At 40.2% G+C, this 144,179-nt stretch overlaps 1 long non-coding RNA gene across 1 annotated transcript; it reads right to left on the reverse strand.

Moving 5' to 3' along the window:
- Positions 1-53,242: 53,242 nt before the first annotated feature.
- On the reverse strand, positions 53,243-95,676 carry LOC129522880 (uncharacterized). Its single transcript, XR_008667001.1, has 7 exons — positions 94,696-95,676; positions 91,712-91,870; positions 88,727-88,820; positions 70,306-70,365; positions 69,534-69,568; positions 61,561-61,719; positions 53,243-60,949 (listed from the first exon to the last, which is right to left on the reverse strand). It is a non-coding gene; the product is annotated as an uncharacterized LOC129522880 (long non-coding RNA).
- Positions 95,677-144,179: the final 48,503 nt, after the last annotated feature.

A 144,179-nucleotide genomic window follows, 5' to 3' on the forward strand; every position in this document is an offset into this window, starting at 1 on the left:
TAATAGTATATAGACAAATTGATTAACACAATGTATATGATTAAGCTAATGGAAATATATAGAACCCTACCCTAGCAATTAGATTATAAATATTTTCAAGAATGGATAAATGTAAAAATTAGTTTTTTAGGCAAATTTAAGCAAATCTCAAGAAATGTCAAAGAATTGATATCTCATGGACTACGATCTCTGACCACAATGCAACCAAAAGGTAGGTCAAAAAATCCCAGACAGGGGGAAATTTGAAATTTCCAAACTAATTCATGGGTCAAAGAACTCTAATGTAAAATTAAAATGTAAAGAAATGATTATTATGGACATTAGAGTTTTGGTTATACCTGTTAGACATATACTTAGAAAATGAGGGAGAGATCTGTAACAAATATTACAAAAAAAATCACGATTTTTAAAACTGAATGCTAGATACATGAATGTCTATTAATTTTCTACATACTTGATATATTTCATGCTTATTCTTAACTTATTTTTAAAAATATTTTACTTATTTGAGAGAAAGAGAGAGTACAAACAGGTAGAGGGACAGAGAGAAGCAGACTCCCCACTGGGCAGGGAACCTGATGCCGGGCTCAATCCTAGGACCCTGAGATCATGACCTGATCCAAAGGCAGACACTTAACTGCCTGAGCCACCAGGTGCCCCCTACTTATTCTTAATTTAAAAATAAAACTATTTATTCTGTTTCACACAAATGTCATTTAGACCTCAATCAATGAAGAAATTGGTGAGGACTTACATGGTTGGTTTCAGTTTTATATTCTGTATGGATTAGAAAGAACCTGGACAGAATGCATCTATCAGTGAACACAAGGCATCACCCAAACCTGGCACCTTACTGTCCGCAGTCTCTATGCCTCATCGTCACTAGGGGCTCAAGGCCAGCTGCTCCCAGCCTGGACTCTGAGGTCACCTTCAGATCTGCCAAAAATAATTCCTGCTGATGAGCCTAAAAGGCTGCAAAGCCCATCATTTGAAAAGAGAACATATTGCAAAAATCACCCACATACAGAATCAACCCTAAGGGTGGACCATGTGGTTAACCACATTTATTTATACTGACCCCTCTTAAAAATATTCTACTAAATACTTCTGATATAAAAGCAAAAATCTTCCTATGAGTTAGAGTTTTGGAAAATAGTCCTCCCTTTTTAAAGTGTATATTTAAAAGATTTGTCCTAAACAAAATTGAGAACTCCCTATCCCTGTGACTTGAATCTTTGGCAACCCTCAGATACCCCCCCCCCCCAGGGTTAAACCCTGGGTGATTCCGTCTATCAGAATTTTGTACCATTATTGTCAAATGTGAATAATGTATGCCCTCTCCCTGGAGGAAAAATACTCTCCCAAGCCCCTAATGTTGACAAATGACTTTTATTAGAATGTTATTTAAACACACATACAAATGTAAAACGAGATATAAATTCATTATGCTAAACAACTATAACACCGAAACAAATTTACAAATTAGAGATAAAACCACCAAACCAATACAGTTCAAATTAACAAGATTAATTTAAGGTGATAATTTGTGCCGTGTTAAAATTGCATTGCAGTTAGAAACAACCGGCTTCCTGTTACATTCAGCCAGTGCCTGGCACTGGAGTCATATTGGGAGGCAGGAGAGAGGAAGCATATTTGTTCTCTCCTTTTCCTAGAAAAATAAAAAAATAAAAATTAAAAAACCCTCTGTCCATGACCCCAGCCCCTGCTGGTCACTTCCATCATGATTACTCTTGGTAACCAGCAGCAGTCCTGGTTTTCTGCCTCTGCTAATATTACCTCCCCTTCTTCTCAAAGAGGAAGAGAACTAGAATACTTGATGTTTACCACAGAAATTAGCAGACCACAGAGCATTCCTTGCCTATCTTCAGAGCAGCAGGAGGTTGAGTTTTTAAAGGTCTGGATGAGTGGCTGTCAACCCCACATGCACAGCAGAATCATTTTGTGGAGTTTGTGAATCATTGTGTGGGTTTTTTTTTTTTCTCATTAAACTTTTGTTTTAATGGGTCTCAAAATTCTGTGACAGATTTTTGGTCAAGTTGTTTCCATTAAAAAGTACTGATTTTAAAAACTAATAACTTAAAACTGCCACACACGCACACACACACAAAAACCCAAATGGTCCACAAAACATTCTCCTTTCCTTCTGAAGGTTTTACGATGCATTGTTACCATTAACCAGTCTTTTACTATTAAACTTAAATGGCCAATAGACGCAAACAGTTCTGAGACCGTTCTTCCACCACTGATTAAGACTGGGGTGGCAGGTATTAGGGTAATACTCATTTAGTCTTCTGAGCTTTCTGGGCAGACTTGGTGACTTTGCCAGCTCCAGCTGCCTTCTTGTCCACTGCTTTGATGACACCCACCGCAACCTTCTGTCTCATGTCACAAACAGCAGATCAGCCCAGAGGAGGATAGTCAGAGAGGCTCTCAACACACATAGGCTTGCCAGGAACCATATCAACAATGGCAGCATCCCCAGATTTCAAGAACTTGGGGCCATCTTCCAGCTTTTTTCCAGAACGATGATCTATCTTCTTCTTCAGCTCAGCAAACTTGCAAGCAATGTGAGCTGTGTGACAATCCAGCACAGGTGCATACCTAGCACTGATTTGGCCTGGATGGTTCAGGATAATCACCTGAGCCATGAAGCCAGCTGGTTCCATGGGTGGGTCATTTTGGCTGTCACCAGCCACGTTGCCACGACGAACATCTTTGACAGATACGTTCTTGACATTGAAGCCCACATTGTCCCCAGGAAGAGCCTCACTCAAAGCTTCATGGTGCATTTCAACAGACTTTACTTCAGTTGTAACATTGACTGGAGCAAAGGTGACCACCATGCTAGGCTTAAGAACACCAGTCTCCACTCGACCCACTGGGACAGGACCAGTACCACCAATATTGTAGACGTCCTGGAGAGGCAGATGCAAGGGCTTATCAGTTGGACGAGTTGGTGGCAGGATGAAATCCAGAGCTTCAAGCAGTGTGGTTCCGCTGGCATTCCCATCTTTACAGGTGACTTTCCATCCCTTAAACCAAGACGTGTTAGCACTTGGCTCCCCAGCATGTTGTCACCATTCCAACCAGAAATTGGCACAAATGCTACTGTGTTGGGGTTGTAGCCAATTTTCTTAATGTAGGTGCTGACTTCCTTAACGATTTCCTTGTATCTCTTCTGGCTGTAGGGTGGTTCAGTGGAATCCATTTTGTTAACCCCAACAATTAGTTGTTTTACACCCAGTGTGTAAGCAGAAGGGCATGCTCACGGGTCTGCCCATTCTTGGAGATACTTGCTTCAAATTCACCAACACCAGCAGCAACGATCAGGACAGCACAGTCAGCCTGAGATGTGCCTGTAATCATGTTTTTGATAAAGTCTCTGTGTCCTGGGGCATCAATGATGGTCACATAATACTTGCTGGTCTCGAATTTCCGCAGGGAGATATCAATGTTGATACCACGTTCACGTTCAGCTTTCAGTTTATCCAAGACCCAGGCATACTTGTGTGGGGTTTTGAGAAAACCTACCATTTCTCATATTAGATCCCTCCTGGTAGAGGCTTGCTGCTGCCACTAACCCCTGGGTCACCTCTCCATACCCCAGTGGCTTTTTCATTGTTGTAACACCTTTTTTTTAAAAAATTAATTCTCCATATTAAATTCCCTTTACTAAATCACATGGCACAAGCTCTCCTTTCTCGTCTGTTCCTCATGGATACGTAAGTCATGCATAGGGGTGGACGGGGTCAAAGAGTAATCAGATTTCTGTATTTGTCCACTTGTTTTTAATACCAATTACTATATTTTAACTCCCTGCCCTGTTATATTTCAAAGTGCCTGGAAATAAACCAAAAAGAGAAATCCTCCAGAAAGTTTATGTTACTGTTTTACGTAGAAATCATTTCTGTTCTCCAAATTTCCTGTGGCTCTATGAATCATCAGAGGGGATTCAACAGGAAAATGTTTATTCCACAAAGGAAAAGCACCAAATGATGGATGAGTTCTGTCTGCAGACTCCAATTTGAGGAGAATGGCTGAGCTACCCCAGATTTCTCATCCTCATCATCCCCAAAGCAACCAATAATTTAAAAGAAAAATCCAGACATGTATTTGCTCTGAAAAATGACAGATGAATTGAGGTAGCCAATTCTTTTTCCCTTCCTAGATTTCCTCCAGTATCACACAATTCATCAGTATTTCTCTTTGTTGAGCTGCACTACCAGAATGGCAAGGAAGAAGTTAATGCCCACACTCAAGTATGAAGGAGGGGGAAAGGAGGGATTTTAAATCAGAAGGTATCTCTCCATGGGGTCAGGATGAGGGAAAATCATTTCTGATTGGATGACCAACATTTCTTCTTTCCAATGCCAAGTTGCTTGATTTCTCACATGTAGCTTTCAAGTCATGTAAGGGCCAGCCCCTTCAGTTCTCAAGGGTATGGAATATTCAACTGGTTGGAAAAATATGGTTTCTCTTGAGAGTCAGAGAAAAAGAGAGCTGGAATATTTAATGTTTCCCACAGAAATTAACAGACCACAGAACATTCCTTGCTGATCTTCAGATCAGCAGGACATGGGTGGTTGAGTTTTTAAAAGCCTAGACCAGTGGTCCTCAACGGCACATGTATATCAGAATCATCGAAGGGAATTTTGAGAACTGCTGATGCCAGGTTACACCTAGAACAAAACAGAATCTGGGGCAGGGGGATAGGTCCTAAGATTTAGGAGTCTTTTAAATCTCCCACGTGATTCTAATGAAAAGCAAAGACAGAACCACTAACCGAGATGGAGAATTTGGAGTTAATTCTAATTTGTATGATTATATATAAATGTATAATTCATGTATACAATTGTTATACATGATATTGTTATGTACAATTGTACGCAATCATTTCCTTGAACCCAGTTTCTTCCTGCAAGGGGTTTGTCCAGTTTTCTTCCTCACTCTTCTCTTTTGAATGACACTACCATCAGTGAGGCTAGAGCCAGAGTGAACTGGAGAGTGTGTTTCCTTACCACTTGATATGAGAAATAACAGAAAAGGAAGACCATACGTCCTATTGGTGGGGGTGAGGGGCACTGATGGTGGTGAACCTGCCGGAACCTCTGGATGTGTGGATTGTGGGACTCTCCCCCCAAAAGTGGCTTTCAAAACACCCTGTATCAAATCCACTATCAGTCATCCATTTTGTGTAAGCACTTTTCTTGATACCATCTGTCTGTTACCACATGATAGCAAACACAACCATGTCATCCTTTGTCACAACGGCCTAGTGCATATTGTCCAGAGCCCACAGCTCTCAGGGCGTTGAAATCTTATCACTCACCTCAGTGAAGCACATTCTATCTATGAACCAAGACAAATGCTTGGTGTAGAATAGATGATGGCTTAGCCCAGAGGTCCCCTAAATATTTTTGATAGCACACCCCCTCAGTAAAATATCTTTCAGCACACCCAACAGAAGTTTAAGTAGAATTTAACGTTTTTTTCGGTGACCCAGTGGATCATGTTACATGCCCTCTGAGATGCTCAAACTTCACTCTGGAGACCACTGTTCTGGTCTACTCTGCAATGCCGCCGTACAAGTCACTACTTTCGTGATTTGGGTTGTCCTCGAATATAAATATTATATCTGAAGTTCTGACTGAGGACTGTGCAGCAATACGTACAAGCTAAATAGCTCATTTTCACCATCACCATGAGTTACTTCACGAAAAGGATTAAGGAAATAGGTTAGCACCCAATGTTTCCCATTACCAGCACAGTGAGACTTCAGGGGCTTCTGGGGCTCGAGCACAATCCTAGGAAGGATTCTGCCCAAGTCACTTTTTGATCTGCTTGTAGCCAATCCCGTAACCGGTTCAGTGGCCACTCTGAGCCAGAAAAGCAACCTCTAGGCCATCTTTCTCAAATAAGATGTTCTAGGAAAACTCTGGCTGTAGTTTCAGAGCAAATTTCCTTTCTACGATAAATAGGTGTCAAATAGTAAATGTTCTTAATGAGACACGCTTTATGAAAAAAATACAGTATAGCAAGGCCTTTGGCAAGTGCATTGATTCTTAGAAAATAGACACAGGAAGATTTCTTCAGGGTCACTGACGGGGGAGAGGGCTGAGATGAGCATGTGTAGGGAAGCGTGTTGTGGCCATTCAAGATCATGCAGTTCCCTTCTGGTTTTGCAGCTGAAGGAACTGATGTGGCCAGGGTCATGGGCGGTTCACTGGCAAATCTGAAAACGGATCTCAGACTCCCAATCCCAGCTCACTGTCCTTCCTCTTACTTCCTTAATGGCTTATCTCCCAATCTCTTTTCTGTCAGTCTTAGACAACAAGGTAAAGACCTTTCTCATGTCTTGTGAACCATCCCTACTTCTCAAGGACCCCTGCCTTCCCATGGGTTTCTCTTTCCTTTCCCGTGCTCTTCCCAAAGGACGAGGCCCTGTATTCCCAACTGCAGGGTTCCTGTCTGTCTTGTCAGAGAGTCCTTTTATCATTGCAATGTGTGGGCTGCCTGTCTCTAAAAATAAAATTCCATTTATTTGTTTTTCAGTACAGGGAAAATCAATTATGATACGATTCTCACTGTGGAAATATTCTCAGACAATATTTAACTGGCTCCAAAGTTCTTTTTTAAAAGCATCATAACCACAGAAGTGAAGAATTCTGGAGTTAATAGGACTACAGAGTTCATCCAGTGTCGTTTTTACCATTTGGGGGTCATGAAACTTCCTTCGAAAATAAGATGTCTGCTATTGGAACTCTCCCCAGAAAAATGAACATACAAAGACATATGTGCAGACACAGAACAAAACTGATTGAAAAACTTGCATATAATGTGTATTTACCTAGAGGCCAATCCCTAGGTCCCTGATTTACATCCTCCTTTTCTTGACTGGGGAGGAAACTGAGTCCCTAAGACAAAAACAACTTGCTATGAGCACAGAGCTAGTTCTTGGAAGCAAGAGCACCAGATGCGGGTTCTCAGACCAGGAACAGACTATATCATGACAGCAGTGAGCATGTGATTTATCATCTCCACGAGAGCACTTTTGAAAGGGAAAAGATAGGCTACCGATAATTAGGTTAAGACAACAGGTGTAAACTGGAACCAGTTGGGGCAAACCAGGACATATGGTCACCCCCGTCATATCGAGAAAGCTTGAGCCTGATGCTCTTTTGTGGCAAGGAGGTCAAAATCTCTCAGGAAAAAAGGAAATGTGACCTTGTGATGTAGCCTCTGAATCTTTATTCTGCAGTGCTCTGAAAAGCTTCTACCCCCTTATCTGAGCTCTCATTAAATGCGTATCACACATCTCATGAATATGACATACAAAGGAAATTATTATAACGCTTCATAACAACAAGATTTAGGTTTTCTTGAGACCTCCCAAGGGGCAGCTCAATCAATTTTAGTTTTATCAGCAACACAGTAGCAAGCATCAGAACTCTCTCCTTGCCGCTGTTTGTAAAGTCAGTTTTACTCCAGAGGCTTGACCATTTCACTGTGACTATGCGGGAAAAGAATAAGGAAAATTGATTCCATTGCAAAGACTCTCCCTAAAGGTCTAAATAATTCATATCAGTCTCAACCTTCAGACATGATCTCAAGCAGTAAGCATATTCCAAAGGAATCCATGCTTCCAGCATTTTCCCTTGTCAGACAAAGCTACACTCACTCCCCTCACTCATTGGCTGGCCTTTCTTCTGAAGAGTCAGGTGCCTGTGTCCACTGTCTCCTTGCTCTTCGAATACTAATTTCAAGGCTCTCAGAAAAAAAGAGTCTGGTTTTCAACTTAATGGCATTTTTGTCTACTTTAGCGGAGCCTCCGATTCCAAATTACATTACATAGTACAGTAGGTCTTGGAGCCCCAGACCGGTGGATCTCACTGGCTGTGTATGAAAATTATGTAGAGAACGTTTCAAAAAATTCTCGTGCTTGAGTTCCAACCTAGAGATTCTGGTTGGGGTTTGGACCCAGGCATGGGCATTTTTTTGCAGATCTTCCCAGGTGGGTCTTAATGGAAATCTCTGGGTGGCCAGAGTTGAGAACTACTGCCTTAGAGAAAAACCAGTGGGTACTCCATGAACCATACCAAATGGGCTGCTTTTTTTCTCCTTAAAGCTATAGGGGTGTGTAGGGACCTGATGCCCCTCATATGGGAGGGGAGCAGGTAGGAGAAGAATGTGACCTAAAGAACCAAAGGAGCTGCAGTATATAGGCACAGCTGTCCAGAAAGCCCTTGGTTCAATCCAAGTGTGTCTGGGGTATGAATGGTGAGGATTCTCAGAAGAGCTTTCTCCTTGACACTAGCCTGCAAGAAATATCACATTTCCTCACTTTCACAGTAAATTTGCAAATGGCTCACTCACATGTGACAGGGTCGGTGGGGAATCTGACTTGGCTTTTTCATACAACCTTTCCTTATCTCTTTCTGCCCGTACTCCCTCAACTATACCTATATGTCAAAAGCCTCAAGAATTACGTAATCCAAGAAAACTAAGAAAGGGCCCCTTTTGATCCCCATCTTCCACATATAGTCATTGTCATCCCTGATGCTCTTTCATATGGCCACTGCTGAGTGCTGCTCCTTACGTTGCTCAGACCCTACTGCTTCCAGAAGCAGAGTAGTGGACATGCTCTTTACCACTGTCATTCTGGCATCTTCTGGTCCAATACAGAGCCATCATTCTCCCTACTGAGATCTTGTTAATTCTGGGACATTACCTTAGAAAAGGATCCCAGTTTCTTCTGCTTCTTAAGATAACAGCAAAATCTTTCTCATCTTCCTATTTCTAACAATTGGCACTTCACCAGAAGTCCACACCTCTTTTCCTTTCTTTTCCCACCAGCCCTCTGAATCGCTGGATCCTCTTGACATTAAACTAATTAAATCATTATGCATCATGAGTAGACACCACTATAGCTAACACTTCTTTAAAAGAATGTGTCACCTGAAGAGCAATGCCAAGACACAAAACACAGGTGCTGAGAAGCAAACTTAGCAATGTGTGTCTAGCTGAAAGAGACAGGTCCTGTACCAGGGACACTGAGGTATGCTTACCACTAGAAAAGTATTCTCAGCTGAGAAGCAGAAGTATTTCATGAGGCCTCCTCATGGTCAGGATGGTATCTTACTCAAGATAGTTCCATTACCAAGGAACCTGATGTGGAGAAGATAATGGCAGGTGTGGGGAGAGGGGAGGGGCACACCAGGGACAGAAGATGCAAATATTCTGGTCTCTTGGAATGGATCTTACCCTGAAGGCTACTAAACCAGTCCTTTATTTTTCCACTACTTGTATGCTAGATTAATCATGAAAATCTTTCTGTAAATCTGGTTAGTTCTAGGTATCCTAATGTTTATTTCTTTCTTTTCTTTTTTTTTTTTTTTTTTTTTTAGGTTTTATTTATTTATTTGAGAAAGAGAGCACAAGTGCGGAGGAAGGGCAGAGGGAGAGAGAGAAACCGACTCCCCACTGAGCAGAGAGCCTGAGGCAAGGTTTGATCCTAGGACCCTGAGATCGTTACTTGAGCCAAAGGCAGACACTTAACTGACTAAGCCACCTGGGGCTCCCCTGAATATTTTGTTTCTATACTTGAAAGAATCCAGCTAAATAAACTTAGGGGAGCTTTTCATATCCAACCACTTGTCCCTCCCCAGGAAACACATCCTACCTTCAGTGCTTGAGAGGCTAATGCACATGGTATCATCCTAGACTTTGTCCACTTCTTAGTACTGCTGAGCAAGTGAAGAGGACCCTTGACTCTCTAGTAATTGCCTAGAAATGGAGAGTGTAAAAAAATGGTAAATCCACCTTTTACAGCAGAGGCACTTAGATTCTGGGCCCTACCATGTACAGGAACCATGAGGATCCTGGAATACCTTGCATTGCAACGTGGAAAAATCCCAGGGCCCTTTGTATATCCTCTAGTGCTTGGCATGTGGTAGTTGCTCCACACTGTTGGATATCATGTACGTTCTCCCCCTAAATGGGCATCCCACTACCTCAGATTTTAAAACAGCCCAGCTGTATCAATGTGCTAAAGTGATAATGGATAAATGAATGCAAATAAATGCTCATTCATAGGTAGTAGCCAGGTTTTACGGCCTTTGCATAATACAGATTGGGGCCTGGACGTACTAGCACGTGAAGTTTGCCTGTAAAACAACGCTTTGACTCACTGAACAAGGAACTGCCTAGACAGAAAATAAAATGCTATAATCCAATCTTAGAGACCAGCTTGTCTCCCAGCTCTGGGGTTTTTAGCTCAGCCCTATGACTGCCTGACTCACTATTCTCTGTTATGTCTGGCTCTTCATCTTTGACTTCCCTCTCATAAACAATGCAGTAATTGGAATCACTTAGGGCAAATAAATCATTGATTCTGGCCATCAAAGAGTATTTTAAAGTAAATTTTGAAACCGTAGACGTTTTACTGCTAATGGATACTTAATTTTTTTTTTAAGATTTTTTTATTTATTCATGAGAGACACACAGAGAGGTAGAGAGACAGGCACGGGGAGAAGCAGGCTCCATGCAGGAAGCCCGACGTGGGACTCGACCCGGGTCTCCAGGATCAGGCCCTGGGCCGAAGGCAGGCGCCAAACCTCTGAGCCACCCAGGGATCCCTGGATACTTAAATATTACAGTGGACGCTCCATCTACTATAGTTCTGCAAAGAAGAACAACTCTACACCTGCAAAATGGAAGAACATTTTTGACCTGCTGCTGTGTACCAAGCACTCTGCTGTTTATCTGCTCACACGTTATCGCATTTAGTCCTTTCCCCACGTATCTCACATTCACCTGAACTCTGAGGAATCATCACATCCATTTACAGATGAAAAAACAGAGACTCCAAGATATTGAGGTACTTGAAGGGCTAGTGATTGAACAACCCAAAATTCAAAACTGGGGGTCTAGGGGCACCTGCCTTTGGCTCAGGTCGTAATCCCAGAGTCCTGGGATCAAGCCCCATACCAGGCTCCCTGCTCTATGGGGGGCCTGCTTGTCCTTCTCCCTCTGCTGTTCCCCCTTCTTGCGCTCTCTGGCTTTCTCTTTGTCAAAATAAATAAATAAGAGCTTTAAAAATAAAAATGAAAAAATAAATCAAAACTGGGGTCTATGACTCCAAGCTCATCCTTTGCTTCTTTTTGCCATCACAGAAAAGCCCCATAACAATTGTGTAGTCAAGATTCCCGGGGGATAGGGGAGCACAAGCTACATCTATTCTCACCTAGTAAATAAAGACAGAAACAAATCACTTATCATCTCACTCCCAAAAAAGGATCACAGAGTGGGTCTCTGGGTAGGTCGGTGTGATGTTGATCGATTTATACAGTGTGAATGGGGCAGGACAGGGCACACATTAAGGGGATCAGGGATCTGGGGTGAGGGGATTTGGATGGTGGGGACAATAGTGGAAGGAAAGGGAATACTGTAAAATGTCCTTTGTAAGTACCGTTTTTAAACTATATGCTTAAATGCCACGGGTAGAATTTATTTAGTGATATGAGCACCCCTTCTAGTAAAAGGTTGGAGATTGGTGCCTTTTGAAAACCTGTGTTGTTTCTTAAAGGGACACAGTAGCTGGAAAGATCAAAAAAACTCAGGTACCCTCAGACTCATCTGTAGAATATCCAGTGGCTTAGGTGTGTGGTAGGTTTCTGTGGCTGAGAAATAAATGATCCCCAAATGAAAAAGCTGAAAATAATATTTATCTCATGATTTCTAGAGATCCAGGTATAGTAGAAGTCCAGGTGCAGCTCAGCTGGGCTGTCTGCTTCACGAACTCTCACAGGACAAGGTCGAGGTGCCAACCAGGGCTGCAGTCATGACAAGGCTTGACAGACAGAGCAGGATCCACCTGCAAACCCACTCACGTAGTTATTAGCAGGATGACGTTCCTCACAGGCTGTTGGGCTATGTAAGGGCCTCTCTTCCTTGCTAGTTGTTGGCTGTTCCTTGCCATGTGGGCATCTCTATAGGACATCTCACAACATGGCCGCTCAATTCATCAGAACAAGCAAGATGATACAGAGAGAGGAGAGGGTACAAATAAGACAAGTGATGCTTCTCCCTCTGCCTATGTCTCTGCCTCTCTCTCTATATATCTCTCATGAATAATAAATAAAACCTAAAAAAAAAAAAAAGACAAGTGATGGAAAGCTTTGCAAGCTGATCAGATATGTGGTCAAACATTATTCTTGGTGTTTCTGTGATGGCGTTTTCCCGTGAGATTAACATTTAAATTGGTAGACTGAGTACAGCAGATTATCCCTGGGTTTCATCCAGCCAGCTGAGGCCTAAAAGGAGCAGAGAGTCTCTACCTCTTTCCAAATAACAGACTGCCTTCAAATTGGGACATTGACTTTTTTTTCTATCCTTAGACTTGACCTGAAAATTGCCTCTTCCTGGGTCATGACCAAGCCTTCAGACAGAAACTACATCATTGGCTCTCCTGGGTCTCTGGCATATGGATCTGGCTGATGGACGGTCCTCCAAGAGCATTTGGTAAGTCTCAGAGCTGGCAGCCCAGGCATGGCTGAAAGAAGGCTAGACTCAGAGGAGCAAGGTTCAGAGCTCTGCAGCCTCACTTACTACCTGGGCAAACATGCTACCCCCAGCTATCTGAGATGGGCCTCTGTCTTCCTGTCTGTGAAATCAGAATAACAACTTCTTGGCAGGAATACTGGACGAATTCAGGAATATTTCATTAAAAGTGTTCCATTGAAAGCTAGTTTGGGAAACACCAGCTTACACGGAGTTAAACAAGTGTCCTTTCTGCATTGTCCAGAGTCTATAATGAGGTGCTGAGCACTCTGGGACTGGAAGAGGAAGATGCATCAGGCAGTGTTAACCAGACGTATTTGACCATAGCACTCTTTTTCTAAGAGAATTTCAGGGGATTTGTGTTAAATAATTAATTAGATAATGTGAATACAAATGCCTGCCCACGGAGCTTGCCAGACCACCCACATGTAATTAGTGGGTGTTGAATCAGATCATTACACAGCAGTCATGGCAGAAAGCCACACTAGGCCAGCCCAGGACCCAAATCACGGATTTTCTCATATCTTTGGATAACAGAATGAGTCTCCTGCTGTGCCTGCCCTGTGGTAGCTACTACACAGCGCTCTCGCAGACTGTATGAGGGGCCATCAGGACAAAACACGCTACTGTAGAAGGGTGCTGAAGAGAGAAGCTAGTCCTACTACCACTCATCTGGGAAGAATTAGGTCCACGGCCTTCTGAAGGCCTTCTGTAGTCCTCAGCACTACAGGAAGGAGAATTCCTGGCCTTTGTTTGAATCTCCCTCTAAACTTTGAGTTGGCTCTTTTGCTTGAGAGTGGTCCTTGCTTAGGGCTAAATAAGAACATGGACCCTGCCCTGATGAAGGTAAGCAGGCATCCCTTCAAGAGATTGTGAGCTGGATCTATTTTACAAAATAGATTTCTGGTTGTACGTTCTCTTTCACTTGATGTTTTCGTTAAAAATCTAGCCTTCAGTGACTGTCTCGAAGAATATTCCAGCTGTGAGATGCATAAAACTTGGGTAAACTCCTCGTTCACATCCCTCACCCTTTCCTGGGGACTGGCTTTGATTCACAGAGGTGAGCCACACAGACACCACCTCGGTACTTGGTGACATGAACCAGAGCTGATTTACTTAGAGGTAAATGCCTAACAAGCTAAGGTGACCAGACTGTTTCTTCTGGGAAAACGAAGATTTGTATTAAGAGAAACTGCCAGAGAGAACAGGGTCTTGGAGCTGTGTCACAGAGTATCTGAAACTGGAGGTATAGAAACTCCCACAGTCCTTGGAGCTTCCCTACTTTTCACTTTCCTGGGACTTTGTTTTATTTTATTTTATTTTTTTTAAGGATTTTATTTATTTATTCATGAGAGACACACACACACACACAGAGAGAGAGAGAGAGAGAGAGAGAGAAAGACTGAGAGGCAGAGACACAGGCAGGGGGAGAAGCAGGCTCCATGCAGGGAGCCCGACGTGGGACTCGATCCCGGGTCTCTAGGATCACGCCCTGGGCCAAAGGCGGCGCTAAACCACGGAGCCACCCAGGCTGCCCCCCTGGGACTTTGTTTTAAACTCAGATCTTCAAGGTAAATTTTTCCTTTGAGCTTGATCATGCACCCCACCATCTGTAGCCTCACCATACAGTGATAACTCTGGAGAATCACCCAAGTGAAACAGGGAAATGCTCCCCAAGATCAGGGCAAGTCCCACAGGTCAGAGTCAGGACAGTCAGCCTCAGGAGGCAGGAGCCATGATGGATGAGCACCAATGAGAAAGCAAAACACAAACTGGTAAGGAGGTAGCCTATTTTGACTAATAGATTAATGGTCAAAATAGGGGAGGTCTGGCAGCTAAGAACAGAGTTTTAGCCAAGGAGCTAAAGTTCAGAGGAATGACCTCAGGCTTGGACAAACTGAAACTCAGGGCAGGGACACAGGTCCTGAGTGATATGACAATGACCCCATTGGTTCACAGGTCAGATCAGAAGCTAAGTTATCAGAATTGGAGCATAAGGTCAGAGCAGGGGTATTTATCAGTGCGCGACCTACACTGCTAGACTCCTTAAATTCCCAGTGAAGGATAGGTCTGCTCCCAGACCCTGGAGTGTAGGGCTGAGGCTGCAGGCAGGGGTCAAGCATAAGCAAACAGGGATCTGGGGACAAGACATCCGGGCTTTCACTGTGCTCTCCCAACCTTCCTCTCCACATTGTCACAGTCCTAGGCCTTCTGCTCAGCCCCCAAGCTGCAGAAAAGAGAGGAACAGCAGGGAAGGATGGATTCAGTCAAGGGAAGGGGCACTGTCATCAGCCCACAGCACTTGTCCTGCATGTAGCGGCCTGTGGGAGAGGAAAGGGGGGAAACTGCATTTGTCCTCCTATTTCTCCATGGCAACACACAAACCTAGCCAAAGATAAAAATAAAATATATGCAAACTTTTCTAACTTTCTGACTCAGAAATGTCACTAAATACATAGATCATATGGAGGAAGAATCCTCAAGTTACCCACTTACCACTCCCACACACTGCTTCACGGGTGCCCTCCCAGGTAGAAAGATCTCCCAAAGGTCCCCAAGACACACTTGCCCCATCACTTAGAATTTTCTAAAATAAGCCAAAAGGAAGGGTGCCTGGGTGCCTCAGTCCCTTAAGTGTCTCACTCTTGGTTTCAGCTCAGGTCATGAGATGGAGCCCTGAGTAAGGCTCTATACCTGACGAGGAATCTGTTTGGGATTCTCTCTCTGTCTCCTTCTGCCCCTCCTTCTCTCTCTCTCTCTCTCTCTGTCTCCTTCTGCCCCTCCTTCTCTCTCTCTCTCTCTCTCTCTCTCTCTCTCTTTCTCAAATAAATAAACCTTTAAATAGAATAAACCAAATGGTAGCCTGTATCCACCTTTCCCAGGTCTGCTCAGGTCAAAGGAACCAAGCACACCTGGAGATGCCTGGTTTAAAGTTATTATTGATTGACTGTTAATTGTCCCACTTCTATCCTCTCTTTAGTGCCTTCTCTCACCTCCATCCTTAGTTATCCCTTGACAGAACATGACTGGGTTTCCCCAGCATGAAGGGTAAAGCTATAATTCCCAATGGGGTGCATGCTTCCAATGGGCTAAGACCAAGGCACAGAAAGGAGATCATGAACAGGTTGGCTCACCTTTGGGAAGAGGAAGAGAATGGCCATGCCTCCTGAAGTAGATGTGCGAGCGTCTTTTGAAGCTATCTGCTTCCAGCATGCATCATCTGACGAGACTGGTCTATACAGCAGTTGGCAAAGGGAAAGGTAATTCTTAATGAGTATTTCTAAGGGCCCCAGGATTGGGCTTATCAATATGTTCATCCTCATATTTTAACTATGCTTTAAAAACTGGTTGGGGGTGGGCAGAGGGGATAGAGACAATTGTAGAAGAGAGACAATTAATATCACATGCTTTCACGGAGTTCAGTGTAAAGGTCAAAAGAATCCATCACCGAACTTCACAAAAGAAGTAAAAATTACTCCCTTCTCCCCTCTTTAATTCACCTTTGCTGAGTGTGGGCTTCATAAGCTTTTTTTTTTTTTTAATCTGTGTTCAGTAAAGTCATGAGTTGCTAGAAAAAGGAAAAAAATTAAAATAAATCATGTCTCTCCACCTCTTCAACCCTTGCCTATTGCATTTTCCCACAGAAGAAAGAGTTAAGACAAAGCTACTAAATTATCAGAAGTTGCCCCTTCAAAGCTCCTGTGTTAGAAGATGTCTTAGTCACTATGGGCTATTATAACAAAAATACCATACACTGGATAGCTTAAACCTACCCAAATGTGTATTTTTCTCAGGTCTGGAGGCTGGGAAGTCTGAAGGTATCAGCGTGGCTGGGGTCTGGTGAGGCCTCTCTTCCTGCTTTGCGGATGGCTGTCTTCTTACAGATAACAGAGGAAGCAAGCCCTCTCGCATCTCTTCTTTTAGGGGCGCTAATCCCATTCAGGAGGGCTCCATCCTCATGACCTAATTCCCTCCCAAAGGCCCCACCTCCCAACATCATCACGTTGGATTTCAGCATGGGAATTTGGGGGGATTTAACCATTCAGTCTCTAACAAGTGGTGTCTGCTGCCAGCACAAAGCAAGCACCTTAGGCATTTGTGATTCACATCAGTATTGGCTCAACTGTCCATATCCTCAGTGTAGACTTCCGTGTCCATAAACCTAGTCAACTCCCACCTTCTCTCACCCCCTTGCCCTCCTCTGGGGGCTTGTGGCCAACAGAAATTTATTCAAAGGCCTGGATGAAAACACCCATTTGCACCATTGAGGAAGGTAAAAAGGATTAAGTTTAAAAATTGAAGAAGGGATTTAGGATTAAACTCTTCTCGACTATTCACACTAAGAAAAAGAAAAATGTGCAAAAGGTCCTCACTCCTGTTCCCTCTGCCGTTTCATCCATCTGCTGGCCCGGAGGAGCTGACAAAGCCCTGTATTTCGCTTTTCACCCCATTGATTCCTTCATTCAACAGTTTCCCTGCTGATTCACTGGTCTCCAAGTTAACGCGTCAACAGTTTGCGCTAGCGCTTCAGGAACACTGGGTGGGAAGTGAAGGTATGTGCAGGCCCCACCATAGGAGGAGGAGAAAAAGTGATTTACTCCTTGTCATTTCCCGCTTCCAATGGCATTTCCGAGAATGCAATGTAGCAAAAAGCAGAGGCCAGCTCCGTGGGGGCAAAAAACATGGTTTTGTGCTTTGTTACTGCATCGAACCATAGGCCTCTCCTAGAAAGGCCCCAGCCCATTTGGGATTATCTGTTCTCAGTAATCACAGACTAAATACAAACAGGGAAAGGCAGCTGTTGATAATGGAGCAAATAGAAAGCAAAGCACCAGTGTGCTCTGCAACGGATGCTGAGCCTGAATTAGCCAACTTTATTCATTCCCTGTAAGGCCAGGTTTCCCTAGCCTGTAAACATAAATAAGGTCCTTTTCCCATTATTTACAATGACTTCGAGGCTCCCTTTCTGGGGAATCCTCAAAGGTGCTGGTACTTTATGTGTTTTCCTGAGTCAGTTCATCTCTGCTTCCACGAACTCAGGTCATCAATCTCCTCCCTGTCATCGGGCCAGTTGCCATTTACTGCTCTAGAACTGCTGACCCTGCCTCTGGTGAATACTACTATTTCCATGTGGCCCTAGGCCCCCCGGTTGGAGAGGCAAGGGAAAAGTGGAACGCACTCCCTCTCTGTTCCCTGCTTGTCTAGAGGCGCTTCCTTCCCACAAGTGAGGCCAGGCTGGGACTTCCCAGGAGACTTAGCTGAGGGGAGAGAGTTGTAACGTGCTACTGCAAATAAACTCCATGAACCTGCAGCGTCAGCCTCACTCAGGAGTCTGACGGCCAATCAGAATCTCAGGCCTCACTTCAGTCCTCCTAAAACCTCATCAGCATTTTTACAAGATCCTCAGGCAACCCATATGCATATTAACGTTTGAAACACATGAATTTCAACCCTGGGGAACGTTCATTTACATGCATCTTGCCTCCCCAGATCCACTGTCCACTTCTCTCTACCCTGTCCTCTGTCTGGGATGCTGACCTCCATGAATCTCATGTACAAGCCTTTGCAGGAGATCAGAAGATGGAGAAAGGTGGAGCTAGGCTGGCCTCAGGCAGGCTGGGACCCTCTCCATTGCCAACTACGTTGGGGCCCAGACAAAAGAAGCCACTCCTGTTCTGTCCAAGATCTGCTGCAAAGGATTCCATTTCCTTCCCCAGGAACTGCCTGCTTTCATGTTTGATTAGGAGGATATCCACTCTTTTCAACCACTTTTATGGTTTCTTCTTTAGTCCCACCAGGGCAATAACATGAAAACATGGTGGTCCAGCATTTGCACATTTCCAACATGCAGCTATCAAGCCTTACAGAGCAGCCCACGTCAGACCCTGATAGTCCTGTCCAAACTGATTAGTGGGAGACATAGGTCCTCCCCTTTGAACAGCATTTCCTCCAGCATCAGGGCTACACCTGAATACCCTTCGAGCTGCATATCCATCTTAGCCTCGAGCCTCCTGTGAAAACACCTCAAGCATAGATAGATACATCTCCCCATGAAGACACCCCAATTTCTGAAATTGTGGAGGGCCTCCACTCTTGCCCACTTATATTATATTCTCTGGTCAGGAGCCAGAGTGTTCCTCCTAAACCATAGATTAGATCTCATCACCTTTCTGCATAAAAGCTTTCTGTGGATTTGGTTTGAACCTAAAACACAAACCATGGTGTGGCAGGTCAGTTTCCCCAAGAAGCAGATCCTGAAATGGAGGTCAGCGTAGACATGTTTACTGGGGCAGTGCTCTCAGGATCCACTCCCATGGAGGGCATGAAGGAAGGAAGATAGGACAAAAGAAATTGGGCTGCAATGCAGTCATGACACAAGCCTCAGCTGCTCCCAGAACCAGAACCATCCAGAGTTCTCCCTCGTGGAAGCACAGTGGGCCGGCAGTTGTATCTCAGCCATTCTGCATGAACTGCCCTCAGGAAGACAGTGTGACTTTGGATGACCAGGCCTTCTTCAGCCAAGGGCAATCCCCAGAAAGAAGTCACCTTTGAGCTGGCACTGCCAACTCTCAGCAACTGGGTGACTCTCAGCAACAAGTGGCCTAGCCCCCCAAATGATGAGCTGGGAGCTGGACCTAGATGGCCCAGCCCAGTCTAAAAACACATGGTTGATAAAGCCCTCCAGGGTCTTTCCCTGCCTGTGTCTGTAACTTCATCTTTCCCACGCACCACTTGCTGTGCTCTGGTCACATTGGCTGCTGGGGACTCTGCACTTGCTGTTGTCCTGCCCAGACCACTCTCCCTGGATCTTGGCACAGCTGGCTCCTCAGGTCTTACATCAGAGATCTGTACCACAAAGACACCTTCTTTGACCACCCTATTTAAAGTAGCTCTCATACCTTATCTCCTTGTGGCTTCTATGTCAAATTGCTTATTCATTCCACAGCATTATCACAAATGACGTTATTTGCTTACTTGTTCAACTGCAGCTCAAATTTCTCCTGAGGGCAGGGACTTTGCTGTCCTTCTTTATCCCTTTTCCCCATGCCTAGAATCGTAACAGAAACATAATAGATGCCATGAATGACTGAGTGAATAGTGATTCTAAATTGGAGTTGCTTTTATACTTTGATGTCTTTAGGGACATGGTTTCCTCTAATAGGAGTGCAGTGGCTTCCCTCTTAACAAATCCCTACATGTCTCAAATGTCAGTGTCTCTGTAAACATTTCACATCTACTTGTATGGCACCCTCGTCTTCCTCCTGCCTCTCAACTCTCATGGCCATCTCAACGCCTAGCCTGGGGAGACACGACCAATAGCACAGGCATTTACCAAATGCCTACTATGTGCCCAGGACTGTTGAATGTGAACAAAACAGACAACATCCTTGCCCTCGTGAATTTACATTCTAGTTGGGGAAGATGGACGTACCCAAGATAAGTGAGTCCTTCACATATTCCAGCAGGAAAGGGAGATAGAGAATACTGGGTAGTGTGAAAATTAAAGAGGGTCATTGGTGATGCCCTCACTGACACCTGGGGAGGGATAAGAAAGAACCACACGAAGCAGAGAGACCAGCAGGAACAGAGGGTCCGAGGTCAGAGTGGGTCTGGCTTCTCCAAGGAGAAAAGCAAAGGAGACATGGGGACTTGAGCAAAGTGAATGAGGGGAAAACTAGTAGAAGACATCTGAGAAATATTGGGGCCATATCATGGGTGTCTTGTAGGTCAGCATCAGTGGGATGGGAGCCTTGGAGATGCTGAACAAAGGAGTGGCACAGCCTGACTTAAGTTCTGGGAACAGGTTATATGGAGCCGTTGTGGAAACAGAGATCTGTTGGGGTCACTATAGTGACAGGACAAGAGCTTGCACTTGGTGGAGTGGTGAGATAAAATATATCTGGTTCTGGATATATTTTAAAGGTAGGGCTACCAAGATTTGTTCGAAGATTGCATGAGGAGTCAAGGTTGACTTTCAGGTTTTTCTCCAGGCATGGAGGTGCCATTCCCTGAGATGGGTAAGCCGGCAGGAAAAGCAGGTTGACAAAAAAGAGAGTAGAAATCAGGGATCTGCTGTGATACGTAGGAGATCCCTAATAGACATCCAAATGGAGATATTAAATTACCCATTAAGTAGGAACAAAACCTAGGATCTACATGAAGACAAGACTTCAATGAGAATAGTAACTGCAGCAAATGATGGAATGCATTGATAAGTAGAAGCTTTACAAAAAGTGGTAAAACACGGATTTAGTACCAATGCGTTCTCGGACAATACTCTTAAATTCTAGACAATTGTGGACTCTCATTAGGTTACATGGTAGCTGCAGTTGGAAATATCTCCATATGAAACATTTAAAAAGCCAACACTTAATGGTCTTTATCTCTCAATTCTTTCCTTCTCTCTCTTTGCTTCTTTCCTCTCTCTTTTTGTCCTTCTTCTCCACTCTCAATTTTTTGGTGTCTCCTGTCAATTCCGTAAGCTGGCTGATGACCACTCCAGACATTCTCACTACTAATCAGTTAAATAGTGCTGACCTCTGCTGATGTGACCTAATTAAACACAAAATATATCTATCCAAGCTAAATTTTTTTCTCCTCCCAAATCAAATTTCCTGCTTTTGGAGTTTTGTGAAAATAATTAGAGGAAAATATTTAGTGTCACTTTACATTTCTTTTGGGAAAGACAAGAAAGCAGAAGTGAATACTTCATAAGATACAATTAATGTATAAAATTGTTTTGGATTTTAAAAGACCAGAGGTCAATGTTTTCATCATGAAATAAGAAAATGAATATATTTGAAAGGGCAACTGCATTGTTCTTGCATATATCCACTGAGAAGGTAAAAAAAAAATGCATTATAACCTTTCTAAATGTCTTTGGCAAGAAAAAAAATATTTTTATATAGTCGTTAATTGATAATGGACATACAACAAAGTTTAAAATTATTAGCTTCCATTTTTAAAATGATCTCATTGCTTACCAGTACTTATATTTGGTTTTAATCTTTTGTATTTGGAGCATTTCCTAATTTAACTGGGAAACACTGATTTCAATACATTGTAAAATGAATTATAACTGTATTTTAAAACTGATATTTTAAAAACCCTTTATATTATTACCTAATATTTAAAAAATAAGAAAGTATTGGGTCAAAAAAAAAAAGAAAGTATTGGGTCACACTGGAATTGGCAGAATTTTTTTCTTTTTTAATGGTACATAAGATAATAGCACGTAATACAATTGATATTATCTTAACTTTGATCTTTGATGTGTTACAGTACTATAAGCTTAAGTTTGCATGTGGTTGTGTGTGTGTGTGTGTGTGTGTGTGTGTATATATATATATATATATATATATAAAGTAGATATAATGCCACTTATGTTAGTACCACAAATAAGTTAACAATTTAATATCAAGAATCTTAGCTATGTTTGAAAAATAAGTATATTTTTTCCTTTGACAAGTATTTTTTAAATGTATTGACAAGTATTTTTTGTTGAATGCAAACGTCAGTTGTGCTGAGAGCTAAGAATGCCATAGTATAATAAGGCACAATGCCTCCTTAGTTTAGTGGGGAAGGTTGGCAATGAAATAAGTAATTAAAATAAATCACTTATGAATGCTATAATAGGAGAAATTAGGAGTACAATGGGAATATAGAGCAGAGTAACTTGAACCAAGGTAATCTTGTTGGAGAAAGTGATATTTTGGATTTAATCTAAGAAATACCTAGCGTTAGCCAATGAATATCTGATGTGTGTGTATGTATAAGGATATGGTGGCTGCTGAGCTGTTCCTAACACTGTATTTACTTATGATTTACCAAGGCTCTTTTGGAAAATATTGCAATCCTATTTGGAAGGAAAGACAGAAAAAACAAATGGTAGGCATTAATACTACCAACATTCAGTCCTGTCATCTGAGGTATCCACTCATTTTCTTAGAAATAAAAAAGGCATAGCCTATTCTGAGAAACTAACATCTCATCTGAGAAGTTAATAAAGCAGCAAAAATGGACAGGTACAAAATAGGATATGTCAAATATTAGATGTGACCTAATCCTTATTCCAGGCAATCCTCTGATACGTAGATCCCTGCAGTTTGATGTAACACTGATGGCCATAGTCCGTTTCATCTAAAAGTATTTGGCCCAGGGGTACCTGGGTGGCTCAGTCAGTTAAGCATCCAATTCTTTCTTTCTTTCTTTCTTTCTTTCTTTTCCTTTCTTTCTTTCTTTCTTTCTTTCTTTCTTCTTCTTTCTTTCTTTCTTTCTTTCTTTCTTTCTTTCTTTCTTTCTTTCTTTCTCTTTCTTTCTTTCTTTTTTTTTAGCATCCAACTCTTGGTTTCAGCTCAGGTCATGATCTCAGGGTCATGAGCTCAAGCACCACATGGGGCTCTGCACTCAGTGCAGAGTCTACTCAAGATTCTCTCTCGCCTTCTCCCTCTGCCCCTCCCCCAGTTCATGCAGGCTCTCTCTCTCTAAATAAATGAATAAAATTTTTTTAAAAAGATAAAATAAATAAAATAAAACAATTTGACCTAGCTGAATCTAAGTGAAAGGAAACATTTTAGAGTTTTTTGTAATGAACACTACCTTCTGACCAGTAAGTTGGCCCACACATGTGGTCTACTGGCCAAGTCCTCCTTGTTTTAGCTATTTAATCACACAAGGGAATCCCTGGAGGCCCTACTCAGATGATCCCAGAGAAAACACACGGAGAAGAGCAAGTCTGTCCTTGGCAAGCACTGGGTGGATCAGTTGGCTCAGGCAGGTCTATAGGGCTTTCACATCTCTGGACCTCCTCCTGTGCTTTTAGATTTCATCATTTTATCCTCGTTTTCAGAGCTGACTTGTCAAATTCATGGGAAACTTTCAGAAGCTACTGAAAAAGTTTTACATTTACATATTACTTAATAAATGTGAACCAGGTTCAGTACTTCACACTTATTATGTATTCTCATTGTCAAATGGAAAGAAAATTGGTAAATTTAAGCCCTAATGTAGGTGTAGGAAAAGAATGTTCAGCATTTATGAAAAACAAAATCCTTTATGAGAGTTCCAGATACATTATCTCATTGTACATAAAATAAGAGTATTTTAACCAAACAATTTACTGATAATAAAACTAATAACCCAATCTGTCACTGACAAGTATACCTATGATTTAAAAGGCCAAAATAGGCTAAATAAGACTATTAAAAAAATGTGCTAGTGATTACTAGAAGGATACATGTGACTGGATTCTTTTTCCTTAGGTAGATATATAAGGCTATGGGGAAAAAATGCAGAGAGAAGAAATTAGGACAGAGTACCAGACATTTCTTTAGAATATAATCCCTGTGGTTTAATACAGGGAAAGAGTAAAGAAAAAATAAGGGGGAAATGTGAACCCAGTATAAAATTTGGACTCTCAATTAAAGAAATGTTTACAAGGGTAAATTGTGTTGAGAGATGCAAAGATGAAGGAGAGAAATCTGAGCTGTAACACAAAGTGGAATATAAGAAATGGAAACAAAACAGAAATGGATGAGACAGACAGTGCTTTCATTCTCGTGGACCAGGAGGCGTTAAGTTCGGGGAGAGAATGAAGGTAGTCTACCTGGAGAGAAGGAAGGAGATAGAGAGGAAGTATGAGAAAAAACACCAAGTAAGGTTCCTTTTTTTTTTTCATTTGTTTTTATTGAAGTTCAATTTGCCAACATATAGTGTAACACCCAGTGCTCATCCCAACAAGTGCCCTCCTCAGTGCCCGTCACCCAGTTACCCCATCCCCCTGCCTACCTCCCCTTCTACAACCCTTTGTTTATTTCCCAGAGTTAGGAGTCTCTCATGGTTTGTCTCCCTCTCTAATTTTTCCCACTCAGTTCCCCTCCTTTCCCTTATGATCCCTTTCACTATTTCTTAAAATGTTAAAAATAGACCTACCCTATGACCCAGCAATTGCACTACTGGGTATTTACCCCAAAGATACAGATGTAGTGAAATGCCAGGACAACTGCACCCCAATGTTCACAGTAGCAATGTCCACAATAGCCAAACTGTGGAAGGAGCCTCGGTGTCCTTAAACAGGTGAATGGATAAAGAAGCTGTGGTCTATGTATACAATGGGATATTCCTCAGCCATTAGAAATGACAAATACCCACCATTTGCTTTGACGTGGATGGGACTGGAGGGTATGATGCTGAGTGAAGTAAGTCAATTGGAGTAAGGTTCTTTTTGAGACACTGTTAGTCAGTAATCAGCACCAAATGACTGTATCTCAAGCCATAAGATAAAAAGGAGAGCCCTTCTCTGTAAGCCGCAGAGACCAACTTCAAAAGTAAACATGAGGTCTTCCATTGTGACTCTGCGTGGATTTGCACTGAACCACCCTGTTTATATCAGCAGTTGCAAATGCTGGCCAGATAGGGCCAACTATAGGTATTATTTATCTGGCATAGTGATTTGGCATTTGTATCTTTATACAAATATGGGTTTGGGGTTTTTTGTTTGGGTTTGGGTTTTTTGCTAACACTTAAATGTTGGCACCATTTGCTTTTTTTTTTTTTTAAATAACAGATTTCTAGCTTCTTTCAAAAAATTTGAAAAGCTGGTAACACTGAGATCATTTGCCCAAGACGCCCAGTCAACACCAGCTCCACTTCATTTATTATTGTTGCCTGCCCCCGTAGACATTTTAGTCTGTGACCTCATCTCCACTTGTCACCAGCATCAGGCATTTTCCCAAAAACCTATTTGAGAGACAGAAGGAGGCCTGAGAATGCACAGATGATTTACTCCATGACTTCTTTGTTATTAATACTAATCTTATTATAGCAATTTTTAAATTCTGTCAAAATTTTTGTTTACCTATTTTCCTACTAGATTGAAAATTCAACCAAGGAAAAAAATAAGTTGTTTTTTTTTTTTTAAGATTTTATTTTTTTAAGTAATACTATACCCAACACAGGGATCGAACCTATAATCCCGAGATCAGGAGTCACATGCTCTGCTGACTGAGCCAGCCAGGCACCTCAGGAAAAATAACTATTAAAAAACAACAAACCAACCTCAATCAAGTTTCTATCCATTATTTCCTCCCCAGCATTTAACATAATCCACGCTTAAATGAATCTTGTAAACCACAGATAATCCCACGATAACCAAGCCCTGGATGGAAGGTCCAAAGCACGACCCCGACCAACACTCATGGAAACTGATGAATCACTGGGATATGGTCCATCTGCTTTGTTGAAAACTAACTGATTCTGTTCCAGCCCACCTGATACACATTTGACAACTGGAAAGGAAAATGTGAGTCTGTCAATATGGCAAGATACTTCTGAATCAAAAAGGAAACTTCAGGATAAGTGCAGGGGGAGATCAAAGAAGCTATATATAGTAGAGTCAAATTTTACTCCCTACCCCATGAATATTTGCTGTGGGGGGAGGAGTTGGGGCAGCTGGAGAAAAGACCGCTTTCTTTCATGTCTATAGTGATCTGCTCTTTCTCTCAAGCCCCTCGTCCTGCTGATTCAATGGAACTATTTGTTAATAAAAACAAATGTACAGAATTTTAAAAAACCTCAGTCTCTCCCAATCCAAAACAAACACATTTGAAATCCATGCAGTGTGAGCACCCTATTGCAGCCATTTCTCTTGTCTCCAGCAGTCCTCCTTCTTCTCAATATGGTGTCTGGGCATCATGGTGGTAAGGGTGCCTCTCTGATCACAGGGTTTTCCTCTAAATCACCTGGGAATGACCTAGTGAGTTCATACTAAGTTCAAACTAACTGGTCTGATCTGGTCCTGGCTGTGCTGAATTGCACTGCATCCTACGTTGCAGCTAATCTTACAAGCCCTTTTGGTTATTGGCACGTAGTCCTGTTCTGATGCTAACCACCAGAGTTAATGTCAGATTCTACACATTTAAGAACACAATCCCCAACAGGACAATCCTCACTTCAGATGCCAGTTACAAGTTCAAGGATCCCAGACCACTGCATGTCTGACCAGTTGCATGTCTGACCAGGCTACAGATCCTTGGGGTTCCCACAACCTCCACTCAACTTTGATAATTTGCTAGAATGATTCACAGAACTCAGGAACATAATTTACCTACCATTATAGTTTTATCTTAAAGGATACAAATCAGGGCAGCCCCCGTGGCCCAGCGGTTTAGTGCCACCTTCAGCCTGGGGTGTGACCCTGGAGACCTGGGATCGAGTCCCACGTCAGGCTCCCTGCACAGAGCGTGGTTCTCCCTCTGCCTGTGTCTCTGCTCCTCTCTCTCTCTCTGTGTGTGTCCATCATGAATAAATAAATAAAATCTTAAAAAAAAAAAAGGATACAAATCAGGACCAGCCAAACACAGAGATATATAAGGTGAGGTCTGAAAGGGTCCCAAATGCAGAACCAGGGTGTGTCATCCTCCTGGCAAGTCATCCTCCTGGCAAGTCATCAACCAGGAAGTGCCATCAAGCTTCAGTGTCCAGAATTCTTACTGGGGTTTTATTTTGTAAGCACAACTGATTGAATCATCGCCACATGATTTGAAATCATTGTCCACTTACCAATATTCGCTCCCCAGAGATCGGGAGGGTAGGCTGATAGCATGTGGTTCAAAGCCCTAAATTTGCCTCACACGGTTGGTTGATCTGGTGTGGCCTGTCCTCATCCTGAGTCATCTCTAGTGTATCTATCTAGGGGCCCACCCTGGATCACCTCATTAGCATAAACTATCAGCATCCACTATGAATAACAAAGATACTCCTATCACTTGGGAAATTCCAAGAGTTTAAAGATTCTATCCCAGGAACCAGGGACAAAGTCCAGATAAATTCTCTATCATACAACAGACAGGCCCCTGATATCAAAGTCCAGGTCACTGCTATAATGTCCCATCTTCATGTCCCCGCATGCCATGGCTTTCCAGTCTGGAGGCCAGGCTACTTCCAATTCACCCTGTGTCTCAGCACTTCTGTACCAACTCCCACCTGGGGATCTGGAACCTATGGTTGCATTTCTGCAAATACCTATGCTTGAGACTTACCATGGCTACATGCAGGCACCTCTCTCAATTTGAAATGGAAACTCACATCAGTAAAAAAAAAAAAAAAAAAAAAAAAAAGATTGAAGGCTCCTGAAAATGATAAATATAAAATAGTCAGTAACGTCTTTAATTCTTTAATTTCATCAAAAGATAAAAGACCAAAATAAAAAATGTATTGTGGGTTTTATAATACATGTAGAAGAAAAAAAATGTATGAAAATAATACAGAAACACAAAGAAAAGGAAAGTATATGATTGTGAACTTCTTACATAAAGTGGGGTAATAATATTTTAAAACAGGCCCTAAGTTAAAGACACATGCTATAAACAGCAGAGAGGTGAGTGACTGTATGCTTTGAAGGAGGAAGCAATGATTCCCAAAGCAGGGAGAGATAATTACACTGGATGATATGTAGAACTTCCCAAACTACACTTATCCTACTCATCTTTAAATTCCCTCTCCCTTCCTACAACATCCACACCTACCTCCATCCCTGGTAGGTAGATAATAAACCCCTGGCCTGGAACAGAAAAAGGCTAGACTCATCAGTATGCTTTTCCCACCAAAATTGTCTAATTTTATTGAAACTGGGAAATGTAGTTCATCTTCATATTAAGAAAATTATTTTATAAAAGGAACCTTTGATTATACCAAGTAGTGAATACCTCTGTCGAAGGGAATGGGATAGGAGTGGGGAGACTTCCACTTTTATACTGTATACAAAACATGTTTCATATTCTGTTGTATTTTTGTGTTTAAAATGTTTTAAAGAGGGGCGCCTGGGGGGCTCGGTGGTTGAGCGTCTGCCTCTGGCTCAGGGAGTGATCCTGGGATCCTGGGATCTAGTCCCGTATTGGGCTCCCCGCAGGGACCCTGCCTCTCCCTCTGCCTGTGTCTCTGCCTCTCAGTGTCTCTCATGAATAAATACAATATTTTAAATTTTTTTTTCTTAATGTTTTAAAGTAATAGGAAAAGGACTCAATCAACACACATTTCTCCTTGAAATGGCCTTGAAAACAAGTTTTCAAGAGGGACGTAATTGGTGTCATGAGAGAGGGAAAAAAGTACTATCTAGTCAGTCCCGGCTCATATGCCCCGAGACATGAGATTCACATCACAGGTCAGAGTTTGATCCGTCAGGAGACTGGTGGATTAGTTGCATCCTGCTCCCTATCCTTCCCCAGACCCAGAGAACCCCTATGGAGCTTTCTGTTCTCTGAATGGAATCAGCCCCTCTGAGTCCTACTGCACAATTGAGCACTCAATCCTACTCATACAACTCTGGTTTATGCTCTAAGAGTTTGTCTGTTGGTATGAGTGGTTGGTTTCTCAGCACACATTTTCCCATAGACACTGTATTATAAATTATGGGTAAATCCTCAAAACTGCCCACAAACGGCTATAAAACTTAATATATTTGAAATATTTACTATAAATGGTACCTATTAACTATGCTTAACCAGCATTTATAACCCTGTTTATAGAAGGAAATGCATTTTGCAGCTAGAGATGCCAGGATTGCACTGGGCGAGGGGATAGTTGGAGGTAGGAGGGAGGGCTTTGGACAGCGGGAACACAGGAGTTCTTCTGTCTGTGGACATCAGCGGAGGCACCTAAGGTGGACATCGATCACTTCATTTTTTTTAATCTGAAAATGATAATTAGATTTCACTTTAGGAAACTACCCCACCCCATCTCCGTGTATGTGATGAAAGAAAGCTAACCCCCCAACCATGACTCCAGAGTGGATGACCCAGGCAGTCCTGGCCACCATTACTGGCTCAGAGATGGCTATGCTCTGTCTTTCCAGGTAGATCACAGACAACACGAAGATACATAGCATGTCCTAAACACACTTGAATCCTCCAGATGACCCAGCCCAGAGACGGGTGTTAATGACACAGCCATGTCCAGACAAGGAAGAAAATGGGGCTGTTCTGAGCAACAGTCATATATGCCACGCTTTTTTGCCTAGTGTTACACATCTTTCTTGTATGATATATATGGCCAACTAGGAGAGTGTTTGTCCAAACCTCTGTTATGTTTTGGAAATGAATACCTGCTTGCTTTATTAATTTTAAAATGGTTGACTTTCAGTCTTTTAATATGATAAGAAAAATATTTCATTTCCCTTAACTATCTTAGTAGTACATAGCTCATTTATAACAATAAGAAGTAACAATAATAATGCCTGGCCTACCTGCCTTGGGTGCAAAACCTTCTCTTAAGAGTTTTAAAGGTTCAAAGAAATCAATAAATCAATTTTGAGACACCTGAGTGGCTCAGTGGTTGAGCGTCTGTCGGCCTTTGGCTCAGGGCATGATCCTGGAGTTCTGGGATCGAGTCCAGCATCGGGTTCCTTGCATGGAGCCTGCTTCTCTTCCATTTGCCTATGTCTCTGCCTCTCTCTGTCTCTCATGAATAAATAAATAAAACTAAAAAAAAAAAGAAATCAATTTTGTGAGCAAACTTTGCAAAGCACTATATAAATATTATTATTGCTATTATAATTATTGTTGTTATTATTGTCACCTTTTTTCTCTTATCCTTTCAAAGAATAACACATCTGAAAAACATCCCAAGACTGATGGAAACCAGATTTCACCTAAGCTATAGATTTCTCTATAATTTGAGATGAATGAAAAATTAAACTCCATTACACATATACACACACATAAACACACACATCACCTGCAAAGGAAACTTAAATATGATTATTCTGAATGTAAATAAAAAAGGCGCTAGTCTTTCCTCTAGAGAAATCATGAATTTTCTATAACTTGGCAATAGAACTCTTTAATAATAGGAATTTACTCTCATGTTATTGGTTAATAGCTATGCATTAGCCCATGAAATTATTCATCCTTATTCTAAACATTTTGTTTTGTTTTAGCTGAAATCTTTCTATTCTCTCAAATTGTTACCTCAAATTGTTATCACTTTAAAAAAATTGGCTGTGATTAGCTAGTCTTTGAGTTTGTTTGGCAGGAGCCCAGCTACAAAAAGCTTCATTTCCTTGGAACCGTCTGTTCCTCATTATCTCAAATATATCCTTACTTAGGAACTATAGCCACGTTCTTTCAAACACCCAGTCTGACGCAGGACAATGACCTTCCTCATCTAAGAGCACAGTGAAAGCCAGTGGTAGGAGAGGGAAGATAATCCAGTGACCCCTTGTCCCTGACTAGTGCCCTGGGCATCCTGTCTCATTATCTGGGAGAGAGGGCAGGAGACCATCTGCCTCCCTGTAGGGTACACACCAGCAGATAAAAAAACTCAACCACTGGCTGGTGCCTTGCTTTCAGGGAGGCTGTGTTCCCAAGAAAACATATGTGGCTCTTGGGCATCAATAGAACCAGCATGGTCAAACCATAAATGCTGTCAAACCAAACATCTTGTTTCCATTTTCATTTGTTCAAAACTCAAATCAATGAGTCAATACAAAGCTCCAGATCCAGCCTTCTATAGCAAGAAATATCTAAAAGAACTAAGGAAATCTAGGTAGCATCTATTACACTGGAAAAACACATGATAATGTAGGTCTAGGACAAGGCCCAGCAAAAGGCAACCAGGCTCGTACAAAAATCCACGAGGGAAAGTAAGCATGAAATGAATCCATTTGTAAACTCAGCAATAACTTTGGCTAGAATGAGTCTTCAGCTTAGTCCTTCCATTCTGGGACAGGGCATGTCTTGGCAATCCTCTAGTCATCTGGAGGAAACACACCCAAATTCTAATTCTAGATCTGCCTCTAATGAACCAAGAAACTGAGTAGATCATTCAGGTGCTGAGGACAGTATCTGACACACGGTGGACACTTGTAGCTAAATGTATGCCTACCTTTCTGTTCCTAAAATTCTTCATCTGGAAATTTGTCTAATGGAGTAAGTAAAGCTTAAGTAAAGCTTCCATGCTTACCATGTATACTGTTCCATCATGCTTCATAGTTTAAAAATTGCTTTCATATTTTTTTCTCTCATGAAATCTTCCCAGTAACTGTGGGACACAAATGGAACAAGTGTCACCTTTACTGTTACGTCACAGAGGAGGTGAGTATGGCTCAGGCAAATTAACTAGCACTCACATAGCTAGTAGGTTATATAGGTTTTAAACCCTCACAGAGCTGTGAAATAACTTACAAGATCATATATCTAAAATTGCCCCAGCACACACTAAAGACCTCATAAATAGTAGTTACAGGGGAAGGTGACAGAGTGTAGTAATTAAGTCATAGGTTTGAGTTTTGTTTCCAGGCTCCATCACTCATCAATGTGTAAGGCTGGGCAAGTCTCTCAGGCTCAGTTGCCCCGCCTTTGAAGCAGAAACAAGAACCACAACCTCATACAGTTATTTTGAAGACTATGTGAACACCCATATGTAAAGCAAAAAGCACGTAACTGGAATTTTCCAGCACGCTTTGTTACCTCCTTAAAATAAAACAAGATAATGTATAGCATGCTAGAAGAAGGTCATGGTTGGACCAAAAAAAAAAAAAAAAACATACTTTGGTTTCTAAAATAGTCTTAGAATATTTTCAAAGTAATTACAATGTAATATTAGAAATTATAGATACAACATCTATATTAGAAAATCTAGCGGGAGGCTAAGTAACAGAGAAACAGAGAAGTATAAAAAGAGACCGGGGAGCAGCTGAGAGGAGCTGAGAAGATGTTGACAAGACATCAAAGGCTTCAAGGGATGGAGATTCATTCAGCGTGCTGACGCTGAAGGGTCAAAAGCATGGGATCCTCCTACCCTTCTGGTCAATATCATATATAAGTAACTTGGACATCTTTCCTTGGGAAATTCTCTTCGATAAACAGCTCTTCTCTCTTTTTCTCTTCTCAAAAAGCCCAGGTCTATATCCTAAATTTCCATAGAAGGAGCTCAGAACAGTCTCTGCCTTCTAATCCAGCTTGTCAGTGGAAGTCGAGGACTTTCATAGACTCTATCCAGGTGGGACACTATGGCTTGGGGAGGTCATAGCCATTTTTTATGGTCATAGCCATAGCAATTCTCCTAGTAGTGTTACAAAGCTTATTTCTCCCTGAGGCCTTTCTGGGACCTTCAGAGACTATTCCCTATGAATTTAATAATGATCCATTTTGAGAAGAGATACTAGGCTTCCTTTTCTGGGCCAGTTCTCCATGCTTCAAGAATGCAAGAGTAGCATTTCAATTTCAATAAAACCATTCCTCTTTTTGTAATAAATTATAACAATTTTTGCAAAAGACAGCATTGATACATACCACACACGCACATACACACACATATGTGTACATGTATGTGTATTGGCATTATATTCTAATATGTATTTCCAGAAAAAAAAAACATAAAAGACAAATATAAAATTAAAAACAGAATTGGTTGATACTCAATGATCAAAATGTGTGTAACATGGATACTTCGAGTACAATATATTGGAAATTAAATTCAGTGATGTCTGAGTTTTCAAAGTAAAGGCAGGAGGCTCCCAAATACACTTGCCAAAGGAGGTTTGTGGATATGGCCTGACCTGGGCAGCCAGCTCCATGACTCTAGGGCCCACTGAAGGGGTCCATGCAGGAACCCCTCAAGAAAAGGAAGTAACCTTAACAGATGCTGATGTACAAATCTCCTTGTCTCTCTGTATTCTGTGAATCTGCCTACTTGACCACAACTGTCTGAACAAGGGTAGAGCCTTTACCAAGATCAGCCGATGTCCAAAATGACTCCCAGCCTCTGACTAAGAACCAAAATAGAAGTGGACATTCAGTAGAGGAACTGAAAGGCTAAACACAACAAGACCAAGTCATGCTAATAAAACACCATAGAATAATCCATGAACCTGTGCTACTGGCAAGGCAATAGTATCGTGATCATTTGGGTTTCCTGATCACCAGGAGCCCCCGCTGTTCCATGATTTCCAGTCTTCCCAGGAAGGCTTATGATTCTATTTCTCTTGCACACAAGAGGCCATGAGGCTAAGATGATGTGTTTTCATGTGTATCCCCTTGCTACTTGGCCTGTTCATTGCAAAGAGATCATCGTTAGCACAAGGACTCTCTCGGTCTCCTTTTTCTTCTCAGAGGAACTTGTAATCAGAAAATCTTGATTATCTCAACACCTGCCCAAGTAACCATCCTAGACCAAGTATCCCTGTAAATGTTTACCCTGGACTGCCTTCTAGGGACAGCTGTTTCATCTGCATAAATCTTGTCTCTCAAATTGGTTATGAGGTTTGCAGGGAGGGAGGGAAGAATCTGAATCTGGTATAAAGCTGACCAGTCATCCCCAAAAGGGGTTGAGCCAAGGATTGCAGCTTATCAGTTCTTTCTTCAGTAGAGGAGCAAACACTTTTCCCCCTAGAGATAAAATGCCCCAAGCCTGTTATTGTTTCTTATCTCTTTTATTTATCTCTCTCAACAAGCCTACATTCACAAACATTCAGTACCTTTAGGAGATCAGAAAGCTTTCCAGTCTACCTAGGGGTATACTGACCCAGCCCTGTTGCCCCCAGCTTTTTATCTTTTTAAATCTTGTTATCTCTCTGCAAATCTACATTAACTTTATAGTTATTTTATAGTTCTTAAATAATAAACATCATATATTTGAGAATCTTGATCCACCGATGCCGTTACTTTTTACCCCCAGGCACCCCAAGGACTCTGTGGAATCTTTCCAAGCTTCTCAAGAAAACAGAAGGAATTAAAGAAGCAGAGTGGATGAGTCTGACACTTCAACGCTTTGTTCTGTTTTCCACACTGGCCACAGTAAGACTGATTCTATAGCCCTAAGCAAAAATGGAAACGTGTTCATGCAGTGAGATTTAACCTCATGACCAAAAATAGTCTCTCCACCTTTAGATTTCTCCCCCCTCTGAATTGAGGTTTTGTGTCTAGAATTTCAAAAGACCAGTACTTGAGGTCAATCTTGGATGCTTCATTGGATAGCCTTGTCTATCAGAACTTGCATATCAGGTCAGAGAGATGATGCTGCACAAATAAGACATATCTGATATAGGAAAGATGCTAGAGTTGGAAGCTGATAGCCAAGAAAGAGTTCTTGAGATGTCTTCAGTGCAAAAAGGTGGTTTTATTAAAGCATGGGGACAAAACCCCTGGACAGAAAAGGCTGCACTGGGGTCATGAGGATTAGACCATTATATATTTCCAAGTTGGGGGGAAGGGGGGTTAGGGATAGTATAAGCCTCCCACGGAAACAAAATTTCCAGAAACCTGAGGAGGCCAGCTATTGTTAGGAAAGAGTCATTTATTACCGTTTAGTAAAAACTGAGTCATAAGACCCTTCAGATGTCTGTTGGTGGGTCATATGCTTAAAGGATGATTGCCAGCGTGTATCTTGGGGGCAGAGATAAAGGAAGTTTTCAAAGGAATTTTTATATGTTAAAGAAGACTTACAGGATCCTACGGGGTTGAGCTAAGATTGTCTTTTGCTCTTAGCAAAGTATCAACATCAAGGCAGCTGAGTTCCTAGAGGAATGTCACTCTGCCTGTTTCAAGGACTTGTCAATGAGCTGTAAATAGTAAGGAAGTGCAATAATTTTTCTTCTTTGTTTCCCACATCATATCCACAAGGCAAGTTTCATGGTCAGCCTGGGAGAAAAGGGATAAAGACTCTGGATGTTCTGTCCTAAGAAATTCTGGCCAGTGGTTTCCAGTAGGGAAGGCAGGAAGCAGCCTAAGAAGAAGGCAACAGGAGGGTGAAGGTTGGATCCAGGGAAGGGAAGAGGAGTTTCACAAACTTCACCATGACCCTGCAGGAATCCAGGGCTCCCCAGCATTCAAAGCATTCAACATTCACAAGCTTGCTGAGCATATCTTACCTTTATTTCTAGATGTAAAACAGCAGAGCCAGCTAACGATTTTAAGTCAATTATTTCTTCACAATGTCACTCCCTCAGTCCACAAACAGTATATGTCACGTGCTTTCTAGAAAAAAATAGCTCTCCATGAAGAATGTTGGACAGTAAAAACAGAAAATTCTATGTATATCAAATAAGTTGCTGAAAAGTACAGACTAGAGCTAGAAATGAGGCTATATCTATTTTTTCCTTAGAAAGCACTCTGGCCATTTGGTGAAGTGCCTTGCTTTCAATCAATACAAAAAACTAACTGAGGATTAAGAAAGACTGAGTCCTGTTGAAGGAAATGTTGGTGTATGTAGATAGATGCTTTATAAGGTTGATTTTGGTGTAAGATTGTCTATTGATAACGAATTAGATTTAGAGGTGGGTAAACTGTTGCACACCCATAAAATATTTCTGCCTGGCTTCTTGCTTCTGGGAAGGCAGGTGTCTGATTATAGACTTCTCTGAATTTGAAGAGGTATTATGGCCAGGATATGAACTCCTCTCATCATTCCCATGTCCTGTCATACCACTGGCTTTGACCAAGAATGCGCTGCCCTTTTATGGTGCTAAGTTCCTTGACAATTATTGCCACTCCTCACTTAATCTTCTTACTTTCTTTCCTATCCCCACCCTCCAATCTCCATCCTGATTCCCACTTGATGATACAATGACTCTTGCATCTTTTTCCATAAAGATCTGTGTTTCTCTTATATTTTCATTCCCTTAATGTTTAACAAGTTAAGTGTAGCCAGCTTTATCAAAAATCACAAGCCACATGTCAAGTGATTTAACAGAGTGTCAGATCCTGACCTGAGTTTCGCTTTGGTTCCATAAACACCAAATGTTACTTTTGATGTAGAAACAATTGGCTCTCCTGTTTAGATGTTCCTGACACCATCTAAATCCATTACTTCATTGAGATATTTTGCTCGTTGTCTTCTTCCTTCTATGGACAAATTCATTGTGCCCAACACTGAACATCCTCCCTCCAAAACCCAGGCCAGCTATGATGACCCCATCAACAACTCCAAGACTGAGTTCTCCTCCCTGTTGATTTATGGAGGTTTGGGCAATCTGTACCAGCAGGAAAATAAAAATGTATTGAAGAGAAAGAAGACTGGGTAAATTTTGCTCCTCACACTAGATTGAACCATAGGAAATTGCTGTTTTTGTAGGTCAAAAGTGGTCATACATCAACAATTTTATACGGCTTAGCCCAATACATGAAACAATGCACTCACAGTTCAACAAAGTAAGTCACAAAGTCCATCATGCACAATGATTATAAAAATGAAAGGTGTCCTGAAAAGTCAGTATATACTGCTAATTATACATTAAACACCTCATGTATGGAAATGCTCTTTTAAGAATTTGTATGTTTGAGGGGTTACCCCCAATACCATCTATTTTTAAATACTGAACAAGAGTGACAGATCTCCTGCTCTGCATCTGAGGAAATGAAAGCACCACACCCAGGCAAGTGAGATTGATGGAAAAACATGTGAATGAAGGGCACTTTTCTTATTTTGCTCCACGATCCAAAGAGCTGATTCAAGAGGGTGCTTCATTGTGGTTGATAACTCATCCAAACATGAACCTCAGAGGGGGCACCACCCTCCCACAGGGTATGAGAGGAGGATCGGCCCAGAGAGACATGACTAATATAAGGTCATCCAGGGGTCCACAGGCTGAACAAGTTGTGAACCTCAACCTTACCAATGTCTGGTCTTTGCTTCACCAGTAGCTGCATTTCCTCTTTTAAAGGCATGACCAAAGAACACAAAACCAGAAACCTTCATTGCTCCAGCCAACCCATCCAAGGGAGGAATACAGAGACTCCTTTCAGCAGACCTGACTCCTGTTAGAAAATCTGGATGTGGCAGGCAATGTTACATCTCTCATTTTTTTTCTAAGATCATCTTCTCCTTTATACCCCTCAGAGTTTTAACTTTAAAAATCTCCTCTATTAAATATAATGGCACACGTGGTATCTGGGCTGTATTTCAAGTAGAAGAATCAAGAAAAACCAAGGCCCAAATATCTGCAGTGAATTAAGAGCATGGTTAAAAATCATTCCAATAAAATCAAACTATATTTAGCATATCCAGGGAAAATACTACTGTAAGATTATAACTTTATAGCATTGTATTATTTGCTCTAGACTTTTGCCCCAAAATATGGTTCTTAAATAAAACTAATATGGAAATTTCTTTTAAAAGAAGTTCAGCTTAGGGGCACTTGAGTGGCTCAGGCGGTTAAGCAACTAACTCTTGATTTTGGCTCAGGTCAATATCTCAGGGTCATGAGATAGAGTCCCACACTGGGTTGTGCACTGGCCTGGGTGTGCAGCCTGCTTAAAATGATCTCTCTCCCTCTCTCTCTGCTCCTCTTTCTTCAACCACAAAAATAATGATAATAGTGAAATAATAAATAAAATTAGAAAATAAAAAATTCAGCTTAAAAGATGGATGTGAGCAATATGAACACTACACATGTATATCTGAAAATCTACATACACACTTGCTTCCAAAGCTGTGGTTCCATTCTCATAAACTTTTGAAACTATTTAAACAGCTTATTAAAGCTAATAGGCTTGCAGCTCATTGCAAGCCTATTAAAAGAGGAAAACAAATAGGAATATATAGGTATACCAATCTCACCAAATATCTCACCTCTAAATAAATAGAAAAGGATGGTGTACTTTATTGAAGCTCACAGGCTCCCCAGCTTCATATTCACATCCATTTTTCCCACACTTTGATTAGAATAAGAACCATACACCTCCACCTCTCCACACTTGAAAGTTCATTTCACTTTATAAAGCACTTACCAATAAAATAAAATAAAATAAAATAAATTAAAAAATAAAGCACTTACTGAGCACCTAGAAGTACAGCACAAGGCTAAATGCTGATGGAAACATAAAAGTGCAAAAGGCAGTCATCAGCTTCCAGGAAGCTGACATCCTGTAGAGAGAAAAATCACAACACCCTCAGGTCTGTTTTCCACAGTGTGCTCCCAGGAACACACACTCCTTGATTTAACAGTTTTTACATGAAACACCAGCTTCCAAGCAAATAGGTTTGAGAATTACAAAGTTAAACAAAGTTAAATAATTTTCTCTTTATCTAGAATCTCTCAGAAAGTTGCTGGGCAACTGTGAGTTACGAAGCTGCAAGACAGGGATGCAAGATGCAGTACCTCCTGGGCTAGACTACTTGATTGTGAGGCCATTTTTACATGCCTCAACTTCCACCAACCACGCTCAGGCAAACACTGGGTTAGGTGAGTAAAGACTTATTGTCTGTTCCATTCATTTGGGAAGTTTAGAGGATAGAGACCACATGGAATGTTAGAGAAGGACTTCCCAGGGAGATTGAATTCAAACTGAATCCTGAGCTGAACTCAAAAAGAAGAAAGGAATTTGGGTAAACACAGGAAAAGGAAAGGAAAGGAAAAGAGGAAAGGAAAGAAGGAAAGGAAAGGAAAGGAAAGGAAAGGAAAGGAAAGGAAAGGAAAGGAAAGGAAAGGAAAAAAGACAAGAGAGAGATTTCTGATGAGAAAAGACACGAATCCACTAAATCTTACCGCCAAGTGTGAGCATAGCATATTTAGAAGTCAGTAAAGAGAAGAGTCTTACTAGAAAGACTCATGTTGGGGAATGGCAGCATGAAAATAAAAACCTGAAAATACTGAAAGTACTAATCTGCTGTTAGTTTTTCTAATTCTCCTGACAACTGGCAGATAGGCATTACTGTGATCATTTTGCAGCTAAGGAAACTGAGACCTGGAGAGAGCAAGAAACTTTCCCAAGGTCTCAAAGCCAGTAAATAGCCAAGCTGGGATTTGAACCCAAGTAGTGGAAATAAATTGGGGAGGACTTTATAAAACCAAAATGGAGTGGTTCTTATTCTTATGTTAGAGATAGTAGAAGTTTGCAAGTACAAGAGATTTCTCAGAAGGAGATTGATGTGAAACTGGTATTTTAGGAAGATAAGCTCAGCAATGGTGATCAGAACAGATTAAAGGAGGAAGGAAACAAAATCTGGGATGGCTTTTGGAGATTGTTTCGGTGATTGGACAAGAAGACACATGAGACTGTACAGGCATGGTGTCAAATGGGGGTGCCTAACGGCACTTGGTGATGGATTGAACGTTCGTGTAGTGTAAGGGGAGGGAAGAATCCAAGATGGTTTCCCTATTCCTTTCTTGACCTCTCTTCACCCTCAGTGAAGGTGTAAAAATGGGCTATTGGGATGGCTGAAGAGAGAAACAAGAGGATTTGGCAATCTGGCATTTGGCAGACTCCGTGATACACAGCCTGGGGCTGGGTTATCACAAAGGATTCAAATACACTGGTGCATAGATGTGATTCCTCCACCAGCAACTATTCAAAACTGTGATTTCTATCCTTCAGGGGTTCCAAACTTTTCTTTTCTTTTTAAAGGAGTGTCTTTATTCTCAAATCCAGCTGAGAACCACTTGTTTAAAAGTCAAGGAGGGGAGAGATCAGGCAAGACGGCGGAAGAGCAGGGTCCCCAAGTCACCTGTCCCCACCAAATTACCTAGATAACCTTCAAACCATCCTGAAAATCTACGAATTCGGCCTGAGATGTAAAGAGAGACCAGCTGGAACGCTACAGTGAGAAGAGTCCGCGCTTCTATCAAGGTAGGAAGACGGGGAAAAAGAAATAAAGGAACAAAAGGCCTCCGAGGGGGAGGGGCCCCGCGAGGAGCCGGGCTGAGGCCGGGGCGAGTGTCCCCAGGACAGGAGAGCCCCGTCCCGGAGGAGCAGGAGCTGCACCAACCTTCCCGGGCGGGCGGAAAGGGGCTCGCAGGGAGTTGGAGCAGGACCCAGGAGGGCGGGGATGCCCTCGGGCTCCCGGGGACACTAACAGACACCTGCGCCCCGGGAGAGTGCGCCGAGCTCCCTAAGGGCTGCAGCGCGCACGGCGGGGCCGGAGCAGCTCGGAGGGGCTCGGGCGGCGGCTCCGCGGAGGGGGCTGCGGGGCGGGAGCGCGAATCCACAGCGCAGGCCCCGGAGCACAGGGCGCCGGGACACAGCCCAGGATCCGGCCTCCCCCGGGACAGGCAGAGGCCGGGAGGGCCCAGGACAGCGAGGACGCTCCTGCCCCGAGCTGAGCAGATCAGCGGCCCCGCCCCGGAGCCTCCAGGCCCTGCGGATGGAGAACCGAGAGCCCCGAGCCCCGTAGTTCCTGCGGAGGCTGAATCCAGGCTTCCAGAGTTGCCATAGCAACTGCGGCTGTTCCTCCTGGGGCCTGGCGGGGTAAACAACCCCCGCTGAGCCCTGCAGCAGGCAGGGGCAGAGCAGCTCCCCCAAGTGCTAACACCTGAAAATCAGCACAGCAGGCCCCTCCCCCAGAAGACCAGCTAGACGGACCAGTGATACTCCCCCGTGTTCCAATACAACTTGTTTTTGGCCACTCTGCACTGAGCAAAATGACTAGAAGGAAAACCTCACCTCAAAAGAAAGAATCAGAAACAGCCCTCTCTCCCACAGAGTTACAAAATCTGGATTACACTTCAATGTCAGAAAGCCAATTCAGAAGCACCATTATACAGCTACTGGTGGCTCTAGAAAAAAGCATTAAGGCCTCACGAGACTTCATGACTGCAGAATTTAGATCCAATCAGGCAGAAATTAAAAATCAATTGAATGAGATGCAATCCAAACTAGAAGTCCTAACGACGAGGGTTAACGAGGTGGAAGAACGAGTGAGTGACATAGAAGACAAGTTAATGGCAAAGAGGGAAACTGAGGAAAAAAGAGATAAACAATTAAGGAACCATGAAGACAGATTAAGGCAAATAAATGACACTCTAAGGAAGAAAAACCTACGTTTAATTGGGGTTCCCGAGGGCGCCGAAAGGGACAGAGGGCCAGAATATGTATTTGAACAAATCCTAGCTGAAAACTTTCCCAATCTGGGAAGGGAAACAGGCATTCAGATCCAGGAAATAGAGAGATCCCCCCCTAAAATCAATAAAAACCGTTCAACACCTCGACATCTAATAGTGAAGCTTGCAAATTCCAAAGATAAAGAGAAGATCCTTAAAGCAGCAAGAGACAAGAAGTCCCTGACTTTCATGGGGAGGAATATTAGGGTAACAGCAGACCTCTCCACAGAGACGTGGCAGGCCAGAAAGGGCTGGCAGGATATATTCAGGGTCCTAAATGAGAAGAACATGCAACCAAGAATACTTTATCCAGCAAGGCTCTCATTCAAAATGGAAGGAGAGATAAAGAGCTTCCAAGACAGGCAGGAACTGAAAGAATATGTGACCTCCAAACCAGCTCTGCAAGAAATTTTAAGGGGGACTCTTAAAACTCCCCTTTAAGAAGAAGTTCAAGTAACTCTGAACGTGAATGGGCTTAATGACCCCATCAAAAGGCGCAGAGTTTCAGACTGGATAAAAAAACAGGACCCATCTATTTGCTGTCTACAAGAGACTCATTTTAGACAGAAGGACACCTACAACCTGAAAATAAAAGGTTGGAGAACCATTTACCATTCAAATGGTTCTCAAAATATACCCTAAAAACTACAGAACACTTCTGAAAGAAATTGAGGAAGACACAAAGAGATGGAAAAATATTCCATGCTCATGGATTGGCAGAATTAATATTGTGAAAATGTCAATGTTACCCAGGGCAATTTACACGTATAATGCAATCCCTATCAAAATACCATGGACTTTCTTCAGAGACTTAGAACAAATTATTTTAAGATCTGTGTGGAATCAGAAAAGACCCCAAACAGCCAGGGGAATTTTAAAAAAGAAAACCATAGCTGGGGGCATCACAATGCCAGATTTCAGGTTGTACTACAAAGCTGTGTTCATCAAGACAGTGTGGTACTGGCACAAAAACAGACATATAGATCAATGGAACAGAACAGAGAACCCAGAAGTGGACCCTGAACTTTATGCTCAACTAATATACAATAAAGGAGGAAAGACGATCCACTGGAAGAAAGACAGTCTCTTCAATAAATGGTGCTGGGAAAATTGGACATCCACATGCAGAAGAATGAAACTGGACCACTCTCTTGCACCATACACAAAGATAAACTCAAAATGGATGAAAGATCTAAATGTGAGACAAGATTCCATCAAAATCCCAGAGAAGAACTCAGGCAACACCCTTTTTGAACTTGGCCACAGTAACCGGAGAAGGACAAACAGTGTATGTTCTCATTCTTTTGGGGAATATGAATAATAGCGAAAGGGAATATAAGGGAAGGGAGAAAAAATGTGTGGGAGATATCAGAAAGGGAGACAGAACATAAAGACTTCTAACTCTGGGAAATGAACTAGGGGTGGTGGAGGAGGAGGAGGGTGGGGGGTGGGGGTGAATGGGTGACGGGCACTGAGGGGTACACTTGACGGGATGAGCACTGGGTGTTATTCTGTATGTTGGTAAATTGAACACCAATAAAAATTAATTTATAAAAAAAAATAAAAATAAAAAATAAAAGTCAAGGAGGAAGTGTCTACAGCTCTAGTCTTAAGCCAAATGCTCTTGACCAAGCTCCTTCAACTTTTTAAGCTCCAGTCTCTTATCTTCAAAATGGAAGCTTATTAAAGGCAGTAAATTCCATAATTCTCATAATCAGCAGCAAATGACAGATCTTTGGCTAGAGTTAAATGTCTTTGGAATAAGCAGTTTTCTCAACCTTCCCACCTTTCATCTCTAGACAACTTAAATGCATATATGAAAACCCTCATAGTCCTCTGACACAAATCCTATCTTTATTACAGGTTCCAGGCCTTTCAGCCAGGCTACATAGAGTGGTGACAATTAGGTTGTGATGAACAGCTAATTTCCTTCTAACACAAAGAGAGTTGTGTCTGACATTTACTAGATACACCAGCCTTTGCAGGGAAGTCAGAGCATTTTTGCTTTCACATAGATATGTGAGTGAACTGAGACCCAACACATAGTAAATGCCTAAATCTCAATTATAATGTCTCCATCCCTTTTGCTTATTAGTAAAAACATCTGTCTATAAATGTGCAATGACTGCACCAAAAGGGTATAAATTTTCCATGGAATGGTCATACAAGCATTAAAAAGCTCTGGTCAAGTCATATTAATTTGTTTTGCTGAGTTCACCTTTTTCCTCCTCATAGGGACTACAAGACCATGCTTTTTGGTTGACTACAAACAGAAATCTTGGAGGGCCCAAATATGGAGTTAATTTCTATAACCAAAATCATGCCAACATTTCCAAACTTCTTTACCAATTTATGCCTTCACAAGCCTTTCAAATAAAAAGTGAAAACGTCTGAGATCAAGAAAGCTATAAAGTGACTACAAAAGGTCAGAGACCTTGGCTGCGAATCCACAGGATATGCATGGAGTGAGTATTGCCAGAATTATCGAGCTGGACATATCACTCTTGCTGTTTCCTCACATGAGTCCAGCAAGGTGCTGCATTATGTCAACTGCATGAGTCAACCCCCACAGGAATCTGGTCAAATGGAAAACAGATAGTGTATGGGCCACAGTGAGTACTGCTTCACACTATTCTCTCCCTGGAAATGAGAATAGGACTGTGGCCAGGATGGGGGTTTAGGGGTAGGGATGAAAGAGAGCCAACTGATTCTGAAACAGTCAAGAAGGCTGGGGTCCATCTGTCAGAATGGAATTCATCACGAGCACTAAATGATGACATGTGCTTTCTTTTGGAGTGGGGCAAGGATGGAGCTGGAAGGATCTTGGTATTACCCAAAAGCAGATCCCAAGAAAATGATTTGAATGCAAGCAATTAAGTGAAAGAAGAGCCTTGGAAGAACCAGAAGAAAAATGGAAAAGTGAGCAAGGGAGAAAAATATAGTACATAGTACAAGATGTTGTGTATATCTGAGATTTAAACTGTCTGGGTACATCTAGGATACAGGGTAGATGGCATCTCGAAGTTGTCCTACCAAAGGGTGTAGATTATCCTCCCAGCAGTCATCATTGATGAGGACTGCTCCAGGTGCATTAAATCCCTGACCAAGAGAAAGCCCCTAAGCAGAGTCATACTGCTTACAGAGAAACACTGCCATCCACATGCACTGAGAAGACCAGTGCCAAGGAGACATGGGTGGGGTTCCAACTTATCTGCTAAAGTCAACTGAAGAAGTTGTGGACATAATTAAAAACCAACAGGAGAGGGCAGCCCCGGTGGCACAGTGGGATCCTGGAGACCCTGGATCGAGTCCCACGTCAGGCTCTCTGCATGGAGCCTACTTCTCCCTCTGCCTGTGTCTCTGCCTCTCTCTGTGTGTCTCTATGAATAAATAAATAAAATCTTAAAAAAAAAAAAACAACAGGAGAACATTGAAGGGGCAAAGGACAGAGGATTTTTAGGACAGTGAAAATACCATGTATGACACTAGAATGGCGGACACATAGCCTTATACATTTGTCCAAACTCATAGAATGTACAACACCAAGAGTGAATCCTAATGTATACTATGGACTCTGGGGGGTTTACAATATGTCAATGTAGGTTCATCAATCACAATAAATGTACCACTCTGGTGGGGGATGTTGATAATGGGGGAGGTTGTATATGTTTGGGGCAGGGGTATACAGGATATCTCTGTACCCTCTTCCAATTGTGCTGTGAAGCCAAAACTTCTCTAAAAGGATAAAATCTTTAAGATGAAATAGTAATGAGAAGCTTGTAATTCTTTCAAATGTCATCCAGCTCCAATAAATATCCTCTGAAGGAATGGCAGTCTTTCAAAAATCTGATAGTTGGGGACAGAGCTAAAACCAGCTTTTCCTGGGTGTGGTTATTATGTTCCATCCCCCACCACACTTGAATTACTACAGTAGCTGTCAGGCCTGCCTGCTTCTCACCTCTCCTATACACAGTGACCTGGTGGGCCAATCAAGTGAACAATATATTAATAAAGACCATAAATACATTCAGTTAAAAGTTCAATGCGATACAGCCATTGTACTTTTATAAGTCTTTTGTAAAAATGAATCTACAAATCCAAAAGAATCCTTTGTCACACCTTACATCCCAAATTGAATGTAACAAACTGTGATCACAATATGAAACAATTTCCAGAATATATTGTTAAGTTAGAAGACAAACACACACACACACACAACAGAAAAAAACATGGCACAACCGGTGTGTAATGCATGCTGCCATTTGTGTAAAAAGAAGGAACTAGAGAATAAAAGATTGATGAATAGACTGACAGCTAAGCAGATAGACATGTAAAAATATACAGGGACATACAAATATGCATGTCTAGACAGAGTATCTCTGGAAGGATGCTCAGGAAACTAAATCCTTCCCTTCTGGGGAAGGGAAATGAAAAATAAAGAGGAAGGGAAAAATTTCACCATTTATCATTGTATATTATTTAAATTCTTATCATGTGCATGCATTAATTTTTTTCTTTGAATTGTGTGAGACAGTTAAAATGGAAGGCAAAGGAATAATAATAAATATAGTCCCTGTTTGTAGCCTGCACTAGCTGCTCTCAAATGGGCAACATTTATTCCCCAAATTTTCAGGCTGCTCCTCTGATTAGTGCTTTTCTCATTGCTGTTGCTTCTTCCTACCATGCCCAGTGAAGTCTCACTTGCTCGGAGAAATACCCCCCAAATAATCCAGACTAATTTGATCCACCACCACCACCACCAAATCCTACAACCTTTATTTCACAGCAAGGACATTGAATCTGGACAATAGGAGAGAGGCAACTATTGGTGTTCCCTATGCCACATGCCTCCAGTAGAGGTGCTAAATAGAACCTGGGAATCATTTTCTTTTAACTCTCTTTTAATAGTAGGGTATGCATAGGAGCTGAAGAGCATCTTGTGTAGTACAGAAGTTGTCTACCAAGGGCAGCATTCACCAATCCCAGCAATCTTCAGCTAAACCAGGGAATCATAGGACAGCAAGAACCCCCCTGGTATCTCTTCAAAGTGTCGAAAGCTCACTTTAGAGAGTATATACCACAAAGAGAGAGTTGGAAGAGGAAAGGAGATAATTAAAGCATGGGCAGACCTCTGATCTATACAGGAGACCACTCCGGTGATTCAGAGAAGTGGCCTAGAATCCGCAGTACAACGGCTTATAGGAAACGAAAGGATTTGGGGAGCATTTTCCAATGACTGGAGGGCCTTCTGTTTTCTAGACCCAGTAAGATATGTGGACATTTGAAGAATGAAACTGGGACATGCTAAATGGCTGTGGAAGAGAAGGAGGAAGGCAACTAAGGGCTGGGGAGGGGATGAAGGGCAACTGTGGGACCCCAGGTAGAAAAAAAAAGGATACCATCAATGCAGAAGGGGAGAAGAAACTTCTCCTTTAATAGTATGGCAGGAAAAAGTAGACTTTGGAAAACAGGTCAAAAGGATAAGAATTTGTAAGGAATTTGCTCATCAGCATATAAGCTGGCAAAACCTTCAGGGAAATCTACATTACTAATCAACGTCTCCTACTATAGACTGAATCTTTGTGTCCCTCCCACCCCCTGCAAAACCCACATGTTAAATCCGAACACCCAGTGTGATGGCATTTGGAGGTGGGGTCTTTGCAAGGAATTGAGGTGTCCTTATAAAAGAGACCCCAGAGAGAGCCCTCACCCCTTCCACCATGTGAGGACACAGTGAGAATATGGCCATCTATGAATCAGGAAGCATGTGTTCACCAGACATTGAACCTGTCAGCACCTTGAGCTTGACTTCTCAGCCTCCAGAACTATAAGAAACAGATTCCTGTTGTTCATAAGCCACCAAGTCTATGTTATTCTTATAGCAGCCCGAATGGACTAAGACACCTCCCTGGCTGGCCCTTATTCTTAAGTCTTTTTTTTTTTTTTCACCTTTTCCATATTTCAGGTACTGGAGATCGAACTCTATTAAAATTCAGGGTCTTGAGATCCCAAATCCTTTGCCTTTTGTTTCACTGTTAGTGACCTCCTTCTTGGTAGACAAGCAAATCTCTATATCAGAGTTTCTTTGTGAAGATATATAATCATTTATCCTCTTCGATTAGAAAATATAGTTGTTTGCCCAGCTCTTTTTATAGATGAAAATGCAACAGACTTGAGAGAGCTGCTAAGTTACAAGTCAACATGCATTTCCATCAAGCTTCATACCATTCAAACACGTCTATATTTTTCTTCTCTCTTTGCTTCTAAAATCTTCATTTTATCCAAATGAAGCAGTTGGGGGTTCTGAAGCTGTTTCGTGCTCAATATAAAATTTACTCCTGTCCAAGTCTTTACTTTTCTGGCCTTGGTACTGGGTTTACAGTTCCCTTAGAAAGAGAGCTATCCAACTATTTTTGGAAAAACAATGCATTTTGGTAATCTACCAGAATGATTCCATGTTAGAGTTATTACAGCTTTTCAGATATCCAACTCCTTGTCCAGGACAAACTAAAACTAAACAACTAAGTAGGCACCCATTCCAGAGGCACCCATTCCACCCACACCAGAGGCACCCATTCCACTGTCACAATTGTGGAAATAAGGTCCCCAATTGTCACCTTTTTGAACACATATTGCCAACCAACTCAGTAATACCGAAATTCTTTTGGACTTTTGGGTCATTGTCTATCATTTTAGAGCAGTATCTATTGTTTATAAAAATTGAAGTTTGAGTCATGGTAGGTTAACATAAGGGACTTTTGGAACCTGAACAAAAAAAATTTCTAGGGCAACATAAAAAATATAAAGTCACTTCTTAGCTATTTCCTTCTTCAGTCTGTCAGAAACATTCTGTATAATTTCTTCTTCCTTTGCAATGTTATTCAAATAACTAGAGATCTGGGGCACTTTCTCAAGTAATAAAAATATGAGAACTACAGCCTGGGGAAGTGGAGAGAGGGTATAATTGTACATGAAAGTACAGCATTTGGCACAGAGTAAACCATCAATAGTGTTTACTGAATCTAGTATAATGACAAGAAGGTCGAAAAGAACAATACAAGAAATTGAGTTGAAAATTAAGAAACAATCATTTCTGAATAAGAAACTAACTGAGCATAAAGGACACTCCCTTCCTGTCATTCTGGTTTCAAAAGTCTTTAAGCAGAAACAAGGTCCTAATCCTATACTGATGATGCCTGAATCCCTTTGCCCTCAGACCCGTCTGAAATCTCTTCTGGCCTGCAATGGGACCTGGATACAAGGCATGGACGAACAGAATGGCCAATGAGATGCAATACTGTAGGAGTTAGTAATGGGAGACTGGACCATAATAAGGCATGGAAGAAATTGGACGACAAAGCACTTTTGTTTCCATTTAAAATATACTCTAGGGGCACCTGGGAGGGTTCCTTCAGTTAAGTGTCCAACTCTTGATTTCAGCTCAGGTATTGATCTCAGGGTGGTGAGTTCAAGCCCCGACTTGGCTCCACACTGGACAGAAGGGGCAAAAGAAAAAACGGAGAGAGAGAAACCAGCCATAAGTGACTCTTAACAATAGAGAACAAACTGAGGGTTGATTGAGGGAGGTGGGTGGGATGGGCTAGATGGGTGTTGGGTGTTAAGGAAGGCACTCTTTGTGATGATCACTGAGTGCTGTATCGAGGTGATGAATCACTGGCTTCTACTCCAGAAACCAATATTACAGTACATATTAACTTAAACATTTAAATAAGAAAATAAATAAAATAAAATATACTCTAGAATCCATGGTCCAACTGGATAAAGATACCTAGTCCTCATATAAAAAAGAAAAAGATTAAATAAACATAAATTCTACCTTTTCTATCCTTCCTTGATCCCAGACCAATCCTAAAGTGGGACCTCGAGAAGAATAAGTAAGGCCTCCAAATAAAGGCTGGGAATGGGTAGATGAGTGGAAATTTTTTCTAGACTCAGGAAAGGCCTAGGTATCCCTAAAATATCCTTTGGGTCCTTCCTGCACAAAATCATAAAACAGACAACAAAAAAAGTTCTTTATCCTTCAAGACAAAACCCTTGACAGGGATGTGTCAATGGGAAGAGTTTAGGATCCCACCAGCCTAGACCCAAACCATTAGCAATTCTGCATTCTTCCAACCTAGAATATAGGGAGGGCTTGCTGTTTAGAAACATGGTGCTCTATTTCCTCTCTCTGGATAGGAAGAGAAAAGCTTTCGTTCCCAAAAAGGTATAGTGGATGTTAAGAGGAAAGAAGAGAAAGAAACAAGAATTCATGTCGAAAACATAACTATTGGTTATACTACCTCTCAGATACCCTGACATTAAACTGATGTAAGCAAGATGAGAGCAAAACTCCGTCACTCAAAGTCTGCACCCAAAGTACATCTCTGTATTCTCGTAGCCTACTCGGCTGCCTCATAGCACTCATTACACTGCATTATATGGGACCTGTCTTCCTGTTAGACTTCATGGGGCAAAAGGATACTCTCAGTAAATGTTGCAGAATCAATAAATAAATGTGCAAATTCACAAAATCTCGCAACAAAAGAGCAGCAAAATCTCACTTAAACTTCTGATCTGCTGCATAGAATCATTCCTTTCATTGTTGTGCTGCTCATTGGATGGAGTTCATGCCTTCTACGTGAACATTTAGTTATCCATCCATTCATCCATATGGAATGAATTTTCTGAGTGCCTACCACATGGAAGTCACTGTGTTAGGCACTACAACACTAAGGGCAAGCAAAAACATCACATGTTCAAAACACTACAGAAAAGCTTTCTCTATTTTTTTCACAAAGTTGAAAGAAAAGGAGAGCAAAATATAAGAAGTTAAATAATGGATAGTAGCTGCCAGACAGAGGACCAGAGATATGCTCAAGGGAGAAATAAATATCTTTCAAAGGTGACTTGAAAAGAAGGGCACTGCCAACACACACACACTAAGTCCAAGAAAAGACATTCTAGAAAGCAGAGAGTTATAAAATAGTCCCTCAGCAGGGAGAAAAGCCGAGTCAGCCAACTCATTCCTATATTGCTGAGGGAAAGGAACGAGGGTGCCTGACTTGTCTACATCCTCTCTGAGAAAGTCCAGCTGTTCCCTGGACAGCAGAACGCCTGCCCCAGGAGCAAAGTTGAGCCTTGCAGACTGATTAATAGAACAGGAACAGTTAGAGAATAAACACAGAGCTCAAGAATGTTCCACCATGTACTATGCAGTCAGGGGAGTGCTGTTGCTCTTTTAATATAAAGCTATCATCCGTAGTTGTTTCTAAATACACAGATGTTGTAGCCTCTTCTCAGAGGGGATCTATCTTCTTGTGGACACCCAATCTGCATTTCCTAACAGAACATCTCACGATATTCCAAGAGATTCTCCATAGAAGACAGAGACCTGAAGAACTATTGCTTTTATAACATTCTACTTCCTTTTTAATGAGCTTTGATTGATCCATGCACCTGCTGTATAGATACCCCCATTCATCCAAACTGACTCTCCAAGTTTCAAGCAAAATTGTACCTTCAAAGCTTAGCTTAACACTTGATTTTAAAAGGAATGGATGCCAACTGGAGGACCCTGATCATCAGAGAATTGTTTGTACAAAAATTCTCATAGTAGGATTCTGAGCTGGCAGAAAGAACAACAGTGAATGGCATGAAAGACTGAACATTGGAGGTATTTCAAAATCGTATCTAAGTGTAATGCTGACATGGTGTGGATTTTGATCCTTAAGTCCTAATTAAGCCACCTATCTGTGAAAGAGCTCCGTGAAAACTCCTCACAGAGAAAAGAAAGAAACACACTGGCTACCTTCACTCTTAAATGGTTGAGTAATTCTTTCTAGATCAGTCAAGAACTGAGAAAATTTACTAGTGGTAAGACTTAGTATGTGCCTATAACAAGGGGATAAATGAATTTTTGTCCTCTTTCACTTACTTAACAGCTATGTCATTTAGGGCAGGTCATAAAACCTCCCTGGGAAAGTTAGATTAGATTAGGACCCCTTGGGACACATTTGGAGGACATCCAAGGATGAGAAAATGACAAATTTAACCTAAAATCCAGATTTCTGACTTAGATCTAAAAAATTTAAAACCTTAGACATTCCCACATGGCACTAATCAGCTGAGGACATGCATTTATAAGTTGGCTATGGTTGCCACTACCTTCTATTGTCTCCACCTGCCACATTTTTCTCCTTTGTGTGACCTCCTGGTCTGGGTGGTCATTTGTATTTAAACCTCCTACCCTGTTTTACTAAATTCCATTCCAGAGCTGACATTTTAAAACTCCAGTAGGCATTTTAAACATAATATGTATGACTTCATACAAATGTTTCCTGGTGACTCAGACAAACAGGCCAGTATTTAGAGGGTAGAGACAAAGGCATTAGTGAAGCAAAGACTGCATAATAAAACAGTCTGCCCAGAACTGCTCAAAATACATTTGTTCAAGTTCATGACAATGTTTGACTGAAGATTTCTCTCCTGAAGATTTATATGATTTATATGATTCTTTGGTATGAATTGGAAACAATCAGTTCCAGCTCAATGGCTTTAAAATGAACTAAAAGAAATGTATTAGATGTGAAGTGAAGGGTGTGGGGCAGGTTAGAGGGGGACAGTGACAAGAATCATGAGCAAAGAGTGCCTGAGTCACTGAGGACCTTGAGCTAAATACGAAAAGCCAAACCAAAAGCCAAACTATTTCTGACTCGAAGCGTAGTTCTTTCCCTATCATTCCCCTCTTTCTCTTTATTTCTTCCAAATTATATTTCTGTTGCAGGAACTATTGAGAAGTATATCAGGCAGCATAAATTAGACTATCCTGAGATAACAAATAGATGCCCTAATCTCAAGAGCTCAACACTATAAGGTTTATCTCCAAATCAAGTCATAGTTTGACATGGGTTGAGTAAGTCTCCTGTAAAGCTTTTCTCTGAGGTTGGCTCAGGCACCCGTGATACTTCTTTTGGTTACACCATCTAAAATAAGATGCTCCCAATACTGTGGAAGGGAGATGCTGGAGCATCACATGAAATCTTCTTCAGAACCGGGCTTTGAAGTGGACTATATAATTTCTGCCCAAGTTCCATTGACCAAACACAGTCATATGGCCCCAAAGAAATTACAGTGAGGCTGAGCCACGTAGTCTTCTTATGTGGACACATCACATTGACTCAACCAAACAGAGCTAAGTATGTCCAGCAGCCATATGTGAGCAACAGAGAGTGGAAGGTATTACCATGAGCCAATAAACAACTTCATCTATGTCACAATTTGGATTTTAGCCAGTCTTGGATGTACGACAGAGGAAAATAGATAGATGGGGCTGATTGTGATGATGGGCCCAGAGGTCAGATGGGATCCGAAGAGGAATATAAGAAAGGAATAATCTTTCTTTTTGCATGGCATCAAATCTCCGGCATCGAGGGGTGTACTACAGCTTCAGAGTCAGGACTACAAGGGAAAAGTATAATTTTCTCTGCTTAGTAGGGCCTCCAAACTTGGTTATAATATGATAGTTGGAGAGAACCAGCTTCGGGGAACCTGTCAGTTCTCTCTTATTCTAAATAAGGATAACCTAGTCCCTGTTCAGGCACAGAAGCTAACTTTCCTGAGGCCCATCTAGCACTGGATCATAGACCCAAACTGTGAGATCCATTATTCTGTAAATTGCCTTATCATCAGCTTGGCTTCAACATGGAAATACACAGAGCAACATATATTCATTGGAGTTTGTCTGGCGTTACATGTATGAAACTCCAGAGCAGAGTTTGCCAAAGGCAATTAGTCAAGCAGTGTAGATTTTTCCAAATCTCAGGTTGTCCCCATGGAACAGAAATTCACAAATTAACCAGTAAATTTTTTTAATGAACAGTTACCGTGTAAATTAAAAAACAAGCCTCCCTTCTATTTGTTGACAGTCGCTAAGAATAAAACTAAAAACACAAGCTACGAACTGGGAGATATTTACTATACAGAACTAACAAAGGAACAGTATCCATAATATATAGTGAACTGCCACAAATACATTTTTAAAAAGTCAAACAATCCAATAGAAAATGGACAAAAGCTCCAAACAGACATTTCACTAAGAAGGAAGCACAAATGATCATAGGTATCTAAAACACATTGACTTCATTTGTAATCAGGGAATGTAAATTTAAACCACAAAAAGATTCCTTTTATAGCCATCAGATTGTCAAAAATTATCAAGTCTTTATACTCTCACAAGAATTAGTACACACTATTAAAGACAGTGTAAATTGATAAACCCACTTTGGAAAATACTTTGACATCACCTAGAAAAGCTGAGAATGTATATACCACATAATTAGGCACTTATTTTCCTAGGTATATTTCTTAAAGTTATTCCTGCCCATGAGATATGTATAAGAATATTCGGAGCAGGGGTACCTGGTTGGCTCAGTCAGTTAAGAGGCTGCCCTTGGCTCAGGTCATGATCCCAGAGCCCCGGGACCCGCTCAGGGAGGAGCCTGTTCTCCCTCCGCCCCTCATCCTGCTCATGCCCCTTCTCTCACTCAGTCTCTCTCTTCTCTCAAATAAATAAATAAATAAATAAATAAATAAATAAATAAATAAAATCTTTAAAAAAAATATTCAGAGCAGCAGCATCAATCAAAGTAGAAAAATGCTGGACACAAACTAAGTGTCCCCAGACAAGGAAATGAACAAACTAATTATGATATATTCATGAAATGTGCAACACAATTATTGTATTAATACAACATCATAGTGAAAATGAATAGATTACAGGCACAATATAGTAGTGAAAATGAGTAAACTACAGGTCTCAATGTGGATAAATGTCTGCACATGATGCTGAACAGAAAAAGCAAGTTCTAGAGGAATATTATATATCTAAAGCTCAAAAAGCATGCAAAACAATACCATATATGTTCCTAAGTTAAAAAGCTGTGGTAAAGCGAAGGAATCTTAAACACAAAAATCAGAAGGCTCTGAGAAGGGGCAGGAGTAAGGAGAGGCTTATAATCCGAAAATCACTTGTTTACAAGGTGTTTCAGATTTGTTGTTGATTTCTCTTTCCTTGTGACTTTGTGTGTACACAAGTACTTCATCAGTCCCCTCTAAACTGCACATATACAATATCTACACTCCCTCATATACATGATACACTTCAAAATACATATTTTTTCCTATGCTACTGTGGCACACTCTGTTATTCATCCAATACTCTTTCTCCCTTCTCTTCCTTACTAAAAGCACTTCTCTTTTGTTTAGCATACCTTCCCCCCAAACAGATCACCTCTAACCCAAAACGTTTCTTATTTTTTCAACTTCCCCTGCAGACAGGGGTGGCCATGTCATGACCATTAAGTTATGCAGGGAGTATGCGGAGGGCCTTCTGGGAAAGATTTTATTTTATCAGTCAGGGATGGATGGAGTTTGCACTATCTTTTCTCCTTGTTCTGGACATCCATGGCCGCCTAATAAACCACCTCTAACTTGGTAGAAAACAGCAGCCACTTCATTTTGCTCAGAAATGAATTCTGTGAGTCAAGAATTTGTACCGGTCATGGTGTGGATGGCTTATCTTTCTTTCATGCAGGCTGGATCCTTATCTGGGGAATATTTCAAAGGGCCTGGGGGCTAGAATCATTTGGAGGCTTCTTCACTTTTATCTCTGCTTCCTGGGCTATGATGGCTCAAAGACTGGACTCAGTTGGGACTGTTGACCAAAGTCATTCATCTAGTTTGGGCTCCTCAGAGCATGGCATCAAGAGAGGGAGATTCTCAAAAGAAAGAGTCTCAAAAAAAAAAAAAGCATCAAGAGAATAAGTGTTCTAAGAGAACTAGGCAAAAGCTTCATGGCATTTTATAATCTCAGAAGTCACACAATATCACTTCTACCATGCTCTGTTGGGTGAATGAGTCGCAAACCCACTGAGAGTCAAGGCGAGGGAGCATAAGGCCCACTTCTCAATAGATGTGTCAAGGAATTTGTGCTATATTCTCAAACCATTATCCTCATTAACTTTCTCTTTTGATAGAGGATCTGATGCCTGGAGTAGCAGCAGCCATATTGCAACCATGAGGGAAAAGCCAGGAGAAGAAAAAGCTCTGGATACCTTGAGCTACCAGACCAATGAAAAAGCTATTACCTCCAGACTTTAGATGATGTGGGAAAAATTAATTCCCATTTGTTTAAGCCATTTTTAGATTCTTTTTTTTTTAATATTTTATTTATTTATTCATGAGAGACACAGAGACAGAGACGCAGGCAGAGGGAGAAGCAGACTCCATGCAGGGAGCCCGACGTGGGACTCGATCCTGGGTCTCCAGGATCAGGCCCCGGGCTGAAGGCAGACGCTAAACCGCCGAGCCACCCGGGGATCCCCATTTTTAGATTCTAATGTTACTTGCTGGCAAAAGTATTTCTAGCCAATGTACTACCTCTCCCAGAGATAGAATGGTATTAGTAGATCTGGATTTGGAGTAAGCATTGATATAGAGTTAAGAAAACTATGTGGAGATGTTTGGGTCTTTTGTTATTATTTCTGAGTTTTCATTAGTTCCAGTTAAGCCTTGGAGAATTTCAGAGTAAAGCAAATTTCTAACCAGTTGACATAAATTTTGTGTATAAAACTGACATGAAAAATGCATCGGCCTCAAAAAATGGTGAACACTTAACGACTGCAAGGCACTTTATGGTCCTCAGCCAGACAATTGGAATGGGTGATTTACACTCTTATTCCCATTCAGGGTCAACCCCCAACAGTGTAGGAAATGAAGACATTTGTCTCCTCCAGAAATTACACCCATAGAAAACAAAGCCTGGAAGGGCCCCTAGGGATTCTGAAAGAATGAAAAAAAAAAAAAAAAGTCAAGTCAAATGGAAACTTGAGTAAAAGCTCAAAGGCAATGGGTACCTATTTTTCCCTACAGTGGGACCCATCTCTGCCCTGCTGTCTAGATAAGGAAACAGGAATAGAGAGCCCCACATGCACTTAGTCCACTCTATGAATTGTTTCCTGAGCTCACCAACTGGAGTTTACTGTAGCACCTATTTGACATGTGGGGCAGAGCTTGCTGCCTCTTGTAACACATGCTCCTTTATGTGGGAGTGAAGTTTAGGACAGTAAAATAGCCCATCTTTCAGAGAATAGTTACCCCCAGCTCCATCTCCCAGCACTGGATTCTGAGCCTGAGAGGATTCACTTTAGAAGTTGCTCTAGGGTTGGTGAAGCTCCAGTATATGCCATTTGCCTCAAAAATATACAGGATACATTGAGCTTGATGGTCACAGCAATAGAAAATGCAGGAATTTTTCCCAGAGAAGCTTCTGCTTCCCATCAGATACCACAATTCATTATCCCTGTGGACATGTCAGTGTGCATTCACACCTCACATCAAAGGATCCTCCTTGGTGGTGGTGGTGGTGGTGAGGGGGGTTCCCACACTGACTTAGTGAGGGCCAGTTTTCAGGTCGTACTAGATCCACAGGAAGGCACAGCCCTGAGCACATGGATTATTCCAGCAGCCTTCCCTTCGGTCACGCAGCACAACAGGCAGCCTGCATGGGGAGACCTCCAGCACTGAGGCAGAGGGGAGCCCCTCCTTCCCAGGTCTGCAAAAGGAGCCTCTCCTTCTTAACATTCCTTACCAGCCCAAAGGCTATCAGCCGGGATCTTGGCATTCCATGATTTCACTGCAGGCCCTTGAAAGACTTCCAAAGTCCTCAGCTCAGGCTCCTAAACCCCCTCCTCTATCCAACCAGGCTTTGTAATAACCCTTGGCTCTATAAATCCTAAGGCTGGTGTCATGAGTGTTCTAACCAAACAGAATAACCCCAATATAAGGCCAATATAAGGCAGAGTCTTCTTGTTTTTTAAAAAGTAAATAGAGAAACACAATTGCAGTTTTTTCTAAAGCTTCCAATTTTCTCAAATTTTCCATTTGGATGGTATGTGTTAGGCCCATCCTTAGTGACCCCAGCTAGTCATTATCATTACTAACAACAAAATAGAGCAGATGTTTATTTGGATAATGATGCTGACTCAGTAGTCTAGAGGGAACACTCTTGCGGAGGAAGGAGCTGCAGTCAATTCTGCACGTGATCAGCTGTTGGCCCCGCATAGGGGGTTCACTGAAGAAACTGTACTAGCCCCATTTTAAGGTGAAGGTAGGTGTGTGTGTGTGTGTGTGTGTGTGTGTGTGTGTGTGTGTGTATGTGTACAAGTAAACACTTGTCATTTATCCCCTTGGAAGCAACGAATCTAATATTTTGTGAGGCATTCTGTTTTGCTGCTTTTCTAGCAATACCTAAACCTGTCTTATTCTAGGAAAGTCAAAGTGTCTTGCACACATTACTTTGGGGTCTGCATGGGGAGGTATTATTGTTTCCAGAGTCAGCGTCCTGCTGCAATCCCTAAAAGAGCTCTTGAATCCTAACCAAAACAATCCCACCACTTCAAAGCTCACAGATGCTTATATTAGACTTGAAGGTGAAAGTTCAAGGAAGGAGGTTTCTTCATTTCTAATTCCTGCCATCTGGTCTGAATCTGACTCCAGGGAGAAGCAGGCTGGCAGGTGACAGCTTAGAGCATGGCTGGTCTTTACAAATGCCACCCAATCCTCTTCTGTGTAATTGGTACTTGAATTTGCATAGATTTGCATAAATTATACATCCATCAGAATTCTTTTGGTGCCCATTTAGGATTAAAATAAATTTGCTATTTTTAAAGTATCAATCCTAGGTGGCTTTTTTTTTTTTTTATAGTTGTGTGCCTATGCCCTCTCTCAGATTTTATCGGTCGTTGCTCTAGGAGGGTCTCCCAATGGTAACTGCTCTGCCGATGGCAAACATTCATTTAATAAATATGTGTTGAGTAAATAAATGAAGCCAAAATCTTGACAATCAGTGCTAGCCATTGATCCTGAGCCAACATCTGAGAGCTTTCTTGGGCTTAAAGGCCCCTAAAAGCTTGGCTACATGTAGGAGTGGACCACAGGTAGAGATGGCCTGGCCACTGGTGACAGAATAGTGACTCCTCTGATTCTCCCAGGGTGACTGATGCCCACAGGCCAGTCAGTGGCTTGAGGCCACCGGTGCCTCCCTTCCAATGTGCTGGAGTACTCTGAGCACACTGGGCTGGTGGGGTGCCCCTGTCCTTCTTGAGGGCAGGGATGGAAAAGAATAAGAGTAATAATGAGATAAAGGCCAGGCTGGAATTTGCCCACTCAGGAACAGCCCCCCACCCCTGCAGTTCTCAAAGGGCCTGCGGACAGTACTTTGTGTTGAGACTCTCTGCTTCTATCTCTGGCATCATTGCTTTCTTCTCAGCTATCTGAGAAGGTTTCTGGAGAGTACATTTTCTCAAATCCAGCCTCCAATACTAAAATGATACTCTTTTGTGCTGTAAAGGAGATTTTGCTTTCTCCTAATCCAGTATTGGGACCTCTAAGGAATCCTGGGCTTGGAATGCACACAGGTTCTCTACTTGAATGTATGTCAGCACCTCTCGGGGAAGGTGAGCTCTACCCTCAGAGAGTTAAGATTAAATAGGCCTGGAGTGGATCCTGGGAATCCAAACCTAAGTGTTTCAAAAGCACCTCCATGTGACACTGAAGGACAGTAGAATTGATAACTCCAAACACCTCAGTTGGTTTGCCCATGAAGGAAATTTAGTTCAGAGAGATATGATTTCACAGAAAGCCAACCCCTAGAACCAGAGCTCTCTTGTGTTTAAAATAAAAAAAGATTAACCCAGAGTTGCGATTAGAAGAAATGTGAGTCTGTTTTTAAGGCAACAGTCTCTGGGGCGAGGTAAAGGATGGAATTTTTTTGAGTGCAAGACCATGGTCTTACTGAGCTTTGCTTCTACAGAATCTGAAACTAGATGCTTCCAGATGTCTGTTAAAAAAATGAATCCATGATCTTTAAATAACATAGGGCCCCACTCACAGCCACTCCCCACTGCTTCAACCAGGTCCCCGCTTTTCAGCTCAGGTTTTTGGTAACACACAAAGGTAGTATTTGGGAGGAAGAAATGGATGCACCTTAATCTTAATCTTCCAGCAATCCAAAGAGTTCTTCAAACACTTTGCGAGAGATGGAAAACCTGAGTCCAACAGCCCTTCAGTCTATATTCAGCCCAATAGTGTTCAAATAGCAGTTTGCATCCCCGTCTTTGAGGCACCTTCTGGGATCCCTGGGCCATATTTTGTATTGCAGCAAAAGAGTTTTAGAAACTTAATCTAAGACCCTTGGAAGCTTTCAAATTTCAAGAAATTATAAGAATGCAACACTGCAATGGTCAAGAGAGTCTTCCTCATTGCCCTTAGTTCTCTTTGCTCCCAAGACTGAACTCTACCAAAAATACAGTTCTGAAGTCTATTCTAACTGAAAAGTTGAACTCCATTGAAAGGTAACGAGGGATTCTAAATTGCATCACGCCTGGCCAACTGCTGCCCATACAAGGACAAACGATACATGGGCCACATTCACCTGCAGGGCTTCCTTTACATTATGCAACACCTGGGCTTGTGTGCTTTCCAAACTACCTCTCCCCAAAATGCATATTGAACACCTATTTTACATATGATGATTTGCATATGATATCTCATCTCATCCCCATAGAGATCCCATAAGGTGGGTGTCACCATCCTTTACAGATGAAATTCTCCGGGTTACTCAGTTAGGAAGCACTGCCCGGATTTGAACTCCTATCTGCCCAGTTTCAAAGGATCTGCTCTTTCCACTAAGAGCTTCCCCAAAACACGGAGCAGCTCTCCTCGGCTCTACAAGGACGCTGTTTGAAAAATTCAAGCTGAGCCTCATATACCCACGAGGGAAAAGCAAAGTGCCTTTCCTTGACTTCAGAGAGCTTTCCTGGGCTGCCCTAAGGCTAGAGGCAGCCCGGCCAGGCAGCTTTAAATACACACATTTCCAGGAAGAAGGTTCTTTAGTTAAAACCTGCTGTTTTGAATTTCCACAGCTATGGCTTTGCCTAACTTCCTACAGCAGATGGATTTAAAGAATTCTTTGCAGGGCGTGGATGCTGGGAGCAGAGCTCCCTCCTCACGGTGGCTCAGCCTGGTTGTTTTGTTTTTGTTTGTAGTCTTTTGTTGGTTGTTTTACTGATTCTGAAGGATGCAAAAGCACAGTGAGACATTTCCTTGTCTTCCAAATAAAGTTCTTGCTCCGCAGTTGAAACATTTGCACTGTAATTGTGTGTCTTCAGCATCAGAAAAGGAGTCCTTTAACTTTTCATGGAGATATTTCTACATTTAACAGCAGCCCACATGCCAACAGAAGCCACCAATGATTTGTTTTCTCTGGATTTGCTTCTAAACAATTCAAAGTTTTATACACCAGCAGAGAGCTTTGAATGGGGGAACACATGCTCCACAGGTGTGTTGAATGAATAAGTGAACTCGAGGCTGCTGGTCTGGCAAGTCTAATGTTGAGAACTCAAAGACGTTCCTGGGAAGACACTGGCCCCTCAGAGCCGATAGCCCGGCTGCACTGAGCACTTCACACGCATGAGCTCAGCGAATCTCTTCACCATGACCCTATAAGGTAAGAGAATTCTTGTTAAAAGTGAGGAAGCTGATGCTGAATAGGCATCACAGCTATTGAGAAGCTACACAGAGTCATTCCTATCCTGCCCATCCTTTGTTCCACCCCAGGCAGGGAGTCACTGAACCCATTCGGAATAGGATTTTGCTTTTTGGCTCACTGTCAGACTAACTGCATCACAGAACCAGCAAGAGGTTCTCAGAGAAAAATGTGATAACCCCAGAGTCAGCCAGACTCTGAACTACTCTGGGGTCATTTCTGAGCAATGTTCTCAGCACTGTACTGACTTGCCCTCTCCCAGAGAGGATAGCAGACCAGAGAAGCCAAGGGCTTTTTTATTTACCCGAAGTCCCCTGAAGGACAAATATGTACCAATCAGCTCCCAGCATCTCAAGAGGTCCTGTTTCCTTTGGTGTTTTTCACATCTGTTGGCCCCCTGCTTTGTGTTAAGTTTATATTCATGTAAGAATTGGGGGTGAGATCCAATTGGGGGTGACACCCCTGCAGTGGTCTAAAGCAATTCCTAGATAAATCTCTTCCCCAACCTGTTGATGGGGACCAATGCTAAATAGACTCCCCTTTGGTGTTGGGGATTTAGGCTCACCCATGGAGTATAGAAATTATCATTCCTTAAAATAAAAAAATCACTGGGGCATCCGGGTGCTTCAGTTGGTTAAATGTCCAACTCTTGATCTCAGCTCAGGTCTCCATCTCAGGGTCTTGATCTCAGGCCTCATGTAGGGCTCTACACTGGGCATGGAACCTATTTATAAAAAAAAAAATCAAGGCCAGAATTTCCCCCTCCCACAAGCAATCATTAACCCCTGTGCTTTTCACCACTCTCCAAAAACTCTGTTTATCTCCAAAGAGAAATGCACTTGTTAATGTGCTCTTAGACCCAATCTGAGGTGAAATAAGATGGTTTCAGTACCTTTTCTTATGCGTCTAAGAGCTATTTTTATAATTAAATTCAAATGTTTAGTTATAAACAAGAGATTAAAAAAGTATAACCAAAAATGAAATGTGATGTGATATAGTTCTTGGTGAAATTCCTTGTAGAACCCTAATCTCAAATTTCCTGGAATCCATCCTTTGCTGTATGATTTCTGATCTTTTTGTGCCAAAATAGGCATTTTTTTCCTAGACAAAAAAACTCTTCTTGGCTCTGTTAGTAGGAATCGCTGCATTAAAACACAAAGCTACATCGAATATCAGTATTAGCATCAGGATTTACAGAGCATTAAAAAAAAAAAAAGCACGTATATGCCTAGTACTTCTTATCAAAACTTTTAGAATCTCTCTCTTGACTATATCTGTTCATTTAAAAATGAGGGAGGTGAGGTGACATAATGATATCCAAATTTCCTTCTAATTTTGATGACCTAAATCTATAAATACATACAGTACTTCTCCAAAAGCTCTAAGTAGAGTTTCAGTTAATTTTTTTAGTGATCTAAAATGAATATTTTCATCACACCAACATAATTGTAATAGAGTTGGCATTTCTTTCTGCTACATTAAGCCAGGTTTAGTGAAATGAATGTATAAGTTCTTTCATTTTCTATAAATACATCCATTCGCCTAAAAAGTCAAACACTCAAATGAAAATTGTTTTATCAATACAAGCCTGGCCATTGGAATCACTGCTTATGTGCCTTCAGTGCCAAAGGTGACCAATGGAGGACCAGTTGGCAAACATCCATGTACATTCTCCTCTCTTTGGAGCTTCAGCTCTTCAGCTCTCTGCTGAAGCCAAGACATGTCTGGCTAGTGGAGATTGTGACCTGGGTGTTGATTGAGCAGCAACTGAATTCAGAATGGACACTCTCCCACTTCACGTCAACAGCAGTTTGGCTTAACTCCAAGCCACATACAAAAAGCCAAAGTCACACCATACCACTGTGTTTCTGTTGACCAGAAAATCTCCAGCCTGCTTTCTGTGTCACTGAGGTTGCAACTGCAAAGATGTTACTACATCCCTTAGAACCTTATTTCAAATGTCATTCACATCACACAGTATGCGCATCAGAATCCCACAGTTTATAATGCAATTATGCGCTTACGTCCAGCGAAGCAAGGACAAGGAGCCAACAGACCTGGTTGAAACCAGAAGTTCTTACAAATTGACTTGCTTTATCTATAGGAGACAGTGTTTTCTTCCCTAATATGTATGTTCCTTTAATGAATATTGTGCACACTTGTGTGCTGGGTCAGTGGAGTCACTGACACAAAGAGCTGAGTCCACCGTCAGCTTCACAAATGAACACTAGTGGTTAGTGACAAATTCTCTCCTTGTCCAAACTTCAGACAGGAACCTCTGAGCCCTCTTTTCAAGTAGGCCTTGTTCTTGGGACCTATCTTTACCGACTTGGTCCAGTTTTAGCAAGACTCTAACTCATCTGATTAAATTCCTCACCGCCACTCCTTTTAACATCTGATCACCCTGACTTGCTTTCAGCAAGAAGCCCCTACCCTTGACCTCTCCTCTTAGTAACTTTCTACCCACTCACACACCCCCACCCCCAGCTCTGCTTATTGGCTATAAATCCCCAACATTTTTGTTGCACTCCAGGTTGAGCCCTATCTCTCTCTTCCATTGCGATAGTCTTGACATCTCTGGCAAATGGCCCCGAAGAGTTTTCCTTACCATCTTAAGAAGTGTCAGAATAATGTTTTCCTTAACAATAGGTTGTGTTATGTGTATGCTGCAAAACAAAGCATTTCAATCGTCTCCAAGTTTTATAGTTTGGTTTCAGCCATGGGTATTAAAACATGATCTGCTGTCTGAGGCCAAAAGGCTCCAAAGCCCTGGTTGCAGACGCACTTAATCCTTTCTCCTTCTCCCCTCCTTCCCCCCAATCTCTGGAAGAAGCAAAGCTGCACCTCACTTAAAACTACTTTCAGCATAAAAACATTCCAGAAGAGTGGAGCTGGATGCATGGGGAGAGGCACAGCAGCTCCAGAACTCTGGACCATAAAAAGGCAAGTGGGGGTTCCTTTGCCAAGAGGGGCCCTGCTGCACCAGGCGGAAGGCAGCGTTGGTGAACGGGGGATGCCAGGGAGGTACCACTAGATGCCAGGATAAGGTTTTATGGATCATTGGAACAAGAAAAAGGCTAACAGCACCCTTGTTGAGGTGTTAGAATCAGTAGAAGAAAGCCTGAGGGAGAATAAAGAGAAAAAATAACAATTAAGGGGGCAAAAGCTGGAAGAGTAAGGAGGGGAAGTAGGAGGTTTGAGCCTCAGGGTAATTTCTGGCAGACCTCTAGCAAATGCCTGCACAAACCCACGCGAATCTGATGGTGCTGTCATTCCCCGTCCTTTCTTGAAGCCAAGGATGCTCTCCAAGTTTATAGAAGAGGGAACCTAAAGGTAGTGATTTGCCTGTTCACCAGTTTATGCACATACAAACCAGCCCAAGTTAGTCACTCCGGCTTACTTTTATGGTCTGTTTCTCAGGCATCTGAGGATCACCAGCAGTAGGGTATTGGGTGATTTATTGCAGAATATTATTCTACTTTTCTCTGCCTTTTAAGTACACACAGTTGTTGGACCACACATTTATTTGGCAGTGGATATGCTCCACAAAACAAAGGCAGCTTCCCTCTATTCTACACATGAACAGAAAGCTTCCTTCGTGACAGTTTCCCAGAGCTTCATAAACCCTCCTGCCATCTTTGTATCTACTTCCTTGGCTTAAGATGCCATTGGAAGTTGCCTTTGACTTCCTTAATGCCCTGAACATGTGATTTCTCAAAAAATTAAGGGTGAGTATTGTGGACTCTGGTGAAGACCTATGCTGGGGGATGTGAGAACACGAGCAGACCCATATCATTCAGTCAGTGTCTTCCTTCCACTGTTCTCTGACAGTATCTAGTCATCAGCGTGAGGAAGGTCACAGCATGGCCATTCCCAAGCAGGGAAGTCCAGTGGGCTGGGTGTTCCTTGTTAGTATCTGTAGACCCACTTTCCACTCTGTCCCATTCTGTTCCCTGGGAAGCTGCACTCTGTGGATCATATCGTTCCAACTCACTTGCCCTCTGGTTTTCATTAGGTTTGGCCAATGACCGGCACTGGCAGGAGATCAGAGGGTGAGAGGAGGGAGCACTTATGGAAATGAACTTCTTCCCATTTCAGCCTCTCTCCTCCTTCCTCCCCAGCTCAGATGTGCAGTGACTGCAATCTTTGACATAAGACCACTAATCCTTTCCAGTTGGACATCTCCCCAGGGAGCTCCAGTTCATGGCACTTTCTGGTAACCTCTCCAAACTCTCCTTCAGATCATGAAGGAAATGGCACCACTTCCTGATGGCACCAGTCCTTGTCACCATCCCTTGGTGGTTGACTTAACCTAAACCACATTTTTTTTTAAAGTATCCTCTTTAGATGATTTTTTTGTGTGAGCCATCTGTTTCCTGTTGGGAACTTTACCACTACACACCTCTTTATTCACTATTAGGATTTTATACTTATCTCAATTTTCCAAAGCCTAGCTCCAATCTAAAATATTTACTTCAAGTTTAAGATTATTTTAGACTACATTAAAAAGAAGTGATTATAGGTTCCACTTTCAGAATGGCCATGCAAGGAGCCCTGAAGACCTCTTCCTCAGTTAAACAAACATAACTGATAAAAAATAATTAAAAAAAAAACAACATTTAAAGTCTCTAGAAATTGTCCTAGGGGAGTATAGAAAATGAAGAAACATTTATTCAAGAAAAGCTACTAAACCTTAGTAGGAACAGCTAATCTGTGGCACTTGAGCCATAACCTGCTAGCTCCCTCTTCACTCCAGCTCAGCTTGAGGGAAGTTCCACTCATAATGGGTCTGCCCAAGAGGTGAGGCTTCCTCTCCCTCAACCTCCTACTTAAGGACTATGGTATCTCGCTGGAAGGGACAAAGCACCAGCATTTTTCATCCCTTCCAACTTCAAGTTGGAAAGGCTAACTTCCTGGTGAGTGTGACTGAGAAATAGACATTTCCCATCCTCCATTCAGTACTCACTCACAGGGCAGAAGCCCTATACCAGATGTGGTAGACCAAGAATATGAGGGACTTAATTATCATTCCCTCCAGCTCACTCCAAGTTTCTGCACCAGAAGAAGCAAGCCAAGAAGATCAGAGGCTACCATCCCCTGCAGCACCCAAAGCAGTAGATTTTTGCTCAGGTGAGGAGGCAATCTATAAGAGCAGTAGGCTCCAAAGCTTTCCCCAAAAAAGCCTACTTTATTGTAAACAAAGTGTGGGTAGATGCAAGCCTAAAGGTGCTCTCAAGAATAATGGACATTTTGGTGGTAAATAATTAAAAGAAGATCCTATTTTTTAAAATAACATTTTTGTTAAAAAGCTAAACCAAAAGCAAGATAGTTAATTAGGAAAAAAATAACCCAGGGAAATAGCTAAGATGAGCAATCCAGGGGTCAGAAAAAACTTCAAGACTGGCCTCAAAAACTTCTCCTACCTGATTTTAATTGGATCAGATGGTGGAGCAAATTATACACCAGACATTGTCAAAATCAATAGAGAAACTGTTAAATTACTATACTGTATACCAGAAACTAATATAATATTGTATGTTAACTAAGGGGAATTAAATAAAAACTTAAAAAAAAAGCAAAACAATAAAGAAATCAGCTGGCAGTTGGTGAAGCCTAACAACTTAGTGTAATATCAAATATCAAATATCTTAACAGAGAGCTCAGAGGTGGTAGGTTGTAGACATAAATACAGTAATCCTCCTCCTCTTCCTCCTCCTCATCATTATCCTCATCCTCCTCATCATCATCAATGTGAATGGATTAAATGGCCAAATCAAAAGGCAGAGATTGTCAAATTGGATTTTAAAAAAATATCCAATTATATACTATCTATTGGAGGCACATTTCAGATTCAAAGATACAAATAGGTTGATATAAAAAGATAGAAAAACACACTATACAAACATAGAACCATAAGAAAGCTGGAGTGGCATACTAATATCAGACAAAATAGACTTTAAAACAAACAAACAAAAAAAGTAACTAGAAATAATGAAGGACATCATATAAGGATTAAAATATCAATTCCTCGAGCAGATATAACATTTATAAACATATATATGCCAGACAGTAGAAACTTCAAAAATACATGAAATAAAAACTTAACAGAATTGAAGGGAGAAATTGACAGTTCTACAATAATATTTAGAGACTTGATTGCACTACTTTCAATAATGAAGAGAACGATTCCTCCTTAAGACCCTAGAAAAATCAGAGCAAACTAAACCAAAGCAAGCAGAAGGAAGAAAACAGCAAGAATTAGGGCAGAAACTAATGAAATAGAGATCACAAAAAAATAAATAAATAATAAATAATAATAAATAAATCAAAAGTTAATTATCTGAGAATAAGAAAACTGACAAATCTTTAGCTAGACTGACAAATAAAAATTAGAGAAAACTCAAATTCCCAAAATTAAGAATGAAAATGGGGACCTTTCTACTGACCTTACAGAAATAAGTAAGACTACAAGGGAACATTATGAATAACTACATGTCAACAAATTAAATAGCCTAAATGAAATGAACAAATTCCTATAAAGACTATCAAAACTAACCCAAAAAGAAATATTATCTGACCAGATCTATAAGTAAAGAGATTGAATTACTAGGCCCAGATGACATCATTGGAAACTCTCCCAAAAATTGAAATAAGGATTAATATTGTTCTTTTAAAACGTTTCCAAAAAGTGGGAGAGGAACACTTTCTAACTCATTCTATAAGGCCAGAATTATCCTGATATCAAAACCAGAAGATATCACAGAAAAGAAAACTACAGAACATTATTTCTTGTGATTATGGATACAAAAATCCTCATCAAAGTACTAGTAAATCAAACCCAGCAACATGCAAAATTATTGTACACTAGGACCAATTGAAATTTATCCTGGGAATGCAAAGTTGGTTTAAGTTTTCACAATCAATTAATGTAATACACAATATCAATGGGACTAACACCATGTGATTATAACAATAAATAACGAAAAAGTATTTGACAAAATTTAATATTCCTTGACAATAAAAACTCAATAAACTAAAAATGAAGAAAATTTCCTCAGTGTAATAACAGCACTTATATAAAGTTGGTAGCTAACATCATATCTAATGGTGAAAGACTGAACTTTTTTCTCCTAAAATCAAAGATAAGAATGACCACTGTTGTTCATTCCTATTCAACATTGTGATGCAAGTTCTAGTCAAAGCAAGTAGGCAAGAAAATGAGATAAAAGATATCTAGCTTTAAAAAGAAAAAGTAAAGCTATCTAGTGGCAAATAAGAAGGTCTTGTATATAGAAAATACTAAGGAACCTAATAAAAAAAAGTAAAACTAATAAATGAGTTCAGCGAGTTTGCAGAATATAAAATTATGATCCAAGTCAATTATATTGCTATACATATATAATGAACAATCTTAAAATTAAATTAAAAAATAATTCCATTCACAGTATCATCTAAAAGAATAAAATACTTAGAAATACACTTAACAAAAGGACTGGAATCCTTTAGCAAGAGAAAATACAATGAAAAGAAATCAAATGATGAAAACTAAAAAACATTGCTGAAAGAAATTAAAGAATTTTAATTCTTTAAATAGAATTAAATATTCTAAATAAATAGAAAGACATCTCATGTTCATGGACTGGAAGACTTAATATTGTTAAGATGGCAATATGCCCCAAATTGATCTACAAATTCACCACAATTTGTATCAAAATGATAGCTGGTTTCTTTGCAGAAATTGATAAATTGATCTAAATATTCCAAAGGAAATTCAAGGGACCCAGAATAGCCAAAAACTTTTTTTGAAAAAGAGCAAGGCAAGAGAACTCATGTCACACTTCCTCACACTTCCAAGATAATTCAATGAGGAAATAATTCTTCAACAAACTGGATATCCACATGCAAAAGGATGAGGTTGGACCACTACCTCATATCATATACAAAAATTAGCTTAAAATAGATCTAAAATCTAAATGTAAGAGCTTAGACTCTGAAACCCTTGAAGGAGACATACATTTACATTTTTGTGATCTTAGATTAACAATAGTTGCTTAGCCTGACAATAAAAGCACAAGAAAAAAATAGAAAAATTAAAAATCAACAATGTCTATATTTACAAGGCCACTCATTAGAAGGTTAAAAACACAACCCATAAAATGAGAGAAAATATTTCTAACTAATATATCTGAAGAAGTACTTGTATCTAGAAAAGACAGATAACTATTTAAACTCAATAAGATAAATAACCTCATTAAAAATTAGCAAAGGACCTGAATAGTTAATTCTCCAAAGTAGATATACAAATGGCCAATAAGCGTGTAAAATGATTCTTAATATCATTAGCTACCAAAAAATGCAAATAAAGCCACAATGATATATCCCTTCATACCTACTAGAATGGCTATAATATAAAATTTAAAAAAAAACATGATAAATAATGGTAGGGATGTGGAGAAATTGGAACCCTCACCATTGCTGTTGGGAAAGTAAAATGGTACAACCACCGTGGAAAACAATCTGGCAGGTCCTCTTACTTACCATTTGACTCAGCAATTGCATTCCTAGGTATACACCTGAGAGAAATGAAAACATGTTCAGCTAAATGACTTAAGCACGAATGTTCATTGCAGCATTATTCATAATATCCATAAAATGGAAATAATCCAAATACCCATCAATTGATGTGTGGATAAATAAAATACGGTATATCCATACAATGGTATATCATGAAGTCATAAAGAAGAATGAAGTACTGATCCATACTATAACATGGGTAAACCTTGAAAACATTATGCTAAGTGAAAACACAAAAGACCACATGTTGTATGATTCCGCTTGTATGAAATGTCCAAAATAGGTACATCTTTAAAGATAGAAAGTCGATTAGTAGTTGCCTAGAGCTGAAAAGAGGGAAAATGGGGAAAAGAGGGAAAATGATTCCTAATGGCTATGGGATTTCTTCTATGGGACTAGAAATGTTGTAAATTTGAGGTGATGGTTGTACAACTCTGTGAAATACTAAAAAACTATTCAGCTGTATACAGTAAATGAATGAATTCTATGTTGTGTGAATTATCTCTCAACAAGGTGGACGGTTTGTTGTTAGGTTTGGTTTTTGAAGTGATTATAGTTGTTTTTTCTAACCCAGGAAAGCAAACCAGCTATTAACGTAGTACATCATTTCTCACAATTCACCTTCACACCGTCCACTGCATTCAGATGTGATTTCTTCTGCACAGGATGTGCAGGCGGTATAATGTAATGGCTAAGAGCCAGTTGCCTGCGTTGGAGTCCTGGCTTACTCACTTACCAGATGTGGGATGTGGTGGGGAGGGGGGGTTCCTTAATCTCTCTGCCTCGGTCTCCTTAGCTGTAAAATGAGGATAATAATCATGTCTAGCTCAAAGCGTTTTCAGAGAGTTTAAAAATATAATATATATAAAGCTACTAAAACAGTACCTAAGACATAATAAGTGCCATAGAAGTATTGCTTTATTATTAACCTATTTCCCCTTCCTAGCACTACCCCAGAATTCCCCCACCATGTGGAGAGACCAATCGTCATATTCCATCCCCTGGTCCATAGTGATTGGTTCAGTGACAGGCACGTGAGTTAATCAAGCCAGTCAGGGCCAGTGAGACTCTATTCCCAGACCTTGGTTGAGCTGTTTGATAGCAAACTCCCCCCTCTCCCCTGGCAATTAAAAAAGGATGCATTTACCCACGCACTCCCACCCCCAGAAGTTCATGGAGCCATTAGGAGAGCCACAGTGGAAAATCTGAGAAGAGAGACACACAGGTACCAGTTTAAATGTGAGTTCCTCCTGGAAATCTTTTCCCCATCATCACTACACACAGACCAGATTAAGTGTTCCTGCTACACAATTTCATAGCAACTTCTCCATCCCCTAAGACACATCCCAGTTTGCCCAGGGAAATCCCACTTTAAACATGTTGGTCCACTGTAATTATTAAGAACTCTTCTTTTACCTTCAAAAGAGTCCAAGTTGGATGATAAATTAGATAATTATACTTTTCTATCACAAAATTTAGGTACTAAATATAATTACTTGTTTGTATGACTTGGTTGTTTGGCACTAAACCCTATAAAAGTCAAGGACTAGGGGCACCTGGGTGGCTCAGTCAGTTAAGTGCCTGCCTTAGACTCGGGTCACAATCTCTGGGTCCTGGGATGGACCCCCACATGGGCCTCCTTGCACAGAGGGGAGTCTGCTTATCTCTCTCTGTCTCTCTATCTCTCTTGCTCTCTCAAGTAAATAAATAAAATCTTAAAAAACAAAGAATTAATAAAAGTCGGGGACTATGATCATATTAGCCAGTGTTTTATTCCCAGCCTACCATGAAATAGGTATTTAATAACTATATGCATAATACATGAATAAATGAATGAATGAAATAATTTTAAAAAATGACCACCATGCGTGCCTGGGTGGCCCAGGTGGTTGAGCACCTGCTTTCTGCTCAGGTCATGATTCCAGAGTCCTGGGATCAAGTCCCACATCAGGTTCCCTGCTCAGGGGGAGTCTGCTTCTCTCTCTCTCCCTCTATCCCTCCCCCTTGCTCATGTGTGCACTCTTTCTCTCTAATAAATAAATAATAAAATATTTTTAAAAAAATAAAAATGAAAATGATCACCACACCTATTCCCAGCCCCAAAGTTTTCCTCTTTCAAAATCATCACCTCTTAAAACAACCCCTAGTGTTCAGTTTTTATGCTGATTTTACGATAAATTAAAGTATCTTGGAGAGGCAAACACATGGGATGGTCCCGTAACACACATGCCTTCAGAACAGCAATGTTTGCTCCTCTGGGAACCAGTAAATGCAAATATCCTATTCTCTTGCCTTCAGACAGGCACAACACCTGAACAGTTCAGAACACCAAGTTGAGTGAAGGCTTTTCCTTTTTTTGGTTGAAACCTGAAACTCAAGGTAAAATTCCCAGAAGCAGAAAAAGCCCAACCAGAACATCTTAACACCTTTCCATTGGAAAAGAAAGCAATGCAGCCTTACAAAGCTTTTGTAGCAAATTTAAGTTGTGCAGAAGAGTACTAGAAAGATTTTCTACGTTCCCTACTTGCTTTTTTGGCCTTCATTTGACCTCTCTGCCATGGAGCTCTGCTTAGATTCAGCACATAAAGCTTTATTGGATCTGTAAGCCATCTAATTCCCCCATATTTTGCCATGATATTTTTTTTCATAACTATGAGAAATAACTTGCAAAGAAGTTGGAAGAAGTTTTTCATTTTCAAGAGCTGGCATTACTACTCACACTGCAGGAAGAATAAGGACAAATTTGGGAGATGAGACCCAGCACAAATTCACTTATCTATTTGATAGAAGAGGATGAAAAGAGTAGGGGAATATACAGTTTTCAGAATATTTTTGGCATTCATTTAATCATATTAACAGTGCCCCAGAGGCAAATGTGACCAAATCTGAAAGGTTTTCTGTATTTTCTAAAGTTAAACTTAATTCACATTACTCTCATGCCCCTAGGGTGTGCCGCCAATGTTCTGAATCCAAAAGCTGGTTCAAGGGAAAGAAAGGAAAGAGGTGGAAAGTGTCCAACAAAGAAGTTAGACATGCTTAAGGGTGGTAAGACCACATGAATATTAACTGGTCCAATGCTAACCTTGACCCACCATTAAAACAAAAACACTTTTAAGCCCTAGGAGAAGACAAAAGAGACAGCTCTTCCCAGGCTATTTGTCATCTCTTTGCTCTCTGCGTCTCTTACTGCTGGCTCTCGGGATTGAAAGATTGTAAAAAAAGAAACTACACTTCCAATACTCCTTGATTAAATATCCCAGAGCAAGAAAAACCCGTGACCTCATGCGAGGCTGGGCTAGATGAAGAGTCGCTCTCCTCCCTAGGTGCTCAGAACTGGCTTTGTCATTTCCTTCCTTGCACTTGAGGCATGGCCGGAAAAAGAATTCTCAGCCCTGAATCGTTAGCCAGATGGAGAAGTCTTTTCTCCACCTTGTCATTTTTGTGTCCCACTAAATGCTTTTTCTTCCTTTCCTGTTCTTTAATTTCCCTGTGTACCTCCTAGAGAAATTTATTTACAAAACTATGAACTAACTTCCTCTGCAATGCTGTGTGCTGACCTACAGAAAAAAGCCAAGGGTGTGTGGAGGGAGCTGATGAATCACATGTGAATAGTTCTGATGAGTTAGAAGGACACCTTCAGAGCTACAGCCCTTACTTCGGAGCTAAAGTAGACACCTAATTAGGTGTATGTCAGACACCTCTGGGCAGTGGTGTCTATGGAATTGCCTTCCAGTATAATGAAAACCTAGATTAATTCTTTTTCATTGCGTTATTTTTATTCCCCACCAAAGAAGAAATGGCCACTATTTTTGTTATAGTCTGTTTTGAAGATATGTCAATATGCCTCCCCATCAGAAATCTTAACACATCAAAATCTCAACCAAGGAAACACCTTATTTGATGAACAATGACGCACATCCAAAAGAGTGAATCCCTTCACAAAAGGATTCCTCACTGGTTTCTTTTAAATACAGTAGTATGGTTTTTCAAAATAATTAAAATGATCTGATTATATTTTAAGACTTACACCCAAGTTCCCAGAGTTTCACATTTTAAAATGTACAATGGATGTATTTTTTTTCCTCAGCAGATAAATTATAAATCTCACTATGAGTTTTCTTCCCTTTATATTGTCTACCACTGCATTGTTACTAATGATATTTCATGGAAATCCTCTCCTATACAAAATAAATATTTCACATTTATTTCTTTAATCATTTACTATTTTGGTTTTTGTAATGAGTCACTCATTTAACTAAATACCTGTTCAACATCCACAATGTTTCAGGTCTTTTATCCACTTTATAACCCCCCTCTTGTGACCTGCTTATTCAACTAAAATTCAAACTTCAGCCAAAACCCTTACCTGTATCTCCAACAGAGTACAAAACCTTGCGATGAATACAACTGCATATGAAAGTTCAATTAGTGGGGGAAAAGATGGACTTTTAAATAAGTAGTATTGACATAACCAGGTAACTCTATTTTAAAAAGAAAAAAATGCATCCATTTCTCACATCATAAAATAGGATACACTCGGTAGGCCTAAGTGGCTCAGCAGTTGAGCTCGGCTCAGGGCGTGATCCCATCCGGGATTGAAATCCGCATCGGGCTCCCTGCAAGGAGCCTGCTTCTCCCTCTGTCTGACTGTCTCTCTCTCTCTCTCTCTCTCTCTCTCTCATGAATAAATAAATAAAATCTTAAAAAGAAAAAAAAGAATAAACTCCAACTGTATCAGAAATTTAATCAAATGAAACCCTGCAACTATGAGATGAAAATATTAGTGAACTGCTATATTATATGAGTAGGAAAATATTTCATAACCATGACTCAAAATCCAGATACAAAAAGAGAAAGGACTCCTAAAATTGATGTAAAAATTTTAAAGAAAAAAAAAAAACTTTACATGGAGAACACATTGTAAAGAATGTAAAAAGGAGACAAATGACAAACTGGAAGAATACATGTAACTTATATCATGAAGGATAAATATCTTTAATACATAAACAGCTTTTAATATTTGAGAAGAAAAGATCAATGACCTTATATTGTCGAAACATATTAAGAAGCAATTCACAGGCAAATGTAATGACCTATAAAAAGCTCAGCATTGCTGATAAAGGAAATAGAATTTTAAACTTCACTGAGATATCAGTTCTCCTTTACCAGATTAAGGAAAAAAAACCCAAAAGTTTGACCACCTACACTTTTGGCAAGACCATGGGAAAATAGGCCCTTTTGCTCTGCTGGTGGGAATGCAAAAATCATACATCTTTCTTGGAGGGAAATTTGCCAATCTTTTCTGAAGGGATCTTGCTGGATATTGACCCAGCATTCTCATTTCTAGTAATTTAATCCAACAAAATACAAGCAAAAGTACAAAAAGATGAACAAAGTTATTCACTGCAACACAATTTGTAATAATAAAGGAGTTGGAAGCAACCCAAATGTCCACAATAAAGGAGTGAGTGAATAAACCAAGATACAGCCACACAACAGAGTACAAAGGCAGCTGTGAAAAGAAATAAAGATGATCTCTCTAGTATTATGGAATGATCTTCAGATAAATCATTAAGTTAAAAAGGCAATTATAAAAAGGTATATATGAATTATTAGGAAGGATAGGATAAGTATTTGCTCATTTAAAAAATGGAAGGATTAAAATAACATTTTTAATGGTTATCTATGAGGAGAGAAGAAATGTAGAGGGCAGGGACATAGCAAGACTTCTTTGAATATACTTTCATTTATAGATTTGAGTTTGGCACAATATAAATATTTTACATAACTATAAAGCAAGTTAAACATAAATTGTAATCCTTAAAAATTGAGAGCAAAATTAATCAAATGAATGAAACCATGCATCAAGTAGGTGGCAAACTCACATAGAGGAACTATTCCAAATGATTTGAAACACTGTAAGCTAACTATACACTCTTATTAGGACATACTCTACAAACAAATAGAACTGCAAACAAATCCTAAAATGCTTTCAATAATCAAATCCTTGAGCTTAGTAACAGGTATTGTTATTCTGAATCTGTTACACGTGTACTGTTTGATTAAACAAATAAGTAATTGTGTTAGTGTTATCAAAAGCCAGGATTTTTGACGTGAGAGAAAAGATATATAAATGCAAGATCCATAAGTCAACAATCTGTGCCCTAAATTTGAATCTGAAATATCAGCATGAACTTTTGTATTTTATAAAACAAAAAACAAAAAACAAACAAACAAAAAAAGTATTTCCTAACTCTGTCCTCTGAAAACATCTAGAAAAAAATGATAAACTCAGGAGCAATGAGCAAGCCTACAATTCCATATCGCTGTTTCTATAAATCCATCCTAACTCAAAGGAATCATATTCCTGTGGGAAAATAGTGATTACAAGTCTAAGAAAGGAAATGTAGATGAGCCTTGAACATCTTGTCATACCGTAAATCAAGGAAGCTCTCAAAGTTTTCTGGGATTGCTAAAAGATTCAGAAGACAGTTTGAGTAAGTTTTCACTGGCCAAAGATGGACAAATTTGAGTATCAAAAGATAATGACTGCACTCAATCAAAACACATCAAATATGTTTATTTCATAAAAAGTAATTTCTTAAATTAAATGGGTCACTTTTGAAGGATGCTAACTGACCAACTAATGTTTTTGAAAGCAGATTAAGGGAAAGAATTAAGCATTTATCAGGCCTTGCCTATTCAAACTGCATTAGAGTAACCAAATAGCAGTTAAGTCTACTTATCACTACTAAAGATAGCAGATAAATCTACTAAATGCAAATGGGATGATACAATTTAACTATCATCATTTTGCAACCCTTGATAAACAGCAATAGTTATCAATGGCTTCCAATTTTTTTTGAAAAATAGATGATCTGACACCATGTATCTCCTGGTAGAAGTGCACAATACCACTTAACCTGTGTTCTTGTCAGAAATAAATAAGCAAACTTGGATCTGATTAAGCCTTAACATCTAACAACTAATTTACAAGACATACAGGACATGTTAAACAGTCCTCCAGGGATACAATCAGCAAAATCCAGACTGTAGAGAATCTGATGGGATGAATTGCCTGGTTTCTTCACCAAATACATTACAAGAAAAAATAAAATGGAGATGAAGGGGGAATATGCAGACCAAGTAAGACTAGAGATACATCAACCAACTACAGTGTATCATCTTATTTAGATTTAATTTTAAAAAATTGTATTTTAAAAAATCTGAGGCAATTTAGGAAATTTAAAAATTGATAAAATACTTGATTATATTGAGGAATGATTGATATCTTTGGTGTGATCCTGGGACTGTGCTTAGGTTTGAGAAAGAAGTCCTTACTTTTAAACATTTATTGATAAAATCATAGCAGATCTAGGATTTAATTGAAAACAATTGGAGCCAAGAAAATAGTGGTTAGGGGTTTAGATAAAACAAACTAGGCAATTTGTTGGTAACTGTTGAAGCTGGATGATGAGTACACAGTCCCTACATGGATATGGATATATATAAAACGGCTGGCTCTGAGAAACATCAAAATGTGCTAAGTAGTTAAGAGCCCTGACTTCTAGTTTGGTTCTAATACTAATACTGCGACATGTAGTCTTAGCCAATCCATACTCTCTAAGACTCAGTTTCCTTGTAAGCAAGAGGAAAGGGATGAATTAGATTATCCTAGAAGCATCAGAGAATGTTAGAAGTGAAGGAGCTTTGAGGATCACTCAGTCTAACATGCTTGGGTTATAGAAGAAATAAATTCTGAAGAGCCTATGTCAGTTGGATATGATAATCCAATTACTAATCTTCCAGTCACATTTATTTATAGTAACTTCTCACTCCCTTCCCCCAAGTGAAATTAAATTAGCTTTATTATTTTTAATTTAACAAATTTCCATTTTATTGTTTTCAGTATCATTAAACAAACAATCCTGGTATACATTATGTGTATTTTCTCTCTTTTTTTTCTTTTTCTTGCTGAAGTATAGTTAAAATACAGTGTTATATGAGTTTTAGGTGTACTATATAATGATCCATCAATTCTACACATTACATCACAATAATTGTACCCTTAATCCCCTTTATCTATTTCACCCATCTCCCACCCACCTCCCCTGTGGCAACCACCCATTTGTTCTCTTTAGTTAAGAGTCTGGTTTTTATTATTGTTGCTTGTCTTTTTTTAATTTGTGTGTATTTTTTAAGTTTCATTAGAAATTTTTTAAAGAAGAATATATAGATACTTAGAGTGCCCAAAACAATATATCAAACTCCAGTTAATAGACAAGCTTTTTTTTCCTTTCTGTAGTTCAGAACTATTTCAAATGTTTTAAATATACATCCAGTTTTCCATTAGAAAAAATGGTTCAAAGAGGTTGGCCTAGGCTGATTGTTAGAGGAGAAAATGGGTTAATGAAAGGGTGACTCAGGAAGGTATGTTTAAAGAAAGGAGTTGGTTGAAAGGAAATTTGGGAGCAGTATTTGATTCTGAAAAATGTGAAATGAACCTTCACAAGGAAAATAGACTCAGGACAGGCATGAGCTAATGTTCCCTGATGAGGAGACTGGGACAGGTCTGACCTATGCACTCTTTGGCTGCCTGGAGCCAGGACTGGTCCTGAAGGCTAGAGCCAGGGTGAGCAGCAGGTATATCTGTGAGCTGACTCATAAAAGATGCTCAAGAGTCAATGTTAGCCAAAGTCTTTAGAGACAATCAGGCCAGGAAGACCAACTACAGTCTTTTAGGTCTGTAGAACAGAATCAGGACTCAAAGTGAAAGATAAAGCCTGGGACGCCTGGGTGACTCAGCAGTTTAGCACCTGCCTTCGTACCAGGGCATAATTCCGGAGTCCCAGGATCGAGTCCCATATCGGGCTCCCTGCATGGGACTTGCTTCTTCCTCTGCCTGTGTCTCTGCCTCTCTCTCTCTCTCTTTCTCTCTCTCTCTCTGTGTGTGTGTCTCTCATGAATAAATAAAGACTTAAAAAAAAAAAAAGAAAGAAAGAAAGAAAGCTGAAGCCAAGCAGGTTTAGCCCAGAACTGAAAGAGATCCCTTGTGATTGCCCCCAAATGAATTTAAATATCTAATATGCCTTTACTGGCCACTGGTCCCCTAATACAAGGAAGAGGGGTGGACTGTGTGGATTGAACTAGTCTTTGATATGCAATAGTTATGAGGCTGGTGGGCTGCAAAGGGCAATACTCAGGATCAGGTTTAAAGCTCACACAGAGTCATCCTTAAGCTCTGATGAAATGCCAGTCTACTAATTTCTTCACCAAGGAATCACAAGGCACCTTCCATGTGCCACACAGCATGGTAGGTAGTGAGAAATTCATTACAAAGGGCAAAACTACAGTACCACTTAGGCCCTTCACGCTACCCTCACCCTGCCAATCCCTTACCCAGCAGAACTACCTCCCCTTAAAGCAAAATTAACAAAATACTGATCATGTCATTTCTATGCTCTCAAATCTCCATTTGATACCTGTTGCCCACAGAAAAAATATTTCAATTACCCAGCATAGAACACCAGACACTTGACAACATGCAGCTCAGTCTCCCCACATTCTGCTCTGGACCTGAGGCCTGAACTGGAGCCAACCATCTCATTCTTTCATACTTCAAGGTCTTTGCGTGTGCCTAAAATATTCTTCCCCTTCTCCAACCAGCCTTCTCAAACTTCCAATGCCAGTTTAATTGTTACCTTCTCTAGACCTCAAAGTTAGGTTAAGGCTCCAACGGTGTGCTCTCATGGCCACCTGTAGTGCTGTACTATCATAATGTTTATCATACTTACTATCACTGCAAATTTAGCTGTCCCCCCCCCCCCGCTTTTTTTTCTGCATTCCTCAAATATAGTGCTCATAGCTAGCACTGTAATTATCTCTTTACTACCCTGTCACTTTAAGGCAGAAACAGAGTTGCTCACTCTGTATTCCCCAGTCCTGCAAGTTGCTTGGCAAGTGGGAGGTAATTCACTCCTATGTGTTAGGCTGGGCAGGGTGGTCAGGGAGAGAAGGGAGAAGGAAACAAAAACCAGCAATTAGATTTTTCTAATCTAATTGCAGTTTAATTTGCAATTCCAATTTTGAAACTCCAATAGTGGTCAACAGATTAGAACTCAAAAAGATTAATAACCGGAATTCACTTTCACCTAAAATTAGAAGGTAGGCGGGAAGGAGGACTTTGTGAAGGGAGGAGAGAGCAGAGTAATGGAGAGTCATGGAGAGGTGTCAGGACAGAAAACTGTGGTTGTCGCCTGCCTTTGTTGCTCTGTATTCCTCTTTGATCCACATGCTCCACCAAACAGGCACTGCCCTCAACCCACCGCCCCAGATAGGTACACAGTGAGTTAGCACTGTGATTACATCAACGTCAGGCATGCGCATGGAAATGGACAAAGACAGGAAGGAAAACACAAAAGTGAACAGTACAATGAAAAGTTACATAATTTTTTTCGTTTCCTTTAATGTTATGATTAAAATAATATTCTTCAACTTGACAATAGGTAGTCTTAACAATAACTCTAAGCTAAAAATGGCAAAGCTGCTGAAACACAAATAACCACTGAGGTTTAGGTGACTAATAAACAATTTTAGGTGTTGTTACTTTCAGAATATTGCTTAAATTGGAATAATAAATCTCTCCTGTTAGATGTCATGAGGAAGCATGAAAATAGGAAAAAACACACTGGGGTAAGGTTTCTCCCCAAAACCCCTTGTAAATCTCTAGGGAAATACTTACTCTCATTTTTCAGGAAGATAAAATACACTTTTCCCCCCAGCACCTCTGGCAAAATATGGTAGACATATTTCAATCAGTAGCTACAGTGAGTTTTTTATTGAAAACAATATAAAAATGGAAAATTTTTTACAAAGGAAATGACTGCAATGTTTTGACTTTGATATTAATTTGATTCCTTTTATAAAGAAAGCACATGAGCTATGAGGTCTCAGCAGGATACAGTAGACATTAAAGGAACAAAGTATGAATAATTTGAACTATTGTCCAAATCCATAATTCCCTTCTAGGAAATCCTCTGACTAAAGATAAATAAATAAATAATCCCATAAATTTTGTAGTTTCTCATTGCAGTTCGTTACAGAGTACTGTTTTTTATACAATGAAACAAGTGTGCATATTTAAAAGTTTCAACCCATCTTCAAAGTTCCCTGAGGAGTCATTTTCTTGTTTGATATTGGCTTGTCTACTGTAAGCAAATAATTCAACAATTTCAAAATATGCTTTGTAAATAAGCATCTAAAGGATCTTCTCTTCACCAAAATGCAAACTGAAAACCAGCTCCATGCCATCTGGTTGCTAAATGTCATCACTCAGACCTCTAACTCACCCATCAAGATAGAACCAAGCACAACTTTGGACAGACTCATGAAGTGTTCAGTCCCGGAAAATGCATTCCAGCTCATGTGACTGTCCCACCAAATACATCCCGTGTCTGGGCAAGTGATCAGAGAAGTGCAGAAAAGAAAAAAAATCTCCCCCAGTGACATCGTAAAATGCCTAGAACTCTGACCATGGCCAATGACTTTGGCTTAAGCCTCTGCTTCTCAGTTTTCCACCCAAGAATCCCATTGGGAAAAGAAGTGAAAACCAATCCCAGGATAGCTAAGAGCCAGCCCAGAGTCCTTTACCAAAAGTAAAAATTCTTTACTTTTAAGATACGGGGAATTTTGATTTCTACTGTAATATGCACCTCTATTTGCTTTCATAGGAAGGTAATGTGGGTTTTTCCCAAGAAAACCTTCAAGTAAATTTGAAGCTCCAAGAAAATGTGTAGTGCACATCCTGTTCAATTTTTCCGTAAGTGATGGGCCAATTTGGGAGGCCTGGACAGAGGTAAGGCCTTCCAGACCCCCGTCGGATAAAATGGAAATGGGTTCTTTACAAGGAGATGCATATTTGGGATGATTTTTATCAGCTATTAACAGCTTGGCATGCACAGATTTATGAAAAGAACCGGCCAGTCTTCTAGCAAGGCCCTGAGGTAATGAAACCCAAACAGAGCAAGTTTAAACAGCAGATGTGTAGGGCAGCCAGGTAAGAAGGCCGGATCACGTCCCGCAGGGGCAGTCTACATGGAGGGGCAGAGGAACAGTTGTGACAGTAAAGACATGGCAAGCCCGGGGTTGGAAGGTTCCAACAAGAGGAGGAAGATTTCTGCAGGAAGGAGGAAGGATTCAGAGATGGACTTTTCCCACATCTTCTATTTATCAAGAGCACCCCCAAGCATATCACCAGGAATGAAAACATAAACATCTGCTTAAAGCATAATCAGCACAGGGACTCGGAAAGTGGCTGGTGTGGGTCCCTTCTAATGGTTCTCAGAAGCCCATGAAGAATGGAGCAAGAGATAAAGAGAAACAGACTCCTCGGCCACAGTCACGTTTTCTCCTCGCCGTTCCCACCAAACCGATTCGCAGATGAGGGTTATTTCCTAGGCAGCAAATGTTATTTGTCAGGTAATAAGAGCTAAGCAAGCCAACCTTATTTCCTAAACAAAGATAAACCTGGATTCCAGTAAAGGGTACGGGTTGATTGCAGATCCACTGGCCCAAGAGATGAGTCAGAAACAACGCCTGTAATATAGGTTACGGAATGCTTTTCAAATATCTGAGATATGCACATTCCAAAGTACCACATGGCCTAAATAAACAAGAAATACTACTTAACATACTTACTACTTAAAAACCTGAGAGTTCCCGGACTTTGTATAAAATAGCATGCTAACTCATTCTGGAAGGCTCATGCTGTTTATCCTTCCAGATATAAAAGAAAACATGTATCTCTTGCCTGCCCTCCTCTTCTATCTTCCCCAAGTGTGCTACATATCTAAGACGAGTTTTTCTAGAAGAATAAAATACTCTCTGACATTAAAAATAGCAGTTTACTCTGCATTCTGTCCTTTCAAAATTGAATCACAATCGTGAAAGCAAGGGCCACTCTATCTACTTCTTTTATGTCTCCTCTGGTCAATACTCTATACAAGAGAATCCAGAAATTCCCAACTGGTTTTGCAACAATACATGGCATGTCCAGCTGGCTCAGAAGCATCACAAAATCTTTAAACAACAATTAATTTAAAATTTAGTACATAGGGACACCTGGGTGGCTCAGTGGTGGAGCAACTGCCTTTGGCTCAGGTCTTGATCTTGGGGTCTGGGATCAAGTCTCACATCAGGCTCCTTGCAGGGAGCCTGCCTCTCCCTCTGTCTACATCTCTGCCTCTCTCTGTGTGTCTCTCATGAATAAATAAATAAAATCTTTTTAAAAATTAATACATACAATTAGTTCCATATTGGTATCAAAAATAATTGTATGCCATACAGCAGTAATTTTTTTTTTTTAAGATTTGGTTTATCCATTCATGAGAGACACAGGGAGAGAGGCAGAGACGCAGGCAGAGAGAGAAGCAGGCTCCCCCCAGGGAGCCCAATGTGGGACTCGATCCTGGGACCCCAGGATCACAGCCCGAGCCAAAGGCAGATGTTCCACCACTGTGCCACCCAGGTGTCCCCATACAGCACTATTTTGAGGGAAGATGCAAAGTGTCACAAAAATGAAGAAATTGGTCAAACTGGTTTGCCAAAAAACAAAAAACTGGTTTCTCTTACTCTAAAAATTATTGGGAACTGCTACAGTGGCCCCTCCCCACTTATCTGTGCAGGAGCCACCAAGATAGAGTCTATAGCTTCATCCAGGGTCTCCTAAGTTCAACATCACGCACAGGCTGCTGCCTCTCACCAGCAGTTAAGCTCTTCTGGCAAGAACTGCCTGCAGCCCGGCAGTGGCTTCTCTCAACCTCCTTCTGGGCTTTAGAAGGATCTCGCAAGAGCTGCTCCCTGGCTGCCCTCTGCCTTCCACAGCTCACAGGTGGGTTAATTCCCCCACAGATCAACTTTCTCTCCGCAGTACATGCACATTTCCATAAATGCGCTTTTTCCTTTTTTCTTTTACTCTTGCCCAGTTATCTTCAAAAAAGACACCTCGTTCTGTAGTGGATACTGTGATTTCAAGACAGAGAACCAATCCTACCACGGTGGCTGGAAGAGTTAGTGGCCCATGGCTCTCATGGTTACTCCTTTCCAAAGACTGCTCTCTGCCAAAGAGCTGCCTTCCTCAAAATCATGCCTCTTGCCCTGGGAGTGACCCAGATCCAGTGACAGGGCAGTGGCTAGATAGAAGTCTTGGCCCCTAACCTCAGGATGGGACAATTCTGAAGGGCCGTGCTGCTCTGTGGCTCTCCATGGCATCAATTTAGAGTCCTGTATTGTGGCTGCATCACAGCCCAACTGTCCCTTCCCCAATTCTACTTTCATTCCCCCAGGGGTCCACTGACAATGTGCTCTGCAATAAACCTCTCCTACACAGATTTGATTTCCAGGAAGCCCACCCTAAGACATTCTCCCTCTTTTCTTTTTGCAATCCTCCTTTGTGATTAAAAATGAACCATATGGTGGCTCATTGGTGCTAGTAAAGCACAAATGTCAAAGTAAAGTTTCAAAGTAAAATTATTCTTTAACTTCTAAAGCCTCTAAATATCCTGAGAATTTCCTCTCAATAATTTCCACAAGTCTTCAAATTTCCTTTCATCCTCATCTAATTAAAAGTGCCATTGTCAAAGCCATGTCATATAAATAAGAAACTATTGTTATTAATTTGGTTATTTTCTGTTATAATTAGTGGATTTGCAAACACAATCTTCATTCCTGAACTACAATATTTGATTCTTCTAGTGCTCATCGTGGCAGATGTGCCTTATTTCATTGAGGTCTGAATTTAAATAGATTTCTATGGGCTGGCCTCTTGTTCCTTTCTTTTAATATTTTTGCTAGAAAAATTATTTTCAAGTTCAAAACAACTGACTTTGAAATAAACTGTTGGAACCCAACCTGTCTGCAAGTGGGAGCTCACAATCACTTCAAATAATTGGCTTTGGGAACAGAGAGGAGCCTGACAACATTTCAGGGACTTGAAACAAGCCTTCAGGCTTCCCTCGATGGTGCAGTTGCCCAGTTGCCTAACTGTGTAATAGTAGAAGGGTCCCAGCTGGGCTTTAGCAATTTCATTTCCCCGACTTCAGATCACTGCTTGGCCCACACCTATACTGACCATCTGAAGTGTCTGGCCATGCACAGCCACACGTGCAAAATGGGCAGCAATTATTTCCTGCTTGTCCAGCATGTGAGGTCACCTCGTATACCAAGCCAAAAGCTTCTCCTCACCCCTTTTTTGGGAGGTAAATTAGGGCTGAACATTTTATTAGATCTTTTAGTGTTTTTTTTTTTTGTTTGTTTGTTTTTTTATCAGCAGTACTGTCTGAGGGACTGGAATTGTAAATGAGCAAGTTCAGGGCTTACCATCCACATGAGAGCAAAAACTCAGAAGAATAACTATAGACAGAAGCATACCAGCTAAACTCAAGGGGGGACAATGAAACTGGTGTATACAAATACTAACAAAAGGAACATGAATTTTCAGCTATTAATTGACAAAGCAGCTAGATTAATGGGTAATCAAAGCTGCTTCCTTTAAATATTCAAAAGGATTAACAGCAAAACCGAAGTATCCTATAGGATTAGTAAATGATATAAAGACCCATTCGGATGCTAATAAAGTCTCAAGAACATAGCTAGAAAGTGGATGCTACCTCAGGCAAGAGAGACAACCCAGCAGGGCACATGAGCCACCCAGTTCTGGCACAAGCTGGAGCTGGAAGGAGTACCCGGTGTGAACAGGTCCTCTCCAGCAGAAGGGAGGCAGGCAAAAATTGTTCTATATCCATCTGAAACATATATATTTTCTACTATTAGTAAACAGTGTTTACTATTTTGCTGGTGTGCCATTGAGTCATATTTATTTCTTTGTGCACAAAAAGCAATATGTTGCATATATTCTCTTGAAAGATATCCATGAAATGAAGGCAAGTTCTAATGTTCCAGCTTAACTACTCTGTGATTCTCTGGCTTATGCCACAATCACACACTGAAACAGTGACAAAATTATACTAAAAAATAAGTTGCTAGAGAAACTTATAACACAAAGTAGGCTCATTTAAAGACTTGTCTCAAAAAACAAACTAAAAAAAAATAATTATTTTTGTCTCTTTTTGTCGTTCGCTGAAATAGGTATTGAAGCTGGAGCTCTAAGCCACCTCAGCGAGTTACTCATTTTTCTGAGGGTATCTCCATGTAAACATGAAGTATGTATGTTAATAAATTTTTATCTGTTTTTCTCTTGTTAATATGTCTTTTATTACAAGGATTCAGCTAAGCATTTTGAAGAGTAGAGGGAAAATTATTTTTCTTCTCCTGCACATCAGTTCTGTTGCATACCAGTTGGCATTACACCATTACTTTCTTCTATTGGAGCTGATATTCATTTGCTCGCTTATTCAACATATATCATTGAAGGCCTGCTGTATGCTAATAGCTATATACTATTCAAGTTGTGAGGTACAATGATGGAGCAAAGTCTCTCCCAATTCTTCCAAGCCCAGGCAGCAGGAAAAACTGTAAAAAAGGAAATGTCCCTTGTACTGAGGTTCTTGGAAACTGCAACTTTATTTCTTTGTGTGTATGTTCAAGATCCCTTGACTGTCAACTAGTATGTTAACTGACATAGGCTAATGAGAAAAAGACAGAGGCAGACTTATAAATAAAATATGCACTTATGCCAAATGAAAGCAAATCAGGAACTTCCACAAAGTTTCTCTGCAGTTCAAATGGAGAAATGGGGCAAGAATTGGGACCATCCCTTGCATGCAACCACATAAGCATGCCAAATTCCAAAACCCGTACTGTGGCTGTCCAGGACATATTCAAACTGTGAGTTGCAATTTAATTTCAACAAAACTTCATCTACGTCACATCGACTTAATGTTGTTAATTTGGGTCTTAATTGGTTTTAGGGTTTAATTGTTATTTAGTTTGTAAATTTGTTTTAATTTTACAATTCAAAGAGATATAAACATCAAGAATTTATACTTGGTTTTGCACTTGCACATACGTAAGTAACGTTGTCATTAACTGAATTTAATGACACTGAGGAAAACTTCCTTGGGTTCATATAAGCTCTGAAAACTGATTTATTATATTCACTGTTGGCTGTTTCCAACAAGGAGTTATCATTCCAGCTCCCATTGATGGAGCTACCCCTTTTTTCAATTGTTTGTCGATCCCAGAGTTGAAAGCAACAGTCCCTTTTTGTTATCTAGAGGCTTGAGGGGACACTTCTGGCCTTCTATGTGCAGGGGCTGTAATTTCCTTCAAATTTATCAGTGAAAGAAAATGGTGAGCTGAGAGTTAGCAAACATCTGAAAACAATAAAGCGGAAAGGAAAACCCAATTCAGTCTATTGCCTTAGGGAATGGGGAAAAGGCTGTGTTTTCTGATAACACAGGGAAACTTTGTGGAAGATACTACAGTACTGCAGTTGTCCCCGTAGGCATGGAGAGGAGGCATTTCTTACACCGCACAGCTAGAAGGTGAGACTGCCATCGATACCTGGCCATCCTTCAGTCTCCCTATCTCAAAAACGCAGGTGAGGAAGGCAAGGTTTTGTTCAACACAGTTCCCCACTGCTGGTTCTCAAACGTGCACTGGGCCATGGCAGTTTTCACCAGTCTTTGACAAAATGAGAAAGATAAGGTCGACTAGTGTTTATATAAGCATGTTGGTGTAAGTTACCAACTGTCCTTTCCCAGGAAGAACTGTTCTTTGTTCTAAGATGTGACCTTCTTACTTCTTTGTGATTGAAATGTCCTGGGATACATTAGCTGCACACACGCTCAAAGAAAGCTTCCCCTCCAGATAAGAAATCAGACATATTCACAGGTTCTGGCCTTTCAAAACCACAAAGTAATATGAACTAATGAGACATTCTGACATTTTAAAATATAACAAATATAATTAAACACCCTTTCTTTTATAAAATTGTGTTAAGAATAGGTGATGGTTGTCTCTTTTTATTTTTATTTTCTGTTTATTTGGACATGTGAAAAAATTGTCAATCTTATTTTAGTCCCAGGGATTTTTGCTTATTTCTTTTTTGCTTTTTGAAGTTTTACTGGTTCATGAAATCCAAAAGTTCAAGAACTATGGAGTATTGACAAGAGCTTGTGACTAAGGGCAGGGGAAATGGAGTTTTCACTGCTGGCGTACACCACCCTGGGAACATTGCTTAAACCCTTTCAAAGCTTCAGGGCCCTCATATGCAAAATAGAGATGATGGTGTCTTTCTGCACAGAGCCACTTGTGAGGAGTAATGAAAAAAATACATAAAACATCTGAGAGCTTAATAAATGAAAGTTACCATCATTGATAACCATCAGCCCTTGGTTTTCATACATTCAATATAAAGTCAAGATATTTCATTGGGAAGACTCAACATCCTTTAACATCAGAAACAAAGCACAAGGCCATAATTTCCGACCTGACTAGGTACTTATTTTGTCTGGACTAGACCAGACTCCAGCTACACATGCATCTAAAAAAAAATATATTAAAGAGAAAGAAATTAGAACACCTAATGGTGCTTTTGCCTATAAGATAACAAACAACCAGTTAAGCTGATGTTTTTAGACATAATTTGACATCATTTGAGACAACAGCTCCCAGTATCTTTTGATGGGAACCCATCTGACTAGACATACATGCTGAGACAAAACAATATACCATGTTTTTAAAAATAAATTTTCAACATTGAGAAAAAAAAAAAAAAACTTTAGCGAATCAAAGGAAACAGGAATTAGTATACTTGCCCAGAACAATAAGAATTGCTTACTTAAAATCAAATATACTTATGTCATTAAAATTTAATTCATGAAGCTTACTCTTTTATGTGACTCATTTGAAAACCCTATAAAGTTGTTGTTAATGGGCAGGTACTCTTTACTGGCCTTATTTACCTGAGGGTTTTTTGTTTTATTTTATCTTGTTTTGTTTTAATTATGTATAGGTCTAAACATAAGCCAACCTCTTAAGAAAATATAGATGTTAATAGATTTAAGTTGAGGAGACTACGTGTTTTTCCTTGTTTGGATAATGTTCAGTGACCAATTTTTAGCCATTGAGGAAATAGCTCAATTTTATTCTAAACAGACACCAACTGAGAAAATAACATAAGCCACTCTTTTATTTACCTGGGGATTTGAGAGTCCTGGAAGTTCCTGTAGGTTTCATGAGTGAAAGAATCAACACTCTTGCTTTTCACAGACATGTCAAATTGGCTGTTCCCTAAATCAAAACATGGCATGGTACAAATTGAGGTCTTGATGTGGCACATTTCTGAGATACTCTTCATGAATATATGTTTTTAATTCAGCGAATTATTCATCTAGACTTAGCAAATAAACCCCTTACCTGTTCCCTAACCCTTTCTACTGAGCTTTGTTTTCCTTTCCCTTGCAATTTGCCATGGCTTAGCAACTGATAAATGAGTCCTTGCTGGAACACCATTTGACCATTAAATAATGCCTAGGGAGCTATATGAGCTGAAAAACATGGACTCTGAATAGAAAAGGCCAGAACAGGGACACCTCAGTGGATCAGGGGTTGAGTGTCTGCCTTTGGCTCAGGACGTGATCCTGGGGTCCAGGATGGACTCTTGCATTGGGCTCCTTGTGGGGAGCCTGCTTCTCCCTCTATGTATGTCTCTGCCTCTCTCTCTGTGTCTCTCATGAATGAATGAATGAATGAATGAATGAATATCTCTAAAAAAAAAAAAAGGCCAGAACAGTCACAAAAGCCTCCAGATAACTTCAAAACGAGGGCATCAGAGAGAACTGTCTACCCTCTACTGCATACATAGCCCACTGAAGTAGGCTCTGCTTACCCCTAATCCAAATCTTAGAATGATATCACATCACTCCTCAAACACAGCTTCAGGGAACTATTTTCATCCAGAGCATTCCCTCAATATACATCCTCCAAACATACATTAATCTAGAAAACTAGATCCTTGCCTTGAGCCCATCCATTTTTTTCTTTGAAGGTAGTTAGCCAATTTCAGATATAATTTCTAAATTGAGGGCAGCCCGGGTGGCTCAGCGGTTTGGTGCCGCCTTCGGCCCGAGGCCTGATCCTGGAGTCCCGGGATGGAGTCCCACGTCGGGCTCCTTGCATGGAGCCTGCTTCTCCCTCTGCCTGTGTCTCTGCCTCTCTCTGTGTTTCTCATGAATGAATAAATAAAATCTTAAATAAAATAAAATAAAATAAAATCCCCAAGGTTGTCCCAACTTTAAAAAAAAAATTTCTAAATTGAAGAGTCAAAATTATAACATCTTTTTCTTTTCAGTTTGTTGAATGATTTTTAGTAAATTGATTTAGTTCTTGAAAATCTGGCAGAGCTCTAACAGAGAAATTATTTCACTCAGAGACCTCCATTTGCAGAGGCAGGATTTCCCCATGTGCATGTTCTCAGCCACATAAGCACAGATATCCGCTTGTCCTTGGCATCCTCAGGTGTAAGCTCTATGTGTTTGCAGAAGATTCCATTCTTGGAGAGAACTCTATTCTCACAGCCCAAATGGACTTAAGAATTGGACTTTTCAAAAGTAAGTTTGAAGAGGTGGAATAATCAAATCCCAAAGCAATTCTTTTCTTTATCCCCTTGAGCTTGAAAGGTGGTAATCACACATTTTTTCCTTGTGAAATTCCATGGACCAATCCTTTTATATGCAGAGGGTAATAAATCACAGTTATTTCAAGCATTCATTTATTAAACTCTTGCTTTTTATTCATTTTACTTTTTAATTTGATAATGCTACCAATTAAAATGCCACCTACTCAGTTTTGAAATCTATATAGACTTTTAAGTGGCTTCCATTTTAGAAAAAAAGTCAATGCATTACAGAAATAGACCTCATTAGTGGCAAACAGTCGAAGGTAGATTCTATTGATATTATCCAAATCCTATCATTCTTCAAGAATAAATGTAAACCCTAGTTTCACCATAGAAATTCTTCCTGACTTCCCAGTCTGAAAAGGTTTCTTCCAAACTTCCAAGCAACTCAATATTTGTAATTAGTTTCTAAGATCATGACTATATTGTTGTCTTGAGTTCTTTTTATATCTTAAATGTCATTTTACTTTTAATGTATTTATGCTTTGTCCGCTAGCCTAGCTTAGAAAAAAACTCCTTACATTCAGGAACCATGAGTTACAACTTTTTGCATTTTTCCCCTCTTACAATATTGTCATTTTAAAAAATAAAAAAAATAAATAAAAATAAATAAATTAATTAATTAATTAATTAAAAAAATAAAAAATAAACCATATCAGTCAGTGTGCTGGGTAAAGGGGGCACAAAGACACCTCAGTTTATTTTTGGCTTCACACCCTTCCATTTTTGATCAAGGAAGGAAAACAACTAAGTAAAATAACATGTCAAAGAATCTCTGAGGAAGGAAGATGTACAGAGAATGGCACAGAGCTGAAGAAGCTAGTTCTATAGTGGGTTGTCTGTAAATATTTGTTGATATAAATTGATAATTTGCTTTTAATAGCATATATTATGTATTTCTGTTTTATGTTTACTTTTATATTTCCCCATTACTGTGTAAGACAAACATCTGCAGCAATTTTCATTCATCCATTCCACAAATATTTATTATGTAAATATGTCACTCACTGTGCTTAATGTTAGGGATACAAGAAGGTACAAGACACATATGGTCTCTGCATCATGTAGCATAGTTTTAGGAGTTTAGACAAAATACAAATAAGCAAAACAAAACAATTATAAACTATGACAAGTGCTTGAAGGATACACACAGGTGAGCTGAAATACAGAAGAGTAAGGAGCAAACTCCTTTACTTAGATTGCTCAAGGAGGATCTCCCTGAGGAGAAGCAAGCTTACAGAGAAGAGGAAAATTATTCTGATATTAGGAGTATGTGCAAAGGCCCTGGGGCAAGAAAGAACCAAAGTAAAATCTGTTTGACAGGAACATAATATAAGGAGGCAAGTGATTCAAATTAAGGTTAGGGATGTAGGCAGGGACCAGATTCCGGCGAGTTTTATAATCCACAGTAAAGATACATTCCTTTAATCTAAGAATAATGAAAAGCTACTGGAGATTTTAGCAATAAAATAACATGGGCTTTAAAGAGGATCACTCAAAATACCTGGGTGGCTCAGCGGTTGAGTGTCTGTCTTCAGCTCAGGGCATGATCCTGGGGTCCTGGGATTGAGTCCTGCATCAGCTCCTTGAAGGGAGCCTTCTTCTCCCTCTGCCTATGTCTCTGCCTCTTTCTCTGTGTCTTCCATGAATGAATAAATAAAATCTTTTTAAAAATAAATAAATAAAAATAAATAAAGAGAATCACTCAATATGTTATGGGTAGCTGAACGGCGTATCGATTAATAGCATTGATTTTGGATCTGTGTCTGTGTGACTTTGAACAAGTTCCTTATCTTCGCTCTGCCCTGATTTCTGATCTGTAAAATAAGAATAATAATAGTATACGCCCTAAAGACTGTTAAGACCACTAAATAAGTTAATACCTACAAACAGCTTTAAATAGTTATTGGCACATAGTAATTGCTATATGGGTGTTAATTTTTTTCAGTTTTATGGAGAAAAAGGATGGATTATTAAATAGAGGAAATTGAAAAAATTGAGTAGCCGTCTGCCCAAGATAAATAAGTTGGATCTACTCTTCATACCTTATACCGATATAAGTTTCAGATGGCTCAAAGATGTAACTGCAAAACATAATACAATAAATATACTAAAGAAATAAAAGAATTCAAAACTAGCTTTAGAGCCACTATTTATGTATGACAAAACAAATGTTATAAAAATATACCGATAAATATAGAGAGGGACAATATTAAAATCAAAATTGCTGTTGGCAGAAATCAGCACAGGCAGAATTAGAGGAACAAATACTAGAAAAATGTCATTCAAATCACAGAGAGCTACCTTCCCTAACATAAAAGAGTTCTGGGGCACCACTCGGTGGGTTAAGCCTCTGCCTTCTGCTCAGGTCACAATCCTCAGAGTCCTAGGATCCAGCCCCACATCCAGCTCCCTGCAGGAGTCTGCAGCTCCCAGCAGGAGTCTGCTTCTTCCTCTCCCTCTAGCCCTTACTGCATTTATGATCTCTTTCTCTCTCTGTCTCTCTCAAATATTAAAAAAAAAAAAAAGCTCCTGCACATCAGTAAGTAAACAAAGCCAACTACCAAACAGAAAAATAGGCAAATAGGTTATCTACTGTTACCCAGGTAAAGAAGAGGAAGGGTCCCATCTTATCGTGGACCTTAAAAATCTCTGCCAGCAACCTCATTTTTAATTCTGTGTATGGCCAGCTTGGATGCCTACCATTTGCACCCCAACTCTTGTGTGTATGTGTGCATATGTTATCTGGATTGATGATTCACTTACATTATTGTTCGGGAACAAGTTTTTTTGTCTGTTTTTTATTTGTTAGTTTTTCTTAAAGTGTTCCAATGAACTATGACTGTCATCTGCAATAATATCTTCCTTAGATTAATTTTCCCAGTTGAATCCAGGAGATTTCACCATTGGTGACAGTAAAAGAAAGAAAGAAACCAAATGGATCATTTGGACAATCTACTGATAGGATCTTTATTTGTTCTATGATATGCTGACTGAAGACAGAATCACACACCTTTTCTGGACTACTGGCCTCAAGACTGCATTCGATTTTGAAAAACTTTAACTCAAATTTTTTTCTAAGGGAAAAGAGAAATACTCCTTTGCTTATTTGCTCTAGTCTTATAAACCTGGGATCTGGCTGGGCAAGGCCTCATTATCTGCAGGGAATGAGGCCAAAGTTGGAGGGGCAGGTCTGCCAGGGTATAGACTCAGGGGAGGAGGTGGCAGGCACCAGACCAGAAGTCAGGTTCACAAAAGCCTGTTAGCAGTCTGGGTGCCTGCTCCCCCGTAGTTCAGAAGCCAGATAGCTGCCCCAGCACCAACAATTATAACTAGAGAAAAAAAAAAAAAAAAAAACAGAAAGCCAAACCAGACAAGCCTTGATCGTAGGGGAGCTGAAAAATGGATAGATCATCAAGCAGGGACTTATGCATGAAAACCAAGGTCTCAGAATGAAGGCATATGGTTGGGAGTGGAATAGAACAAGGGAGCTAAACTCCAGGGAGCTCAGATAAAGTTTTACAGATCCTAGATATTCTGTTACAGTACAGTAATCAATACATTGAAATAATACCTTCCTGTTGATAATTAGCTACTTTTTGCATTCCCCCCTCACCTTCAACCAATGCCTCCTTCCCCTCTTCTAACCACCACAAACACATAGGGCCAATCAGCCCTTCTCCAATGCTCCACCTGACTCCACAAGGAACCCCTATTGATAGCACCGGCCTCCCAGGGGAAGTCAATCTGTATCCCTCTCCCCAAGATTGCGGCTGCCCATTAGCCTCTCCCTGGATGTCTCCCTATGAGGCCATGTGTTGGAACTGCAGCCTCCACTTCAGGCTACCACCAAGGACCAGTTGTTACACATATTTAATATCACCAATACTTAAGTCTCTTCTATTTAGGCCAGGATTGGTCCTCCTAGAAACATGCACATACACATACACACACACAGCTAAACCTACAGTTAAAATGATGGGCCAGGGGGATCCCTGGGTGGCTCAGCGGTTTAGCGCCTGTCTTTGACCCAGGGTGCGATCCTAGAGTCCCGGGATCGAGTCCCACGTCGGGCTCCCTGCACTGAGCCTGCTTCTCCCTCTGCCTGTGTCTCTGCCTCTCTCTCTCTCTCTCTATGTCTATCATGAATAAAAAAATAAATAAATCTTTAAAAAAAAAATGATGGGCCAGATAATGGCAACGGTATCAGCAGTAGGGACAGAAGAAATAAAATACGGTAGTCCCCTCTTATCTGTGGGGATACATTCTAAGATCCCCCAGTGGATGCCTGAAACCATGGATGACACCAAACCCTATACATGCTGTTTTTCCTATATATACCTATGATACAGTTTACTTTGTAAATAAAGCACGGTAAAAGATGAACAACAACAAATAACAAATAACACTATTATAACATTATACTATAATCAGAGTTATATGAATACGGTCTCTCTCAAAATATCTGACTGTTCTGTATGTACTCACCTTTATTCTTGTGGTGATGTGAGATGATAAACCCGCAGTGCAGTGAGGTGAATGACATGGGCGTCATGACGTAGCATTAGCCTACTCCTGACCTTCTGCTAATTCATCAGAAGGAGAATCCTCTGTTTCCAGACCTCGAGGAACTGAAGCCCCCCCCAAGGAAATAGCAGACAAGAGGATCAGGAAACTACTATAGAGGTGTCCCCCACTTTTTGAAAGTTCACATTACACCACTTTGCTTTTATGAAAGACCTACAGTAGTACTCGTTTTCACTAACCAGAAGAAATCCAAAGAGGACTTTTGCTTTTATGATAAAAGGTGAAAATAGCAAGACGTGAGCACCCAGAGCAGCGAGAGGGTCCCACCGAGCTCCTTCCCCAGAACCACACTCATCATCTTAACATCAAGCCACCAGAACTTTGAACTGTGTCTGTGTCTGTCTTTGCTTTATTTCAATTTATTTTGTGCATTTGTTAGCAAGATGTGTCCTAAGGTATCAGAAAAGCCCGAGAGGTTATTTTTGGGGTCTGGGAATGCTCAAAAATGTTTCCATATAAATAAATGTTGATGCTTCTTCACTTTATGACATTTTGTTTGGGAAGCTTTCATTGGAATGTTCTACTTATGGATAGCCGGACAAAACCAGTACTTAAAATCCAAGCAGTGTCTGATTCAAAAGAAAAGTGTAGCTTTGTGGCTCTCGTATATAGGTATGCAGAATAATTACATGGGGAGCATGTTAAAATACAGATTCCCAGGCTTACTACAGACTGAATCAGGACCTATGAGGGTGGAGTCCAACATCCATGGCTTTATTAAGTGTCTCATGGAATCTTTCTGCTCAGCAGAGTTTGGGCACTTTGATCTCATCTATATCTAAAGCAGTATCAACATAGTGTGGATTTCTTGAGACCTCTAGCCCACTGATCCCACCTTGACCAGATTTTTGTGCTGAATGTTATAGCTGCCAGGAGGTGAGGGGAGGCTGGAAAGGATGAGGGTAAAAATACTTACAAAGACAAAAACTGAAATAGATGACAAATGAACGAATCTTGTATTGAGAAAAGCGTGAAGCAATCTATCTTCTAGGTCACTTTAATTACTGCTTTTAAATTACTTGTAATACTGAACACAATTGTAGATTTGGGTTTTTTTTTTTTCCAAAGCTAAAAACAAGGATGAACTATTATCTTCGAAATGTATTTTCCTCGAGTCCATGTAGCTAGTTATTATTCAAGATAACACCATACAGAACAAATGAAAAAGAGCTGACTGTGAAAAATAATCTGTGAGAATCCAACTGGGAAAAAAGGGTGGTGTGAAGAAAAATCATAAAGGGTTTAGAGTTCATGAAGAATCAGCTCAAATAATGTTCAGTACAAAATTTAACATGAGGTAATAAAAGTTTATGACCATGTGTAATACTTAAATGGAGAAAAGTCAACGCAAGTATACCTGCTTTCCCTCCTTTTGTAAGAGAATCTGTATTTTGTTCTTGGCAGTTCCACTGCCCCCTACATGGTGAGTGGCTTCATGACTCTGTGGCCATCCCTCCCCTTCCTCCATCCTCCTTCTGTCTTAACTGCACGTGCTGCTATCTGGATCCCCCCACAGGTCGAGCAGTAGTCTGGAGAGGTGGCCAGCAGAAGGGCTGGACTCCACAGCACTGGGGGAACACATGTACCCAATAAAGAAAGTCAGCATTGAAACTCCAAGAAATCCCAGTCCAAACACCAGGTCCAAATGATTATGAGCCACAAGTTCATGGTCATTATCCTGTATGTGGGGACAATACACATTTGGGAATAAGAGGAAGGTCTGGGAGAGCAGATTTCCAATGGGTAGGTGGTGGCAGCCTCCTAAATGGGCCAGAGGTAGAAGGAGACACTGACAAGGTCAATCTTACTAAACTGAACCATTGACCGTATTACTTCCCTGCTGGAAAATCCTCAGTGACTTTTCATTTCCACCCACAAGGGCCTCTCATGTCCTGGGGCCAACTTTCCTTTCTAATCTTATCTCACACCATTCATTCGACTGCTGGGCAAAATTTAAGTTCCTGCTGCATGTCAGATTCTACTGTGTCCTGGACGCAGGGACAATAAAAAAGCACTGACTGATTCCATCTGCTGGAAATCCACAACTAGAGGGCAGGCAGGCAGGGAGACCAATCACAGCAGGTCTAATAGGCATCTTGAAACTGGATATTTGAAATTGATTTGATCTCCCCTCTCAAACCTGTCCTTCCCACAGCCATCATTCAGCAAATGACCATAATCTTCCTTCCATTTCTTCAGGTCAAACCCTCAGAGACATCTTTGATTTCTCTCGCTTTCTTTCACATCCTATAGTTGGCAAGTCCAGCTGGCTCTGCCTTCAAAATGCATTGAAGAGCCGATCACTTCTCATCAACTTCTCTGCCACCACCATGGCCTAAGCCACCAAATTCTCCTGCCTGGATTATTGCTCTTGCCTCCAAATTATTTTTCTAGTTCCATCCCTTGTCCTATGGTAAATTCTCAGTACAGCAGGCAAAGCAATATTGTATTTTATTATAAATAAAGTCAAGTCTATAGCCCGCCTGCTCACATCTTCCATTGGCTTTTCATCTCACTAAAAATGAAAGCTGATGGTGTTAGAGTGGCCTCCAGGACCCTGTATCCTCTGGCCCCCACTGCATCTCCCACTGCCTCTTCTCCTACTCTCCTTCTTGTTCATTCTGTTCCCATAGGTGTGTTTCTCAAATGTACCATCACATCTCATCTTAGGACCTTGGCTCTTGCTGTTTTCTGCTTGCAACACTCTTCCCCAGGATAGCTTCATGGTTCACTCGCTCACTTCCTTTATGTCTGTTCAAACACCTCTTTCTGAGTGACCTTCTCCAATCACCTTATACCAAATAACACCAACCTCCCCAAGTACTCCCCACCTTCATCACTTAATTCTGCTTCATTTTTCAACATTGTACTTATTACTGTCTAACACATACTTATTTGGCTATCTGCTTCTTGTCCCTCTCTTCCACTTGAATATAAGTGCCAGGAGTTCATGGGCTTTCGTCTGTTTTTTTCCCTGCTATGTCTCCTGCACCTAGAATAGTGCCTAGCATACAGTATGCTCAATATGTATTTTTAATTAATTCATTACCTATTTTGAATAAAGAACTGTTTTCCCTTCCTCCCCTTCCAACCTTTGGAAATGGTAACATCCTACTCATCTTTAGTCTCAACTCAAATGTCACCTCTTTAAAGAGCTTTACTGGCCTACCCTAGAGAAATAACATCTACCCGTAGGACTATAAGCCAGCTTAAATGAGATAAGCATAAAGTGCTCACAATCATGCCTGGTACATGTTAAAAATCCAATAAATGCTAATCAATTCTATTTTGGGAACTCTTTGGAAAGAGAATCTCTCTGCTGCGGTCAACTTGCTAACACATGGCAAGAGCTTGCCTCAATTAAGTAAAACCAGGGAAGAGCAGAGCTAAGAGACTGAGAGAGATGGAGTCTAGACACAGCACTTGAGCCCAGACATCTAGATATGCCTAATGGCTACTGACGCCTAGACATTTTTGTTCTCAGTCCATAAATTCATTTTTCTTAAGGTAGGTTGAGTTGGGTTTCTATTTCTTTTTGAAGGAGTTTCACCTAATACAGAGAGCAGTGCCAGGAGGCATATAATTAAGTACTCACTGGGTGTCACGGACCGGGAGAGTATGGAGAAAGGCATGTTCAATGTGGGTTATGAGAAGTAGTGAAGAGAGGTAGGTCAACCCACCTCAAATTTTGTCAGCTCCACCAGTGGTATCAGAAAATGTCTGGGGATAATTTGAGATATCCTTGCCTTAGAAGCATTATATTGTTCATCAAAAAGAAAAAAAAAGTCACATTCTAGAAGAATAATGCCATTTCAGAGCTTTATACCAAAAATCTCTCCCCTCCCAGAGCTAGGATCCAGAGCCCGACCCTTTGCCTAAGTCGAATTGACAGCTTCCAAAACTGCAAAAAAATTATGCTTTCAGACCCAGGGAAGAAAGGCCTTTGTTTTTCTATCTGATAGTCATGTTAGCTGTATCTAGCTGGCATTTTCAGAAGGGACAACTTCAAAGTGATTCATTTCAGGAAATTAAAAGGCACAGAATTCATTGCCATGTCCTAAAGTTTCCATCCAGGGCTCTGTGGGACTCTGTAGACCTGAATCCAGGGGACCGTCCCTCATCTGGAATTGTGCATGATCACTTATTCCTCCTCTAGAGTTTCCTAGGAGGAAGTCCATTTAACACCTCTCCCTTGGCCATTTTTTTTTTTTTTTAGTAATTTATCTTTTCCAACTCTCATCCTTTCCTTGAAGAAATCCAGCTATCCTTCTTTTTCCTTTCCCTTCCTTTTCTTTTCTCTTTTTTTTTATTTCCAAGTGAAGGTAAAAGGCAATCTGTCTTTTCACAATGCAGGGAGCAGGTTATATACAGCATGACGAAAGTATCATTTCCTACGCCTGAGATCTGAAGTTGATAAGAGGTTTTCAGGGACAAAGGGGTATTGGCAGGCCAACTATGAGAGCAGGAGCAAGTGAGTGTCTATGAGACAGGGAGAGAGAGACAGAAAGCAACAGCTAGTCTCAATCCTCCCAAATTACTTCCATTTTTTCTCACGGAGCAGTCAGCAAAGGCAGCTTCATTTAGAAAGTTCATTACAATTTTATTACCTTAAAATTGCCCAACATATACCAACAACCGTAAAGGAAATATTGGAATTGGAAGCGTCCACTGTGTTAGTCTTTAAGGTTAGTACTTGTTGCCAAATCCACCCTTGCTTCATTAGGGTTGTAATGTTTCACTTTTGGCTTTGCTAAACAAAAGAAAGAAGGAAAAGAAAGAAAGCATCAAGAAGTCCAAAAATATTTTGGAAAATGTCCTCTAAAAAGCAGACACAAAAATAAGAGATCAGAATGTCAGAATCGACCCTCTAGAAAGGTTCAAAAGTGATTATTCAGTCATGGGTGTCACTGAATTGTCAACTCATTTCTGGCATCGGTGCCAATAGAAAGACCCTGATCAACAAAGTCTACTTTCCACTGAATTTTCTTCCTTATTCTCATGGTGGTTGTTGTAACGGCTGTAGCTCTGAATACACACTAAATGATGATCTCAGTTTCTTGCTGAGTATGGGATAAATTGGAAGACAGTGGGTCTGGTAAGAGGCCATGCTGTGGCAGCTGGGGACAACCTCTTGGAAGGATGGCTGCCTAACATTAAGTTAAGTGGCTCTTCCTGGCAAGTGAGATTCTTTGGACTCAGACAGCATAAGGCTGACTGCCTGACTTTTCCTAGACCTAGGGCTGAGGGTATTTTTAGTTTAGAATGAATCCATCTGACCCTGTAAGACTAGAAACACTATGAATACAGAGGTGTGATTAGGCGAAATTTAAAGGAATGAGCCCTTTTTCACCAAATGGAACTAGTTTATTACTGCTACATTAAGACAAAAATAAAACTCTTATCCTTTCTTCCCAGAGCCCAAACAGACACTTTTAATGTCCTTCCTGACTGCAATTTTGAGGCCATTTGAGGTTGCCAGCTCCCTTCAACTGGTGCTGGCCCAATAAATATCAACCCTATCAAACCCAATGTTCCCTTTTTAACAAATAGTAAGTCCCTTTTACTGTCGTGAAGTAAAATTTGTAGGTAGTATGCCCTACCTGGCAACAGAAAATTTTACGTAAATACATAGCAAGCCTAAACTGAAATATCAAGGAGATAAACACAGGGCACATCATTTGCAATATATGAGCTCATCTGCCCTAGAAGACATCTGTAGTGTCAGACACTGCCTCCATCCACAGAATCACTCTGAGTGCTGCTGATGCCTCCGATCCGGTGAGCAATTGGAACATATCTGAAATGGAGCACTTCTCTTCCTCAAGGTCCAAATAGAGAAAAGTGCAATATTCATTGCTGACAGAGTAAATGCATTCATGGAAAATTCAGTGCATATTATAAGTATACAAAAAACACTTTGCCTTCATATGTAATATAGAGTTCAGTTTTCCAAAGTTCATCATCAACAGGTTTTCCACCTACACTGAAGTGTATCAGGAAGTTTGAAGTTGTGCAAGACAAGAGACCAGTCTTTGTTTCACAGCATGAAACAAGACATGTAGCATCACTGTTCTCTGCCAATTATTGTATCACCTAATCCCTCCCCTGACATGTACAAAGTTCCAAAATGCCATCCAAGGTCAGTACTCCCACCTGCCCCTGAGACCACCATTCTGGTCTCTGCTCAATTCTCAAACTCATCTCTGCTTAAGAATAATGGAAGTCTTTATTTCTACAGTAGACAGGAGCTTAAATTTTTATTCTAATTCCTTTATTGAAAAGAAAACTGACTCTTGGAATTGTTAAGTGATGTCATACAGCCACATGGTGGCACATCTGTAGCTGGAGTCCAGGTCTCCTATACCTTTCCTAAGGCCTGTGATTATCCCTGAGTTCAATATTAAATTTGAGAATCATTATTCCTTCAAAGAATCAATTTAAACAATTGTATCTTATTTCATTAAATTTTCAGAATGCATAACTATCACCTGTCATTGCTTCCCTCAAACAATACCTCTATCTAGAGAATTGATTTCCCAATGACCATGGATAACACTGTGCCTGTAAAAACCCAAGTGTGGTGCCTGGCACAGAGTCACCCAATAATAAGTACCAATTTCCTTTCAGATTCCTCAGTTGGGACCATGGAATGACATCGGAAGCTTTGGAACCATTCAGAAGTTGTTTGGGATCTTTGCAAGATCTCCCACTATGTGACTTCTAGCAATCTTCAAAGAGCTTGGTATTATTATTCCCTTCACAAATAAGGAACTGAGGTCCTGAGAAGAATTTGCTTAAAGTCATATAGTTAAAAAAAAGCTCAAAATTTCAGCCCATGTCTCCCTAACTCCAGTTATATACCTTTCCCTATTCTATGCTTCCCCAATTCTCAAGAAATATGTGATCCTGTCATTTTTTTCCCTACCTGAGTTAGTGGTCTATTTGTCCTTTTTTACGTTTTGGTCAAACTAGGGAAAAAAATTAGTACTTTGCATGCCTGCACAATAGAAGTATTTTTAATCAGTAAAAGTGTCCCTTGTTCAAGGCTCTTTGTGTTACTGAACTAACATAGCTATTATATCGCCTTAGAAACCAACTCGAAATAATTTAAACAACAACAAAAAAAGCCATTACAAGCATATTGGGATGTCTTATGTAATTTAAGGAAGAGGGGGCAAACTGATCTCCAGAGATATGGGGTGAAGAGAAACAGGGACTTCACCAGTGATGAACCCTGGGCCTTCTCTTACAGGCCTTGGGTTGCTACAATATGACCCCTGTTATTAACCTGCCTGCTCTTCTTTGTCTCTTTTAAGATTGGATGCTGAAATGCATCAACCTGAACTATCTGGGTCAAGACCAGTCATTTAGGACCAGTCGGGAAAGTCATATAAGGAAACTGGACATTTCTCAGAGGAAAGGGACAGTTTGGCTAAACTAATGTGTCCATTACAAGAGGAAAGAGAAAGGTGAGAACATTTTAACAAAAGAAAATCAGCAGGACTTGATGAAAGACCAGGTATAAGGATAACTGTACAAAAGTTTTTAAAAATCTAGGTATCAATCAGATATTGAAAGATAAAAGAAAGCACTCACTTCTTTATATTTTCCTCCACTTAAAAGACCTTTAAAATTAAGGATTAAGGCGTGAATCAGATCTGAGGCCCAAAATGACTCTGAGCTCTTAGCTAATCACCAAGTACCTTAAATGCATGAGTCTGAACAGGCTTTTGCCATCTCTATTTGCTCCTGTACCGCCACAAAACTGAAGAAATACTAGTTGACTAAGAGTTCAGAATTCACTTTCATGGAAAAACAATATTCAAAGTTAATTTTAGTCATTACACTAGCCAACATGTTGATCAAATTCATTTTTCATTTAGGATCTAATTGTGTTAGTATTACCTAGTCACGGACATGGACCATCTCAACCTTGCAAATGTGTTCATTAAATTTTCTTATTTCTAGGGGCAGAATGTGAATGTGTCTACAAAGCTCATGAATATTAATACAGAGGACCATACTTTCCCCCCTAAATCCCTCTCACCCTATAGCCGTTACTGAACACCTAAATGGGAACACATAACAGTTTGTAATTACTTTTTGTTTTTAAAAGAAAAGCTACCAATTCAGGTGTCTGTGCTAGAAGCAACAATCTAATTTTTTCTTGTAGGCCTATATCACACAGCACCACACATTTATGCAAAGAACTAGCTCCAGCTTGCATTTAATAACTCCAAATGAGTTGTTTGACACCTTTAAATAGGAAATTGGCATATAAAGGACCCCAAGGGCAGAGGAAGGGTAAAAGTGTCCATAGATTTTTTTTTTCCTCTCCCTCCTGTCGTTTTCAGAATAAATTATGGCCTTTTATTTGACTCACTAACCTAGTAGTATACTGCTATAACAACAAGCCTGTAATTTGTGCTTGAAATATATGCTCAACCTAGTGACACTTTTCAGACAAGAAGGAAGAGTCAGTATATTCCTCAAAGGAATTAGATGATCCCCATTTGCAGTTCTAGTATTACCTTCTAAATTTTCAAAAGCCGAGGCTGCTGTTTTTATGTTTAATATATCCCCTTATATAACATATATCCCCTTATAATATTCCTAGAAATATCATTTATATTGGCTGGAAACTATATACGCATTCCTCTTTCCCATTGGCCCACACCCAACTCCATTGATCTCGGAAGCAGCCACAATCTGTAGAAAGAGGTTTAGTTTACAAAGGAAATAATACAAACACCACACTTGCAAATGAATTACAGAAGGTGAGCCTGACAAAAGCAGCAGTTTCAAATAGTGAGTGAATTTCCTCAAGAACCACCAGGTAAAGAAAATGCAGTGTGTGGTGAGCACAGGCTTCCCCTGCAACAGCTGGAGGCTGCACGCTGTCTTCAGCTGGGCCACTATCAGATGAGATCAGTCCTAAAACGTCACTCACTCATAAGCACGCTCATCCATAAGCATGATATATCCCCTGGTAAGAAGATCTTGATCTATCTTTTCCCTTCCCTGAACTCCCAAATTTCTATGTTCTCTCTCCTCTCAGTGTGTTTGCACCACATCCTCCAAGAGTCTTCTGTGAGTTGGATGCTTTTGCACCAATCTGACCAGCATGTACCCCTAGGGGTGGGCCAGCTCCCTGCCAAGTCATTACCTTGGCAGTGATGCATTGGGAGAACTGAAGAATGGAGTGTAAAGAACAGCACACTTGTCTCCAAGAAGCTTGTCAGCTAGCAGTTCTCAGCCTTCTTTTCCACCATGATATGCCTGGTGGAAAATGTCCACACATCTGTCACTTCCTCATCAGTGACAATTGTCTAATTCCCATTGCCTAGATTATTTAGGACACTGGCCATGAGTTTGTACAATTATCTGCTAGCCAGCTCTACCACCACTCCTTTCTGTGTCACTGACTCAGGAGACAGGCTGGTAGAGATCACCAGAGTAGGACAATACAATTAATATATTTTTTAAAGATTTTATTTATTTATTCATGAGACACACACACACACACACACAGAGAGAGAGAGGAAGAGAGAGGGAGAGAGAGAGAGAGGGAGAGAGGCAGAGACACAGGTAGAGGGAGAAGCAGGTTCCATGCAGGGAGCCTGACAGTACAATCGATATTAAAGTAGAGTGAGCCAAAGAGGTGAATGTATATCCCCTATAAACAATGACAACTTTAAAAAAAACATTGGCAGTTATAGCCACATAAGAAGTAAGAGAAGCATGAGTAAAAATAGTAGGAATTTGCTTAGAAAAACCCCAATGAAAAGGAAAAAGGAACCTTGTGAATACTGTTAAAGAAAAAAGTATTTCAGGGTGCCTGAGTTGAATTCAGCTCAGTCATGATCTCTGGGTCCTGGGATCAAGCCCCACATTCGCTCCAGGCTCAGCAGGGAGTCTGCTTCTCTCTCTCTTTCTGTATCTCTCTGTTTCAAATGAATAAATAAAAATTTTTTTAGAAAAAAAGAAAGAAAAAGAAAAACATTTCAACATTGCTTATAGACCATAAGAAAGATTTATTCAAGAAGGGTTCACACTAATAGGGAGATTGATGGGGCTCCACTCTGCATACAAGAAGGAAAAGTGGAGATTTATAGCCAACGAGCAGGGTGGGGGGTCAATGGACAGAAAACTAGTAAGAGGAAACACCAGAGGTGAGAAGATATTTGGGTTACCAACTTGACAAGATCCTTGCTGAAGGCAGACCAGGGTGATTAGACATCACCTGGTTGATGGTGGAAGATGAGGAACCCGATCAGATATCAAGGTTGATCAGATAATGGGAGGGGAGAAGGTCTCGCTCTTGAGCACAAGGCCCAAAGACAAGAGCCTTACTAAAGGTAGTGAAAGAGACAGTCTTTCTCAAAACCACACCTTCCCACTGTAGGGGAGCAAAGTTTGTCACCCCAATGTGTCTTTTGGCATGTGGGTTATTTTAGGCTGATTATTTTTAAGAAACAGACACCTCAAGAAGTTTTCCTTTCACCTCCCCCACTAAATGCCCAAAAGAATTTAGGAAGAGGACCTGTTCCAGGAAGGAAGCTGGTGAGCTGTCACCATAGATAAGTACAGTATGATGTGAATGAGGTGGGGTAGACAGCAAGGCCTGTTTGATTAAAGTCTTCTCTGTGTGCCATTGTCTCTGGAAGGCCTAGCAAACATGTGTTTACTAAATATTTGCTTTTTCCATTCTTTTTATGAATTGCCTTCCTTCCCTTTGAAGCCGCAGATGCTTAAAGCCCTTTCTTGTTAGTCCAGAATGACATATATACCTCATTTTGCCTGACTGTCTTCAGAATCTCTCATGTTTAAGTGCATTTCCCATACATATGTAATTAAATTTGATATTTCTCCTGTTATAATCCGTCTCGTGACAAGTTAGTTCTCAGACCAGCCAGAAGAACCTTGAAAAGCATATAAAAATTTTCCTCTCCCACACCATCTGGAGCCTCTCTTTCTGAAACTTCTCCGTTCAAAACTTGCTTTTTGTTTCATGATAAAGCAGGAGATCCTGTTTTGTTTTTAAATAAGAATAGGAACACATAAAAAGGTGCCTATTCTCACCTTTTAGGGGAAGCATTTCTATCACCTATGAATGCATTTTAAGTGGACATCCACACACTTTTCCTGTAGCATGGCCATGAAAAGCCAACAAGAGGAACTTAGCATTGGCAGCCAAGGGGTTAAATTACCATTCCAGAGCTGCCCTTAAAACAGCACACTCAATCAGTCAACTATTTTTCCTGCCTCTACCACATGAACTGATGGTATTACACACATGTTTCAACTTACTCCAGACTGTGCCAGCTATTGCAAATGCATCACAATAAAGGGGTTTTGTATGAAAATATTTGAAACTATTTAAAGTAACTGCAAACATATGCATACTTGTTTTGTTACATTTTTCCCATTGTTGCTGAAGACTATGTCTGTCTTTTCTTTCTCCATTGTTTTCCTCCTTCAGTTAAGCTTTAGAGATGAATTTTTATTGCATTTTGATCTCTCCCTCACCTCAAAACAAATTGTATTCAGCAGGGTGCATCGAGGATAGCTGTGCTTCTCAAAATGTAGTCCATGGAATGGTCTTTGGTAAGCTTAACATTTTTGCAGGTAGCATGTCATTTTAATGAATACCTTCTGATTTACAATCAGTTACAGTCAGCTATCTCCCTAGCCCCTTTGTTAGCACAGACTAACATAGCTTTGCTCATGTGGATACTATAAATTGTATTTTGGTGTTAAATACATGTTAAACAAATTCATTGACAGGGCATATCCATATAGAGATTTATATATTTAAGAACAAAAGTTTGTCTTTTTAGTACAGAATTTTTGCATGCTACATACTTCAACGTGGTAGTTAAGTGTTTAAAAAATTTTTTTTAATTTATTCCATTTGATTTGGAATAACATTTATCAAAAAAAGGAATAGTATTTATCTACACATTCTGTTGATTGCTAGGAAATTGTTTTTCTTACAATTCTGTTGACTTCTTTGTCACTATTATTTTTTCATATTTTAAAAAATTAATTCCCCTTTTTAATTTTTTCTTTTACTTCAACCTATCTAGCTCAGAGTATGGTTATCACCACTTACATAATGAGTTTTTCTATTTTTGTCATCTTGAATCGGATCCCAAGTTTATTTGGTCTTGACTCTTTAAGTCCTCAGAAATATAATGTGCCATTCCCCCCCCCCCCCGGGAGACATTGAAAAGTTAGGGAAATAAAGGGCTTATTGGCAATAGCCTCCGTGAAAGGAAGGTATAGGAGGCAGCATTAGGTAAGGGATGCATCAGACAGAGATATAGACCTGGCAAAATACCTCTCTGTCCAACAGGGAGCAAAGATCACCTGTTAGTTGAGTCCTGCTTTAGCTGGACAAGGCTAAAGAATATCTATCTGCTAACCACACTCTCATAGCTGGGCAGTGATCCCTTTCTTAAAGGGGAATCTGAGTGGTACATTCCTATGTCTGCCACAGGTGAAATTCTATCTTTCTTTAAACAAACAACAAGTGACAAATACAATATTTTGAAAAGCAAAAGGAAATTTTAAAACTAATAGAGTTAAACATTACATCAGAATACATAAATATCTACACTACAATATCATTATTTTTAAAGATTTACTTAATCAACACAATATTGAGTATATAAATCTTAAGAATGTTTTCAAAATTATTTGGAATCATTCAAAATTCTTTAATCAGATGTACTCATATTTTATATTTATGTTTTCTTCTAAGTACTGTGGGAATTGGTGAGCATTAATTATCCATGGACACAAGCTATTAGAGAACACTTATCATAGTTAATGGTTAACATCTGCATTAATACTACATGTACCTATTAATTAACCCCCTTTGTGTGGAATGTTTATGGTGCATGACATTTTCTAATATTTTCCTCGAGATAATATGAAAGTTAATGAGAACTGCACATGTGCATCAAGAAGAGAATAGAGCCTTTGTCCTAATCTTATTAAGTTTCTCCAGATGTGATAATATTGTCCTGTCTCCAAATGGCTTTTTTTTATTATCACTTTAAACTAATAAGATTTAAAATTAGAAAACAAAGTAACACAAGCAAAGAACTTCCTGAACTTGCATTTATTTTTTATTTTCCTTAATAATCTTAAATTTCCTGCGGGTAAAAGAATGTGATTGCAGAGTCAATACACAGCTGATTATAGATCTAGGGGCATTTTTTTGGCACATAAACCTGAGTTATAAAGCTCAGAGTATTTTCAGGTCCAGAGGAGAACTAGATACAGATTCTATTGAGCATTACCTAACCAATTTTAAAACACCATCTGCTGAATGCCAATTACGTGTCTATAAATATGCTAAATGCTTCCACGTATAGTGTCCCACTTAATCATTTATTCATTTAACACATATTTATTAAATACCTTCTGTACTAAGCAAGAGAAACACAACAGTGAGCAAAACAAGCATATTTACTTTCTTTGTGGATCTTTCGGTCTGATGGGGGATATGAGATGATCCTATCAGTCATCTATTGCTGTAGAACAAACTACCCTGATGTTCTGTGACATACAACAATAAAAATTTAATATCACACTCCATGTGCAGGTCAGCTAGGGCAGCTCAGCTCCATATGTCTCTCATTCCACTGGGACCAGCAAATGACCAAGCACATGCTCTTTTGAAGGCAATGGCAGAGATACAAGAGAACAAATCCCACCACACAAGCATACTTCAGACCTTTACTCATGTCATGTCCACTAATATTTCTATTGGCCAAGTTGAGTTACATGGCCAACCTCAAAATAAATAGGATGCCAAGTATACCCTTCCCACAGTGGATCGGCAAGGGGAACAAACATTTGCTGAACAATAATCCATATTATCATAATAATTAATCACAAATATTTGAATAATTAAAAGCTCCAGACCACAATGACAGAAGTTTCAGGGAGCTTGGCCAGAATCTTGTAAAAGAGCTGGATCCCATCTGGAGGTCAGAAAGATGTCTCCAAAGATAAAGGAATGTGAGATGAGCTGAGGGCTAAAGAATGGGTCAAAACTAACTAAGAGGAAGTATGAGGAATTATCCAGGCAGGGAGAGTGTACAACATGGCAAGTTCAAAGAATGGCGGTGGGGGGCCCTGAGAGCATTGCTCAGAGTAAGAAGGAAGGTCAAGTAGCATGAAGCTGGAGAAGTAGGTACAGAAGATCTTGCAGGGCCTTGCAGACTATGTTCAGGATTTCATCTTTACCCTGAGACCAATGGAAAGCACTAGATGGTTCTAAGCAAATGAGAGATATGGTCAAATTTAATTCTGGAAATTACTCCTGTTGCAGTGGAAAGAACAGCTGAGAGTGGACTTAAAGAAATGAAAGTCATTAACAGACAGATTGTAATCAACATCATTGGCATAGTCCCCTGTTTCTATAAACAAAGTTTTATTGGAACATGGCCATGCTCATTCATTTATAGATTGTCTATGGCTGCTTTTATGCTACAGTGCAGAGTTGAATAGATGTGACAAAGACCAGATGCCCCACAAAGACAGCAATATTTACTATTTGGCCTCTTACAGAAAGCATTCGCCCATCCCTGCATAAATGAGACAGCTTTAAGAAGAAATCATAGGATATAACCTGATAGAGAATAGAATGACAGAAAAGAGAAAATGAGCTAGCAGAGGAAAATGAGAACCTAATCTCTTTGACAGTTTTTAGCCCCATTTTACAGATCTAGGCTTGCAGAGGCTTGCAGAGTGTGGTAGGTTGCAACATATAGCGACAGATTTCTCCCCTTCTTATATGCTTATGTCTATTGTTTCTCCCATCAAGAGGTAGAATGCACCTCAGTACAGCCTTGGTTCTGGTTGTTCCTGGTGACTGACTCTGACCCATAAAATATGGTAGAAGTGACTCTGTAGGAGTTCCAAGCCTTGACTTCAAAGGCCTTACAGTTTCTACTTCTCTCATGTCCTGAGACTATCATAACAGGAAACCTGACCTAGCTCCTGGATGCTGAGAGTCCACGGGGAGATAGGCCCGGCCCACCACCAGCAGCAACCAGCAGACATGTAAGTGAGGCCACCTGGGAATAGCCAGCTTACGCTGTCACCTGAATGAACCCATGCAAGCCCAGCAGAGGAGCTACCATGCTAACTGTAGCCCAAACTGCTGGTCCACAAAGCCACTCAGCTTTGGGCTGGTTTGCAGCAAAGGGTGACTGAAACAAAGACATTGAGTGACTTTCTTGAGATCACATGACCCTATGTCTATGAAGTAGCCAGGCTCGGATTCAAGCCAGGCCTTAGGACTCTAGGTACATAATGTCCTTTGTATTCATGTTTAAACAAGGCAAATACCAAAAGTCATTGATTCTACGTTAGTCTGTCTTCCTGATGGTCTGTCTGAAGACACTGATTTGGGTGGTTCTAGAATTGGATGATTTGTTGTTATTTGAAGATGTCTGGGATGCCCTCCTTTATAAAACAGAAGATAAAAAACTTAGAAAGAGTGTGCCAGCTTGCCTAATATCTGAAAATTCAGTTCAATGCATCTTTATGAGTTTGTTTTCTTTCTTTTGTTTTTGTTTTCTGTTTTGCCCCTTTCTCACTTTAGAAAAGATTTCACTCAGCCTTCTCCCAACAGATTCATTGTTTGGGTTTAGTATATTGCCCTAATTGAACTGTAAATAATAATCTTGGGAGAAGAGTTAGCAGTTATTAGTGTGAATGGTTTCCTGCAAGAAGGAAATGGTTCGGCAGAGAATAACTAAGTCTTAAATAAAATGATGATAGCCAGGGACAGTCATTGCCTAGACATACTATGAAACAAAGAAGCAGAGAGAGATACCTGCTGGGGAGCAACAGTCAGAAAGTAATGTGAGTCACGAGGCAACTGAAGGTTAAGAACTAAGAGAGTGGGGAGAGGGAGGAGAGGAGACTTGGAAGGGCCGAACTTCACAGCTAAGTCAAAGGGGTAGCTGTTTAATCATGAGCAGGGAAAAACAAAGTGAAAAAGAATTAAGGAAAGATTCATCCAGCTTGCTAGAATCCAGGTCACTGTAAACAGTTTGGGTACAAATGGTGAGGAAGGTGACCTTAGCCCTCTATATATAAGACACTCCATCTTCCAAGCCCTTCCCCCTCCTCCCTTGCACCCCCCAATGTGGCCACCTTCACTGCACCTCTGCCTACAAACACTGCCTTCTGTCTCTGCAATAGCCTGTCTTTTTTTTGTTGTCTACCGAAATCCTCTCTCAGGAAAGCAGCTCGTAGTTATTTGCATATCAATGAGTTTGAATGAACATTAATTCAACATTGAAATGAACATCTTGTTCCAGATAAATTTCATCTGAGGTCTAATTATGGGTGGGTGGGCAGTGCTGTGTTAAAAGGAATTTCCAGGAGTTGCGAGCCTGTCGGAGAAGCTCTATCTGGAGCTGGAGACTGTTATGGCTTGACTTGGATACGGATTCAGTACACTTAGAAATAACTCTCGGTGAAAAAAGAAACCAGGAAATGAGGGTGGAATGGCAGGCTGGCGGTTTGGTAGGATTGTTCCAACTCTGGATTGAGGTGAAGATAAACTTGGAAGAAACCCACTCGGGCAAGGATCCAAAACAATGTAAGAATTGCGAGGGATGGTTAGAAACAGACTGGAAGATACTGAGTTGAAGAATACTGAGTCTGCACAAAGAGGGATAAAGTAACAAAAAGAGATGGAGTCAAGAATAATGTAAGAAATGATAGATGGAAGGATGATCATGGAGGACAGTGAGCATGATCTCAAAGAACAATTGAGCTACACCTGTCATGGTGGCTATGATCATGAGACTACACCAAATGTTAGCAAGGATGGGGCAAATGTAATTCTCATTCACTGCTGGTGGAAGTGTGACAGGGCACAGCCACTTTGAAGAGCTATTTGGCAGTTTCTTTAAGGTTAATCGTTCATCTACCCTATGACCCAGCAATTCCTCTCCTAAGTATTTACCCAAGAGAAATGAAAATTTATGTTCTCCAAAAGACTTATATAATGAAAAAACTTATATAATAGCAGCCTTATTCATCATAGGAAAAATTGGAACAATTCCAAATGTCCATCAACAGGAAAATAGATGAACAAACTGTGGTATGTTCATACTATAACATAATCCTCAGTAATAAAAAAATAATAAATGAACTACTAATACATGCGACAGCATTGATGAATGTCAAAAATAGCCTGATAATCCAAAGTTGGAAAATCACGGTCCACAGGCCAAATGTAGTCCGTCATCTATTTTTCTAACTAAAGTCCTGTTGGAATATAGCCACACCCATTCATTTCTGTCCTGTGTATGGCTGCGTGGTGCTACAGTGACAGAGTCGAGTAGTTGACACAGAGACCTAATAGAATGCAAAGCCAAAAATATTTACTATCTGAGCCTTTATGGAAAAAGTTTGCCAGTCCCTGCATTAAGCAAAAGAAACCAAGCACAGAAGAGTGCATATGATATAATTCCATTTATATGAAATACAAGAATAGACCAAACTAATCGATGACCATTGGAGGGAAAGGAGAATTGACCAGAAAGGGGCACAGATTTTTGGAACAACACAAATGTCCCATATCTCATTTAGGGCGGCTACACCTCTATAAACAATTGCCAAAACTTCTCAAACTGAACACCTAAGGGAGGGGAAGTTTATGAATAAGAATTTATTTCTTTGAAAAAAAATAGTTTGAAATAAACCACATGATCAGCCTTGTCTTCAGGGAAAAGATTTATAGAAGAATAATTTATTTAATTCTAAGAAAATTATTTTGGAAATCCAATGTAATTTTATTATTTCCTATTGATGCTGTAATAAATTACCATGAACTTCACGGTTTAAAAGAACATAAATTTATCGCGTTATAGTTCTGAAGATCAGAAGTCTGAAATGGGTCTCCTGAGGCTAAAACCAAAGTGTCAGTAGGGTTTGGGTTCCTTTCTGGAGGCTCTAGGGAGAATCCATTCTCTAATCTCTTCTAGACACTTTCCTCGCTCGTAGCCTCCTTCCACCTTCTCAACTAACAATTGCACCACTGTGAACCCCTTCTTCTATGGTCATACCTTCTCCTTCTCCAACCCCTGCCTTCCACTTTTAAGGACCCTTGTGATTACATTAGGCCCATTCAGATAATCCAGAATAATCTCCCTGTCTTAAGCTCAGCTGACTTGTAATCTTAATTCCAACTGCAACCTTAATTTCCCCTTGCATGTAACAAAACATAATCACAGGTTCAGAGAATTAGGACACAGATGTCTCTGAGGGTCCCATTATTGTGCTTATCACAGACAACCTATCTGCAAAGCTAATATGCCTCTTCCAACTACTACCTTGATTAAAAAATCTAATCACTCTCTGATGTATATACTCACTCTACTGAACTCCCACCTGGTGGAGCAGATGACCAGAGAGAGGAAACACAGAGGAGGTATTCTTCGAAGTAGTAGAGGCACAGAGCTAATGCCTTCCAAGACAATAAGAGGAAATGCCTCTTGAAACTTCATGCCAGAGTTGACAATCAAGATAGAACAAGGGACTCTGACTCTCTTGTGACAAGTAGCAGGCATTGGTCAGAAGGATGGTAGAGATTAGCAGGGGAACTGTGGCTATCAACAGAATAAATCTCTGATATAATTAGCATTGTGCTCCAACCAACTGAGCCAGCCAACCCCAAATTTCATTTATCCACAACACAACAGAGTGAATGAGAAGGCAATACAACCATTGTCACACCAGGATTTTAGAATTTTGAAACTTTTCTATATACTTAGAGGTTTTACAATATTTCCATCTATAATTCATAACCTCAGGAAGCACACAAATACTACTGGTAAAACCACACATGCATATGTCTTTGCTTTCAATTGGAAGTAAATCAACCCAATATGGTTTTACTAGTCATTTTCACCTATCAGATGTTCTTACTGGCTTCTACATACTCAGAGGAATGCTGGGTTAGTGACGGTTTATTACTAAATTACATATGAAGTAGTCACAGTAAAAATAGGGCCCATAAGCATGCCCTTGGTCATATGACTTTGGACCTTAAATCTGACATCCCCCTTTGGATTTGTTGAAGAACAAAAATTCAACTGAGTAAATTTGAACATCTAATTATTGTCTTTGTTAAAGTGATTCATGATTCAGGCAGTACCCCACCTAGCAAGTAGAGGGGAGTTCCAAGAAGTTGTACAAATAGAAAGTTTTCACGGGAAGGAGGGTAAGGCAAGAAGTGACTAACAGAAGAAAAGAATTGTTCCAGGCAAGGTCATCTTCCCTTAAGTGTAAGGGTAGAGGGTCTTATGATACAGATTACCTCATCTTCCTTTGAGGGTAGATGAAGAGGGCCCATGTGACATGACCTCATAGGTACTCTTCAGATAATTCCTGACTAGCTGGTTAAGACTACATTTCTGTGGGAAGTTGAAACTGCAGTTAGGTTAGGTATTAGTCTCAGGTTAGGACTGTGGCCTAAGTGACTCCATTTTGGACTTGTGATTGCCTTTTTTTTTTTTCTTTTTTCTTTTTAAATAAGCTCCATGGCCAGCATGGAACCCAACATGAAGCTTGAACTCATGACCTTGAGGTCAAGACCTGAGCTGAGATCAAGAGCTTGATACTTAACCAAATGAGCCACCTAGGTGCCCTGTGCATGTCTTTTTAATAGGTCCTACCTATCCAGTACCATTTCCTCCATATTTTTTTAGTTACCTATGTGCCAAGACTCTGTATAGAAAGTGAAAGTGACACTTACTACATACACAAAATGAAGCAATCAACAGCAGCAGATAGTACCATGAAATACTTACGGAATCTCAACCGTAGCTTTGATTATATGATTTCATGTTTTTATACACCTTTGCATAAATACATTGTTGTTTAAAATACAGATAACTTTGAAATGGAAACACAATAAAAAAGTGGAACAAATTAATTACTATAATATAAATGTCATAGTCTAGATAAAAATCTCCTAAAGATGAGGTCTATAGAGGAAAAAATAATAAAATAGGTTTTCAGTGTTAGAAAAGCCAATAACTATTGTTCTAATTCAATTGCCTCATCATATAGATGGAATCTCTAGGGTTCAGTGAGATAAAGTGCCAGTTAATGGGTGATGAAGGCACAAGATGAGTTCAAGTTATGACCCCAGCTGCATCACTTTATTTCCTGTGGTGGTTTTTTGTTTGTTTGTTTTTTCCATGTTTGTCTAAAAAGAATGTGAGCATCCAAGTAGGGGCTTCCTTGTGCTCTGTGACATGCTAAGATAACTATTCATAGAAGCGTCCCAGAACTCAGCACTACTGGACTGTAGCCCCTAATGTGATGAACTGTAAGCAAGAGTGGGCAAGATTAATAGCCAATTCATACAAAAACTGGCCTTGCCAGACTTTCAGGGTCCAAGTCACTAGCAGATGCATTTCCCAGTGTGAAAGATTAGTGCCTGGAGCTAGCTGGCCTGGATTCCCTACAGTTCCCAATGTCACTGGTGAGAGAAGAGTTACAGATTTATTGCTGGACTGTAGTGAAATGAAATCATTATTCGGTCATCATTTCAAACCAACATACAGTCCTACTTTTTTTTTTTCCTCATAAAAGTCCCTGGACACATTTTCCTCCTTTTTCAAGCAAACATTATCTGCACTATATAAAATGAGATCAAGTAATAAATTTCTGTGCAGTAAAGGTAGTCTTCCTGATTATTTGCTTTTTAATGATAACATTTGCTTTTTAATTCTTTTCTGTTGGACAAATGCCTTTATTTGTAAATAGCTCCTTAGCAACATTCTTTGTAAATGCTCATATCTCATTTGGAACACCTATCACTTGGTTCTGGAAATCCTTAAATTCCTTGGGGCTTATGCAGTATTCTCAAAACATGGACAAAAGCAGGAGAAAACATGTGAGAAAGTTGAATCATTCCAATTTTCTAACCAGAAGAGGAATTTAATAAATATGAAAAGCTGCCTTCACTTTGGATAGAACTGATGTGATGCTGAAAAATATTAAATTAAGATCTGGAGAGATAAAGAATAATGTGTCCATCTATGACAGAGCACATGCCTAGAACAGATCAAGTCAAGAGTGGGAAATTGAGAAGATATAAGAAGATCTAAAACAGTGGAGTTTTATCATCTGTTTATCACTGGGAATCCCTGGTGTCTTGGAGCCAAATGAAGCCGTAACTTTTTACAGATGAGGGGAAAGAATCCTAGTTATGATTATTGTCCTGAGGAGCCCCATTTCCTCACTCACATCCTTAGGGTGTGTGTGTGTGTGTGTGTGTGTGTGTGTGTGTGTGTGTGTGTGTGTAATGGGAAAGGAATTAAAGAACTATGGCGAGCTTGTGATAAATGTACATCTGTCCACATCACAGGGTAGGAGAAGTGTAAGTAAAGGGATTCTCTTGGTGTTGGCAAACTCCAGCCAACAATGAGAAGCTGTGACTTCCCTCTTTTGGATCTTTCCTAGTAGCGCTTTCTCTCTTTTCTTGATTATCTATATACCAAGGCTCTGCAAGGAAAGTAAAGCTGACATGTGGATGCAAGAGTCACCAAAAAGTGGAGGCCCAACACTTCCTTGTTAAACGATTTGACATTGCCTATGAACATTAAAAACAGGTCCCCCTCTGCTCATCCACTCTTGAGTACTGGGAAAGAAAATGATACTCAGGTACAAAAGAACATATATATGACATTCTGTGAAAATAAGAACAAGCATGGTAGCCAGCCTCTAAGATGGCCCCTTATGATTCCTGTCTCCTTATATCCACATCCTTGTTTGGTATCCTTCCACCCTGCACCAAGTTGGTCTGTGTAACCAGTGGAATATGGTAAAAGTGATGCTATGCTACTTCCAAGATTAGATTCCAAATGACATCACAGTTTCCATCTTGGATGTCCTCTCATTCTACGTCTCCTTTGGAAAACTCACTCTGGGAGAAGCCAGTTACTTGCCATGTCTTGAAGACAATCAGGTAGCCCCATGGAGAAGCCATGCAGCAAGGATCGAGGAGGCTTCCAACCAATACCTGAGTGAGACTTTTTGGATGTGGATCCCCCAGCACCAGTCAGGGCTTCAGGTCATTCAACCCAGATCCTGAGCCAGAACCACCTAGTTAAACCACTCCCAGATTCCTAAGCTTCAGGGCCCATGAGATGGCAAATGTTTGTTGTTTTAAGTCACTAACTTTTGGAGTCATTTTTCACATAGCAATAGATAAGTAATGTAACAAGTCAGAATACAACATTTCAGGAAATTAGCCCATAAAATCCTTTATAATAACGTTATATTTATTCTTTCAGGGAAAGAAGTATCCTGAAGAGAAATTGTTTTTATCTCATTGGGAGAATGTACGATGCTTTTTCCAACCATGTTCAATTCAGTTTTCAAATCACTTTTATTCACCCAGTTATCAAGTATCTTGTATATACACACTACTAAGATAAAATGATAGAAATAAAAAAAAAACATATCAATATGTTCAAAGTGCTTAAACCAAAAGTCCCACTTGGACACTCTGAAGCATATTTTGCTTTCTTCCTCAGTGTTTGTTTGCATTTTACTTAATCCAAATCAATAGCTATTAATGCTAGATATTTTCAGTTTGGCCTTTGAGATCTACTCCCCAGGGTGCTGGCCTTTGGGGACTGAAACAATGCCCTCTGGCTTTCTCTTGGTTTAAGCCAACAGAGGAATATGTGGGAGATCAGAGGATGAAAGAGAAGGAGATGGAGGTATTTATATCCCTGGCTCCATTCCTACCATGGATTGGCTACTTCTCTCCACCCAAGACCATGCTCCTGGCAGTCAGCCCTCTCTGCTCCCTCCCATAGCCACAGCCAGGACCTTTAGGCCAAGAAGCAGTAATGCCCTCTGCTGTTGCTTGCCCCAGGGGCTTCACCATTCCTTCATGGGTGAGAAAAACCCTGCCCACACCTTTCAAACAATTCCTTTGTCAATTATCCATTTTGAACAAGTCATGCATTTCTTGCCACGGCTGAACAGTATACCCACCTTCAAAAAATAGGAGATTTCCCAAAAAGGTCAGAATTTCCACAGTCATCTTAAAAAACAGAAGATCAGGCAATACTGAGTCCATATTCCCAAGCAGTTGCTGTCTTGTGCCCTTCCTGACAAACCATGAGCTTTCAAGTTACCCACCAGTTCCTACCACTGCCTGTTATGTGATCCCCCTTGGTCAATCTTTTTTTAACATTTGTATAATCTGCTTTCCCTTTATGCTCATTTGAGTCTGTGAACTCAGGCTAAATCTATGGCAGGAAAAAGATAATCTTGAATACAAATCACAATTATATTATGTGGTATTTTGGTGCCAAGAAGTGATTGAGACAATATGAACAATGGCAATTAAGTGGATGAAACATTCATTTCTGTCTTTGGAGGAATTGGACCTTAATGCCTCATTTTGAAGAGCAACACCACACACTCTTGAGGAAGTCTGCTCATTATTTATAGAATTTCTTACATAGAAAAATAAATTCTGGAATCCAAAAAGCTGATTTCAAAATAACATTTTTGGAATATAATCCAATAATTAAATTAGTGACCCTCTTATGGATAATTCTGGGCATCAAAATAATGACCTTTTAAAGAAAGAATGTCCAAATAGAAAGAGTCTAGGATTAGTGACCTTGATCCAAAAGATTTTAATGGTAAGCCATTAAAATCCTGGGAAGGAGAGGAGGGATATTATTGATTATCACCAACATTATTTAACATCATTGTGGATGAACTAATCAATGCAATTAGACAACAGAAGTAAATGAAGTATAAATAATAGGAAAAAAGTAAAAATTATCATTATTTATAGACAATAGGAGTTGATAGACTAGAAATTATAAGAGAAGAGCAGAACTACCAGAAACAATGGTAGAATAAGTAAGGTGATGAGTTACAAAATAGTTTTTAAACCAATCATTTTTCTATATGTTAATTTATTAAGAAAATATTTGTCAAGTATCTATTTTTTGCCATACAGCATTTTAGACTTTGGAGATATAGCAGTAAACAAATCAGATTTTTTAAAAAAAGAATATTTGCCCTCATAGAACTTATGTTCTAGTAAGGAAAGACAGATAATATATAAGATAAGTAGGTAAAATGTATGGCAAGTTAGTGATTAGTGTTAAGGATAAACATGAAGCAAGGAAGGAGGTATATGGTATCTGAGGAATTACAATTTTATAAAGTGGTCAGGGAAGGCCTCATTGAAAAGATAGCAGTACATGAAGATCTCAAGGGAATAATGGAGGAAGCTATGGGTGTATCTGAAAGGACAGCAGGTGCAAAGGCTCTGAGGTAGGATCCAATTAGAAGATGTCATAGAAGGAAAATTCTATTCACAATAAGCAAGCAAAAAGATATGCTATCTAAGAGTAAATACTTCAAAAAGTATGTGATCTATATGAAGAAGACAATACCATAGTAAGAAATAAAAGAAGAGCTAAATGAATGGAGAGTGTATTCATCTGTGTTCTACAAGGGACACAGAGCTTCTACAAGTACTAAGAAATAAGGAATTGCAGAATTGGACCCTACTTAGTTGTGGAAGGAGCTAGGGAAGTAAAGACCCAAATAGATCTTAGGATCAGAAAAGTCACCAGCTCTCCTGAAGCACTGGCCCAGATGGAAAACTCAGAGCTTTCAGGGGAATCAGGAAACAGGCATCTGCAGCTGCCAAAAGCGGTAAGCAGAGACTAACATACCAGCCTAGAAGACTATTGTTGCCTTTTCATAGTACCTCCTCTGTGAATTCACAGCCAATATCTGTTAGTGGGACTGGTTTGCCCTCAGTCAGTAGGGCCTAAGTTAGGAAGAAAAGCAGGACACAGAATGGGGAAGATTAGGAACCCACTGGAACCCACCTGGTCTTCTGCATCTGCCTCTCATCACCTCTATCCATGATGACCTTTAAAGATAGTGGCCGTTGCCTCACATCCGCCTTGCAAATCTCATACAAATTTGGCTTTTGGTGAACTCCAACCTGGAACTACACAGGAAAGAAGATTCTGAAAAATATGGTCAGGTTGACATGTAAAACCTCTAGAGAAAGGCACATTGTGCTCTTGAATAAAAAGGCTTATTGTTGTGAAGATGTCAATTTCACTTAAACTAACTTATAAGTTCAATACCAACATGATTTCACTTGGGGAGGGGTTGTCAACAAATGTATTCATAAGAATTACCTATAGGGATCCCTGGGTGGCGCAGCGGTTTGGCGCCTGCCTTTGGCCCAGGGCGTGATCCTGGAGACCCGGGATCGAATCCCACGTCGGGCTCCCGGTGCATGGAGCCTGCTTCTCCCTCTGCCTGTGTCTCTGCCCCCCTCTCTCTCACTGTGTGCCTATCATAAATAAATAAAATTTAAAAAAAAAAAGAATTACCTATAAAAATGAAAATGTGAGAATAGCCAGCAAATTTCCCCAAAGAAGAAGGAGCATCTGCCTCACAAGATATTAAAACATTTAACTGTTTGGTACTGGAGAAAAACTGAAACAATGGAAGAAAATAGTTGAGAAATCAACCCTAAATACATGTAGAGATTTTAATAAAAGTAGCATCTCAATTCAGTAAATAAATTAGGGATTTTTTTTTCTTTTTTGTAATGGTGTTGAAACATGCTTAAGGAAGGCCTCAAAGCACAGGACAGAAAACCTAAAAGTCAAAAAGGAAAGTAGTAATGAAAGTGACATTAAAATTTAAAGATTGGTAATAGAAAAAATATGTAATAAACAAAGTTGGAAGACCAACAATGAATTTTGGAAAGCGTACATGCACCACATTTGGGGTGCAAGGGCTAATTCCTTTTGCTTAAAAAGAATTCTTACCAAAACAAAACAAAACCAACTCATACACAGTTTTAAAAGGAAAAAGAAATCAGTAATACAATAGAAGAATACCAAAATAGCTATAAAAAGTTAACAGAAAATATAAAGACACATAGCTAATAAATTATTTGAAGACATGCTCAAATATTCAACCTCATTAATAAATAAATGTATGTCAAGATAATAAATGTATTTTTCCCAGTCAAATGCACAAAAATTAGAAAGTGTGATAATACCCAGTGTTGTCAAGGATGAGGAAAGAAACACTTCAGAGTCCAGTCTCTCAAATAATTTTGGTTCCTCACATTAATGGTTCCTCTGGGTTGGTTTCTCTGTCCTTCACCTTTTTACTCCAAGCATGGATTCAGTTCCTTCCTGGTCCAATCCAAAGAGGACATGAGACCACCACATTGTGTTAAACTTAATTTTATGAGGGACTGAGGTATTACAAAAGTAGAGTTTGGAGAGTGACTCTCACTGCTACAAAATAATCACTCACAACTTGACCCTACTCCTAAATTTCCCATCTTGCTCTTAATTGCTTTCCATGAAACTAAGTATACCCATCACAACCCAAAATCCCTAGGTCCCTCCCATCCTGAGCCCCATAAAAACTTTGGTCAACCACAGGTAGAGATCCTGCCTACCCCAGTCTGAGGATGACTAATGCTGAGACCATTCATTTCTTTCAGTAGACAAAATAACAATAGTCAATGGTATATTTCTCAAAATCTATTCAATAGCAGCATTTAAGAATTATTAATAGTTGGGGCATCCAGGTGGCTGAGTTGGTTAAGTGTCTGACTCCTGATTTAAGCTCAGGTCCTGATCACAAGGTTGTGAGGTTGAGCCCTGTGTTGGGCCCCGTGCGAGGCATGGAGTCCGCTTAAGATTCTTTCTCTCTCCTTCTCCTCTTCCCCTCCCCACCCCCTGCTTGTATGTGGTCTGTCTCTAAAAATAATTTAATTTTAAAAAGAGAATTATCAGTTCATCTAAATCCATATTTAAGAAAAATTTCTTTCTTTAACTCTTTAAGCACCTAGCTGTCCATCTCAAAATGAACACTTAATATCTCCAATCATAGCTTCTGTAGTCCCATCTATAGTGACTTCAAGTTTTTGTCGAGAACTCTAGGTAAGCTTTTGCATTACACTGATTTTGATGATGAAGTCAAATCAAAGTTGCTCCAACTGTGAATTAGTAACTCCACCATCCTCAGCAACCAAAAACGGGAGCCTCTCCAAAGGGCAATTATCTCAATAAAAGAGAATTTCAATTCTTATTTTCATCACTCAGCTTCATGTTCATTCAAATTTCCTATACTTTACATAAATTACTTCTATTTTTAGAACAAATTAATGAATGTCCTTTAATAATCCTGAAGTGATTTGGGTTTGGAGGACAAAGCATATCTTCATGAGTATAATCATTTTGAAAAATTAACCATCCTCTACTGGGATCAGTCTTAGACAAACTCGGGACATGACTAAAGTTTATCTTGGGGACACTTGCTTCCCTTTTGGGTCTCTGTCTTCTAGCACTGAACCATTCTTCTAAGAGCATGCCTTCTTTATAGTTCTTAACTATTCTGAATCATTAACTCAGCATAGTCCAAAGCCACTGTTGTGCTGCCACAAGGTTTTTTTTTTTTTTCTATCTGCTAGTTGTAATTTAAGTCAGAAAAAATAATGAGACTGAAATTCTCCAAAGGCATCTTTCTTGTCATCCAAGGAATGTCAATATCAAATATATGTGATATTTCAAATCTCACCACTTAATCTATTTGTAAACTTTCTCATTCCTTTTACCTTCCATTTGCCTCTTCTATTGCTAACAGAAAGAAAGAGTGCTCTGAATTTATTAAGAATTCAAGAGCAAAACAGAAAAAAAAAATCAGAGTCCTCAACTTAAAAAAAAAATTCATATTACAACCAGGCAATCAAGACAGCTATAAAGAAAATCTCACAACATGGAAATTAGGACCTATCCCATATTTATCAGGCCCACAGCTGGCAATTAGAAAGCTTAAAGTGAGCTTTGTGACACATTTTTATAAATTTCCACAAATAAACTATCCCAACTCTACTCACGCCATCTTTTCTTTCTCTTTTTTTTTCCATATGAGAGTTTTTCTGTCTCCGTATGTTTTCAGAATAAAAAACTCTTTCCTTCAGTCGTCAACAGATACACCCTGCTGAGAATTGCAGATGGAATACAATCTGTTTAGCTTAACTGAAGGCTGGATCTTATTCATAAGATTTCAGACTCCGCTTTATTTACCTTCATAAACACCATCCCTTGCCCACAATTCAAAGAAAAAGCACACACGCTCGCAGTGGTCTTTCTGTAGTTTTTTCTTTAATGATCTCGAAGAGAAATGTCATAAGGGGGTATAAAAGAGAGGAAAATATTTGGCAAAAGTTTTGAAGCATCTGATAATGTCTTCAAAGATTCTGAAGATTAGATTAGGAAGTTTTTCGGGATGTTTGAAGAATAAAGCAGTGCATTAATTAAGGAAGTTTCATTTGATTTAGAAGAGACTTCTCCCTTAAACATGGCTATGCAATTGCAGTTCCCAGAGTAGCTGCTATTAAATGTAATCTTTTGTTTTCTTCATATCTTTGAATGTACTTCGTTTCTTACAAGTGGAGCACTGAAGCAGGTGGTCTCTGAGATGACCCCAATGATAGATCCTTGCTTCTTGGTATTCTCCAAATAATCTTTTCCCTTTGAGTAACTGGCTCCTAACCAATAGTATATGGCAATGTTAAAAATATGTCACCCCTGTAATTAGATTATGGAAGATTGTGGAGACAGTCTATGGAAGACAGACTGTGTCTGTGTCTTCTATGGAAGACAGTCTCTTTTGTTGGCTTTGATGAAGCAACTTGCCATGTTGGGGAAATAGAGTATTTTTGCCCACACTTGCATGGAATCAAGGGTGGCCTCTGCAACAGCCAGCTGGGAACTGAGGCACTCAAGTCCAACAGCCCTCAAGGAACTCGATCCTGCTCACAATCACATAAGTGAGCTTGGAAGAAATCCTTCCCCAGAATCTAGCACTGGCAAACTCCTTGAGTATAGCCTTGTGATAGACTATGAAGCAAAGGATCCAGCTAAGCTATTCCCAGATTCCTAAATTCCAAATAAATTGTGACGTAATGAAGTTATGTGTTATAAGACATCAAGTTTTGAAGTAAATTGTTATACAATAATAGGTAACTAAAACAAGTACTAATCTTCATTTTGGAACTGCCTTTAATATCCACTATTGTCTATAGATACGTTACTGTATACTTGTGAAATGACTTGCCAAAGTTTTCCCTAACACACTGTTCTTACATTTTAGTTTCAGCTACAATGGACTCAGTAGAACTAATAATGACCAAAAGAATCAGAGGCTGGGAATTCTGATTCAGAGTGTAGACCAGAGTATTTGTAGTTTGGAAGATTGTTGGGAAAAATTGTTATTTTAGGGAAGGCCTTCTACCCAATCTTGTCCATTCAGTACCTCTGCCATCTTGTTCGATGTTTGGCAATTCATAATTATAACATATTCGGACTTAAATTCCCAGGACCTTGTCTCCATTTAAAATTAAAGTACATCAGGGAGGTAACTTTAATGTTATCAAATTACACCTTTATCTATATAAGACAATTGTTTCTCTGAAAGCAGCTTTTTATAGGAGAGGAAAATGGATCCTGTAGAGTTACAACAGCTACAAGGTTAAAAACTCAGAAAATTTTTCCAAATTTTATCAAATGCCAGCCCTACTTGGATCGACACCAAGAAAATTGGCACTCCAGAGAGAAAAACCTGTATCCTCACTTTTTGTACCTCTTTGCCATATCTTTTTACTATGCCTCTGTGATATAGTGATGTAATAAGAAATACATATTTGTTTTCATCCCTGGTTCCTGGCACAAGATCTTCTAAAACCCTTGGAATTTCCTGAGTGACAGGGATGAGAAGAGCATCTTTTATTATTTATAATAAGCACCTTTTGGAGAGAAGAAAGGGTGGGGCAAGATGGTGGAAGAGTAGGGTCCTCAACTTACCTGTCTGCACCAACTTACCTAGATAACTTTCAAACCATCCTGAAAACCTACGAATTTGACCTGAGAATTAAAGAGAGAACACCTGGAATGCCACAGAGAGAAGCGTTTTCACTTCTTAACAAGATTCTTCCTTTTTGACTTTCATACTTCTACAATTACAGGTCCTAGATATATTTTCCACTTCTAGATTCCCTTCAACATCCTCAATTTTGGGAGATATACAACATATGGGTTTTTTTTTTGTTTTGTGTTTTTTGTTTTCTCTGCCTTGTTTTGTTCTACAAGTTAATGCCTTCTATTTTTTTCTAAGATTTTATTTATTTATTCATGAGAAACACAGAGAGAGAAAAAGAGAGAGAGAGAGAGAGGCAGAGACACAGGCAGAAGAAGAAGCAGGCTCCATGGAGGGAACGTGATGTGGGATTCAATCCTGGGTCTCCAAGATCAGGCCCTGGGCTGAAGGTGAAGGTGGTGCCAAACCACTGAGCCACCTAGGCTGCCCAAGTTAATACCTTCTAAAACATCAGCAGCATGCACCCAAAACCAAGTGGTATATCATGCTGGGTCATTCTGTGAGATTACTTCTTCCCATTCTGCCCCCCTCTTTTATATCATTTATGTTTTGGTGGTCGATGTTGGGGCTTTCTACAAGTATTTCTGGTTTATATAAATTTGGGACTGAGCATCTTCTAACATACAGAACTTAATATACTCAGAACCAAGAGGATCACGCTCTAGAACTCCTCAGGTAGACTACATTCTCCCTCCACTACAACTTTGTTACCACCACCATCTCCCAATCTGCCCCTCCCCTTTTTCTTCTCCTTTTTTTTCTTTTTCTTTTTTTTCTCTTCTTTTTTGAGATTCTTGGCCTTTTATTTTACTACTTTGTTTTAAAATTTGTTTTTCACTTTAGTTGTCCTTTTGTTTTATTTCATTCTGATCTTTGTTTTCAATCTCGGGTCTATGACCTTGTCAGAATCATCTAGGGTGAAATTTACATAGGTTGTGGTTGATATTCTTAACTCAGCCCACTCATACAGCCACTCTGCACTGAGAAAAATGACTAGGAAGAAAACTCACCACAAAAGAAAGAATCAGAAACAGTACTCTCTGCCACAGAGTTACAGAATTTGGATTACAATTAGATGTCAGGAAGCCAATTCAGAAGCACAATTATAAAGCTACTGGTGGCTCTGGAAAAAAGCATAAAAGAATCAAGAGACTTCATGACTGTAGAGTTTAGATCTAATCAGGCTGAAATTAAAAATCAATTAAATGAGATGCAATCCAAACTGGAGATCCTCACGATGAGGGTTAATGAGGTGGAAGAAGGAGTGAGCAACATAGAAGACAAGTTGATGGCAAGGAAGGAAGCTGAGGACAAAAGAGAAAAACAATTAAAAGACCATGAGGAAAGGTTAAGGCAAATAAATGACAGACTCAGAAGGAAAAAAAAAACTACATTTAATTGGGGTTCCAGAGAGTACTGAGAGGGCCAGAGGGCCAGAAAGCATATTTGAACAAATCATAGCTGAGAACTTCCCTAATTTGGGGAGGGAAACAGGCATTCAGATCCAGGAGATAGAGAGGTCTCCTCCCCCCCCCAAATCAATAAAAACCATTCAATACCTCGACATTTAATAGTGAAAATTATAAATTCCGAAGATAAAGAGACAATCCTTAAAGCAACAAGAGACAAGAGATCCCTAACTTATATGAGGAGAAATATTAGACTAACAGCAGACCTCTCCACAGAGATTAACTGCCTCTCCCTTTCTGGCCTGCCAGGATATATTCAGGGTCCTAAATGAGAAGAACATGCAGCCAGGAATACTTTATCCAGCAAGGCTCTCATTCAGGATAGAAGGAGACATAAAGAGCTTCCAGGATAGACAGAAACTGAAAGAATATGTGACCATCAAACCAGCTCTGCAAGAAATATTAAGGGGAACTCTGTAAAAGAAAGAGGAAGCCCAAAGAAATAATCCACAAAAATGGAACTGAAGAGGTATTATGATGACACTAAATTCATATCTTTCAATAGTAACTCTTGGGCTAAATGATCCCATCAAAAGACGCAGGGTTTCAGACTGGATAAAAAAGCAAGACCCATCTATTTGCTGTCTACAAGAGACTCATTTTAGACCTAAGGACACCTACGCCTGAAAATGAAGGGTTGTTGGAGAACCATTTACCATTCAAATGGTCCTCAAAAGAAAGCAGGAGTAGCCATCCTCATATCAGATAAATTAAAGTTTATCCCAAAGACTGTAGTAAGAGATGAAGAGGGACACTATATCATACTTAAAGGGTCTATCCACCAAGAGGACCTAACAATCATGAATATTTATGCCCCTAATGTGGGAGCTGCCAAGTATCTCAATCAATTAATAACCAAAGTAAGACATACTTAGATAATAATATACTTAGATAATAATACACTAATTCAACACGGCACTTTCTTCAAATGACAGATTTTCTAAGCACAACATCACCAATACCAAGGAAATACAAATGATTCTAAAAACTTATTATGAGCAGCTACACGCCAATAAATCAGGCAATCCAGAAGAAATGGACGCATTTCTGGAAAACCACAAGTTACCAAAACTGGAACAGGAAGAAATAGAACACCCGAACAGGCCAATAACCAGGAAGGAAATTGAAGCAGTCATCAAAAACCTCCCACGACACAAAACTCCAGGGCCAGATGGCTTCCCAGGGGAATTCTATCAAATGTTTAAAGAAGAAACCATACCTATTCTACTAAAGCTGTTTGGAAAGATAGAAAGAGATGGAGTACTTCCAAATTCATTCTATGAGGCCAGCATCACCTTAATTCTAAAACCAGACAAAGACCCCACCAAAAAGGAGAATTCTAGACCAATATCCCTGATGAACACAGATGCAAAAATTTTCAACAAGAAACTAGCCAGTAGGATCCAACAATACATTAAGAAGATTATTCACCATGACCAAGTGGGATTTATCCCCGGGATGCAAGGCTGGTTCAACACTCATAAAACAATCAACATGATAGATCATATCAACAAGAGAAAACACAAGAACCATATGATCCTCTCAATAGATGCAGAGAACGCATTTGACAAAATACAGCATCCGTTCCTGATCAAAACTCTTCAGAGTGTAGGGATAGAGGGAACATTCCTCAACATCTTAAACATCTTAAAATCCATCTATGAAAAGCCCACAGCAAATATCATTCTCAATGGGGAAACACTAAGAGCATTTCCCCTAAGATCAGGAACGCGATAGGGATGTCCATTCTCACCACTGCTATTCAACACAGTACTAGAAGTCTTAGCCCCAGCAATCAGACAACAAAAAGAAATAAAAGGCATTCAAATTGGCAAAGAAGAAGTCAAACTCTCCCTCTTCACAGCTGACATGATACTGTACATAGAAAACCCAAAAGACTCCACCCCAAGATTGCTAGAACCCATACGGCAATTCGGCAGTGTGGCAGGATACAAAATCAATGCCAGAAATCAGTGGCATTCCTATACACTAAAAATGAGACTGAAGAAAGAGAAATTAAGGAGTCAATCCCATTTACAATTGCACCCAAAAGCATAAGATACCTAGGAATAAACCTAACCAAAGAGATAAAGGATCTATACCCTAAAAACTACAGAACACTTCTGAAAGAAATTGAGGAAGACCCAAAGAGATGGAAAAATATTCCATGCTCATGGATTGGAAGAAAATGTCAAGGCTACCCAGGGAAATTTACATGTTCAATGCAATCTCTATCAAAATACCATGGACTTTCTTCAGAGAGTTGGAACAAATCACCTTAAGATTTGTGTGGAATCAGAAAAGACCCCGAATAGCCAGGGGAATATTGAAAAAGAAAACCAGAGCTGGGGGCATCACAATGCCGGGTTTCGAGTTGAACTACAAAGCTGTGATCATCAAGACAGTGTGGTACTGGCACAAAAACAGACACATAGATCAATGGAACAAAATAGAGAATCCAGAAATAGGCCCTCAACTCTATGATCAACTAATATTCGACAAAGCAGGAAAGGCTATCCACTGGAAAAAGGACAGTCTCTTCAATAAATGATGTTGGGAAAATTGGACATCCACGTGCAGAAGAATGAAACTAGACCACTCTCTTACACCAGACACAAAGATAAACTCAAAATGAATGAAAGATCTAAATGTGAGACAAGAATCCATCAAAATCCTAGATGAGAACAGAAGCAACAGCCTTTTTGAACTTGGCCACAGCAACTTCTTGCAAGATACATCTATGAAGGCAAGAGAAACAAAAGCAAAAAATGAATTATTGGGACTTAACCAAGATCAAAAGCTTCTGCACAGCAAAAGAAACAGTCAACAAAACTAAAAGACAACCTACAGATGGGAGAAGATATTTGCAAATGACCTATCAGATAAAAGGCTAGTATCCAAGATCTATAAAGAACTTATTAAACTCAACAGCAAAGAAACAAACAATCCAATCCTGAAATGGGCAAAAGACATGAACAGAAATTTCACAGAGGAAGACACAGACATGGCCAACAAGCACATGAGAAAATGCTCCTCATCACTTGCCATCAGGGAAATACAAATCAAAACCACAGTGAGATCCCACCTCACACCAGTGAGAATGATGAAAATTAACAAGGCAGGAAACAACAAATATTGGAGAGGATGTGGAGAAAGGGGAATGCTCTGTACTGTTGGTGGGAATGTGAACTGGTGCAGCCACTCTGGAAAACTGTGTGGAGGTTCCTCAAAGAGTTAAAAATAGAGCTACCCTACAACCCAGCAATTTCACTACCGGGGATATACTCCAAAGATACAGATGCTGTGAAAAACCAAGACAAAAAAAAAAAAAAAAAAGGGATCCCTGGGTGGCGCAGTGGTTTGGCGCCTGCCTTTGGCCCAGGGTGTGATCCTGGAGACCCGGGATCGAATCCCACGTCGGGCTCCCGGTGCATGGAGCCTGCTTCTCCCTCTGCCTATGTCTCTGCCTCTCTCTCTCTCTCTCTCTCTCTCTCTGTGTGTGTGTGTGTGTGTGTGTGACTATCGTAAATAAAAAAAATAAAATAAAAATAAATAAATAAAGGCCTGGCAGACTTTAAAAAAAAAAAAGAAAGAAAAACCGAGACAGTTGCACCCCAATGTTTATAGCAGCGATGTCCACAATAGCCAAACTGTGGAAGGAACCTCAGTGTCCATCGAAAGATGATGGATAAAGAAGATGTGGTCTATGTATACAATGGAATATTCCTCAGCCATTAGAAACAACAAATACCCACCATTTGCTTTGACGTGGATGGAACTGGAGGGTATTATGCTGAGTGAAATAAGTCAATCAGAGAAGGACAAACATTATATGGTTTCATTAATTCGGAAAATATGAGAAATAGTGAAAGGGATTAAAGGGGAAAGGAGAGAAAATGAGTGGGAAATATCAGTGAGGGATACAGAACACGAGAGACTCCTAACTCTGGGAAATAAACAAGGCGTAGTGGAAGGGGAGGTGGGCAAGGGGTTAGGGTGACTGGGTGACAGGCACTGAGGGAGGATCTTGATGGGATGAGCACTGGGTGATATATGTTGGTAAATCAAACTCCAATAAAAAAAATATACAAAAAAAAAAAAAAGCCCCTTTCAACCACACATAAGTTTGTGTTAATGAGATCACTTTGCGGGCCCCTATAGGTAGTGTTAGGATGGAGCTAATTTGCATACAAAACAAGCATGTGATTAGAAGGTTGAAACTTCCAGCCCACCCTCTGACTCTTGGAAGGGAGAGGAGCTAGAGATTGATTTGATCTCCAGTGGTCAGTGATTTCATCAGTCCTATATAATGGGACCTGAGGAAGCACTCACCAATTCCCACTCACCAGTATGTGAATTGGGGACTTGTGATTGGCCATCAAAATAGAGTCAGTCTTGTGGGAATGAGGCCTTCACCTGTGCTAACCCCAGGCAGTTAGGGTCAGAATTTAATTGAATTTTATGATACCCAGTTGGTTTCTGGACAGTTGGAGAATGGGTTGGTGTTAGGAAAAAACAACACATATTTGTTGTTAGGAACATTATCAGGTGAAAATACACCAAAGTCTCATATGTGCAACTGAATTGGATTAGCAGACATTATGGAATCAGGCTCATAAACTAATTGTCTTAGGCTTCATAAATAAAAGGTATAACTAGTTGTCTTGAAGGATGAAAAGAAAGGTTGAAGTCCATATTGCTGCAGAAGTTCTCATCTGGGACATTATCACCACAAGCAGCACCACCAGCACCACCAGCCAGGGAGAGTTTGGAAATGTGGGAGGGATTTGTTTGTTTGTTTATGATAATGACTGGCCTATGGTGATCTTTATCTTGGGCATCTGTCATTGTCAAGTTCCCTTAGTCAAAAACTGACAGGTATGACTAATTTTGAATTGTGGGAGGAAGATGTGGAGTCTTGATCCCTTTTCTCTCTAGGGGAGACCCCAGGCGCAACAAATCTATCTACCCCTGCCTCAGAAAACTTCACACCCCAGTTATCAATAGCTCCTTTTGAAGATGAAGAAGAAGGACAAGGAAAGGGGGAAAAAGGTGGAAGTGGAAGAGGAAGAAATGAAGTTCTTCCTCACTAAACACTGCAGAATATAAATAAGCAATTTTAATAAGATGTCATTAGTGCTATGGTGTGTTTGGGCACTAGGTACAGAAGAAACACCACCACAGTAATAATGATGGCGAGGATTAAGTGAGGACTTACTATATATTAATGTGCCTGGTATTCTTCTTAGCTCTTACTGTACTTCATCTATTTTAATACACATCCCAATTCTACACAGTGGGTGTTAACAGGGTTCCCATTTTATAAACCAACCAACCAACCAAACCTCAAGCTTAAATAGGATGGATAACTCATGAAGCAGAGTTATCTTCCTGGGGGAAGACTCTGACATGGAGACCAACATGCAGCAGGTCTTCAAGGGTAGAGTGTTTTGGGACCAGCCCCCAGGGAGGGGGCAAAGGAAGCAGTGTTTTGGGACCAGCCTCAAGGGAGGGAGGCAAAAGAAGCAGGATGAAGCAGAAGTTGAACGCAGTACAATCTCAGCCCATCTGTGGCAAGCTCTGAAGCTGGGATGGCCCCTCAGAGTTGCCAGAGTTAAAGGGGGTGGGTCACTTCAGCCAGTCATTGGGTGGACGCTACTCCAGGAAGAAGACATGACCCTTCAACTGAGGCAATCCCAGAAAGGATTGACAGCCAAGAGCTCTCTGCCACTCACAGCAGCTGAGGGGGGCAAGTGGGCCATTCCTGTGGCATGATTTGGGTGGCACATCCACCCTGTACAGCTGACCATTGCTTGAGCCTATTCCTCTAGAGTGATAGAGATTGCTCTTAGAAAGAAAATAGTTCTCTTTTATTTAGAAGTTTCTAGTTGTGAGAGCAGAAATCCTTCTAAACTAACATAAATGAAAAAGAGATAGCACGCAGAATGCAGTAAATTGCTCCATGATATACAGTAGCAGGATTCTGGGACTGTCCTCTGGAATCTTGGGAGGGAAGAGGTCGTAGAGCCCTGGAGACTCAGAGAAAAGGCCCAGGAAAAAGAAAACAGGTGCTAGTACCACAGCAGCAGGTGACACCTGGAGATAGGGATTGCCTGTGAGTGGCTGCCCCATGTGCCATTGGCCAAGATTCTAAAACCATTTAATCTTAGGTTGGTAACTATTATATACTGTTTAGTGCTTCCCTCTCTGTTTTTCTGAAAACTTCAGTAAATGCCTTTTGCATACCTTTTGTTGCTGTTGTTACTGGTGCTTTGGGGGAATACAGAAGGAGCTAGTCCACGCTTAGGGAAAAGCAGGGAAGCAAGCTGGATAACTGAGAATCCAGAAAGCAGGAAGTTGCAAGCCTCCCCAAGAATTTTTGGAAATGTTGGGAAGGACATTGAACTTTGTGTTATATATGGATTGGTGATCAATCCAATGAATTTGGTTATCAAAGGAAAAAGTTATCCTCAGAAAACTGAAGTGCTTTAAAGTGCCCAGTTTATATTTTCCCAAAAGACAATGTGATACACTTTGCTTTGGAAAATCAAGGAAGACTTCTGAGAAGAGAAAGACAAAGTTGCTGGGTATTGAAGGATGAGTAGGAGCTCCTCAGGTGGACAGACAGAGGTAAGGCAGGTTGGATAAAAATATATTCCAGGCACCTCTTGTTTCAGATTCTTATAGGGGTTTCCTTATGTAAATAGGATTGATTAAATCACTGGTGATTGGTGATTAGCTCAATCTCCAGCCTCTCCTCCCCACCTTTCCCCACGAGGTCAGAGGATGGGCTGAAAGTTCCATTCTAAGCAAGTGGTTTGTTCCTCTGGCAACCAGCCACATCCTGAGGCTATATAGGACCCACCAAATCACCTTATTCGTGTAAACCCAGGTATGCTTGAAAGGCAATAACATGTATAAAAGCCCACGGTGTATTAGGAACTTTGCCAAACACCCCAGGGAGTCTGGAGGATAGAGCACCAAAAAAGGAAAAGAGATTAGAGCAGTAAGCAAGAGATGACTCTGGGCTTTGTATGCCAGGCAACAGAGCTTAGATTTCACAGTGGAAGCTCTTAATTCACAAATTAATATATGTCTACCCACTGGTTGGCTAGAGGTTATAGAAAGACACAAAAGAATTGGGTTCATTTTCTCTGAAACATAAATGTTCCTATAGACATTAGGAAAGGACATACTTTTTAGATGAAAATAAACATATTATACCGTGAAATTCAAAATTTGCATGATTTTTTCAACATGAAAAATAATTTCAAATCAATTTTTTGACTGATTTAAGCTGTCTAGCCACATTCTCTGATGTGAGGGAAACTTGGGTGGAACTACTAGTAGAGATGACAAGCAGCTTCAAGTGGTACAGTAAGCCGATCAGCAATTATATTTGGTTTGTGTTGTTCTTACTTAATGTTTCCATTTTATATCTCCTCCCAAATTTTGTTGTAGTTAATAATATGAGGAGAGGAGAGGAGAGGAGAGGAGAGGAGAGGAGAGGAGAGGAGAGGAGAGGAGAGGAGAGGAGAGGAGAGAGAAGGAATGAATGTGACAGGGAAAAAATGGAGGATGGTATATGTTACCAGCTGGCTACCCAGCCTGGGCTTCATGGGACATCTCTACTTTGGTGACGTTTTCAATAGATCTTTGTTTTGCCTGGTCCCCAGCTTTGCTGTTTAAAGATCTTGGTTTTGATTGGGTCACAGTTCACCCATGGTAGAACAGATCCTAAAATATCAAGTCACACTAACCAAACCATCAGAGATTATTTTACAAACCCTAGAAACAATATACTCAACATCCAAGAGTAATGTATTCTCCTAGAGGCTAAGATTCTCATGTCTTTTTTTTTTCTTTTTTTACATATGTGGAGGATCCTCCCTGTGAAGACCTAAAAAGATTCTTCTTTCACACCAGCTAATAAAAATTGTTCTTTCTTCTGGGACCAAGGAGCATTAATATTACAGCCACCATTCTTAAGCCAAGTAGCTCTACAGTTACACTGTCTTTTCCTATAAGATAGCAACATGTTTGGCCAGAAGGAAGGCAAATAACGTACAAATTCCTGCCTGAATTTCCTTTGTTTAAAAATCCTGATCCCTAGAATATTTCTATTTGGTTCTAATTCTAATGGACTCTGCATGAGGCTGATTGTAGCCTTGCAACGGGTGGCGACTAGTGGGCCTAGTGAATGGACAAGTGCAGTTGCTTCTGCAGAGAAAGGTCTAAAAGAGTCAAGACTCTTCCTCCATTTCCTAGAGCTCTAGCTCAGAAATTCCCTGCAAAGGTGTGGCTTTTGGCTCTAGGGCATCCCCTCTGTTGTTTACCTGAAAACACAAGTGGAGCCATAAGTGGAGCCATGCTACTTCAGGGCTTCAGATGCTTAGGACATTGGGACAATCTTTGGATAAAGGGTTGAGCACACTGTGTGCATTATTAGTTTGCGCACTGCATTTGAAAGGGGGTTTAAAAGTTTATGTATCCCATCGATTGATTTCTGTCTCCTTATGGCCTGACATTTTCACCTTATGGAAATTTAAAGAATCAAAGTTGTGTTCTAGGACAGGCAGGAGAGGGGTCTCCCATGTTGGTAGATCCTGATACACCATGGCCCTCCTGCCCCTAAAGAAACAAATTATGCATTCACAAGGTTGTGTGGTGAACATAGAATCACAGCCAAGGGAATTGGATGGTTCCATGACAAATTTCCCTCAAACTGCAGCAGTGGAGCTGATTATGTCTGCCTCACCCAGTGGCTAACCTCTCGAGGTATGCTGGACAGAAGGAGGCTCTTCTCTAAGTGGGACAAACATGAACACGCCTCACTTTTTGGCCTTCCTTCTAAATTGCATGGATACTGACCCCTTTCATTATAAAATTATTTCAGGGAAATTAAAATGAATTAGAGCACATATTCTCTTACATTAACTGCATTCTAATGTCCGCAGTGAGATTTGGGGAATTCCAAAACCCCTATGAACCATGAAGTTGCCAATTTCTACCCTTCCCTTCAAATTCAAGTCTCTGACTTTCCAGGGAGTGACTACAGTTTACAAACCCAATGAAGGTCAATGTTGTTCTACAAAACAGATGAAAGCACACAAGACATAGTAGTTTCTCAACAATTAAACACTTGTTGATAAATTGGGGCTTGATCGGTGATATGACAAAAGGAATTGCCTTTTAGAAAAAAAAAATACTTTCTAATAAAGTCCTTCAATAACTAATTCCCCTTAGCCGGTGCCCAAGACCCGCTGACATTGAGCAGACCAAACAGCTTTTATTGAGGTTCCAGAATGCTAACTCTAAGAGAACTTTGTCCTTCCACACAATTAACAGCTCTGTGTAGGGGCAAAGGAGTAACTATGTGGGTGCCCCCTGACACTGAAAGATCTAAAGGAATTTTTTTTTCTTTCCTCTAAAATCTATGATCAAAGAAGACCTAAGGGTGTCAAGAAGAAAAACAAGCTAACACAATTTGTATTGAATTTTGAAAAATCTTTCCCTGTAGCCATGGGTAACTGGATAAGAAAACACTAAGCAAGTCCCTTTGGGGATATTACATGGTGGTATTCAATTTTATATCCTGCCTCTTGCATTGGGGATTTCTTCAAGATACAGACAGGCTCTGAGAGACAGACGTATATAAATAGAAGCATTGCTCAGTGATGAGATTACCCTTGGCTATCAGGCAAAATTACTTCTAAATAGATCATAGTGTTTAAAAAAAAAATTCTGCTTTCACTGCTATAAGAGCATAAATATTTTAAAGGCTATGCATAACATTCCAAAGAGTCACATGTGAAATCGCTTCAGATATAGAAGGAAACTGTGACGATGAACATACTCCATTTACCTTTATGACACAGCAACGAAATTCCCTCCGACACTCCCTACACTCGCTCCCCCACCCAGATCTAAGAGCAACAAAGGGTAGTTTTGATTTCTTGCGCCAAGAGATATGGAAGAGAAACATTACATGATTAGTTAAAATTTTCCTTCATTGGGGAATAAGGCTCCCATGCGACCAGAAAAATCAGAACTCCCTCCTGTTAGCACGCTATGTACTTAATTAGGGTCTGAACCGTCAATGTTCAATATGCTAATTATATGCTTAAGAACACTAATTATAATTTTTAATCTATCACTCCGCTGGATATGGCACCTTCTAGAAATATAATTACATATCCAAGGAATCTAAAATACTCTCAGGTTGCCTCTTTCCCAAGCAAATCACATCACTCATGTTGTTAACATAACTTTTGGTTATCAAAATTTTTGTTAACAAAAACATATTGGGATTTCTTCCCCCTGTATGCCAGAAATTTTCTGACACATCCCTTTTTCTTCATCTGAAATATTCATCTTTTTTTTTTCTTTCATCTAAGGAATTTGTCATTTCCATCCAGTAGAATAATGTCTCTGGGGACCTGAAAGCTGTAAAATGAGTTCCTCCCCTGGTGAGGATAGAAGCGAAGAAGGCTGACCTGGGAGACTAGAGCATCTTATCTCTAGTCTAGACTCTGACTTCTGGAAATTCTAGGATGCCGGTTCTCACAGTCCCTGGGATGTAAAAAAAAGCATTAATGTAAACATGACACTCAACAGACTCCACACCTCCCCCTGCTCCCAGTAATATAAATTTCAGACAAGCCAGGATTCCTATATTCTTATTAACCATTTCATATCACCCTTCTGTGGGAACCATCGGGAGCTCTGGCCTAGTCGGTGCCCTGAACCAGCTCCATGATCCTGTGCGTCTGGAGAGACAAACATGAACAGACAGCATAATCGTCATGGCCTCCTGCTCTCTGAGGAAACAATCAGGAAGCCCCCAGGAAACATCTCATGAAGGAAAAGAACATTCTACTGACTCAGTCACCAAGGAAGACCGGGCAGGTTCCCGTATCTCGGCTTTTGGGTGCTCACCTCAGGCTTCCCACATCCCTCCCCAGTGGGCATGATGGCTAAACCCCTAGGATGTTTCGACCTAAATCTTCAGGGGGAGAGGGCATCAGTCACCTGCTGCCTCACTGGCCACAATAGCAAAAGGCAGCAAGGGCTCGCAGACCTCCCTAGGACCTCCCCTGGAATTCCCAGAAATTCCTTAAGCAGAGAAGCCTTGCAAGGGGGTCCTGTGTGAACAGAGGAGGGAGAAGAGCCTTTGGATGGGGCACTGCGCTGAAGGGGGTTATATGCTTCCCCAGACTGCCGTAGCCTGGACACTTGGGTTCACCAGTAATGGATGAATGAAACAGTGTGAAAGGGCCTACAGAGGGGATAGGGCCCCAAACACCAGGAAACAGAGAGGTAAATGAGGTGAGAGAAAGCCAGAGAAGCATGGATAAGGCTTAACTAGGGCAGGGAAGGTAGGTAGGACTAACTCATCAGGCTGGCCTAGGGTACAGGGTGTTCCAAGAAGAGAGAACGGCTTATTCAAAGGCTCAGGGAAACACAAGCAGGTGGGGGGGAGGGGGGGATGGAAGGAGGATCAACATAGCTAGAGCGGTGACAACAGAATGGAAGAGGGGCCCTGAAAGCCATTTCATAGACCCTGGGCTTTCTCAAAGAGACAGAGTGGTACTGAACTTAAGTAGTGCCACAGCCTTGGGGCACCTGGGTGGCTCAGTGGTTGAGGGTCTGCCTTTGCCTCAGGTTGTGATCCCGGGGTCCTAGGATTGAGTTCCCCATGGGGCTCCTCGCAGGAAGCCTGCTTCTCCTCTCTGTGTCTCTCATAAATAAATAAATTTTTAAAAAAAATAGTACCACAGCCTCATGAGATTCACATTTGGGAAAGACTGCAATGAGAGGGTGACAGAGGAGGGACCTGAGGAGGAGGACAAGGCTGGAGACAGGGAGCCTGTTCCATCTTCCAGGGTGGAGAGGAAGGTGGTCTTTGCCAAGGCAGAGTCAGGGGTGAGAGAAGAGGAGCTACTGAAGGAAAACTTCTCTCAGAAGGAAGAATCACAACAATATGTTACCTTCCTGGTTTCAGCACACGTACCCAGCTCATTAATCCTCACACAAACCCACCAAGGCAAATCTCACCCATAGGGTTTGACTTCTCCACAAAGAAATGGGCTCTGGGTGGTTGACTCAGAGGTAGGAAGCTCCCTCCCAGGGAGACACCACATGCCCAGGCTGGTGCTCTTCCCACCGTGCTGCAAAGCCTCAACTAATGAGCTCACATTTTTGAGGCTGCTGACCACATCAGTGGAAACACGTATGATTTGAGAGAAATCCCACTGGCAAGGAGACCAAGTAGAAAAATTCTCAAGGAAAAAAAGATTTCCTTCTGTTGTTCAGAAGATAATGCTGCTCTGAAAGCCATCTTCAGTCAAATTAACTAAAGAATTACATGAGAGCTCTATTTTTATTTTGTGGCGTAAAAAATTTTATTTAAAGTTTATTTTTTATCTTCTCTATTTCAATATGTAGGGTCTATTTTTACCCCAAGATGTTATTTGGAGGAGTAGATTTCTACCTTACTGCCTTCGAGAACATCTGATAGATAGAAAAAAGTTGAATTAGCCTCCTAACTTCTGAAAAGTGAAATCTGTTTATCTGTATCTCTTGGGAACAAGCAATATTAAAATAGCCAAATAAATTAATGTCATTTATCTACCTAAAATGTGGAGGCACGGTTATGAAACAGCTCTGTGTTCTGCTAGTTAACTGAGGGTGTTTTATTTGGAAAACCTCCAGAGCCAGAACCCCAAAGAGGAGTAAACAGTAAAGAATTTTATCACAAACACATGATCTTTGAAGAACAAAATCTACTCCCTTGGCAGCGATCAAAAAGGAAAAGTGTGGGTGTTTCCTTCAAAGGAAACCTTCAGGTGATTACTCCAATGTGGTTAGCAGCAACTCATCTAATCCAGGAGGGTTGTCCAGCCAGGGCTGTGCTAACCAGCAACACCCTTCTTTATCTGTAGTTTGCTTCCGCACACATGAGATCATTAGTGGAAGGAAGACAGGACAGGATACCTAGATGGCAGCCGATAGATGGTATCTGTGAGCAGCTGGTTGCTGTAAAAACTAGAACAAATCCTTTCCCAAGCACCAGCCACATTCTTTTGTTTTGCTCAAACACTATGGAATTGAGGACCATAATATATAAAACTGAATTCTCCATACCCTAGCTAAATCTGTCCTTCCTCTAATCTTCCCAGGTTCATAAATGTCACTATGATTCCTTTCAGTAGGCATTCCTTCACCTTCATGTTGAATCCATTACCAAGTCTCCAATCCACCTAGAATCTCAAACCACACAGATCACCGTAGTTCATGATGCCTTGCCACCCTAGCAGCTGGAGAGCTGCAAGACCTCCTTGCTAGTCCCCCCACTTCTACTCTTCCCTTCTCTGTCTATCCTTACCCAGCAGCTAGAATGGTCTTCCAATGCCAATGAGAAATGACAAGCTCCTCGGAGCTTTCACTTTGACCCCAACACCCTGTAGTACGTCCTACGATATGTCCTACTTGAGATCTGGCCCAGACCCTTTCCCCAGCTTAACCTCACACCTTTCTTCCTCACATGTATTACTCTCCTGAGATCATTCCTTTGTTTCCATAAATATGCCAATAATTTCTCACTTCAACGTCCTCACACATGCTATTCCCTTTGCTTGGAGTGGTCTAGTCCTTGTTTTTCACCTTCTAACTCCTCCTTCTAACTGGTCTCTATGAAAATATTCAGCTTTTCTTGACCGTTCAATCTAAATTTGATTCTAAATCATGGAATTTTAAAAAATAAAAATAAATAAATTATGGCATTTTTTTTCTCAATGCATGTAGTTTTTCTTGACACCTAACAGCAATTTGAATCTACCGTATTTGTCATGTGTTTATCTTTTTAACGTCAATGCCTTCTACTATCCTGTAATCTTGGTGAGAGCAGGAACCAGAGGTAAATTTTGGTTTACCTGTTGCCCCAGCACCTAGCACAGAGCCCAATACATAGTAAGTGCTCAAGAGCTATTTGCTGAATGTATGGATGAATACAAAGCCAAGGCTTAGAGATATTTTTACTACACAAAGAGTTTTCATTTCATTTAAAAGGCATTAATATTGAATTCCATTTTTTAAGATAGCAGAATACAGAGAACATACAGGTGAATTAAACCGATTTGTATTCAAACACTGCATATACCATTCAGTAGCTGTCTACCACGGAGAAGTTTCTTCCCTCTCTGTATCTTGAGTTTTTAAACTCCAATAGTAGAAATTAGCATGATCTATCTCACAGTAGGTTGAAAGTGCTTTCTGGATTTTTTTCTCACAACTCTATTGTACTTTCCAATTTTTCAATTGTTACTATCAGAAAAGAACAAGTATTTTTTTAGAAAATGCCTATCTCACAAAGTTATTGTGAAAATTATCTACTAACCGATGACTCAAACAATGTATTAATTATCTAGTGCTGAGCAAAAAAACATGAATGTGACATAAAACAACTGGTTATTTCTCCGTGGCTCTGGTATCAAGAGTGGCACATCTGAGTAGTTCTGGCTCAGGTCACTCTTGAGATTGCAGTCAGATACAGCCAGACTATGGTCATCTACAATCATCCGACTAAGGCTGGAAGATCCACTTCTAGGGTGGTTCACTCACATGGCTGGTAAATTGATGCTGGCTATTGGTTGGGGGCCTCAGGTCCTTCTCTTGTAGATCATTCTGCAGAGCTACTTGAGTGTCCTCACAGGCTGATTGCTGGCTTCCCCCAGGGTAAGAAATCTAAGAGGGCAAAGCAAAGGTGCAATGCCTGTTATGACTCAGCCTTGGACGTCACACACATTCTCCCAACATATTCTGTTGGTCACATGGAGTCAGCCCTGATTCGATGTGAGAAGAGACCCCACTGGAGTCAGAATACTGGGAGGCATGAACCATACAACATTTGAGAGGCTGACTTCCATAGATAGAAAGCTTTCACATTCACTTTCTCCTTGTAAGATGCCCATAAACTTCCACCACTGTGTGTGATGTGTGACACTGGCAATTGCTAATTGTGATGTGTCTGGGACTGTTTTCTTTTTAGTACTAGGCTTTTGTTACACTGCTTCAGTTAGAGAAGTGTCTTTTGTATATTTTCAAGGATATGCCTAAATCAATTTCATATACTTTCCAAAGTGGTTTCTTGTTTAATTTGCTTTATCTTACTCTCAGCACGCCACCATCTTAGTTCATATTTAAACATTATTAGATAAAATTCATCCTTTGATGATGACAATGAGAGTGATTACGCCTCTCTAGATCACTACTCTATGATTTCACTCCAGACAAAGGTAATTTAACTAACAATATCTTTGTAATTGTTATTCTGATGTGGAAATTGGAAAATGGAATGCGAAAACATGTAATAGAAAGGCCTAACACTTCAGTCTCATATCCAGTGACATGTCATTGACTGAAATTAATTGAAATATTTGAGTTCTCTCCTTATCTATCCCCTTTACTAAATAAAATTGATAATAATAATAGTCCTCAGCTTGCAAGCATAAACAGTAGTGTCTATGTTAAACACACACAAAACATCAGGTTTCCTCTGGAGATGGGAACTAGCTGTCTGGGGAAAGGAAGTGAGAAGTGTATTTTTACTGTATTTTCTTTTGTATCATCTGATTTTTAAACTATTGAGTGGAATATCTAGTCAACATCGAAAAAAACTATTTAAAATTATTGGAAGCAATTCAACTGTTCATCAATGGAAGACTGGTTAAGTAAACCCGTTTTCTAACCAGAAAATGAGATGAATCCCAGCTGACAGAGGAATGAGGCATATCTCTATACAGTACTATTAAATGAGCTCCAGGACATATCGCTACATGAAAAAAGCAAAACATAGAAAAGTATGCTTAGATAAAAGTGCATACTAAAATATAATAAAATAAATAAATAAAATATATCCTCTAAAATATAATAAATATAAAATAAAATTAAAATATAATAAAATTAAAGAGCAATGGATGGATATTATAATATTTTTAGATAAATGGTTATCTGTGGAGGAGGGAGTACCTGGGTAATGGTAGGCTAGACATTTTTTAGTATTTTTAGACTTGACTTTGAGACTATGAAAGTATTTCCCATAATTATAAAACAAAATTTAAGCTTAAAAAGTAATCCCTAAAACTTTAAAGTGAAATGGACAAATGAACCCATGTGCCTAATTGTTGGCACAACCACACAGTAGAAACGCTTTTGGGTGATGTCAAAGCAGAATTCCCTGAGTGTGAACTGGAGCCAGGCAGCAAGAGCTCTCCGGAGCTGTGTAGTCTCTTCCCAGCTCTTCATTCAGTGACGCAGAGTCTATAGCTTGGATGCAGCCACTCAAGGGTATTTATACTATGGAAATCAGTAAATGCTACAAATCAGTCTTCTGCCTATTTTAGTTTTCTTACTTCTTTGTTCTTGTAATACTGATTGTTAAACATTTACCAGCACACTACTCAATTTATCTGTACATACCTAGAGACCAAAAATAATTACAAAACAAAATTACTGCAAATTAGCTTCAATAATCATGGTATTGGTAGTAGTGTCAGTGTTGTTATTCTCAGACTGTCTTGTGAGCAGTACAAGATAAACAAATGAGTCATTATGTTGCTATTGTTAAGAACTTGGATTTTGGAGAATGAGAGAAAGAAGACAGGAATGTACAGGAGATTAAGTAAAAGCCCTCAGTATTGAATTTCATTTGGGGGTATCAGTACGAACACATGATGAATTTTACTTTATCTAGCATAATCATAGTGATGGAATCAGCAAAATCCATATTGTGGGAACTCTGAGGCAAACCACACAATTTCTTAAAAAAAAAATCAAAAAAAATCACAAGAAAAGCAAAAAGAAATGGAGGAGAGTCTCTATTGATTAAAAGAGATGTAAAATATATTTAATCTCAGTGTATGAACTTGAATGCTACTTCATACCGAAGAAGAAAGAAGAAGAAAGAAGAAAGAAGAAAGAAGAAGAAGAAGAAGAAGAGAAGAAGAAGGAGGAGGAGAAGGAGGAGGAGGAGAGCAAGAGAGAGCACGTGAGCAAAAGAGAATTCCTATGACAATTATAGAAACAGGAATAAAAACTGAACATCTGGGGAAGGCCTGCATGGCTCAGTTTGTTAAGCATCTGCCTTTGCCTCAGATCATGATCTCAGGGTCCTGGGATCCAACCCAAGTGTCAGGCTCTCTGCTCAGCAGGGAGTCTGCTTTTCCCTCTGCTCTGCCCCACCCCTCATACTCTCTCTCTCAAATAAATAAAATCTTTAAACAAATAAACAAACAAAACTGAACATCTAATGTGAAGAAGGATTTTGTGTCAGTTTTGTGTGATGATTGTATACCATTGTGTATTGCATTATGTCTTTGTCTTTTAGAAATACTTCTGAAATATTTATATATGAAGTTACATGACCAATATGCCCAGGATTTGTTTTGAAATAATCAGGAGTAGGAGTAATGAGAGAAGCTGTAGAAAAGTAAAATTGGTCATAAACTGATAGTTGCTGAATCTTAGTGATGGATCCATGGAAGGTTAATATATTATTTGTCTGCTTTTGTATTTGATAGAAATTTTTTTGATATTTTTTAAAGATTAATTCCTATACTTCTATACCTACTAGATTTTCCTTTTCCCCAAGGTTCTTTTAAATATAAGCATATTTTATGGATACTATGGTTTATAATACTATATTATATACTTGAAAGTCATTAAGAAAGTAGATCTTAAATGTTCTCATTATAAAAAAATTTATAACTGTATGGTGATGGATACTAACTGGATTTATCATCATTTTGCAACATACACAAATATCAGATCATTACATTTTACACTTGAAATTACTATAATATTATGTCATTATACCTCAGTTAAAAAACA

Source organism: Nyctereutes procyonoides, unplaced genomic scaffold, assembly GCF_905146905.1.
Source record: "Nyctereutes procyonoides isolate TBG_1078 unplaced genomic scaffold, NYPRO_anot_genome, whole genome shotgun sequence".
Taxonomy (NCBI): domain Eukaryota; kingdom Metazoa; phylum Chordata; class Mammalia; order Carnivora; family Canidae; genus Nyctereutes; species Nyctereutes procyonoides.